Source organism: Myotis daubentonii, chromosome 20 (assembly GCF_963259705.1).
Source record: "Myotis daubentonii chromosome 20, mMyoDau2.1, whole genome shotgun sequence".
NCBI lineage: Eukaryota > Metazoa > Chordata > Mammalia > Chiroptera > Vespertilionidae > Myotis > Myotis daubentonii.
The window spans coordinates 11,797,060-11,937,473 of NC_081859.1; the positions used below are offsets into that span (position 1 = coordinate 11,797,060).

A 140,414-nucleotide genomic window follows, 5' to 3' on the forward strand; every position below is an offset into this window, starting at 1 on the left:
AGAGAAAATCAATCGCATAAGTAAAATAATATGGCCCTACTTATTACCTTTCCACCTTCCCCATTGTTCAACCTAACTCCTAGCCAGAATTATCCAACGGTACACGTTAAGAGACAAAAAAGATTAGAAATATAAACAATAAGATGGCAATAAATACATATCCATCAACAATCAAATCCAAACATCAAAATAAATGAACAACAAATCGAATGAACAAATTAAACTGATGAATAAAATAGAGCCAGGGGCATGGAAACATAGAACAGACTGAGGAATCTCAAGGAGGAGGGGGTAGGAGGAAGCTGGAAAGATTAACCAAAGAATTTACACGCATATCTGCACTGCCCATGAACACAGACAATAGGGCTGGGAAGGCCTAGGGCGGGGTGGGATCTGGGTGGAGGAGGGGAATGGGGGGACATCTGTAATACTCTCAACAATAGAAATAAAAACGAAAAAGAGATAATTATTTTGCTGTGGCAAACAAAAGAATTGTTATTAAAAGGAAAAATGTACCAGTCAACCTTCTAGCTTTTTTTTTTTTTTTTTTTTTGGTAAGAGAACATTTATTGGGTGAATCACAGAGGTAGATTCCTAGAAGCAATGGGCTTAGGAAACGGGTGGTAGAGGTGAAGGAAGGGCCCTTGGAGCTTGGGAGAGAGGAAGCTGATGGTGACGTGCCCGGGGCAGGGAGGGAAGAGGAGGGAAAGGCAGTGGCTCCTGGGAGGGAGAGGCACTGGGTCGTCCTTCCTAAGGGCTTTAAGGTGGAGATTTTAGGGGGGCCCCAGGGAAGGTCTCAGTAGATCATTCAGCAGCTTTCCAGGTGTCCTTTCAGGGTTGTGAGCTCCACTGATGGATTGGCGGCTCGAGGGCAGGGGTCATTACTCCATGCAGCTGGTCCTACCGTCAGCCTTCAGCAGTGGCGGGTTTTGTTGCTCATCTGGGCCTGGAGCTGAAATACAGCTGGGGCCTAGATGTTACCTCTCGGGAGGAAAGGTCAGGGGCTCCAAACCCCAAGACCAGCGATATGCAAGGGGGTGAAAGTCACCCTGGGGTGAGGCCCACCCTACCATGGATTGTCCATTGCTAGGCACCTATGGCTTTCCACCCTGATGTCCTTCTGACCTGGCCCACCTTCCTGTCCGTGTAACCGCCTACACCACCAGTAGCTTCGGCGTCTGGTAAGAACCTGCTTTCTGGCTCAGCGATGGCATCTACTTGGGCACTTGCATGGCAAAGGGTTCTTTTCTTTTTTTTTTTTTTTTTTTTTTTTTTTTTTTTTTTAATTAAATCTTTATTGTTCAGATTATTACATTTGTTCCTTTTTTTCCCCCCCATAACTCCCCTCCTCCCAGTTCCCGCCCTACCCTCCGCCCTCACTCCCCACCCACTGTCCTCATCCATAGGTGCACGATTTTTGTCCAGTCTCTTCCCACATCTCCCACACCCCTTTCCCCCCCAAGAATAGTCAGTCCATTCCCTTTCTATGTCCCTGATTCTATTATAATCAACAGTTTATTCTGTTCATCAGATTATTTATTCACTTGATTCTTAGATTCACTTGTTGATAGATGCATATTTGTTGTTCATAATTTGTATCTTTACCTTTTTCTTCCTCTTCCTCTTCTTAAAGGATACCTTTCAGCATTTCATATAATCCTGGTTTGGTGGTGATGAACTCCTTTAGCTTTTCCTTATCTGTGAAGCTCTTTATCTGACCTTCAATTCTGAATGATAGCTTTGCTGGATAAAGTAATCTTGGTTGTAGGTTCTTGGTATTCATCACTTTGAATATTTCTTGCCACTCCCTTCTGGCCTGCAAAGTTTCTGTTGAGAAATCAGCTGACAGTCGTATGGGTATTCCCTTGTAGGTAACTGAGTTTCTTTCTCTTGCTGTTTTTAAGATTCTCTCTTTATCTTTTGCTCTTGGCATTTTAATTATGATGTGTCTTGGTGTGGTCCTCTTTGGATTCCTTTTGTTTGGGGTTCTCCGCGCTTCTTGGACCTGTAAGTCCATTTCTTTCACCAGGTGGGGGAAGTTTTCTGTCATTATTTCTTCAAATAGGTTTTCAATATCTTGCTCTCTCTCATCTTCTGGCACCCCTATAATTCTGATGTTGGTACGCTTGAAGCTGTCCCAGAGGCTCCTTACACTATCCTCGCATTTTTGGATTCTTTTTTCATTTTGCTTTTCCGGTTGGATGTTTTTTGCTTCCTCGCATTTCAAATCATTGACTTGATTCTTGCGCTCCTCTGGTCTGCTGTCGGGCGTCTGTATAATATTCGTTATTTCAGTCCGTGTGTGCTTAATTTCTAGTTGGTTCCCCAATATAAGATCGAGGGTCTTATTAGTTTTCGTGTAGAGCTCATTAAGTTTATCGGCAGCTTCTAAACAGTTCTTGAGAGACCTTAAAAGTGTGGTTCTGAACTCTATTTCTTCCATTGACAATTTTGTCCTGTTTCTTTGTCTCCGCATTTTGTTATGCTTCCTTGGTGCACCCCCTAGTGGTCTTTGTTCGCAGTCTTATAGATAAATCTTGATTGCTGTAGCTAATTCCAGGGAGGGTTTGACCTCCAGGCCAAGTGGCTATGAGATTCAGCTGTGTCAGCGGTGAGAGAACTTCTGTCCTCTAGGGAGGTGCTAATCTAGCCTTTGCCTGAGGCTATCCGGCAAATGCCTCTGTGCAGGGCTTGGGCGGGGCGGGTCGCACAGGATCAACAGGGTGGGCCGGAGAGAGCAGTTATGGCGGCTCTCAGTCCTGTCCCCAGGGGCTCTGCCTCTCTGAGTCCCAGCACCCGCTGCAAAGCTCGGAGAGAAAGCTGCACTCGCTCTGACCGAAGCCAGACAGTCCCGCTTCTTCCGCCTGAGTCTGGGTCCCTAAAGACTCGCCTGTATCTGGAGCTCAGAGTCTGCGACTCCCTCCCGATTGAAAACAACAACCGCGCCCTCCGCCGCCAGCCCGCTCCGCGCACTCCGCACCTCAGAATTTGACTTCAGCACTGCGCCTCCTCTGAGTGTCCGTATGCGTTTCTCTTTCCTCCTAGTTGTAGGACTTCCACTCAGCCAGCTCCCCGGTGGTTCTGGGTGATGTCCCTTCCGTTTTTTGGTTTCACTTTTGAAGTAGTTGTTCAAAGCAGCAAACTCCGGCGTTAACCTATGCCGCCATCTTGGTTCTCCCCAAAGGGTTCTTTTCTCTTCAGGGAAGTGTCATACAGAAGAAAATGTTCAGAGTTTCTTAGGTAAAGTCAGAAGGTATTTTCATTTAGTCTAGAAATGACTCGAGATAAGTAGAACTTGAATGATTATCTGAACTTCCTAGGGGTGATCACTTACTAATTCTTTTAACTCATTGATTTTGTTACTTGGACCAAATGATTCATTTCACCAATGGGGACTCATGTGAAAAATAAAAATGCATCTAAATTTGATCAATAATAAATGAGATGTTAAGTCATATAAAATAAATTTAACTGGTTTTTCTTTTTCTTTTTTCCACTTAAAAATATCCTTGAATCCTTATTATATAACTTGTTATATTTAAAAAAATAGCTTTTACATTTTGTCCGAACTCCTCTATGTGATTTCCAGTTATTTAAGTGGAAACTAGTTATTTTCTGTAAGGCTTATTTCAGCCAGTTTCTTCTCTTTCAGAGAAAAGAGCATGATTTACTGTATAGCAGCGGTTCTCAACCTTCCTAATGCCGTGCCCCTTTAATACAGTTCCTCATGTTGTGGTGACCCCAACCATAAAATTATTTTCATTGCTACTTCATAACTGTAATGTTGCTACTGTTATGAATCGTAATGTAAATATCTGATATGCAGGATGTATTTTGTTACAAATTGAACATAATTAAAGCATAGTGATTAATCACAAAGACAATATGTAATTATATATGTGTTTTTGGATGGTCTTAGGCGACCCCTGTGAAAGGGTCGCGACCCACAGGTTGAGAACCGCTGCAGTGTATAGGAAGGGACAGCAGTTTTTTTCAAGCAAGTGTTGCCCTCTAGTGGATCAAAAGAGACAACACAGTTTTTGAACAACTGGCTGACATTCTGGGAAGAATGTATTTGGGGAAAGCAGAGAGATTACTAATGCAGAAGAAAACAAAGACACCCGTTATTTTGCCAGATATCATAATTGTTTTTGATGAAATCAGATAATAATATTAGGATAATTGACTACCTACTAAATTTAAAACTTAAAAATGCATCATAAGCACAAGTAAATTAACTAGAGAAAACACTTCTCACAAACAGGGCATAAAAATAGAGCAAAGTGCACAAGAGATTTGAAAACCTACAAGAAAAAAAACAGGAAACATACAAAAATGGGTGAAAGTTATGATTAGGTTATATATACAACAGGAAACCTAGAAAGCAATACTCAATACTTGCAGTCGTTAGCAATCAGAGAAATGCACATGGAAACAATAACTTCTCACTGTTACATGTTAGAGTGTAGGAAAAATGTAGGAAAAAATGTAGGAATTTATACTGGAATTCCTATCTGAGGAGCAATTGGCAGGTTCGTCAGATTAGGTGTGACCCAGCCCGGTGGGCGTGGCTCAGTGGTTGATCTTGACCCTATGACCCAGGAGGTTGCTGGTTCAATTCCCCATCAGGGCACATGCCCAGGTGTGGGCTCCATCCCCATCGCGGAGCGGGCAGGAGGCAGCTGATCAATGATTTTCTCTCATCATTGATGTTTCTCTCTGTCCCTTCCTTTCTGCAATCAATAAAAAAATACAGTAAAAATAACCAAAACAAAACTATGTTTGTGGGGTTTCAGATCTATGTAGTCCAAGGTTGCAGCCTAGTTGAGAATGAAGAGCGCTTCGAGGAGCCAGGCCAGGAAGGAGAGAACCTTTGTCCCTTCTTAGTTAAATTGCTTACCAAGCGCCACCTCTGTCCCTTCCTAAAGTCTCTCAGAGCTCATGCTGCACCTCCTGTCTCCCTGGAGCCCTTTTTTAGGTTTTAAAAACAACAAAGACACGAGGAGGCGGTTAGAACTTCAACAGCTCTGAACTTGGCTGCGGTCGCGGGAGAACTACAACTCCCAGCGGCCCCCGCGCGAGAAACAATTCTCCACGCCCTGGCGCCATTCCATGTAGGCCAATCAGCTCAGCTCTTCCCGCCCCTTCCACAGGCTGCATGGGCTTCCGGCGTGCAGCGGCACCCCGAGTCGCAGGGCAACGGGACCACGGTCGCTTCCGGGCAGAACGCCCTTCCGGCGGCGCGGAGGTGCGTGACGTCACTTCCGCTGGGCGGGGCGCGGGCCATCCCGCGCAAATTGAAAGGTTGGTCCGTGCAGCGCGGCGGCGCCCCGCTCTAGTGCCGGCACCCCGGGGAGTCAGCGGCGCTGGGGCCGGGTTTCGGAGCCCCTGCCCGGCTGCCCGAGAAGTGAACGGAGCGGGCCGTGCAGAGGCTTTGGGTGCGTTCCTGCTGGTCCCCGCGGCGGGGGTGGTCTGCGCGTCCCCACGTTCCGGGCTGGAGATTCTGGGTCTGCGTGGCTCCCCCCCTCGACCCTGCAGCCGGGCTCCGGGGAGCGCGGGGGGTCGCTGCCTGATGTGGCTCGTGGCCCGGGAGGGTGTGGGGTCCCGAGGGAACGTGCTTGGCGTGGCGGGGGCTGCAGTTCGTGAACCGAGGGGCCGTCCGCGTGGCCTGCAGGCTATTCATTCCCTGCCGGGCTCGGCCCCGGTAGTCGGACCCCAGTCCCCCCCGTCTTTGAGCAAAAGTTCACAGTCCCGTTTTCGCATGCGATCTCCCAGCTTTTTTTTTCTTTATTGATTAAGGTATTACACGTGTGTCCTTGTCCCCCCATTTCCCTCTACCCCCACCCCCACTCTTGCCCTCACCCCCTGGTGCCTGTGTCCATTGGTTAAATGGTGACAAGTACATTTTTCCTTTCCGCAGGCCAAGGAACACGCGCCTTCTGGGATGGGCCTGCGGGCCTCGCCCCTGCACCTCCGGGCGACCTAGGAGCCAAGAGGCGCGGGTGCAGCTGCTACGGAACCTCGGGCGCCCCCGGGGGTCTCCGGGAGTGACCGGTGGCCTATGGCGCGCCGTCACTGCCCCTGGGCCGAGGAGACAACATGCATCCGAGGGCATTTACCTAGTTCAGAAGAAACCGCGTTCCACGCAATGTCCGCGGCGCCAGTTTCCCTCCCGGTGCAAGGAAGCGCTCTGTGAGGACCGTATCGGAGGGAGACTCACTGTGATTCTGGGACTGTGGCTGGAGGGCCAGCCGCATCCGGATGGCCTGCGGCGACTGCAGTTGAGCCTCTGCGAGCTGTTGGCATTTGGGGACTCGCTGGACTAGCGCAGCGGGCATCGGAGCTTCAGTCCGGGATCCGCAGGGTGAGGCTGCCTTCTGACCCTGCGCCTGCTTCCTTCCCTTCCTCCCAAGCGCGGTGTTTGCGGGGAGAGATTCACGGTATGAAATGCCACGCACCTGCTCGGTGCCCACTGCTGCCTCCGCTCATCGTGGGGAGCTGGGAGGGTGGCGCTTCTGGAAGGAACGGGGGCAGTTCTGCAGTTTCTGTACAGAAAGGAAGGGCTCAGGGGGTGCCACCTGGGTGGAAGGGGTCGGAAGTTAAAGCGTTTGTCCTGAAGCATTTATTACACTTTTTGGTTGAAACGCCTGCCTGCCTGCCTACAAGCCGTTTTGAGTTTCCACTCCCGTGCTCATTTGCACGTTGCCTCTTATAATGCCTGCATAGAGGGAGAGTGATGCCATAGCAAAACAATGTTATCGGTTTTAGCAATGCCTCTTTTTTTTTTTTTTAATGTTTTTATTGGTTTCAGAGAGGAAGGGAGAGGGAGAGAGGGAAACATCAATGATGAGAGAGAATCATTAATCAGCTGCTTCAGCTGCTCTTCACCAAATGGGCAGATGGAACTGGATACTTAACTCTAATCCAGGGGTCAAGGGCAGATCCTGGAACTGTGGCTGCCTCCACAACTCGTTGTTGCTGTTGTTTTTAATATTATTTTATTGGCTTCAGAGAGGAAGGGGGAGAAGACAGATAGAAACATCAAGATGAGAGAGAATTATTGATCCGCTGCCTCCTGCAGGCCTCCTGCTGGGGATTGAACCCTGGACTCTTCAGTCCTCAGGCCAACGCTCTATCCACTGAGCCAAACCAGCCAGGACTGCTGCTGTTTTTTTTTAATATATTTTTATTGATTTGGGAGAGGGAGAGAGAGAGTGAAGCATCAATGATGAGAAAGAATCATTGATTGGCTGCTTCCTGCACACACACATACCACTAAGGATTGAGTCTGCAACCCAGGCATGTACCCTAACCAGGAATCGAACCGTGACCACCTGGTTCATAGGTCCACCCTCAACCACTGAGCCACGCCGGCCGGGCAGCAATGCATTTTTAGAGAAGAGAGACTCAAACTTCCATGTGTCTAGTACTGTGTTAAGGGCTTGGAGCACACATCATGATCCCATGTGGGAAAGCACTTTGGAAAGAAAATTCTAGACTACGGAAATTGTTTGACAGGGAGGAGCCCAGTTAAAATATTTGAGAACATTGATTGTCAAATATCTCAGTAGTAACAGGTCCTTCTTCGTTTCCAGCCTCTCTTTTTCTTGTTTTGTTTTTATTTTCCTAAAATGTTTGTGTAAATGTATATTTGCCCTTAAATATTGCTGTTTTCCCCTTCTTTCACGTCACGTAGTTCACTTGGCACGATGGGGATACAAGGATTACTGCAGTTTATCAAAGACGCCTCCGAGCCCATCCACGTGAGGAAGTACAAGGGGCAGGTGGTGGCCGTGGATACGTACTGCTGGCTTCACAAAGGTGCTATTGCTTGTGCTGAAAAACTGGCCAAAGGCGAACCTACCGATAAGTAAGTCTGGACCTCATGTTTCTAGTAGCTTGTTGCCATTGAAGAATGAGCCTTATTTTCTGTTTTGAGTTAAAAGGTCCCCCTTTTAAATGAAATGATGGGAGATGTAAATTAACGTTCATTTCCTATGAAGACACTTTTTTTAAAAAAATTAAAAATGCCTTATTTTTTATTCAGTGCCAGGTTTATCCAAAAGTGTGTTTTCGAACATTGCCAAGTCAGGAATGACTTCCTTCTGTGATAGAGACCTAGTTTTTACTTGGATTAAGCCAGACCATCCGCGCACCGATGGACAAAACCCCCAAATCGTCTCCTGTTATTTTTTGTCTGAGATAAACAGTGTTCTGAGAATCCATAGTGATTTCAGACGCCTACTTCCTCGGGTGCCGACAGCACTAAATCCTGTTACGGGAGCAAGGCGTCCGCTTCAAAGGACAAGGGCGGGTGACTCGCTTTCCCTTCACTTGGAGCCGTCTCGACGTCCAGTTATAAACTCCGCGACCTCATTTGAGGCAGGACTGATGTCCTCTTTATTTTTTAGATAGAAACATTAGAAAAACAAGCACAATTTTTGGACAGATTTTCTGCAGGGATTTGGGCACGAATTATACATTTTCTTTTTTGTAATATATAACCTATCTCCTAGAGCAGTGGTTCTCAACCTTCATAATGCCGCGACCCTTTAATACAGTTCCTCATGTTGTGGTGACCCCCAACCATAAAATTATTTTCCTTGCAACGTCATAACTGTAATGTTGCTACTGTTATGAATCGTAATGTAAACATCTGATATGCAGGATGTATTTTCATTGTTACAAACTGAACATAATTAAAGCATAATGATTAATCACAAAAACAATATGTAATTATATATGTGTTTTCTGATGGTCTTAGGCGACCCCTGTGAAAGGGTCGTTCGACCCCCAAAGGGGTCGCGACCTACAGGTTGAGAACCGCTGTCCTAGAGAAAGGCTCACAGATCTTAGTATTACCTCAGCTCAATAGACAACAGGTGAAATGTGTTAATCCTGTTTGTTTCTTAGAGGGAAGGGGGGAAAGTCATTATTGCATGGTAATGTTTGGGGCTGTTAGGGTTAATTTGACCAGGCGGCCTGTAACTGTGGGATCTGAAGCAGTCTGGGCACACCTGCCACTCCCGAGCTGTGGTCATGTTTTAAAGCAGTTTCTTTTCCACCATTACATTTAAGCAGCTGCAACTGTGCTTGAAGAATACAGGTTTTCCATTGCTTCTTAAGACCAACGAAGGGTCGTTGTCAGTAGTTTACAACGTAGTGAGTCTTTCATTAAGATGAATATGTTTGATGTAAATGATTGCTTTTTAAGATTATGCCTTTTTATTTCTATTTTGAGTTAAAAGATCCCTTTCTTAATTTTTTTTATTTATTTCTTTATTGATTTCAGAGAGGAAGGAAGAGGGAGAGAGAGAGAGAGAGAAACATCAATGATGAGAGAGAATCATCAATCGGCTGCCTCCTGCACTCCCCCCACTGGGAATCGAGCCCGAAACCCAGGCATGTGCCCTTGGCAGGAATCGAACCTGGGACCCTTCAGTCCGACGTTCTATCCACTGAGCCAAACCGGCTAAAGCAAAAGATCCCCTTTTTTAATGAAATGATGGGAGATGTAAATTAATGTTCATTTCCTATGAAAACATTTTCTTTAAAAAACAAAAAGCAAACCTCTTTTCATAATTCATTTTATCAGGTTTTAAAATGAGCAGAAGTATTACAAGATGCAAACACTTAAATGCCTTTTATTTTCATAGGTATGTAGGATTTTGCATGAAATTTGTAAATATGTTACTGTCTCATGGGATCAAGCCTATTCTTGTGTTTGATGGATGTACTTTGCCTTCTAAAAAGGAAGTGGAGAAGTCCAGAAGAGAGTAAGTTGAGCCTCTGTTTCATCTCTGACGTAATTGTATTGAGGTCTGATGCTTTGGTTTGTAGAATACTAGTTGTTTGGTGTGTTTTTTTATCTATTTTTATTGATTTCAGAGAGGAAGGGAGAGAGAGAAAAACATCAAATGATGAGAGAGAATCATCGATCAGCTGCCCCCTGCACGCCCCACACTGGGGATGTGCCACCCGGGCATGTGCTCTGACCGGGAATCAAACCCTGACCTCCTGGCTCATAGGTCAACGCTCAACCACTGAGCACTTGGCCGGGCTAATTCTACTTTGGTTCTTTGTGTTTTTTTTCTCAGAGAGCTTCTTTATTCCCAGGTGATGTCAATAAAGAGCCCTTCCCATTCCCACCTGACGCAAGCCCCACGGAGGGGCCCGGAGAGAGGCGGCCGCGTGCTGCCTGGGCAGGAGCTCGGGGCTCCCCGTGGGGTCAGCTGGCAGCTGTCGGCCAGGCCCGCTCGGCCTCTGCCCCTCCTGCGGGATGGAGCCGGATCTCCATTCCCGGGCGGCCTGAGGTTCTGTCCGCTGTGCAGGAGCACGGCCCCCGCCAGCCGGGTGGAGCGGCAGGAGCCCGCCTGCATGTCCACCCACACACAGTTGGGGCAGCCGCTCGCGCAGCAGTTTGTGGGGGGCTGCAGCTCAGATCCGGGGGGCTGGTACGGGGCCTGGGAGGTGCCCCTCCCGGGCAGGGAGGGACCTGGTGCCGTGGGCACCTGCTTGGGAGCCCTCCTCCCTGGTCCTTCCCGAACCCCCCTCGGCCTTCCCAGACCGGGATCCGGTGGTACCGGTGCAGCGGTCCCAGCGGGGGAGGCGGCCTGGCCCCTAAGAAGGCAGGTGAGCCTGTGAGCCTCCAGGAAGCTGGTAAGGCCTGGCCGCCTGGCTCGTGGGAATCTCGGCCTCCGCGGTGGCAGAAGGCACCGCGGCCTCTCGGCTCCCTCACCCGTGTGACCTGAGACAAGTCACCTCACCTGTGGGCTCAGCTTCCATCAGCACAGGCAGCTGAGGCCGCCGCACCCAATACTTGAGACTTTCTTATAGCCTAGGACATGAACACATTTCCTTAAGTCTTCCGTGTGCTGGAAAGGATTGTGCGTTCTCTAATTAATGAGTGTAAGTAGGGCTTATGATTGTAGGATTCAAATCTTCCGTCTCTTTACTGGTTCTTTGGTTTTTCATGTGTGTCTTCTTAATCCATCAGTTACTGAGAAAAGAATGTTAAAATTTCACTGTGATAGTGAATTTCTTAATTATTAGTTGTGTCCATTTTTAAAATTGAATTTATTGGGGTGACATTAACACAATTCTTTGGGTTTCAGGGGTACAGTTCTATAATACATCGTCTGTATATTGTGTCGTGTATTCACCACCCCAAGTCAGGCGTCCTTCCAGCTATCCATTTTGTAAATTTTTTTTTACTGATTTTGAGAGAGAGAGAGAGACATTGCTGTGAGAGCGAAGCATCAGTAGGCTGCCTCCTGCACACCCACTACTGGGGCCCAGCCCACCACCCGGGGCGTGTACGTGTGCATTGACTTGATGAAAAAACCTCACCAGTTCAGACTGATACTTCCCATTCAGATTCAGGGCACAGGCTTTTACTTAACTTCTGTGCTTCATCCGCATCTCCGTCCTCCCATACTGAGAATCCTTGTTCTAAGGGGACAGGGGATGTCAAAGTTAGAGCGTCTTATAATTCCAGTCGTCCCCCCTATTCAGTGGGTACACATGCCAAGTCCCCCAGTGGATGCCTGAAACCCCGATAGAACCAAGCCCTATCATGCTGTGTTTTCCTGCACATACAGACATATGACCAAGTTTAACTTGTAAATTAGGCACAGTGATTAACAACAGTAACTTAATAAAATACAACAACCATAATAGCCTATAATAAAAGTTATGTAAATGTGATCTGTCTCTTCTCCCTCAAAATATCCTATATTCTACTCACCTTGTTCTTATTTTCTTTTAATATATATTGATTTCAGAGATGAAGGGAGAGAGAGATAGAAACATCATGTTGAGAGAGAAAATCATGGATCAGCTGCCTCCTGCACGACCCCCACTGGGGACCAAGCCAGCAACCCAGGCATGTACCCTGGACTGGAATGGAACCCGGGACCCTTCAGGCCGCAGGCCGACGCTCTATCTACCCTCTGAGCCACACCGGCCAGGGCCTCACCCTTCTTGTGGTAGAGGTGATACGATGCCTATGGGATGAGATGGAGTGAAGTAGATATGGCACAAGATTTCATCCTGCTACTGAGAACGGCACACAATTTAAAACTTACTAATTTTGTTTATTTCTGGAAATTTCCATTTAATATTTTCAGTCTTCACTTGACTCTGGGTAACAAACCATGGAAAGCAAAATGGGGGATATACTCAACAGGACTAATACTCCCACCACCAGTGTGATTACTGAAAGCAGTTAAAGTTTACTTTTCTTTCCCGCACACTGTCTCCAGTGTAGAGCCACTCCTCTGTCAGAGCATGTCGCTGTGGCTCTCTGCTTACTCCTTACTGAGTTTTGATTCTACAGTTTACTATGTGGTCGTCACCCGTCCTTATGTCCCTGCCTCTCATCATGTTATTTTGGTTTTTCTGAAGCTTGTTCTCTAATAGCTTTCACAGGGAAGCTCACAGAAGCAGCGTTCCTCACGTTCCTTGTGTGCTGATACAGTTCCACCCTTTACGCGTGGAAGTGGGTTTGATGGTGTGAAAGCCTTGACTCGCGTTTTCTTAAGCGTCTTGGTTCACTTTCTTCTGACAGAGGCGTTGCTGTGGCAGAGCCCGCTGGGCTGGCCGTGAGTGCGCCCTAGTGAGGGCTTGTTCTTTGCTTAGGAGCCCAGGGCCTGTGGGCTAATGCTCTCAAGGACCAGCGGCGCACTTTCAACTGAGCCAGGCTTTTTTCTATTCAAGGGAAATGCCCCGCATTCGAGTTGTATCATAGTTTCTTGATCCAGCTCTGGGTTTTCTTGCTCCTTGCAGGCGACGACAAGCCAACCTCCTTAAGGGCAAGCAGCTTCTTCGCGAGGGGAAGGTCTCGGAGGCCAGAGAATGCTTCACCCGCTGCGTCAACATCACACCTGCGATGGCCCACAACGTCATTAAAGTAAGCAATCAAGGAATAACGCGCCCTCGCCGGTGTGGCTCAGTGGGGAGAGCCTGCGGACCGAAGGGTCCCGGGTTTGGTTCCTTCCGAGGGCACATACCTCGGTTGCAGGCTCCTCCCCAGCCCGGGCCCTGGTCGGGGCTCGTGCAGGAGGCAACCAATCGATGTGTTTCTCTCACATCGACGTTTCTCTCTGTCTTTCCCTCTCTCTTCTGCTCTCCCTAAAAACCAATGGAAAAATATCCTCGGGTGAGGATTAACAACAAGAAATGATGCCTAAGTAACGAGTAGTGACGTTCGTGGAAGCTGGTTGTAAGTTGTTTATTGATGGGAGAGCAAGGAGATGAAGGGAGGGGAATTATTGTAGGCCTGACCTCCTGGAGCGGGCTAACGTCAGCTAGAAGGGAGCAGAATGCTTAGATGGAATTCAGCATTTCCAAGGGAGAGAGCCCCAGGGATAAGCTGAGCTCTCCCTTTTTAAAGAAGACCCTAGGCGACCCCCATCAGCATGTCCCGGAGATGGAGGGGTGCACTGCTGGGGGCTCAGTCCCACTCCCACTGGCATCGAGGCTTCACCACTTACTGACCCTTCGCTCCTGGACGCCTGTCCGAGACCCTGAACCAGCCTCGCTGACTCAGGAACTCTGCAGACTTCCTGGCTACCCCATCTGCTCTGCTTAGACGGGTCTTATCACCAAATATTAGTGTCCACGTGCCCACAGTCCCAGCCCTCCCTCCCCCTTTTCAGGCCTGTGTTCAAACTGCTCGAAACAACTGGGATTATAAATACGGTGATTAGATTCAATGTCAGGTAGACTCTTTTTTTTATATTTTATTGATTTTTTACAGAGAGGAAGGGAGAGAGAGAGAGAGTTAGAAACATCGATCAGCTGCCTCCTGTACACCTCCTACTGGGGATGTGCCCGCAACCAAGGTACATGCCCTTGACTGGAATCGAACCTGGGACCTTTCAGTCCGCAGGCCGACGCTCTAGCCACTGAGCCAAACCAGTTACGGCTCAATGTCAGGTAGACTCTTATAGTCTGACAAGAGAGCCTGTTATTTTCTTGGGGAAAATAGATTTAGAGCTCTAAACATGTCAGATACTTTTGGAGCATAGCCATTCTTTTTTTTCTTTTTTCTTTTTTTTATTGATTTCAGAGAGGAAGAAAGAGGGAGAGAGATGGAAACATCAATGAAGAGAGAGAATCATGGATCTGCTGCCTCCTGCACATCCCCTACTGGGGATCGAGCCTGCAACCTGGGCATGTGCCCTTGAGGGGAATCGAACCCAGACCCTTCAGTCTGCAGATGAAGCATAGCCATTCTTCAGATGGAAACTTGTCTTTTGTGACTTACAGTTACTGGCTCCCTCCCCGTGTAAAGCAGTGTTTCTTTTCTCCAAATTTATAAGTTGATTTAAAAAAAAGACTCAGTGGCTATCTGATCAGTTCATTATATACTAGGACTAAAAGCAGAAAGAGCATACTTGAAAGGATATGATTTTTATGTGTATACTCGAGGCTCGATGAAATTCGTGCGAGGGTAGGCCTTCCTTCCCCCGGCCGCCAGCACTGGCTTCCCTCTGGCACCCCGGGGCCCGGGCTTCCCTCGCAGCCCCAGCTTCATCCGGAAGGACGTCCAGAAGGACGTCTGGTCTAATGATGCTTTTATTATAGATATTTTTATTGATTTCGTAGAGGAAGGGAGAGAGACAGAAACATCAAAGATGAGAGAGAATCACTGATTGGCTGTGCCAGCACGCCCCCTACTGGGGGTTTAGTTTGTGACCCGGGCATGTGCCTTGACCGGAATTGAACCTGGGACCCTTCGTTCTGCAGGCCGACACTCTATCCACTGAGCCAAACCGGCTCCCGCAAGGATATGATCTTTGAAAATAGTACTAAATCATGCACAGTGAGCCCTAACCGATTTGGCTCAGGGGATAGAGTGTCGGCCTACAGACTGAAAGGTCCCAGGTTCGATTCCAGTCAAGGGCATGTACCTTGGTTGTGGGCACATCCCCAGTTGGGGGTGTGCAGGAAGCAGCTGATGGATGTTTCTCTCTCATTGATGTTTCTAACTCTCTATCCCTCTCCCTTCCTCTCTGTAAAAAATCAATAAACTATATTTAAAAAAATAAAAGTGAACAGTGAAGCTGGTGATATAATGGATTTGAAACAGGGAGTTGTTCAGTTCTTTCCAGATGCTGTTCTGCACATTGACTGCCCCTCTCCCACAGGCTGCTCGGGCTCAGGGGGTCGACTGTCTCGTGGCGCCGTACGAAGCAGATGCACAGCTGGCCTATCTGAACAAAGCTGGCATTGTACAGGCCATCGTCACGGAGGACTCTGATCTCCTCGCTTTCGGCTGTAAAAAGGTGCTAAAATAGTGTGAACCAAGGAATTAAAGTTTCTCCTCTGCAGTAATATTTCATTTAATACCTGAAATTCTTAGTGTTAATAGTTATATTTAAAATGAAAAGACCGGTTTTGCTGCTTGATATTTGTATAACCTGGGTGCTTTTTCAGACTAAACTTACGGTTAGAGTATTTTGTTGTTTTGTACAAATTCTTTAGTAGAATATATACTTAGTCTTATTTTTTAATAATTATTTGCTTTATATTTTTCAATTAGATTAGGTAAATTTTTTTATAATGGGATTGTGTATAAACTGTTTAATGGAAATTTTTATGATATATTATGTAGGAAAGTTAAGATACAGAAATATAGGATGATCTCATTTTTATTATTCTTATCATCTATACATAGATGACTAGAAGGATCTATGTCAAAAGGATTACGCTGGGTAACAGCGATAGATGAGAGATTTAGGGCCACTTCTATTTTATTCCTTTGGAATTTCTGTTTTCCAAGTTTTCTATAGTGAACATGTCTTACTTTAAAAATAAGAAAACGGTTTACTTTTTAAAAAGTAACAGTGGTAGGTAAAGGGGGAGTGCTTTCTGTATGAATTGCTATTTGATCACCATGACAACCTGTAATGTCGGTAGGAAGTAAAGGTGTAGAAAGGGTATCCCTTGTGTCAAGAGTCCCAGCCCATGCTTCACCTTGATTTGTCTACAGATTTGACAGTAGTTAACTGGCCGACCTGTCTCGGCTCTCTCACTGCCCTGATGAAGAACAAGAAAGGTTTCTTAGAAATATTGCAGTGAATTGAATAATAAAAAATAAAAATGGCCCGTATAGGTATTAACAATTTCCTTTCCTCTTAAAGGTGATTTTAAAAATGGACCAGTTTGGAAATGGACTGGAAATTGACCAGGCTCGGCTGGGCATGTGCAGACAGCTTGGGGATGTGTTCACAGAGGAGAAGTTTCGGTACATGTGCATTCTTTCGGGCTGTGACTATCTCTCATCACTGCGCGGGATTGGGTTAGCGAAGGCCTGCAAAGTGCTGAGGCTAGCCAATAACCCAGACATTGTAAAGGTAAGAGGGACTCCCCAAAGGTCATACTCGACTTCTGAAGCGTTTCTTAAATAATAGATAAGACACTAAGAATATGGATTTTAAATATTATACTATGTTAATAGCCAATAATGTGTCACTGAAGTAAAATGACTAAGACACTAGAACTTTGCTTTTGGCAACTATAATGAACCATGTTTTCAGCAATTACAAACTAGTGGTTTTTAAAATGAGTAATATAGAGACTTAAGGGCTATTTAAAATATTCTAGGGTAGGAATAATGTTAAAACGTACCATCTTTTGCCCTAACCGGTTTGGCTCAGTGGATAGAGCGTTGGCCTGCGGACTCAAGGGTCCCAGGTTCGATTCCGGCCAAGGGCATGTACCTTGGTTGCGCGCACATACCCAGTAGGGAGTGTGCAGGAGGCAGCTGATTGATGTTTCTCTCTCATCGATGTTTCTAACTATCTCTCTCCCTTCCTCTCTGTAAAAAATCAGTAAAATATATTAAAAAAAAAAAAGTACCATCTTTTGTAAAAAAATTTTTAAAATATATTTTTATTGATTTCAGAGAGGAAGGGATGAGATATCAATGATGAGAGAGAATCATTGATTGGCTGCCTCCTGCACGCCCCCCACTGGGGATCGAGCTTGCAACCCAGGCATGTACCCTTGATCCGAATCGAACCTGGGACCCTTCAGTTCACAGGCTGATGCTCTATCCACTAAGCCAAATCGGCTAGGGCAAAACGTACCATCTTTTTATCTCTGTCCTATTACTCAATGTAGTGGTTCTCAATCTTTAGGTCTCAGGATCCCTTTATACTCTTCTTTTTTTTTTTTTTTAATATATATATTTTTTTATTTCAGAGAGGAAGGGAGAGGGAGCAAGAGACAAACATCTATGATGAGAGAGAATCATTGATTGGCTGCCTCCTGCATGGCCCCTACTGGGGATTGAGCCCACAACCTGGGCATGTGCCTTGACTGGAATCGAACCTGAGACCCTTCAGTCCCTAGGCTGGCACTCTATCTACTGAGCCAAACCGGCTTGGGCCCCTTTATACTCCTAAAAGCTTTTTGTGGTGGTAGTTCGGTTTATATAGGTTATAGCTACTGACATTTACCAAATCAGAAATTAAAACAAAAGTTGAAATTATTTATTACTGCACTTAAAATTAATAATAAATTCATTACATATTAACATAGCTGGTACATTTTTTTTAAATATATTTTATTGATTTTTTACAGAGAGGAAGGGAGAGAGATAGAGAGTTAGAAACATCGATGAGAGAAACACCGATCAGCCGCCTCCTGCACATCTACTGGGGATGTGCCCACAACCCCGGTACATGCCCTTGACCGGAATCGAACCTGGGACCTTTCAGTCCGCAGGCCGACGCTCTATCCACTGAGCCAAACTGGTTTCGGCATAGCTGGTACATTTTTATGAAAAATAGCTGTGTCTTGTAAAACAAATGAAATGATGAGAAGAATTGCACGTTTATGTACATAAATGTCTGTGGTGTGGCTTAACGGGAGGCAGCGGGTTCTCATCTCTTCCTCCTGCGATCTGCTGTGCTATCCGAGGTGTCACGGAGCCTCTGGGAAATGCTGCCTGTAATCCTCACATCACATCTCTGCTCGCATCACTGCTCTGGCATTCCTCTGCTGTCTTGGCCCTTCCTCCCCGCTGGGTAGTTCTCCAAAGCCCTCGGGTTGCAGAGCAGAGTCCCCTTTTATTTCCAAGGGTCAACGCGCGTCCTCAGGGCTGAGGCTGGTGCAGCCTTGTGGTGTCTGGGGAGGGAGACGGTGGGAGAGCTGGGAATGGAGGGTCAGGCCCTGGCCTCCTGGATCCCTTCAGTTCTCTGGGTCTTCCCTTCTCCATCTGTGAGTTTGATAGAAACTATTTAAAACCACGTCAAGCTTTAATCGTCCTTGACTGTTAGTAGGTGTTAGAATGCCAATTTCTCTTTCAAAATGTGATCTAAGAACACTTGGGGGGTTTTAATTCTCGAGTCGTGTATGTTTCGGTTTTTTTGCCTTCTGAATAAAAGGGACTTTGAGTGTGAAGAATATGTACTTAGGAATGTAAACTTGATGTGCAACTGAATTTCTCATTATTTGGATTAATAGTAGAAGATGCAAAGAAAATACTGTTATAGAAACACAGCATTTTAAGTGCTCTGACATGGTTGTGTTTGCTGGTAGAGGTTTTTAATGTAGATAAAAACAATTGGTTTTTCTGTTTCTCCTCATCCTCTCATGTAAGCAGATGGGTCTCGGGGCTAATACATTCTGTATTCTTGCAGATAACGCGTAAATATTTTTGCATCCGTTGTTAGGTTATCAAGAAACTTGGACATTACCTCAAGATGAACATAACAGTCCCAGAGGACTACATCAAAGGCTTTATTCGGGCCAACAACACCTTCCTGTACCAGCTGGTGTTCGATCCCATCAGAAGGAAGCTCGTCCCTCTGAATGACTATGGAGATGACGTGGACCCTGCAGCGCTGAGCTATGCTGGGCGGTATCCTTTCTGAACCAGTGGTAGGATTTCTCCGTCCCTCCCTGTGCCCACGGTGGCATTTTTAGTGAGACATTCAGTGAAAAGCTTACCGACTGTTTCTTTCTTTTCTATAATGAAATCTGTGTTTTGTTCATTTTAACTAGCATGCTGGTGAAAACTTAGAGCAACTTTTTGTTTGTAAATCTGTGGCTCATTCGTGATAGCTTGTTAATTACTTAATTTGACTTGATAGGAACATATTCCAAAGGTGACACTTACAGCTCCTTTCTACAGCACTAGGAATGCTGCCTGATCTGTGAGTCCTCCAATGGAGCCAAATAGATCTTTAAAACAACAACAGAAACAAAGGGAACACCTAAAGAGAAACACTTGTGGCCAGCAAGCTGGATGTATTAGGAGAGGCGTTGTGGGTGTGCGAGGACTCCCGATGAGGGTGCCCTTCCCACAGCCACTGGCCACTCACTTGGGCAGTGCGAGCCTGAGCCACTCAGCTGGCCGCCAGGACTCCTCTCCGTCTTCTCGAGAGGGAGTGAGCGATGCCTCCGGGCTTTGCTGCAGGACACAGCCAGCTCCTGCCTTGACAAGCAGAGATGCGGCAATGTGCTTGTGGTTCGGGAGTGCTGAGTGTGGAAGTCAGCATCCACTGACGTTATAAACCTGAGGATTTTCTGTGACAATGGAATACACTTTTCTTTCTTTCTTTTTTCCCATTTACATTTTTATTGATTTCAGAAAGGAAGGGGGAGAAATGGAGAGAGAAATATCAATGATGAGAGAGAGAATCATTGATTGGCTGCCTCCTGCCCACCCCCCACTGGGAATCAAACCCACAACCCAGGCATATGTCGTGACCTCCTGGTTCATAGGTTGACGCTCCACCACTGGGCCACACTGGCCAGGCCCACTTTTCTTTCTTATTATAATGGGTTTTGTTCCATTGTTAATAAAAACATTTTTCCTTAATCTTACCAACCTAGGTATATTGATGATTCGCTAGCTCTTCAAATAGCACTTGGAAATAAAGATATAAATACTTTTGAACAGATTGATGACTACAACCCAGACACTGCTACGGTAACCTTCTAATGGCTTCTTTCTAAACACACATCAGTTATGTCTCAGAACTGTGACTGAAGGCAGCTCTCCATTTAGTGAACATCTTTGAAGCATTTTTATAGCCAAGCACTGTGCAGAGTATAGATCAGAAACAGCTTGGTGCTAAAGAAATTATGTCTCTTAGAACATAGGCATGTCGGGTAATTTCCTTCCATTAAAAACCTGTAGACTTGAACGTTCCGTTTGAATATACCAAGGATTTGATGCCTCTTTTCTCCTCTTACCCTGTTCACCCTGTCATGTTGCTGAAGACCCAAAACTAGAAACACTGCCCTTGCAAGTACAACTTGGTTTCCCCTGATTCACAATTTAGCAAATGTTTAATGAACACCCCTGTTGTGTTCTGTAGCCCTTCCCTGTTTTCTTCTACTTTTCCCCAATTCTGTCTATCCCTTATGGTCCACTCTCCCCCATTCCCTCTTTTCTGTTCATATTTTCACTCAGACTCTATTCTCTTCATATTTTTTTAAAATATATTTTATTGATTTTTTACAGAGAGGAAGGGAGAGAGATAAAGAGCCAGAAACATCGATGAGAGAGAAACATCGATCAGCTGCCTCCCGCACATCTCCCACTGGGGATGTGCCCGCAACCCAGGTACATGCCCTTGACCGGAATCGAACCTGGGACCTTTCAGTCCGCAGGCCGACGCTCTATCCACTGAGCCAAACCGGTTTCGGCCTCTTCATTCATATTTATTCTAACCCAATCTCTAGTGTGTGTACCAGCCACATAATCTCTACTTAAATGACTTCCTGTTACCTGAAATCGATCCACAGTCAAAAACAGACTCTTCATCTTCATCAGCTTTCTCTAATAACATTTTTCTTTTCTTTTTACCACTTACTGCTATGTAATTTATTTGGTTTATTTTCTGATTCTTCCCAAAATAATGTAATCTTCATAAAGGCAGGGTTTTATGAGCTTTCATTGCAAAGTCCTTACAAGGAGGGATTACGGGTTTTTTTCTTTGTACTCCAGAACATCAGCTAGCCTAAGCATGTTTTATGTGCTTAATAAATGCTTAGTAAAGGACTGAATTATTAAATGAGAATGAGCAAGGGTAAAAAGGCCTGGATTGGAATGGAAACTATGAGAAAGAAGACACTAACCAGCGAGACAGCTAAAAGTGGCTAAAGGACTTGGCAGTGAAGGCAGGCCAGCTTGTTCCCAAGTGTTCTGGTCTGAGGATGAGAGATCCTGTAACTGACATTCACTCAAACAACGGTGGTAAATACACCAGTACTGCCTGCAATAAGCCCTTTCTCAGAGAAAGTGTTATGGAAGTCTCAGTGTAGACCAAAGGAGCTGTTTCTTCATCTCGTCCACGAAAGTCAGTTCCAAGTATGGGTTTAATAGAAACGAAGAGTTTTGGAAATTAGATTGTTTTTGTTTGGCCCAACCGATTGCTAGAGGTGGGATAGTTGATTACTTTTGAAGACATAATTTTATGGTTTTAACTTTCAGGTGGTTTGTAAAGGGTATGTAAATGATTATTTAGAGGCTTAATTGCCAGGTGGTTATTAAACTAATGTCAAATTTTAAAAGAACTTTTGTCCACATTTCTTCCATTGCAGCCTTTATATCTTACACCATTTATCTTAGGAAGTTTATTTTTTCCTTTGTTAATATATTTTTTATTGATTTCAGAGAGGGGGAGAGAGATAGAAACATTAATGATGAGAGAGAATCATTGATCAGCTGCCTCCTGCACGCCCCATACTGGGGATCGAGCCTGAAACCCAGGCATGTGCCCTTGACCAGAATTGAACCTGGGAGCCTCAGTCCGCAGGCTGAAGCTCTAGCCACTCAGCCAAATCAGCTAGGGCTATTTTTTCTTAAGATGAGCTAATAAGATCACTTGCCTCTTGTTAGAAGAGGAACCTAAGAATACAAGGTACATGTAACAGAAAGTGTAGGACATGTCATTAGAGGACAGATAATTCATTAAAAAGCTGTTCTTTTTAAGGATAATTATTTGCTTATAATTTGTGTTGCTACAGAGGGAAATAATTGACTTTTTTTCAAGAAACCTTTCTGCTTTTACTATTTTAGCCTGCCCTGCCGAGAAGTCGTAGTTGGGATGACAGTACATCTCAAAAGCCGTCTGGTGTTCATAGCATTTGGCATAGGAACTACTGCCCTGGACCTGAGCGGGCCCCTGTTCCAGGAGCTACAAGACTGAAGGCCAACCCAAGCACTGCGGGCAGGGAGCAGGTGGTCAGCACCAAAGGGCTGACCCTGCCAAGGAAGCTGTCCATTGTGAAACGGCCAAGAGGCGGTATGTATTTCGCTTGGTGAGATGCTCGGTAGCAGTGGTCATGTTTAAGAAATCTATCTCTGCTAAACCCAGGGTCACTAAGCTTTCTCCTGTTTCTTTTAGGAGTTTTATAGTTTTAACTCATATTCAGGCCTATGATGCATTGTTAATTGATTTTCTTATGTGATATGAGGTAAGGATCAAGGCTGCGTTTTTGCCGGTTCAGTCGTCCCAGGGCCATTTGTTAAAAAGATGATCCTTGCCCTGGCCGGTTTGGCTCAGTGGATGGAGCGTCGGCCTGCGGACTGGAGGGTCACAGGTTCGGTTCCAGTCGAGGGCATGTGCCTTGGTTGCGGGCACATCCCCAGTGGGGGCGTGTAGGAGGCAGCTGATCGATGTTTCTCTCTCATCGATGTTTCTAACTCTCTACCCCTCTCCCCTCCTCTCTGTAAAAAATCAATAAAATCTATGAAAAAAATAAATAAAAATAAAATATATTTTTTTAAGAAAAGATGATCCTTCCCTACTGAATTGCCTGGGCACAGTTGGTGGCAATCGGTTGGCGTGTGTGTGTGAGTGTTATTAACTCTGAAGTGTTAGTGTGAAGCATTGCTCTCTCTCCCTGTCTTTATGCCGGACACACTGTCTTGATCACTGTAACTTTACAGTCAGTTTCAGAATCAAGTAGTATAGTCCCTTCGTTCTTCTTTTGAAAAGTTGTTTTGGCTAACTCTTTGTTTTGCACATTTTCATTTAAATCTTAGAATCAACTGTCAGTTTGTTGTTTTTTGTTTGTTTAATTTTTTAAATTGATTTCAGAGAGGAAGGGAGAAGGAGAGAGAGATGGAAGCATCATTGATGAGAAAGACTCATCGGTTGGCTGCCTCCTGCAAGCACCCTACTGTGTATCAAGCCCACAACCTGGGCATGTGCCCTTGGCTGGAATTGAACCCAGGACCCTGAGGTCTGCAGGCTGATGCTCTATCCACTGAGCCAAACCAGCCAGGGATGTTGTTGTTTTTTAAGAAGTTTGCTGTGATGTTGACTGGGAATTAGTTTAACCTATAGTTCAATTTGGGGAGAATTGACATCTGAATATTGAATTTTCTGATCCATTTATTTAAATTAAGTCTTCAGCAGTGCTTTATAGTTTTCACTACCCAGGGTTTGTACATCCGTTATAAAATTGATCCCCATATTTCAGATTTGTTATGCTATTGTAAATGATATTTTGATTTTGATTTCTAGTTGGTCATTCTAGTATATAGAAAGGTAATAATTGGTTTGTGTAATTTGCAACCCTGCTGAATTCACTTTGGTAGACTCTAGGATTTTCCATATAAACAATCAGATTCCCTATAAGTAAAGACAGTCTTGCTTCTCCTTTTCCAGTCTGGATGCCTTTTTTTTCTTTTTCTTGCCTGCTGGAACCCCAGTACAGTGTTGGACAGAAGTGCTGAGAATGGAAAACTAGGTATTGGAAAAAGTTCTTGGTTTTTGTTTTTCACCATAGAACATGTTAAGAAGTAGAAAGAATAACTATAATCTATTTATTCTTTCCCTCAAGCATCTACTACATGAATGAATAAAAGACTAACCACAAAAACAAAGCAAACACCTTTGCAAACTTATAGTTCATGCTTTTACTTTTTATTATTCTTTTTTAAAATATATTTTTATTGATTTCAGAGAGGAAGGGCGAGGCAGAGAGAAAGAGAAAAACATCAACGATGAGAGAGAATCATTGATCCGCTGCCTCCTAGACTCCCCCTACTGGGGATCGAGCCTGCATCCCAGGCATGTGACCTTGACTGGAATCAACCCAGGACCCTTCAGTCTTCAGGCCAACGCCCTATCCACTGAGCCAAACCAGCAAAGGCTAATTTTTAAATTTAGGTATAGATTATACATGTTTGGTCAAAATGTCCAAATTCCTTATGAACCTAAATATTTTTCATGATAATATTTCTCAAACTTTGTTTCCTCTTCTATTATGGGAATGAAACTGACTATTTCACAAACTTTTGTGTATGTTATGTAAGATAACGTATAAAAGCACCTGGTACATAAGCAAGTAACTACACGTGTTCATTGCTTACTAAGTCTGCTTTGTTAAACTACATCTCATCAATGGATCTTGTCCCCTGGGCGTACACACAGACACAAAAATAAAACAAAACAGAGTAAGTCGAATCCCTTTTTCCTGTGACAGCCCGTCATATAGTTAGAGACAGCTCTGTGACCCTCCTGGATTTCTTCCCTAACTGAACGTTCCGCATCTGTCCCCGGGGGAGCGTCATTGTGCAACTGTCGCAGTGAGTGGTCGTTAGCATGTGGTCCGCTTACCGCAGCACAGTAGAGGTTTAGAGTTGTGGCACTGTTCCAGTCCTTTATCCAGACGGGGATTTTGTTTTTGCAGACGAAGATAGTGTGAGCTTTTATTTGCATTCTTGTCATTTTGCTGGCATTTACTGAGTTTATCATCAAAATCCGCCAGTTCCTATTAAACTAGGTACAGTTACACATTTACACTTAACTGCAGGTGAAATTTTTCTTATTGAGGTGTTCTGAATTCATTTTAATCCATTGTTCTGCACACTAGTCTTTTCTTTTTTTTCTTTTTTCATTTTTGAATCTCTATATTATCTAACATATGGGTATTATCTTTGTCAGCTAGAAATTTGAGAAGTATGGCTTCCTGTGTCTTAAAGATTTGGTTAAAATGTGTTTGCTTATGTAATGTTCACCTGAATCAGAGACAGTGCAGAAATCTAAAGCACTATATAGAGACACCCTCCTTTCAGACTGATGACCGCCAGTAGATTTTCAGGGCTGACCAGCCTGCTGCTAACCCCATGTAATAATACACAGTAGATTCTGGCTGCTGTTTACTGGAATAATGGGAGAGACACTGAGTGTCCTCCTCAGGATATGCTAAATCTCCTGAGTAGCTCGTCTAAAGCTTATTCCAAAAGAAAACGAGGTTAGTCTGGCGTGGCTTCTTAAGGAAGCCTTGTTGGGGCTCCTACAATATTTGTTTTCTGTAAGGGCTCATAATTCCCTTCATAATAAACAAATTTAGGCTCATGCCAGGAGTCAAAATCACTGATCTAAAAATCTGTACCTTTAAAATTGGATTGGAGGTATCATCTTCTTGTCTCTGGTATTTTGGGGCCCCCAACTATTTTACTGACTTTTTCGAGTAATGGGCATTCAATCCTGTGAGAGGAAGCTGTTCAGACCGAGAGTTCACTGAACTAATTTAAGACACTTACTGCTATCGCTGTGTCTCAGCCTGTCTCGGCTGCAGCCTTTGTATTACTTTGTCTTTGATCTATTCTAATACCACAGGATACGTTTGCCGTGCAGCCAATTAGGGCTCCTTAGCAAATTACTTCTGACTCCTGGCAATCACCATTTCACATAGATATGGTTTTACTGGGACATTTTTTAAATCAAACATTAAATTAATTACGTATCTACATCTAAATCTCCTTAAAATTGGTTTTTTATTTTTTACATTCAAAATTAAGCCCTTAGTATCATGAGTATATACCCTTACAAAATTGATTGTGTCCTGAAATTTTGGTTTGGTTTATTTCACATAAAATTGTACAAATAATTAACATTAAAGCATACTAACTTGTGCCCTAACCGGTTTGGCTCAGTGGATAGAGCGTCGGCCTGCAGACTGAAAGGTCCCGGGTTCGATTCCGGTCAAGGGCATGTACCTTGGTTACGGGCACATCCCCAGTGGGGAGTGTACAGGAGGCAGCTGATCGATGTTTTTCTCTCATCAATATTTCTAACTCTCTATCCCTCTCCCTTCCTCTCTGTAAAAAATCAATAAAATATATTTTTTTTAAACGCATACTAACTTGTGAAATTGTAAAACACAGCCAAGAAAAAAAAAATTTAAGTTATCCTTGGATTTTCTTTTCTGGTGCATAGTTTAAAAAAAAAAAAAAGACTTTATCCTTAGGACAAAGGGACATGGACTGTGAAGCTACAGCCAAATCTTTAACTGCATGTGGACAAACATTTATTCATGGTCACTTTGTTTTTATTCAGAGGAGATGTCAGAAGATGATCTGCTGAGTCAGTATTCTCTTTCATTTACAAAGAAGACCAAAAAAGATGGCTGTGAAGGTAGTATATCCTTGAACTCTTCCAAAATGCTGATGCCTGACCTGGTGGATGGAACTACTATTAAAAAAACCTTAAGCACACCACCTACGACAAGAAATAAGTTTGCAGCATTTTTGCAGAGAAAAAATCAAGAAAGTGGTGCCGTTGTGGTTCCTGGGACCAGAAGCAGGTAGGGTTCCATCTCTAGGATGCTGTTTGTCTGTTGTGTTATCTACTGCGTTGCCATGTGCTTTAATGGTCTCAGGTCAACGTCGAGTCTAGTTGGAGGTGTGCGACCTGATTTGATCCAATGACAGATTTTATTGCCTGAGTTCAGTCCTGAATGCACAGCTTTCCCCTTGAACTTCTGCTACTTTTTGTATTAGAAAAACTCTGTTTTGGGGGGCAGTCCCTACTTCTTTGTTTCTACTTTCTTAGTTTCTTTAAAAACTAACTACATTTTGCAAAGTATTATTAGAAGTATATTTAAATACTGATGAATATAAGAGCTCTAATATTAATTAAGAACTTGATACAATAGTAGGTGTGGGCTACAAAAGTGAGAGACGTAGATTTTATTCTTGAGAAGCTTGTAGTATAGTTGGAAAAATAGGTCCATAAACAAAATCTTTTCATCCCATGTGGTAAGTGCTGTGATAGAAGCGTGCATAAAATTATTTATGAGATTTCATTTTAAAAAGAAACGGCCATATTCTGAATCTTAACACCTTGCGAGGAAACTAAAATACTTATGCATCCTTTCCGTTGTTTTTTCTATTAGGTTTTTTTGCAATTCTCTGGATTCTATGGACTGTGTATCAAAGAAAGCAAGCCCCCAACATCTAGATGAAACTGCTGACACAGATAAAAAGACCAATCTCAATGAATCAGATTGTCTAGATGATAAGAAAGTGGTTGATCTCAATGAATCAGACTGTTTAGAGGGCAAGGAGCTGGTTGATCTCAACGAATCAGATTGTCTAGAGAGCAAGATGCTGGGTGAACTAAATCAATCAGATTGTCTGGAGAGCAAGATGCTGGGTGAACTAAATCAATCAGATTGTCTGGAGGGCAAGGTGCTGGGTGAACTAAATCAATCAGATTGTCTGGAGAGCAAGATGCTGGGTGAACTAAATCAATCAGATTGTCTGGAGGGCAAGGTGCTGGGTGAACTAAATCAATCAGATTGTCTGGAGAGCAAAAAGCTGGTTGATCTCAATGAATCAGATTGTCTGGAGGGCAAGAAGCTGGTTGAGAGGAACGTCGCACACACTCCGAGTGATCAGACTCCAGATGGTGTAACTGTGATTGCTGATGAAGAGTCTCCGTCTTTTAAGACCGTCGGATTCACAAAGACCATTTCACCACCCACTCTGGGGACACTAAGAAGCTGTTTTAGCTGGTCTGGAAGCCTTGGCGATTTTTCAAGAACTCCGAGCCCCTCTCCGAGCACAGCATTGCACCAGTTCCGGAGAAGGGGGGGCTCGCCCAGCTCTCTGCCTGGGAGTACGGTGTCCGATGCGCCTCAGGTCAAGGGCGATGCGTCGGGTGATGAAGCGCTTCCTGTACATGAACTGAGTTGGTCCTCGCAGTCTCTGGAGAGCGCGGAATTGTCCCCACGCAGCTCAAGTGCCTCAACACTTCCTCAGCCTTCCAGGAAGGACTGCAGTCCAGAGGTAAGTCGCACGAAACCTGTTTTCAAATCTATATGTAAAACAAAGTGGGGTGATTAGCCTATAATTGAGAAAAGTCTGCCTACATTATGGGAATAATTGACTGTCTTAATTTTCACTCTAGGTATTACTGTGTGGTAGACAGTTTACATTTCATTCAACTGAAGAACTTCTCCATGTCTTTGCTATTTTAAACTCGTATCCATTTAATCTAACTACATTTTTTAATCACTGTGTGTTCCATTGATAGGTGCCTCAAGTTGTGGAGTAGTTAAGACCTAAGCAGAATAAGCTATGAAATGAAAAGTTGTTATATAAATTTAATATTTATGCCGAAACCGGTTTGGCTCAGTGGATAGAGCGTCGGCCTGCGGACTGAAGGGTCCCAGGTTCGGTTCCGGTCAAGGGCTTGTGTACCTGGGTTGCGGGCACATCCCCAGTGGGAGATGTGTAGGAGGCAGCTGATCAATGTTTCTCGCTCATCGATGTTTTTAACTATCTCTCTCCCTTCCTCTCTGTCAAAAATCAATAAAATATATATTTTTTTAATTTAATATTTATTCCTTAATATACTCTTAAATTCAGAGAACATTTAAGGAGTTGGCCCTATTAATGTAATGGTGTTCACCTTAAGTTCTAGTACTTCAAAAATACCTTTCAGCCATAACCGGTTTGGCTCAGTGGATAGAGCGTTGGCCTGCGGACTGAAAGGTCCCAGGTTCGATTCTGGTCAAGGGCATGTACCTTGGTTGCAGGCACATCCCCAGTGGGGAGTGTGCAGGAGGCAGCTGATCAATATTTCTCTCTCATCAATGTTTCTAACTCTCTATCCCTCTCCCTTCCTCTCTGTAAAAAATCGATAAAATATATTTTTTAAAAAATACCTTTCATTTACTCTTATTCTTGCTAAACTTCTCCTTTATAAAAAAAGTGATTTTGTTATTTTGTTTTAAATTAATAAAAGCATCCTAGCCATTTTTTAATTTATAAAATACCTTTTAATTTGACGTTAATAAAATCAAAACCCTAAATAAGTGTGTCCATAAGACCCAGTGGCATATTTTAAAATGACATGATGACATATAGCTTTTTTCAAATGAGTTATGTCATCATACTTCAAAATCTCAATTTGAGATACCTTAGATAGCATATCTCAATATAAGACACTTCGTTTTTTATCTACCTACTTTACTTACCACGTTGTGAGAACAGTTATAGCCTCCGTGGTATGTGACAGAATTTCGATGTGTGATGATCCTGATTTTGGACATCTAACCAATCAGTATAGCTTAGATTTAGCAAAAGGGAAAATTTTATTTAAGTTCCTAAAGGAAACGTTGTATTGGACTCAGTTAAAGAAAAGAACTAAGTTAAGATGTGGAGACGAGTTGTTTTGACTTGGAGAAGCTGAAACCAGTTAATACATTCGGGTCCCCAGTCTGTTCCGTGTGGTGTAAGTTGGAGAGAGCGCCGCCCTAACGCCGGGCTGCCGTTATGGCTTTTCCTCCTTTTCCCTTTGCCGTTGGTTCCCCCAGACTGGTCTGGACGACTGTTTCCTTTAACTTGTGCCTCCATTGCAGTGTCATCTCTCATTTTTCAGTGCACACTGCATTTTTCCTTGGCACCATGGGTACAACTACACTTGCTAGCTCTTGAATGTCTTTCATCTGTTGCCGGCTCCTGTTGCTTAGAGGTTGAGTGTTCCCTGTCAGGACACATGTCAGGACGTGGGCTCAGCCCCCAGTAGGGGGCGCGCAGGAGGCAGCCGATCCATGATTCTCTCTCATCATTGATGTTTCTATCTCCCTCTCCCTTCCTCTCTGAAATCAATACAAATATATATTTTTAAAACACCATCTATTGGTGAGGATTCCTTTAAGTCTGCTGAGCTCCTCTGGGAGATTTTTTGCCCTTTCCCAGTGGGTGTCTGTGTAACTGACTTTGTAAGCTCGTAGCCATGGTTTACTAAGAAGCCTTGTTCCAGCTCACAGCCTGTGGGCCAGTCCTACCCACAGAACTCCCGCGCTCGGTCTTCTGCGCTAACCATTTGTTGTACTAATTCATTACGGAAACGTGAACCCTCCTCCCTCCGCAAAAAGACCAGCTGAACTAGAAGTGGTTCTTTAAGTCATCTTTTGCTTCGGATGTAAATTCCTGTTAGGATAAATGAATGGTTAACTATTAGGGTAAATGAATTGTTAGTGAGAACTGTGTAATCAGTGTTTGATTCAGAAACTTTCAGAGCCACAGTGCATGGGGGCCTCATTCGAATATGGGAGGGAGACTCCATGTGGCTCACCGGGTCTGCGTGTGTGAGTCCAGTGGCCCCGTCTGAGGTGAAGTAATCTTGGGATCCTTCTCGTGATCTGTAAGAAACTGATAGCCCAGGGTCGCACTCCTGTTAGCTCTGAGAGGAGAATATTAGAGTTTCTATAAGTGGGTTAAAGAGCTAGAAACATCGATGAGAGAGAAACATCGATCAGCTGCCTCCTGCACACCTCCCACTGGGGATGTGCCCGCAACCCAGGTACATGCCCTTGACCGGAATCGAACCTGGAACCCTTCAGTCCGCAGGCCGACACTCCATCCACTGAGCCAAATTGGTTAGGGCTACAGTCCATATTAATGCAGTATTTTTCACTTTGTTTAAGTATATAATAATACTATGTAGATCCCAAGATAAATATCAAAAACACACAAAAAAACCTCATGAAAAATGCAGAAATGTGAAGCCTTCTAAATTTCCCCCCATTGTCCTTTTTTTTTTTTGAATATATTTTATTGATTTTTTACAGAGAGGAAGGGAGAGAGATAGAGAGTTAGAAACATCGATGAGAGAGAAACATCAATCAGCTGTCTCCAGCACATCTCCTACTGGGGATGTGCCCGCAACCCAGGTACATGCCCTTGACCGGAATCGAACTTGGGACCTTTCAGTCTGCAGGCCGACGCTCTATCCACTGAGCCAAACCGGTTTTGGCCATTGTCCTTTTTATTTGGCGTCAGTGGGGACCAGATTTGTCTGTAGAAAAGTCTCAGCTGAAGGGTTGGGAGCAGCAGGCAGGCCTTCGCGTCATCGCTAACGCTAACTGCATTCGATGTGGCACGACCCTACTTCCTGAAAGCAGACAGATGCCTTTTCTCTTTCACGTTGAACACGTTACACCATTAAAAGGTGTAGAACGATCCTGGTTCGGCGTTTGTGGCTAGGAATTTAGGACACGGAGAGCCAGGCTTGTGTAGGAGGAGGCTTGTGTCACCTGAACTTGAGGTTTGGGCCGGCTTCTGAGCCGATGCAGAAACGCCTTCCGTTTCAGATGTGTTTCCTCCAGCTCACGCACCTTGCTCATTCCTTCCCTGCATCTGAAGTGACACTGGCTAACCTCATTCTTTCAGCATTAGGCCCATTTATCTTTACTCTATCCCTAGTTTCTTATACTTGCTTTTCGGGGGGGGGAGGGGGGGGCATTTTATTTATACTGATTTTCTCATTTCGTTTTATGTTTTGTTGAATTTTGGTTAGTCGTCATATATAAATCCCATAGTAAAAATCTAATTTCATTTTATTTTTTGATCTGGGGGATCTAGGAATCTGATTGCAATTTTAAGTCACTTGCTAATCAAGGTAATCAGAAACCCAAGCTACGTGTATCTCACTTTTCAAAAAAAGACACGCTTCTAAGAAACAAGGTAAAACGTTTATTTATTTGTTTATTTCATGTCAGAAGCAGCGCATGATTGTTACCAGAACGTGAGAAACATTTCATGTCAAGATTAAAAATTGAAATGCCTATATTTTTATTTACACAAAAATGTCTACTTTCAAACAGACCTTCTAGCATCATGTTTGTGCTTGACCAGTGGTTCTCAACCTTCTGGCCCTTTAAACACAGTTCCTCATGTTGTGACCCAACCATAACATTATTTTCGTTGCTACTTCATCACTGTCATGTTGCTGCTGTTATGAATCGTCATGTAAATATCTGATACGCAGGATGGTCTTAGGCGACCCCTGTGAAAGGGTCGTTCGACCGCCAAAGGGGTCGCGGCCCACAGGTTGAGAACCGCTGTGCTTGACTGTAGGTGTTTCAGTTGTGAAACCTGTGTTTCCTTGTGATATAAAGTATAAAGGTCTTTGTTCCATGTGCTTATTTAGCATTTATTTGTAATGACTACATAGTCATGTTCCTTTTCACAACGCAGATATGTTCTGAGAAGTGCGTCATTTTTATGAAAGTATAGTGAGACATAGAATCAGATATTTAAGGGACTGAATTGCCCTGCCATTTCTGGAAAGCAATTTGAAGGAGTTCAAATTATTTAACCCGGTAAGTGCATTCTAGAACTTGAACCTAAGGAAATGGAGTTTTACAAGAACATTTACTTGTGAATTGGTCACAGTGGTGATAACTGGAGATAAAAGGCGAGTTATTAAATACAGTTTTGGTTTTAGGTCTTAGCTGGTAGGAATAAAGGTGAGTTTGTTTTCCATGTTTTTCTGTAGTGAACATATTTTTAAAGCATAAAAACTTTTAAGTATTTCAAAAGTCTTCATATCCATCTGAAAGGTTTCCATCTCATACTCTAAAATATAATCCCAAATATATTAAAACATTAATGTAGCCCTAACCGGTTTGGCTCAGTGGATAGAGCACTGGCCTGCGGACTCAAGGGTCCCAGGTTCGATTCCTGTCAAGGGCATGTACCTTGGTTGCAGGCACATCCCCAGTAGGGAGTGTGCAGGAGGCGGCTGATCAATGTGTCTCTCTCATTGATGTTTCTAACTCTCTAACCCTCTCCCTTCCTCTCTGTAAAAAAACAAACAAAACAAAACAGAAAAACATTAATGTAAAGTAGCAAATATAAGACTTAACATTGTTGAATAAGAGACTTTTCAATCATACCCTGCCTTAGAAAGATGTCCATTTTATTTTGAATGAAAAGGAAAAACCATGTTATTAACATGATGTTTTTGTTTGCTTTATAATACTTAAAAATATTCATGCGCATGTGTATGTTTATATGATTATAGTAAAAAGTCTGGAAATAAATACCAAAATTATTTGCAGTAACTGATAGGACTAGAAATGTAGACAGTACTTTCCCCAAAGGAGTTAGGTCCAGACATTAAACCATCAACTTTTGCTGTTCTTGTGGTCAGAGATTCGCTTTGTCAGGGTTTTAACGGTCACTCCTGGTTCAGTGAAAACTCCAGTGAACCCTCCCTCTCAGTCCCGTTTTCATCATCTTATCGCTAAGCAGAGCTTCTCTGCATAAAATTCTATTATTTTTCTCATTTAGTTTCAAATCTTCGAGTTGTCCTTTTTTTTTTTTTTTTAAATATATTTTATTGATATTTTACAGAGAGGAAGGGAGAGGGATAGATAGAGAGTTAGAAACATCGATGAGAGAGAAACATCGATCAGCTGCCTCCTGCACATCTCCTACTGGGGATATGCCCTCAACCCAGGTACATGCCCTTGACCGGAATCGAACCTGGGACCTTTCAGTCCGCAGGCCGACGCTCTATCCACTGAGCCAAACCGGTTTCGGCGAGTTGTCCTTTTCTTTGTAACTGCCAGCTCAATCCGTCGTCAGCAGGGGATGAAGTGAAACCGCCAAACTTTGTCCTGTCCGAGTTGGGATGTTTCTTTGTCCTGTGTCTTGCTCTCTCCGTCGTCCCTCAGCCGGGATTTCCCCTTTCACCTGTGAGTCCTGTCTTTCTTTATACACCGTCTGCCGGCTTCATCGGTTCTCTCCACCGCACTTGTTTCATACGTCTCACTGTTGCTGTCCTGAAAAACACCCACACGCCAATGGCCCCGTATTTCATCCAATAAAAACCAACCCTTTGGTGTAAATAGCCTCTCAATAGAGATCTGTTTAAGTAAATGATGGCACATTTACACAGAGGAACAGGCAACCTATTGAAGACAAAGGTAAGTTTTATGTGTGAAGTGGAAAAATCTCCAAGATACATTATTAAGTAAAATCAAGATATATTAAGTGAGAAAAACAAAGTACGCAATAGTGTGTATTATGCTGCCGTGTGTGTGTGTGTGTGTGTGTGTGTGTGTGTGTGTGTGTGTATGTACACGTACGTACGTACAGTAGTAGTTCCCTTATCCATGATTTTGCTTTCTGCTGTTTTGGCTACTCATGGTCAACTATGGTCTGAAAATATTAAATGGGAAATTACAGAAATGAACAATTCATAACCCTACCCACCCATTAGCTGGTGAGTAGCCATCTCTGCTCTCAGACCAACTGTCCTGTTATCTCAGTGATTGTGTGCAAGTCACCCCCATTTTACTGAATGTCCCCAAAGCGCGACAGTAGTGATGCTACCACCACAATTCAGATATGCTGAGAGAGAAGCTGTAAAGTGAAGAGGTGAATGTTCTCAGCTTAATAAGAAAAAACTTGTGTGCTGAGGCTGCTCAGATCTATGACAACAACGAATGTTCTGTTGTGAAACGGCGAAGAAGGAAAAGGGACTTGTGCTAGTTTTGCTGTCGCCCCTCACACTGCAAGTTACAGCTGCAGGCTGTGTCCGGGCTTAGTGTAGACGGGAAAGGTGTTAAACTTCATCGTAGGTGTGTGTGTATAGGACAGAGCATAGAATTTACAGTGAGGTACTGTCCACAGCTGCAGGCATCCACTGGGGTCTTGAAACAGATCCCCACAAATAAGGGGGGAGCGCTGTAAATGGAATTCAGGCAGCGATTGCCTAGAGGCAATGAAGGACTAAGGCAGAGAGAGGGGCTCACTTAATTCTTGAATTTAGTGCTAGGTGCTATGTGTATTAACTGCTAAAATTATAATTTTTGTAGTACATATTTATAAATAGCACATTTTTACATGCTGCCTATGTTATGTTTCTGTTCCGGAGTATAAAGGACAGTTTGAAATTAACTAAAGGTAGCTGCTTTAACAAAGGAGTATTAAAACAGGCGTTTATTCTTCAGGTTCCTGGGCTGTATAGGTCTGGTTCTCTGGACAGTCTCTCTACAACCAAGATCAAAGCGCTAGTGCCTGCGAGAGCCAGTGGGCTGAGCAAGAGGCCAGCGAGAGTCCAGAAGAGGAAACACCACAACGCCGAGAACAAGCCGGGGCTGCAGACGAAGATCAACGAGCTCTGGAAAAACTTTGGATTTAAAAAGTGAGTTGTCTTGTTACTTTAAAATAGGATACATTTTTCCCCTGCAATTTCAGTCCTTCTCCCAAGTCTTTCTGTTCCCATGTGAATCAACTTCTTTTTCTCTTACCTATTTCCTTTAGCTGGCTCTCTACAACTATATTTAATTGCAATATCTGTGCCTTCTTCTAGTGAAAAGATGGCAAACTGAAAAACCTCAGTTCTCAGTCGGCTCTGGGGGTCTCTCTTGTTAAGCAAATCACATTACTTTTCCTGGCCTGGGTGTCCCCGCTTTCTTCCCTTAGGACTGTAATGAGAACAAGGTTAAGACATGGGGTTTGGGAAGATAATGGTGCTTCTGGGTTTAATGCACTTTGTTTCCTTAAATTATCACATCTAAAATGGGAGGAGCCCTAGCCGGTGTGGCTCAGTGGCTAGAGCGTCAGCCTGTGGACTGAAGGGTCCCGGGTTCAATTCTGGTCCAGGGCAGGTACCTTGGTTGCAGGCTCCTCCCCAGCCGGACCCTGGTCAGAGTGCATGCAGGAGGCAACCAGTTGATGCGTCTCTCCCTCTCTCCTTTTTTTTTTTTTTTTTAATATATTTTATTGGCTTTTTACAGAGGAAGGGGAAAAGCTAGAAACATTGATGAGAGAGAAAGATCCATCAGCTGCCTCCTGCATGCCCCCGACTGGGGATGCGACCAACCAAGGTACATGCCCTTGACCGGAATCAAACCTGGAACCCTTCAGTCCGCAGGCCGACGCTCTATCCACTGAGCCAAATCGGTTTGGCTCTCCTACTCTCTTAAAAAAATAAATAATTTTTAAATGAGGAATTACTGCCCTGGCCGGTTTTGCTCAGTGGATAGAGCATTGGCCTGTGGACCAAAGGGTCCCGGGTTCAATTCCAGTCAAGGGCACATGCCCGGGTTGTGGGCTCAGTTCCAAATAGGGGACATGCAGGAGGTATTATCTCAATGATTCTCTCTCATCATTGATGTTTCTCTCTCTCTCTCTCTCCTTCTCCCTTTCTCTCTGAAAGCAATAAAAACATATATACATTAAAATAAAAAATGAGCCCTGGCCAGTTTGGCTCAGTGGCTGGGGCGTCGGCCTGTGGACTGGGGAGTCCTGGGTTTGGTTCTGGTCAAGGACATGTGCCTTGGTTGCGGACACATCCCCAGTGGGGAGTGTGCAGGAGGCAGCTGATGGATGTTTCTCTCTTGTGGATGTTTCTGGCTCTCTGTCCCTCTCTCTTCCTCTCTGTGGAGGGTCGATAAAATATATTTGAAAAAAAAAATGAGGCCGAAACCGGTTTGGCTCAGTGGATGGAGCGTCGGCCTGCGGACTGAAGGGTCCCAGGTTCGATTCTGGTTGGGGGCATGTACCGGGGTTGCGGGCACATCCCCAGTAGGGGGTGTGCAGGAGGCAGCTGATCGATGTTTCTCTCTCATCGATGTTTCTGGCTCTCTATCCCTCTCCTTTCTTCTCTGTAAAAAATCAATGAAATATAAAAAAAAAAAATGAGGAATTACTGAGTTTATAAGATGAATTGGCCAGATTTCTAATGTATGTGGCAAACATGGTTTTAAATGAGTTGACTCTGTATATCTACAATACTTATTAGATTACAAGATTAACTACAGAGTAACATTGATTTACAATTCACTTTTTTCTTTTTAAATCTTTATTATTGAGAGTATTACAGATGTCCCCTTTTTCCCAATTTCCACCCGGTTCCTGCCCCACCCCAGGCCTTCGCAACCCTACTGTCCTGTTCATAGGTAAGATCCTTGGTTATCTCTTCCACACCCACCCCCCTTCCCTCCGAGATTCATCCGTCCATTCCATGTTCTGTGCCTCTGATTATATTTTATTCACCAGTTTATTTTGTTCGATTTATTGTTCATTTTGATTTTTAGATTAGATTGTTGATAGATAAAATATATGAACAATATATTTTCTTCCTTCTCTTTCTCCCCCCCCCCCCCCCCGCCATTTTGGCTGCTTCCCTGTGTTTGTTTATGTATTAGGTAGAGCTGCTCGGTCTCCTAGAATTGGTAGAGGTCCTATGGCTCAGCCCCCCAGTCACCTGAGCTGGGGGGCACTCTAGGTGCGCCCCATCTTGTAGGTGAGCCTTGATGGCTGTTGCTGTCACTGGGAGGAGCTGACCCCCAGGCCAGGCTGTGGGGAGAGCTGCTGTGCAGGAGGCACCCCTGTGCAGCAGGGCTTGCTAGTGGGGCTGTGGTGCTCACTGAGTCTGCTTCTCGGGTGTGTCGCGTGTGGGTGTGTAGAGTTGTAATCTACTGTGGTCAAGGCTGTCCACTGGGTGCACTGGCTCCAGGGCCACTGCCTGGGGCCACGCAGCAGGAACTACAGAGAGATCTGCTATTGGTATTGGGCTTAGAGATGCCCAGGCCAGCTGTGGAACAAGGCGGGCAGGTGCTAGTGCTGGGTCTTGGGCCTTTTGTTGATCGCTGTGACACCAGCTGCTGCCTGTTTGGGAGATTTGTTTGGGAGATTTTAGTGAAGTCTGAAGCCGGAGCCAGGACAGGCCATTCATTTGGAAAAGCGGCTGGAAACAGCGTGGGTGAGGCTAAAATTGGGTGGGTGGGGCCTCAGGGAATCCCCAAGGCAGAGCAAACAGTGTGCTGACTGAGACTCAGATGTGGCTGCCAGTCAGCCCTGTGACAGGGGAGGTCCCGGCACAGGAACAGTGGCCACTGTGAGCACCCCTGTCTGGGAGAAAGCCGCCCCGAGTTCCTGCCACGATGCCAGACAACCCAGTTCCTCCCCATGGGCCTGGTTCCCCAGCGCTGGAGCTTGGAAGAAGAGGACCCTGTAAGTGTGTAATGAGCCCTTTGCTGGAATCCCAGTGTTCCCCTTAGTCTCCTTGTCCCTGAGCCACAGCCCCCTGCTTTTTACAGCCTGTAGTTGCGTGGACTTCTCTTCCCAGCCCTGGAACCCTAGGCTGGGACCCCTTGCGCCCCACTGGCAGCCTCCTTAGGACATCTCCCTCCCAATTAAAAAACACAACGGCACACGGGGCTGTCGGACCAGCCAGTTCTGCCCCGCCTACCGGTCTCGGTGCTGTCTTCATTTCTCCGGTTGTAGGACTTCTGTTCAGCCAGCTTTCGGGCAGTTCTGCATGATGGTTGCTCTGTATTTTAGTTGTCATGTTGCTGTGGTTACCGGAGGCTGCGAGTACGGGCGTTTACCTACGTAGCCATCTTGGTTCGCGCTTCATTTATTTTCTTGTTCTTAAAGCAAATGTGCTAAAAATCAATGAAAAACAAAGAAAGATTACCTGGGTGCGATAGGATTAAACCTTACCTAATAGAGATGTTGTCACAACCAGATGAAATGGTGCAACTGGGAACACTCCGTAAATACGTGCTGGGCAGTGTTTCATTATTTCACATTGTGTAACGTCTAGGATTAAACCATATGGCATGAGTTCTCAAACACCTGTCTTCAGAAACCCTTTATACTTTTAAAAGTTGAGGGCCCCAAGTTACTTTGAGTTACATCTGTCAACATTTAACCATTTAGAAATTAAAATAGACACTTAAAAGATAGTTTTAAACTTACTAAGTACTTAAAACCAATAGCATAGTTGTTTTACAAATGCTAAATTTACGTTTGCAAATCTTTATTGCCTAGTTTAATAAATTAGCTGGGTTCTTGTATCTGTCCTGTGTTCCATCTGTTGTATGTTGTTTTGGTTGAAGTATATGGAGAAAACCTGGCCCCACCATATTTGCAGTTTGAACATTTGTATTCTGATAGCCTTTTTACTTCGCTGTAAATCTTTTTGACATTCCATAAGAAGTCAACAAGCAGTAGGTGTTTAGTTATTGTGACGCCGAGCCGGAAACCCTGACAGTGAACTTCCCGCGCCTGGTATCAGGCATTCCACTGGCCCCTGATGCTCTGAGAGCATCTTGCGCTTGTGCATGACAGCGCGAATTGATCATGTGTAAGATGATGTGCCTGGAGGTGGAAAATACCAAAAAATGGGGGTGGAGGGGTAAGAGTAGGGCTAAAACATTTGTTCATGCCTCACTTACATTGGTTCTTAGCAAAACTTGAGGTGCCAAGTAGAAAAAAACTCGTTTCTCTATTGGAATCATTCTGCCTTAGCACGTGTGTATGCGGGCATTGAAGCAGGTTTTATTGGATGTACCCACACCTGCGGGCATTGAAGCAGATGTTATTGGAGGTCCTCGGAGAACTTGGATGTGCATACGATGAACTGAGGCATATTCCACACAAAAGGGTCTTGTCCACTTTATAGGCCGTCACTTTATCCAGGGAGAGCATTCTCTAGGAATCACTGCCCTTTAACACTAGAAAGACTGAAATTTAGTAAATACCTATATTGCCCAAAAGCAGTCAAAATGACTGCACTGTGATAGAATAATATCGGAGCACTCTTCACTTATGTTCCTTAGCTTTTCCAATAACTCACCTCTATTTGACATTTCTTTCATGAATTTAGGGCGCAAAAGAAATAAAATAAACAACTTATTAGAACAAGTATCACTGCATAAAGATTTGAATAACAAGTACTAGTTTAGCTTATTGAGCAACTGCAACTTATCAAGTATCAACAATTTATCATGTACTTGTATGTTATCATGTGACGGTAATGGAAAAAAAATGAAAACTGTTATTTCAATACAGAGTCGAACTGGTCATATAAGAAATTTACTCAATTCAATAATAAGAGTCATTTGATTATTTAAAATCCCCCCCCCCCCCCAAGCAGTCAAAATGACTGCTTTTGGGCAATATAGGTATAACACATATATATATACTGGAAATGAAGGAGGGGGAGGTAACTACAATTATTAATAAACGCATTTATATGTTGTACAAAAAGTCACAAAATTCTAAGACATTGTGTCCTTATATACATAATTGTTTTTCTAATTGAAATTAAAAAGCAGTCAAAATGACTTCCTTGGGCAATCTAGTGTTAAAGACACCAAATTCGCCCTGGCCGGCTTGGCTCAGTGGATAAAGCGTCAGCCTGCGGACTGAAGGGTCCCAGGTTCGATTCCAGCCAAGGGCACATTGCCTGGGTTGCGGGCTCGATCTCCAGTAGGGGGCGTGCAGCCGATCAATGAATCTCTCATCATTGATGTTTCTATCTCTCTCTCTCTCCTCCCTTCCTCTCTGAAACCAATAAAGAAATATATTTAAAAAATAAAGACACCAAATTCATGGCATTCTGTTCTGTTTTGCAGAGATTCTGAAAAGCTTCCTTCCTGTAAGAAGCCAGATCCCCTGTCTCCAGTCAAGGATAATATTCAACTCACTCCAGAAACGGACGAGGACATCTTCCACAAGCCGGAAAGTGCGCGTGTGCAGAGAGCCATATTCCAGTGACGGGCAGCTGGGGCCGCCCCGAGCCTTTCTGCCCGTGAAGTCCTCTTGGCAGGGAGGCGGGTACCAGTCTGAGATTTGTTCTTAGAGTTACGCCACGTTTTTTTAATAGACTACATTTTGTATATGAACTATGTGATTGTTTCCTTTGTTCAGCTTTTTATATTTTCATAAGAAGCTAACTAGGGAAATTATTTTTAACAGTTTTGGAAGTTTTACTGTTATTTAGGCAAGTTTGCTAGAAATTTATAAAAATTTACTCTAAAGATTTCTGTTACATTGTCAAGCATAAGACTGGCAAATGGAAAACCACATTTCTGTAAATTATCTTACCCTAGAGGAAATCACTGAATTCTTCCAAGCTTTACAATTTTCCACGTGCCTCTGTCTTTCGGGGTTGAATAGAAAATAAAGTTGCTGGGAGGGGAGGGGCAGTTGGAGGCATGAAGGTCGTTGCACAGCGGGACAGGCCTTTACTACCCCTGAAGGGTTTGGTTGGGATTCACATTTGACAGTGGAAGGAACTACTACTTACATCATTAATATTCTTAAGCTTCAAAATAGCCTGTTTTTAAATATGTCTTTTTTTTTTTTTTTAAATATATTTTATTGATTTTTTACAGAGAGAAAGGGAGAGAGATAGAGAGAAACATCGATGAGAGAGAAACATCGACCAGCTGCCTCCTGCACACCTCCTACTGGGGATATGCCCGGAAACCAAGGTACATGCCCTTGACCGGAATCGAACCTGGGACCTTTCAGTCCGCAGGCCGACGCTCTATCCACTGAGCCAAACCGGTTTGGGCTGTCTTTTTAAAAATATATATATATTTATTGATTCCAGAGAGGAAGGGAGAGAGAGAGAGAAACATCAATGATGAAAGAGAATCATTGCTCTGCTGCCCCCTGCACACCCCCCACTGGGGATTGAGCCCACAATTGGGGCATGTGCCCTTGACCAGAATTGAACCTGGACTCTTCAGTCCACAGGCCGATGCTCTATCCACTGAGCCAAACCAGCTTGGGCTAAATATGTCTTTTTTGAAGTACAGGCTAGAAATTCCTTAACATATATTTAAAATTAGTGTCCTAGGTGTGATGTAAGACACTAAAATTGCAAAGTCTATAACAGCAGTCGCCAACTGGTGGTCCATGGACCACTGGTGGTCCGTGAGGTCCAAAAGGTTGGCGACCGCTGGTGCATAATATACACACTCTACAGAGAGATAGACACCTGGAAAGAACCAGCTGTGCAAGTGAAGGTCTGGCATGACGTAAAGAAATTTTTAAAATATGTTTTTATTGACTTTAGAGAGGAAGGGAGAAAGAGAAGGATAGAGAGAAACATTGATCGACTGCCTCCTGCACGCCCCACACTGGAGATGGACCCTGCAACCCAGGCATGTGCCCTGACCGGGAATCAAACTGTGATCGATGCTCAACCACTGAACCATACCAGCTGGGCTAAAGAAATTATAGAATTACCTAAGCTATAGAAGATAAAGGATAGGGACCCAGAATATTTTAATTTTTAAATGAGACTTTATAATAGAGGACTATTGGCTAAAAGAGGTCAGAATGAACATAACATTGTAAGAAACAGCATAAAAAATTTTTAAATAACCAATCTGAAAAGAAAAAGAACAGAAGCAAATCTGAATTTTCTATGAATGTTTCCTGCTACAGAACGATTCAGAATGTGAACCAGCCCTAGCTGGGTTGGCTCAGTGGATAGAGCATTGGCCTGGGGACTGAAGGGTCCCAGGTTCGATTCTAGTCAAGGGCACATGCCCAGGTTGTGGGCTCGATCCCCAGTAGGGGGCATGCAGGAGGCAGCCAATCAATGATTCTCATCATTGATGTTTCTATCTCTCCCTCTCCCTCCTTCTCTGGAATCAATAAAAATATATTTTTTAAAAAAATGTGAATCAAACACTGTCTACAGATGTTTATCTTCTCACCCATTTAAAATACCACTTGAAGGACAAAAGGAATAAAACATACTATAGACTCACAAAGGTTAACAGAAGAGACAGGCAAGGAAACACATGAGTGGCAAGTAGTTTAACATCTCCTGGGGCAGGAGCCAACAGGGGTAAAAGTTCAGATGAGCTCACAAGTGGGGATACCACGCAGGTCCCTTTAAAGTGGGGGCTCGAAATGAGGCTGAAACGGGGCTGACTCGAAGCATTTAAAGTTGGGGCGGGAGAAGAGGAAATGGCAACAGCACAGCCGTTCCTCCATCTTCAAATCCCCACACCAGAAGCAGATCAAACCGATGAGCATGACGACAAATCTAGGTAACGGGTCTCACTGAGTCCCAAACCGCCACCAGGACACATGCAGGCGCTGGCACCTGCTCAGGAGCAGAGGCGGGAGCGGGCCGCTAGTGCACCCGAGAGGAGAGCTTTAGAACAGCCACCCACACGCACAGCAGGCCCACCTGGAAGTGGCATTGAGACGGGCTTTGCCCTCCAGCGGCGTGAGTGCAAGAGGCCTGCGGTAACGGAGACAGAAGCCATCTAGTCCCAATGAATCACGGGAACTGGCTGGCCCAGGCTTCCTTCTAGGGTAGGGCGCCCACAGGAGACAAACTGCTGGAAACTGAGCCAAAAATGAGCAGGAGAGAGGCCACAGAGGCAGAAAGAGGTTAAAGGAGAGGGGACAGTTGACCAAGAAAGCTCAGCAGAATACCCTGCTCTTGAGCCCGTCGGGGGCAGGGGAGGGCTTAAAGCTCCTGTAAATCATGTTTCTCAGCTTAAATTTTACAGTGGGGCCTTGATTTATGAGTTTAATTCGTTCCGAGACCGAGCTCGTTAACTCAAATTACTCTGTCAACTCAATGCAAAAAATCGGCTGAGAGACAGCTGGTATCTCAAAAAACTCGTTAGTCAAGGCCCCCCTGTACTTCAAAATAAACCACAGAATAGCTTTTAGATTCATCTCTTACAAAGTTAATATTTTTAAAAAGAATCTCCAGCAGAATAACATCTTTACAGATGATGGAAATCTACCAGAAAGGCCCACAAGTAGATTAAAACCAGTTCCCTAAGATTAGGAAGCGACAAATGTTGAAGTTACGGACAGAAAGTCTAATATGCAGATAATAGGAGTCTCTGAAGAAAACACTAATTTCAGAAAATCTTCCTACTTTAACAAGATTTATAACTCTACAGCGGGCCCTTGTACCTAAGATGGTTGCTCCTAAACAGCCAACAGCAAGACAGTCAACAAAGTTACTCTAAAGAAAAAAATATATATTTGATAAAAACAGCAAGTGACATGTAAGGAAAAAACTAGATTATGTCATTTTTCACAATTCTGAAATCAAGAATACTTTTTAAAAAAAACCATAGAGAATGCATAGGTAAGAGGAACAACAAATCACTGTTTCTCCCTCTTTCTCGAATCAATAGATAAGTAAAAAATAAAACCAAAGACGGCATTTGTCTCTGAGTATCTCCCCTCCGGTCAGGGAGGGGCTTTGTGGTGGGAAGTGCTCCGTCCACCTGCTGGGACCAGGGGCCTAGGACTCGGCTTCCCCACATCCAGGGCCTCCCACTCCGAACAAAGGCAGGTGAGCGAAGGCCGCTGACTTAGAAAAGCTTAACGGGTTACAGCGGTCACCTGCCAGCTGAACTCCATAAAAAGTGACATGACACTAAGACAGCTGAGTTGGACAGTTTCTCTGGAGCAGTCATGATATGTTATGAGCTCCCTGGGAACCTGCCGCAGCTCCGACCAGCTGCGGGTTAGGTCAGTGGTCGGCAAACTCATTAGTTTACAGAGCCAAATAACAGTACGATTGAAATTTCTTTTGAGAGCCAAATTTTTTAAACTTAAACTATATAGGTAGGTACCTTGTTAGTAACTTAATTAGGGTACTCCTAAGCTGGCCTTTGCTAAAAACGTCCTCATTTTATAATAATAAAGCCACCAACACAAAATAATTTCAATTCTTAAATGGACGACAAAAATACCTGTAGGATTTGCAGCTGGTTGGAAAAGTACAGGTAACTTTATGCTTCGAGTAGGTGCTTTTGTCACCCGCGTGCGATTTGCGGACGTGACTAGCACTAACCACTGCACATGAGACTGCTGACCTGACTGGCTCACTCAACTCCTGCATGAATCCCGCGGTGTGTACCCCGCGGCCCGCCTGCACCAGACCGACACCCCCCACTTCCTCTAATGCCACTTCAAAATAGACTCGCCCAGGCCGAAAACCCACTTCTGCGAAGTTTCAATCGCACTGTACGTGCGCACCCACACGTGGTACTTTGTGGGAGAGCCACACTCAAGGGTCCAAAGAGCCGCATATGGTTCGCGAGCTGCGGTTTGCCAGCCACTGGGTTAGGTGAATCCAGTGGGAATGAAAGAAAAGCCTATGTCAGGCTTAGGTCCTCAGACTATAGGCTGCTGGGGCCATCAGTGGCTTCTTCAACAAGTGAGTCTTGCCACGATTTCCCCTTTTCCCATATAGCTGCGCCTCTAATTTTCGTGCACTCGCCACTCTCCACCCCAGTAACTGAATCTACAGGAAAGCATTTAAACATACTGACGGTGAGCACACTATACCAGGCCGTGTTCTGGGCTCCCCGCAAAGAACAATGAACAAAGCGGATGGAAAGTCCTGCTCTAAACATCTTCCAAACCAGAGAGTCCTCACTCCTGGGGACTCCTCAACGTAATCACATGAGAACCAGGCAGAAGAAGGGATGAGAGACAGCTTCTGGACACGAGCCCAGAGCGACAGGGCCACCTTCAGCGCCACCATCTCCCATGCAGACAGGCATTTGCTCACCACGGGAGAGCAGACCAGGGTCGGAGCTCAGTCTCTGGATTATCCAGCTTTAGTTAACCACCTTCTGAAACGATTTCCCTTCCCACCCACCGTGTAAACTTAGCCACTCCTAATGAACAGGGTTACCCATTCATTACCAACAGCCTCAACTTGCTTTGTTATCAAAAACAACTCAGGCATAAATAAATAATGAATAAATGAACAAGTGAATGAATTAATAAATGAATGGATGGATGATGAATAAGCAAATGGATGGATGAATGAATGTAGAATAAATGAGTGAATGAATAAATAATAGATACATAAATAAACAAATAGCATTTTCCTGCTCCTATTTCCCATTTCCCTGTTTCATATAAATTACATTTCCATATTGTGTGGTTATGATTGGTCAGTATAGATGCAAATGAGGATATAATTTGCATAGTTCTGAGAGGACGGGGCCAATCTCAGTCTGTTGGTAGAAAGATGAAGCTGAAAGAGGCGAAATAACAACAGACCCCTCAGAAATTCAAAGCATTGTTAAAAAATACTATGAACAACTCTAACAAACTAGACAACCTGGAGGAAATGGACATACTCCTAGAAAAATACAATCTTCCAAAACTCAATCCAGAGGATTCTAAAAATCCAAAAGGCCAATAACGATGGAAGAAATTGAAGCAGTTATCAAAAAGCTTCCATCAAACGAAAGCCCAGGACCACACGGCTTCACAGGGGAGTTTTACCAAACATTCAAGGAAGACCTAAACCCTATCCTCCTCAGACTACTACAAAAAATTCAAGAGGAAGGAACACTTCCAAGCTCATTCTATGAAGCCAGCATCACCCTAATACCAAAACCAGATAGAGACAACACAATGAAAGAGAATTACAGGCCGATATCCCTCATGAACATAGATGCCAAAATCCTCAACAAAATTCTAGCAAATCGGATCCAGCAGTACATCAGAAAGATCATACACCATGACCAAGTAGGATTCATCCCAGGGATGCAAGGATGGTACAATATCCGCAAATCAATAAACGTGATTCATCACATAAACAAATTGAGAGATAAAAACCACACAGTCATATCAATTGATGCAGAAAAAGCTTTCGACAAAATTCAACACCCTTTCTTGATAAAAACTCTCAGCAAGGTAGGAATAGAAGGATCATACCTCAACATAATAAAAGCCATATATGACAAACCCACAGCCAACATCATAATCAATGGGCAAAAACTAAAACCATTTCCCCTGAGAACAGGAACAAGACAGGGATGCCCCCTCTCACCACTCCTGTTCGACATAGTACTGGAAGTACTAGCCATTGCGATCAGGCAAGAAGAAGAAATAAAAGGCATCCAAACTGGAAAAGAACAAGTAAAACTGTCCTTATTTGCAGATGACATGATATTGTACATAGAAAACCCTAAAGACTCCATCAAAAACTTATTAGAGTTAATAAATGAATTCGGCAATGTAGCAGGATACAAAATTAATGCTAAGAAATCCATGGCATTTCTTTACACCAATAGTGAACTTACAGAAAGGGAGACTAAAAAAGCAATCCCATTTACCATCGCACCAAAAAAATTAAGATATCTAGGAATAAACTTAACTAAGGAGGTAAAAGACTTATATGCGAAAAACTACAGGACACTGAAGAGATAGAGGAAGACATAAACAGATGGAAGAACATAGCGTATTCATGGATTGGTAGAATCAACATCATCAAAATGTCCATACTACCCAAAGCAATCTATAGATTCAATGCAATCCCCATTAAATTACCAATGGCATATTTCACAGATCTAGAACGAACATTCCAAAAATTCATCTGGAATAAAAAAAGACCCCAAATAGCTGCAGCAATCCTGAGAAAGAACAAAGTAGGTGGGACCTCAATATCAGATATCAAACTGTATTACAAAGCCACTGTTCTTAAAACAGCTTGGTACTGGCACAAGAACAGACATATAGATCAATAGAGAACCCAGAAATTGACCCAAAGCACTATGCCCAATTAATATTCGACAAAGGAGGTAAGAGCATACAATGGAGTCAAGACAGTCTCTTCAATAAATGGTGTTGGGAAAATTGGACAGATACATGCAAAAAGATGAAACTAGACCACCAACTCGCACCATACACAAAAATAAACTCAAAATGGATAAAAGACTTAAACGTAAGGCAGGAAACCATAAAAATACTAGAGGAATCCATAGGCAGCGAAATCGCAAACATATGTCGAAGGAATTTCTTCTCTGATAATGCTCCTAGGGCAATGGAAACTAAAGAGAAAATAAACAAATGGGACTACATCAAAATAAAAAGCTTTTGCACAGCAAAGGAAACCATCAACAAAACAAGAAGAGCCACTGCATGGGAGAACATATTTGCCAATGATACCACTGATAAGGATTTAATTTCCAACATTTACAAGGAACTCATGAAACTTAATAATAGGAAGATAAACAATCCAATCAAAAAATGGGCAATGGACCTAGATAGACACTTTTCAAAAGAGGACATACAGAAAGCCAAGAGACATATGAAAACATGCTCAAAGTCACTAATTATATGAGAGATGCAAATCAAAATGACAATGCGGTATCGCCTCACACCTGTCAGAATGGCTATCATCAACAAATCAACAAACAAGTGCTGGAGAGGGTGCGGAGAAAAGGGAACACTCGTGAACTGCTGGTGGGAATGCAGACTGGTGCAGCCACTGTGGAGAACAGTATGGAGCTTCCTCAAAAAACTAAAAATGGAACTCCCATTTGACCCAGTGATCCCACTTCTAGGAATATATCCCAAGAAACCTGAAACACCAATCAGAAAGGATATATGCACCCCTATGTTCATAGCAGCACAATTCACCATAGCTAAGATCTGGAAACAGCCTAAGTGCCCATCAGCAGATGAGTGGATTAAAAAACAGTGGTACATCTACACAATGGAATACTACGCTGCTGTAAAAAAGAAGGAACTCTTGCCTTTTGCAACAGCATGGATGGAACTGGATAGCATTATGCTAAGTGAAATAAGCCAGTTCATAGAAAGATAAATATCACATGATCTCACTCATTTGTGGACTATAGAGAACAACATAGACTGATGAACAGGGACAGATCCAAAGACAGAGAAACAGCGATCAGACTCTCAATCACCAGAGGGAAAGTAAGGGAGGGTGGGGGTAAGGGGAAGAGATCAACCAAAGGACTTGTATGCACGCATATAAGCCAAACATGGACATGGACAACAGGGGGATGAGAGCATGAGTGGGGGGGTGGAGAGGATGGGGGTTAATGGGGGGGAATGAGGACACATTTGTAATTCCTTAACTAATAAAGAATTTAAAGATTAAAAAAAAAAACACTAAGTTCTTACTTAGTTATGGCTATGTGCAGCTCTATCGAGCTCCAAATGTAACCCCTGAAAAACAAACAATTTCAAAGTTTTAAAATCAATTCATAGAGTAACATAAAATGCCTTTCTATTCAGCAAAATAAAAGCATGCGATGGGGTGAATGACAATAATTCTGTTGTTCCACCAGGAATAGCCATCTTTAATTCGAGATTATTTTTGGCTTCACTTCCTAAGGTATATAAATGTCTAATCACTGTGCTGTGCACCCGAAGCTAGCATAATATTGTACGTCAACTCTAACTGAAAAATAAATTTTTAAAAAGATTCTTTTCTTTCCCTCCTAACCTGTAGCTAAATATTCATGACAAAGCGAGGGGTTTTATAAAATACTACCAGAGAAGGAATGAATCTGTGGAGATTTCTTTGCATAGCACCGATGAAGGGAATTTATAACTTTAGACCTACTAAGTATTTCTAGATGATGCTTGAAGAACATAATGCATGTTGGATCACTATCTCCACCCCATTCCGTTTTCAACACAGAAATTCTTAGGGGAACGTTCTTACTTTTAAATTACCCTCTTATTTAATACTACACTGCTATAAAAAAGAAGGAACTTTTACCATTTGCAACAGCATGGATGGAACTGGAGAGCATTATGCTAAGCGAAATAAGCCAGTCGGAGAAAGATAAATATCACATGATCTCACTCATATGTGGGATATAATGATCAACATAAACTGATGAACAAAAACAGATCCAGAGACAAGGGGGCACTGAGTAGACCATCCAACCTCAGGGAGAAGGCAAGGGAGGGGAGTGGTTAGAGATCGACCAAAGGACTTGTATGCATGCATATTAGCATGACCAATGGACACAGACACTGGGGTGGTGGGGGTCTGCCCTTACGGGTGGGAGTGGCGTGGGGGGTCTTATTTGGAGGGGGGAGAGACATGTAATACTTTAAACAATGAAAAAGAATACCCTCTTGTTTTACTCATAAAAAAAAAAGATGAAGCCAAGAAAAATTAATAAAAAACTATTTAACCCTACAACTTAAAGAATTAGTAGAAAGAGCTCAAGCCTGTTTGCTCAGTGGATAGAGCATCGGCCTGCAGACTGAAGGGTCCCAGGTTCGATTTCAGTCAAGAGCATATGCCTGTGTTGTGGGCTCAATCCCTAGTAGAGGGCATGTAGGAGGCAGCTGATCAATGATTCTCTCTCATCTTTGATGTTTTATCTCTCCCTCTCCCTTCCTCTCTGAAATCAATAAAAATTAAAATATATTTTTTAAAAAAACCATTTTATTTTTATTTATTTCAGAGAGGAAGGGAGAAGGTAAGGGAAAAATAGAAACATCAATGATGAGAATCATTGATTGGCTGCCTCCTGCATGCCTCCCACTGGGGATTGAGCCAGCAACCCTGGCATGTGCCCTTGACCGGAATCGAACCCAGGACCCTTCAGTCCGCAGGCTGACGCTCTATCCACTGAGCAAAACCAGCTAGGGCAAAATTAAAATATTTTTTAAAAGAATTAGAAAGAGAACAAAAAAAATGCCCAGAGTAAGTAGACGAAAGGAAAAAATAAAGATTAGAGCAGAAATAAATGACGGAGACACACACACAATACAAAATATCAATGAAACCAAAAGCTGGTTCTTTGAAACGGTAAACAAGATTGATGAACTGCTAGACTCATCAAGAAACAAAGGAAGAGGACCCAAATAAATTAAATCAGAATGAAAGCAGAGAAGTAACAACTGACACCACAGAAATACAGAGGATTGTAAGAAAACACTTTGAACAACTATACGCCAACAAGCTAGATAATGTGGATGAAATAGACAAATTCCTAGAAAAATACCATCTCCCAAAACTGAAGAAGAATTAGAAAACCTGACCAGGCCAATAACAACTGAGGAAAAAGCAGCAGTAATCAAAAACTCCCAGCAAACAAAAGCCCTGGTCCGGATAGCTTCATAGGGTAGTTTTACCAAACATTCAAAGAAGAATTGACACCTATACTCCTCAAATTATTCTAAAAAATCCCAGAGGAAGGAACACTTCCAAGCTCTTTTTTAGGAGGCCAGCATTATCCTAATTCCAAAACCAGATAAAGACACTAAAAAGGAAGAGAACTACAGGCCACTATCCCTGATGAACACACATGCTAAAATCCTCAACAAAATATTAGAAAATTGGGTCCAGCGATATATTAAAAACATCATACACTGTGACCAAGTGGGACTTGTTCCAGGGATGCAAGGCTGGAACAATATTCGATATTATCAATAGATATTATCAATATTTGATAGAATCAATAAATGTGACACATCACATAAGCAAGTTGAAAGACAAAAATCATATCAATAGACGCAGAAAAAGCATTCAACAAAATCCAACACCCATTTTTGATAAAAACTCTAGGCAGGTGGGGGGGGGCAATGAGGGGGAGAAGGACACATGTAATACCTTAATCAATAAAGGAAAAAAAATTTAAAAAAAGAAACCTCTCAGCAAAGTGGGAATAGAGGGAGCGTATCTCAACTTCCTAAAGGCCACGTATGACAAACCTACAGTGAACATCATACTCGATGGGCAAAAACTAAAACCATTTCCCCAAAGAACAGGAACAAGACACGATGTCCAGCCCTAGCCGATTTGGCTCAGTGGATAGAATGTCGGCCTGCGGACTGAAGAGTCCTGGGTTCCATTCCGGTGAAGGGCACATGCCCAGGTTGCAGGCTCCTCTCTGCCCAGGCCCTGGTCAGGGCTCATGCAGGAGGCAACCAATCGATGTGTTTCTCTCACATTGAAGTCTCTCTCTGTCTTTCCCTCTCTCTGTCACTCTTATTGAAAATCAATGGAAAAATATCCTCCAGTGCGGAGTAAAAAAAAAGACATGATGCCCGCTTTCACCACTCTCATTCAACGTAGGACTGAAAGTCCTAGCTACAGCAATCAGACAAGAAAACACAGAAGAAGGCACCCAAATTGGAAAGGAGGAAGTAAAACTCTCATTATTTGCAGATGACCTGATACTGTGTGTAGAAAACACTGAAGACTCCACTAAAAACTACTAGATTTAAGTGACTCTGGCAATGTAGCAGGATTCAAAAACATTTTTTTATATATTTTTATTGATTTCAGAGAGGAAGGGAGAAGGAGAGAGAGAGAGAGAGAGAGAGAGAGAGAGAGAGAGAAACGTCAATGACGAGAGAGAACCATCAATTGGCTTCCTCGTGTACACCCCCCACTGGGGATTGAGCCTGCAACCCCGGGCATGTGCCCTTGACGGGAATTGAACCTGGGACCCTTCAGTCCCCAGGTTGATGCTCTATCCACTGAGCCAAACCAGCCAGGGTCATTTTTTTTTTTTTTTTTAAGGATTTTTGTGAGTTTATTTGAGCCAAACTGTCGACATATGCCGGGAAGCAGAACCTCAACAAATTGAGATAATGCTCTGGAGAATGACAGGTTACATTGCAATCAAAGGAAAGGGACGCAGGTGGGTTACATGAAACCATTGGTGATAGACTAGAGAGGCGGGAGAAAGCAAAGCAGGGAAACCACTGGGATTGGATAAAAAGTAAAATGATAGACACACACTGAGGCGGGTGCAGGAACAATGAACATGGTAATGAAGTAATTTGTGGTCTCTGTCCTGGAGCCCAGGCACATTAGGTTGTGCCCCGAGGGGTCCAGAAAAAGGGAAGTTACAAGTTACCCAGACATTTCAAAGGGTATGTTATTATCGATGCAAAAAGACAGATAGGCTCAGTGAAGGTGAAGGTTGACCTTGTGGAATTCAAAATCAACACCCAGAAGTCGATGGCCTTTTCATACCCCAATAATGAATTCTCAGAAAGAGGAACTAAACAAACAATCGCATTTACCATGGCAACAAAAGTAATTAAGGTGCTTAGGAATAAACTTAGTTAATGATGGATGGCTTGCACTTGGAGCCCATCTGAGTGAGAGTACTGGGGGCGCTAGAAAAGGTACAACCTTTCAGACAGGTTCTGGGGCTCTCGTTACGCAAGGGACACTGCAGAGATGGAGGTGGGCAGGTTCTCTCATTTCTTTTATTATTATATCTTTAATTCTAAAAAAATGCCATATTACCATTTTTTTCTGCTCTGTTAGTTCATGTATGGTACTTTTTAAAATATATTTTTATTGATTTCAGAGAGGAAGGGAAAGGGAGAGAAACATAATGATGAGAGAGAATCATTCATCAGCTGCCTCCTGCATGCCCCCCACTAGGAATCAAACCCACAACCCGGGCATGTGCCCTGACCGGGAACCGAACCATGACCTCCTGGGTCATAGGTGGACACTCAACCACTGAGCCACACTGGCCGGGCTGTTCATTTATTTTATTAATTACAATTTTTTTTAAGTGAGCAGTTCACTGGCATTAGGTATCTTCACATTGTGGTATAAATGAGAAGGCTAACCCCTATTTTGTAAAACTACTGTGTGGAATTCTCTGCTATTCTTTAGACGGCCTCTTATTCTAAAAAAATAACTTTGCTTTCTAGCCTGCTTGAATAATGAGGAAGATAAACTTAGCTGTCTGACCTTGTAGGCCAGAGACTAGATACGCCTATACGCTCAATGCCAGGCCAGGTGTATTTTTTAATTGGATAGAACTGTGTTGTTTTCAAGGTCACCAGCGAGATAACCACTAAGCACACACAGGTCTGGCTCTTTAATAAAAAGGGAAGCTCTGCTTGTAGCTCTGCTTAGAATTTGAATTCATTTCCTCTAAGCCCACCGCGGTGAATAAAGTGTGACTCCAAACTCTCTGAGCATTGCTTGATTTATTCCGGTTCTCTGTAACATAAAGACCACCACCCCTCATCTCCGGAACTTCCTCCTTCCCAAACTGAAACTCTGTACCCACCAACCACCAACTCCCTGGTTTTTGACACCAACTACTAGGATTGTGCTTCCAATTCCTATGTGTGGGTTCCCCTCACCCCTCACAAATGAGATGCTGGAATGAGAAGGTAAGAAGAACTAGAGGGGAATTCTCCGGAAATAAGAAGGGATTCATTTCCAACTGAGAGCAACACTCGGCTCCACCCACTCCTTCGTTACAGGAGGGCTCACAGCTGGCTTCTGGCTCGTCCTGGGGGGGCCCCACGCCCCACACAGCTGTGTCCCCTTGGCTGCTTGAGACAGCTTTCCTCTGGGCTGGCTCGGAATCAGTGGAGGGGGTTAAAATGAGGCTCAGCCGTTAGCAGCGTTTGCTTTGCTGGTCTCCTCCCAGCCTGGCATCAGGACTCAGAGCTGATGGCAACATTGAAAGCAGCTCCTGCCAGGCCAGTGTGGCTCAGTGGTTGAGCATCGATCTATGAACCAGGAGGTCAGGGTTGGATTCCCGGCCAGGGCATATCCCCGGGTTGTGGGCTCCATCCCCAGTGTGGGACGTGCAGGAGGCAGCCGATCAATGATTCTCTCCCATCACTGATGTTTCTATCTCTCCCTCTCCCTTCCTCTCTGAAATCAATAAAAAATATGAGGGAGGGAGGGAGGGAGGGAGGGAGGGAGGGAGGGAGGGAGGAAGGAAGGAAGGAAGGAAGGAAGGAAGGAAGGAAGGAAGGAAGGAAGGAAGGAAAAGAAAGCAGCTCCTTATTCTGCGGCTCCCCAAGCCCTCTGGGGGTGCCAGGGTGAGGAAAGGCAGACCCCTGCCCACCGACCCGAGCTTGCATCTCAGGGGCACCGTACCCCTGCAAGGCCTGTGCCATCCTTACTGCTAAATTCCTAGCAAACACCGACGGCTGTTTCAGCAGCTGATCCCTCATCCAGGGAACAGTGGGGCTGACTCATCGCTGGCGCACTAGGCCAGGGGTCCTCAAACTACGGCCGGAGGCCACATGCAAACACAAATATTGTCTTTGTTCCCGTTTCGTTTTTTTACTTCAAAATAAGATATGTGCAGTGTGCATAGGACTTTGTTCATAGTTTTTTTTTTTTTTTAACTATAGTCCGGCCCTCCAACGGTCTGAGGGACAGTGAACTGGCCCCCCGTTTAAAAAGTTTGAGGACCCCTGCACTAGGCAGATCGTGGGGACGCTGATTGCCTGGAGGGGGCAGGGGCTGGGCTGTCCACTTGTGGAGGAGGATCCCAGTGCCTGTCGATTCGGGGGCTAGAGGGACTCTTGACTAGCTGTCAACCTCCCTTCCCCGTAGCCTGCTCCCTGTCTTCCCACCGCCCGGAGATTGCGGCGCAGACAGGGCCGGTAAGAGCCTGCAGCGAAGCCAAGCGGAGAGTCACAGGTGCAGGTGGCCAGTTCACCCAGGGCGGCGACTGGGGTTTGAAAACTGCAGCAAAGGGTGGCCGGCCTCGTGCGCCCGGCGGTCCCGGCTCTGCCTCCCGCTTCTAGGGTTTCAGGGAACAGACCCAGGGACCCCCTTTCCCAGCCCCGACCCCCTCCACGTCCCATCCAGTCCCCACCTTCACATCCGCCTCCCAGGCCAGCCAACACAGCGCTTTCTTTCCACCCTAACCCCTTCCTGCCGAACCCCCACACTCACCCCAATTATCCCACCCGGTGGGGGCCCCGCACCCGCCTGGCCACCGGCCCCTGCGGGCCCCACACCCACCTCTCCGGCGTCTGTTGGCACCGCGCGGCGTGGCTCTGAGCTGGTGGAGAAGCCGAGGGCGCTGAGCATCTTAGAGACGCGAACCCGGCGCGGGGGCCACATCCCCTCCAGGACAGGAGCCTCCCCAGCAGGAGGGCGACGGCCCGGCCGCCATGGGAGCCTGAGGCCCTGGAGGGGGCCCAACCCAGGCCCTTTGGAGCTGCAGCCGGGCAGACGCTCCTCCCCGTGAAACCACCTCCGGGAGGAGGGGCAGCTCATCAGGAAGATGGGCCACAGCTGAACTCACCCCCCGCAGCCGGCCCCAGGCTGGGCTGGCCAATGCTCCCCGCCAGGCGCACCTGCCAGCACCACTAGGAACCTGTGGGGCCCAGAGGCCTTTGAGGGCCCCTCTGCACCCCCTGGTGTCTGGCATTGCCAGAGCCTCTCCCCAAAACTACTAGCTATGTTTTTAAATTTTTTAAAATATATTTTTATTGATTTCAGAGAGGGAGAGGGAGAAACATCAGTGATGAGAATCATTGATTGGCTGCCTCCTGCATGCCCGACACTAGGGATCGAACCCATAACCCAGGAATGTGCCCTGATTAGAACTGAGCCCAGGACCCTTCAGTCCGCACCCTGACGTTCGACCCACTGAGCCAAACCTGTGTCTGGTTCCCATTCTTTCAACCACCTGGAACCCTCTCCCATGCATTAGGCCAAATGGAAACAATAAAACTATTTCCAGGGGGGAAAAAAAGGATGGCTAGCAGAGTCTGTTTCCGGCCCTGGCTAGTTTTGCTCAGTGGATAGAGCGTGGGCCTGTGTACTGAAGGGTCCCGGGTTCGATTCCACTTAAGGGCAGATACCTCAGTTGCTGGATCCCTGGCACTGGTTGGGGTGCGTACAGGAGGCGACCAATAAATGTGTCTCTATCACATCGACATTTCTCTTTCCCTCTCCCTTCCGAAAAATACCCTCCAGTGAGGATTAACCAAAAAACTAAAGTGTGGTCCAGCTGGTGTGGCTCAGTGGTTGAGTGTCGACCTATGAACCAGGAGGTCACTGTGAGATTCACGGTCAAGGCACATGCTGGGGTTGCGGGCTTGACCCCCCAGTGGGGACCATGCAGGACCCAGTACATCAACGATTCTCTCAACATTGATGTTTTTCTCACTCTCTCCCCTTCTCCCCTTCCTTTCTGAAGTCAATAAAAATGTTTTTTTAAAAAGAAGAAATGGGGAAAGAAGTTGGAAAAGCGGATAAAGGCCTTAGTATCAGGCTAAGATATTACGATCTTATCTTAAGGTCCCAGAAGGATTAAATGTTTTTAGGAGGGAAGTGCTATGATCAGATTTTAGTTTTAGGAAGACTGCTCTCGTCTCTTAGGGCCTTTTGGCTAAGATCAAGAATTGAAAGATTACCGTAAGATATGTTTTTAAAAAAATTAAGGGCCGAAACCGGTTTGGCTCAGTGGATAGAGCGTCGGCCTGCGGACTGAAGGGTCCCGGGTTCGATTCCGGTCAAGGGCATGTACCTGGGTTGCGGGCACATCCCCAGTGGGAGATGTGCAGGAGGCAGCTGATCGATGTTTCTCTCTCATCGATCTTTTTTTTTTTTAATCTATTTTATTGATTTTTTACAGAGAGGAAGGGAGAGAGATAGAGAGTTAGAAACATCGATGAGAGAGAAACATCGATCAGCTGCCTCCTGCACATCTCCTACTGGGGATATGCCCGCAACCCAGGTACATGCCCTTCACTGGAATCGAACCTGGGACTTTTCAGTCCGCAAGCCGACGCTCTATCCACTGAGCCAAACCGGTTTCGGCAATGTTTCTAACTCTCTATCCCTCTCCCTTCCTCTCTGTAAAAAATCAATAAAAAAATTAAAAAAATATATTAAAAAAAAATTAAGGGAGATGATTGGATTTTCCTTGAAGAAAGACTCACTTGACTAAAACAGCTCAGGGAGGCCTGCAAGTCCCTAGTGAGGGTCAGGCTTGAGGCGGGGGAGTGGGAGATAAGATATGCATTTTAGCCGAAACCGGTTTGGCTCAGTGGATGGAGAGTTGGCCTGCGGACTGGAGGGTCCCGGGTTCGATTCCGGTCAGGGGCATGTGCCTTGGTTGCGGGCACATCCCTGGTGGGGAGTGTGCAGGAGGCAGCTGATCGATGTTTCTCTCTCATCGATGTTTCTAACTCTCTATCTCTCTCCCTTCCTCTCTGTAAAAAATCAATAAAATATATTAAAAAAATAAAAAAGATATGCATTTTAAAACTCAGGACCTTAAAAGCCCTTAGGAAGTATAAATGGAGAAGTAACTCAGGAGCCAGAGGAAACTTAGAGTCAAGGTGAAAGTCAAGACCTCCACCACGTTCTCCATCTCCTTGACCTGCCATTTCTGCCACTTCGAATTTCCCTCAGCTCAGGGGGGGCCGGGAGACACTCCGGGGGAAGGCTCTGCCTCCAGGACGGAGACGGACCTGGAAGAGCTGCAGGGTGGTGCCTCTGGCTGGACCATCCCTGGTGACGGCGAGATGTCCCGGGACAAGCCCAGCCACTTCACCCTGCTCGGGAAGCTGGCCTCGGGGAGGACCCTCAGTAGCATCCAGGGGACGATCGCGGGCCTTGGTGACGTCCTATCCGGTGAAGACCTGGGCCACCCCCTGTGCGAGGACTGCACCGACAGTCTCTTAGAGCAGCTGGACACCCAGCTCAGAATCGCAGGGTCTGACAGTCAGACCTACAAGCGCTGTTTGGAGGACAGGGATGGATTAGGACAGCGATGGCGAACCTTTTGAGCTCGGCGTGTCAGCATTTTGAAAAACCCTAACTTAACTCTGGTGCCGTGTCACATATAGAAATTTTTTGGTATTTGCAACCATAGTAAAACAAAGACTTATATTTTTTATATTTATTTTATATATTTAAATGCCATGTAACAAAGAAAAATCAACCAAAAAAATGAGTTCGCGTGTCAGCTCTGACACACGTGTCATAGGTTCGCCATCACTGGATTAGGTGATGACGCGGGGGAGACTAGGCAGCAGGAGCTGAAGGTTGTGGAGTGGAAGGAAGCGAGGCTGGTCCAGGAGCTGGAGGAGGTGAGAACCACGACAGGGCAGCTGTGGCCCTGGAGGCAGCCCGGGCAGAGACGGAGACGCTGGAGCAGCAGGAAAGGCAGAGCCACGGGGACCTCAGTGAACTTCAGTGGCAGCAACAGGAACTGCAGGGCGAGCTGTTGAGCTTGGAGGACCGGCTGCTGTACGCCCAGACCCAGCTGTCCAGGCTGAAGAGAACCAACGCCTTCAAGGCCGCGTTTGAGATCTGCTGTGACGGGCCCCTGGCCATCATCAATAGCTTCAGGTTGGGTTGTGTCCCCACGGTCCCGGTGAGCTGGAGGGAGATCAGTGCAGCCTGGGGGCAGACAGCCTTGCTGCTCGTGGCCTTGTCCAACACAGTGGGTCTGCAGTTTCAGAGGTACCAGCTCATCCCCCGCGGAGACCACTCCTACCTGAAGTCACTGACAGAGGACCCCGTGGGGCTGCCCTTGTTCTGCACGGGCGGGGTGCTCTCTCTTGGTCAGCAAGTCTGACCAGGCCATGGACTGCATGCAGTTCAATGAGGAGGCCAAGAAGGGCGAGCCAGGTCTCTACATGCCCTGCGGCATCCTTGTGGAGCAGGGCCTGAGATGGGGTGAAGTCCACTCCATCAGAACCCACCTGAACACAGAGAAGTGGGGGACAGAGGCACTCAAGCTCATGCTTTAAAATTTTAAGGCAGTGGTTCTCAACCTTTCTGATGCCACGACCCTTTCATACAGTTCCTCATGTTGTGGTGACCCCCAACCATAACATTATTTTCGTTGCTACTTCATAACTGTAATTTTGCTACTGTTATGATGAATTGTAATGTAAATATCTGATATGCAGAATGTATTGTCACCGTTGAAAATTGAACATAATTAAAGCATAGTGATTAACCACAAAAACAATATGTAATTATATATTGTGAAATATTTATTTCTAATTACAAATAAATGAAATTTTGCCTTGAAGCATGGTGTAGCATGGGTAACAGTCTTAATATAACAACAGTAAACTACATTGCTACATTTTGTGACAGTATGTGTAAAAAGCAAACGTCAGTGCGAAGGTTGAGATTGCTTCTTTCTCACCAGATCAGAAATTCTCGGGGCAGTCTTTGCAAGAGCACAACGAAGATCATCTTCCACAACAAGTCTCTTTCTGTATTTAGACTTGACAACCAACAAGCTGGAAAACCCTGTTTCACAAAGATATGTTGTTGGAAATGGAAGAAGAAGGCGCAACACAGTCTCAGACAGAACAGGATACGACTGCAAATACTTGATCCAGAATTTTGTAACTGGCATTGTAGAGAAATCAGTTCTCGCTGCATCGTTGTTAGTGAGTTCAATGAACTCCTCTTGTGCTTTCTCAGGAACATCTTCAACTTTGACTGTGAATGGGCTTCTAACAAGTGCAAATGGGGTGTCAGGTAGATTTGGAAAGTACCATGAAATTTCGCTTGCAAGCATGTGCAAGTGTTCTTTCACAGAAATTATCATCGTAATCCTTTTGTGTGGTTCAATGTCATGTTCCTCAAAGAAAGCACATAAGGTAGGCAACATGTAAATTTTATTTTCATCCAATTTTTTTTGCCAAAGCTGAAGTTTCATTTGGAATGATTGGATCTTTTCAGACAAATCCAGGCATGTTGCATTTGGTCCTTGCAGTGATAGATTTAACTCATGCAAGATGGCAAAGATGTCAACCAAGTAAGCTATTTTCTGCAGTTCACTTTTATCGCTGAAAAGTGCTTCGAACTGTGGTTTTGCTTTCTGATTAAAAAATGTTTTGAGTTCATCACGAAGCTCAAAAACACGTTTTAGAATTTTTCCTCTCGACAACCATCTCGCTTCAGTGTGAAATAGCAGAGCATTGTTTGGCACATCCAACTCATTGCACAGATGTGAAAACAGTCGACTGTTTAAAGTGCTCGCCTTTACAAAATTGACACAACTTATGACGCTTTTCATTACTTCTTGTAACTCTTGTGGCAGCGTCTTCCTTGCTAATATTTGCCCATGAATCATACAGTGAGTTCCGATGACTTTTGGTGACTCATTCAGTACCAAGCGTTGAAATCCAGATAGGCATCCTAGCGTAGCTGGAGCACCATCTGTGCAAACACCACAAACCTTTTCCCAAGAGATCTTATGCTCTTTCAGGAAAGAACCAACTGTGTCAAATATGTCAAGGGCAGTAGCTGTCGTTTTAAGAGGTTTACAAAAAAGAAACTCATCCTTAAAGTCGCCATCATTAATATACCTCACGTAAACCAGTAACTGTGAACAGTTTGCAACGTCTGTAGATTCATCAAGCTGGATGCTAAATATTGGAAGTGGAGCAGATTTAATTTCCTGGATGACCTGATGAAGAATATCAGCAGACATGTCATGTATTCTCCTGCGGATAGTGTCGTTAGATAAGGAAATTGCACTCAATTTCGTAACAAATTCGTCTCCGATCATAACTCGAACAATGTCTTTGGCCTCTGGCAACAGTAAATCCTTAGCAATGGTGTGAGGTTTCATAGCTCTGGCGATTCTGAGTGCCACCAAATATGAAGCTTCAACGGCTGCTACGTTTTCTTTTTGGTACTTTCCACCAGTGTCAAGTCTGGCTTTCTTGAGTCCATCAGCTTTGCTTCTAAAATAGCTGGTATCCTTGCCGGCAAAGCTCGGATGCTTGCTATCAAAATGGCGTTTTAGTTTGTTCGGCTTCATAGATTCGGATGATAGAACGTCACAACAAATAACACATTGAGGTTTCTCAATTCCTTCTGTAATTATTGATGTGAAACCATACTGTAAAAAATCCTCACTATATTTTCTTTTCTTAACGTTCTTCTCTACACGGTCCATTGTCATGGGATGGTTTGCTAATGAAAATAATATATAACAATAGCTTTAATACAAAAGATGATACATGGCGTAGTTCAATCAATAAAGTTCATTTAAAGTTTCCTATGATTTACCATTCTGTGTTGTTGTTTTTTACATACCTGTTACTATCACAAGGGGGCAGTATTCACATCAACCACAGCTGAATAGAAAAAGACCGATCAGCATCCAGATTAAGTTCCCATGGTACAGATGTGTGTTTTTTTGCAGTAGTTGATGATTTTACATTATATGATTTTACATTTACCCAGTAATTATAATTCACGAAGTGTCGTTTTACCTCCAATACTGCTGCTTTCAACACAGCAGCTGCTTTCTACAGAGTAGCTGCTCTCTACACACGTGTGACTGGTCCACATAAGTACATTATGGCGCCAACCCTGTCACATATACCTGCATTTGTACAGGGTTTATGTGATGGGGTTGGCGCGATGATGTCATCACGCTGGGTACTCACGTATCTGCATGTGGACAGACCCGCCTGGAGACGGATAGAGGAGCTGTGTCTTGGTTCCTAAGACCATCGAAAATATGTGTTTCCCGATGGTCTCAGGCGACCCCTCTGAAAGGGTCGTTCGACCCCTAAAGGGTCGCGACCCACAGGTTGAGAATCAGTTTTAGTGTGTTCTTCAGGATATCATTCTTAAATTCTAACCAAAACAAGACTTTTTATGATTCTTCCATGTGCACATATTAAATTGGTTTTTCTCCCGTTAAAAATAAAGAGAGAAAAAAGGGTCCTTTTAATAACTGAAAATGCTAGGTATTGATTACTTTAAGTTATATTAACAAGTCGATTACTAAATTACTGATTTAAATGACTTTGGCCAGTCATGTCACCTCAGGTTTTCCTCAACTGACATATAAGACACAAATTACCATGTGTCTCACCAGGTAATACAATATGAGCACATATGAAACAATCTCGACAACAGAGGTAATCTTGGAGACTGTCTAGTTCAGTGATGGCGAACCTATGACACGTATGACACGCATGTCAGAGGTGACACACGAACTCATTTTTTTGGTTGATTTTTCTTTGTTAAACGGCATTTAAATATATAAAATAAATATCCAAAGTATAAGTCTTTGTTTTACTATGGTTGCAAAGATCAAAAAATTTCTATATGCGACACGGCACCAGAGTTAAGTTAGGGTTTTTCAAAATGCTGACACGCCGAGCTCAAAAGGTTCGCCACCACTGGTCTAGTTCAATTCCCTCATTTTATTTCCCTCATTTATAGTTAAAAAAAGTAAGGTCCTGGTCATATAAATGATTGACAGAGTGGCCCTTAGAACCCAAACAGTTTTAACTGCTAGGTAAGAGGAAAAAACAATTTGGGGTACTACTTCACAGAAAAGGTATTTGAAATTTTGTCAACTTACCCACAATAGGGCCAGGATTCACCCCATATTTCACAAGCTGATCCAGAAGAGCTTCATTAGTGAGTTCAGTTACATCTAAATCATCTTTATCTTCTAGTCTGGGTTTATCAGTTTTCTTTGTGGCTTTCTGTAAACAAAGTCCAGTTATCATTTAAAATATGAATTTTTAAATGTTCATTTTCTATATAAATAACATTATATACAACAAACATGGAAATTTACCTTCAAGTTGATTTATAGTTATATCAAGCCTCATCTATTTGACTAAATTAAAAGTAACTCATTGTTTGGAGATATTTTCTAAGTTTGGTTATAATTAACAAACCTAGAAGCCAATCAAGTAACTCAATTTTACAGACATTATTATTATTTTGTTTTGACTGATTTCAGAGAGGAAGGAAAAGGGGGAGAGAGAAACATCAATGATGAGAGAGAATCATTGATCGGCTGCCTCCTCCACGCCCCCTACTGGGGATTGAGCCCGCAACCCAGGCATGTGCCCTTGACTGGAATCAAACCTGGGACCCTTCAGTCCACAGGCCAATGCTCTATCCACTGAGCCAAACCAGCTAGGGCCAGACTACTGTCTTCTTACTGAAATGGTCATAATAGATCTGGGATCTTGGAATATATCCCTTTAGCCCTTGGATAAGGGCGGACTGCTGTATGCTTAATGAAACAGTCATATAGAACTAAGTCTGGCAAAATAGCTTTGTCAGAAGTGATGTCTAACTTCCTTAATGGGTCAGAAACTGGCTATTACAGTCACTATACTATGAGAAGAATATTCACTTGGGTTTTGTAAATTCTGGTGTGCTTGTTTAAAGGAAATCATCTTTATACATTTTTATGGTACAGTCTTAAACTCCTAGATCAGTGGTTCTCAACCTTCCTAATGCTGGGACCCTTTAATACATACAGTTCCTCATGTTGTGGTGACCCCCAACCATAAAATTATTTTCGTTGCTACTTCATCACTGTAATGTTTCTACTGTTATGAATCGTCATGTAAATATCTGATATGCAGGATGTATTTTCGAACGACCCCTGTGAAAGGGTCGTTTGACCCCCAAAGGGGTCGCAACCCACAGGTTGAGAACCGCTGTCCTAGATGAACTTAAACGTTTAAATATTATAAAAGAGGCCAGTAGTGAATTGTATTTACAGTTATCTGGATGAAAATATTTAAATTCGGTCCATTTACTGGTTTGGATTTTTCATGCCATCATCTGCTCTTTAGACAGGTTAGCCCACGTTGGCTGTTTTAACAACAATGTCTGGCCCGAGCTGGTTTGGCCCAGGGGATAGAGCGTCGGCCTGTGAACTAAAGGTTTGATTCCGGTCAAGGGCACATGCCCGGGTTGTGGGCTCAATCCCCAGTAGGGGGTGTGCAGGAGGCAGCCAATCAATGATTCTCGTCATTGATGTTTCTATCTCTCTCTCCCTCTCTCATCCTCTCTAAAATCAATAAAAATATATTAAAAAAAAAAAAAGAGAATACAGTAGTCTGGCCCTGGCTAGTGTGGCCCAGTTGGTTGGGTGTCGTCCCATGCATTGAAAACTTGCCAGTTTGATTCCTGGTCAAGGTAAATGCCCAGGATACAGGCTCAATGCCCAGTAGGGTGTGTGCAGGAGGTAGCTGAATGACACTCTCACGTCGATGTTTCCCTCCCTCTCCCTTAAAAAAAAAAAAAAAAGAAAAGAAAAAAAGCCTGCCCTTATCCAGTGGGTGCCTGACACTGCACATAACACTGAACTCTATATATATATATATATATGTATATATATATATATATATATATATATATATATATATACCATATTTTCTCTCTCTTTATCTATCAATCTAAAAGCCCAGTGACCAGAATGACTGGTCACTATGACGCACACTGCAGTGAACAGCCGGCCCTGATCGCGCCCCCCCCAACCTCTTGTGGCCCTTCCCCTCGGCCAGCTCAGCCCCGATTAACCCCCCAACCCCAACTGGGGGTGGGGCCGGCCGACCAACAGCTTGCGGCCCCTCCCCATGGTCCCCATCGGGACAGGCTGGCCAGACCCCGCCCATGCACAAATTTGTGCACCAGGCTCTAGTCCTATATAATAAAAGGGTAATATGCAAATTGACCGAACGGCAGAACAACTGGTCACTATGACACGCACTGACCACCAGGGGGCAGACACTCAATGCAGGAGCCACCAAGCTCCAGTGACTTGGCAGCAGTTGTTCTCAGGTGACGCACCCCGGTACCAGAGAGGAGGGACCCCGATTCCTGGGTGCATCACCCGAGTACCGCCCTCTCGCAAATCGGGACCCCGCAGGGGATGTCGGAGAGCTGGTTTTGGGCCGATCCCCACAGGACAGGCTGAGGGACCCCACCTGCCAGAGGGACCCACTCACTCTGCAGACGCCCTTCAAGCTGAGGTGCAGCCGGCAGGGGAGGGACCGCAGGAGGTTGGCTCCAAAGCCTGTCCAGCCCTTCTCACCCAGTCACGCCGCCACCTTCTAATTAATTTCCTTTCAATGTGCACGAATCCGCACACCTCGCACTAGTACATATATACCTATGAAAAAGTTTAATTTATAAATTAGGCACAGTAAGAGGTTAGCAATAACTAAGAATAATATAAAACAATTATAACTACAGCATAATCAAAGTATACGAATGTGGCCTCTTAAAATATCTTGGTGTATATTATATGTACAGCGTGGGTACATTGGACAAAGGGATGATTCATGTCCTGGGTGGGACAGAGCTAGACAGTGCAAGATTTCAGTCAGCATGCTACTCAAAACCGTGCAAAATGTAAAACATGTGTGAACTAAGTTTATTTCTGTAATTTTCATTTAATATTTTAGACTGGCTAATCAAGGGTAACCAAGGGTAACTGAAACCATGGATACGGGGGACACTACTATAGTGAAAGAATGTGGAACAGGTTTGAGAGAAATTACAAAGGAATTTTTAAGAAAAATTTAAGCAATGGCAGTGTCTACTGGAAAAACTATGTAAACTTCCAATGGCTATTTAAATAATGGCCACAAATATCAAAGTCAACGTAGGCCCTGATATTTAAGCAGAACAAGTAACACATGAAAAATTTTATGCAAAAGGGCAAAAATCATAAAGGTGTATAAACTGCTTACTTTCCAATGATGGGGGTGGGGGGTGGGTGGGAAGGATCACATTATTTGGCCATGGATTAGAATTTCTGCTTTTTTTAACCAAATAAAAACTTGAGCCGAAACCGGTTTGGCTCAGTGGATAGAGCGTCGGCCTGCGGACTGAAACGTCCCAGGTTCGATTCCGGTCAAGGGCATGTACCTGGGTTGCGGGCACATCCCCAGTAGGAGATGTGCAGGAGGCAGCTGATCGATGTTTCTCTCTCATCGATGTTTCTAACTATCTCTCTCCCTTCCTCTCTGTAAAAAATCAATCCTATCTAATAAAAGAGAAACATGGTAATTGGCGTACGACCGATACCCTTTTCATTGGCTAATCAGCAAGTTATGCAAATTAACTGTCAGCCAAGATGGCGGCCGGCAGCCAGGCAGCTTGAAACTAACATGAGGCTTGGTTGCCCCAGTGACAGAGGAAACCAACGTTCCCCGCCTGCAGCTGCAGGCCTCTGAGCTGGCAGTTTAAGAAACATTGTAACAAATACACCCAACTTCAGCCAGCAGATTGGCAACATTGTAAGCAAAGGCCAGAAACCTACTTTCAGCCGGAGGCCTAAGAGCTGGAGCCAAGCCTCAAGCTAAAGCTGGCCCAGAATTAAAAAAAAAAAAAAAAAAAGGGAAAAAAGGAGCGTTTGGGAGTTCAGTCACCCCCAGCCTGAAAACAGCCCTCAGCCCCTCACCCAGGCTGGCCAGGCACCCCAGTGGGGACCCCCACCCTGAAGGATGTGTGACCAGCTGCAAACAGCCATCATCCCCTCACCCAGGCTGGCCAGGCACCCCAGTGGGGACCCCCACCCTGATCCAGGACACCCTTCAGGGCAAACCAGCCGGCCCCACCCGTGCACCAGGCCTCTACCCTATATAGTAAAAGGGTAATATGCCTCCCAGCACCGGGATCAGCGGAGCTGTGAGGCCTCCCGGCACTGGAATCAGCATGACAGGGGGCAGCACCCAAACCCCCTGATCGTCCTGCGGCTCTGTGTGTGACAGGGGGCGGGGCCACAACCTCCCTATCCACCCTGCTCTGTGCCTGATAGGGGGGAGCTCCCCCCCCCCCACGGGCCCTGCTCTGTGTGTGACGGGGTAGAGCCATAACCTCCCCATCAGCCCTGCCCTGAGTGTGAGAGTGGCGGCGCCCCAACCCCCTGATCTGCCCTGCTCTGTGGGTGATAGAGGGCAGCACCCCAACCCCCCTGATGGGCCCTGCTCTGTGTGTGACAGGGGGTTGCTCCACAACCTCCCCATCGACCCTGCCTTGAGTGTGACAGGGGGCAGCGCCCCAACTCCCCAATCAGCCCTGCTCTGAGCCCGACCAGGGGCTGCACCTAGGGATTGGGCCTGCCCTCTGCCACCCGGGAGCAGGCCTAAGCCAGCAGGTCGTTATCTCCCGAGGGGTCCCAGACTGCTAGAGGGCACAGGCCAGGCTGAGGGACCCCCCCTCCCCCCCCAGTGCACAAATTTTTGTGCACCGGGCCTCTAGTAAAGTATATTAAAAAAAAAAAAAACTTGAATACTTTAATAATCAAATAAAAATTTGAACACAAGATTATGAGACATTATTTAAAGAGAGCTGCTAATAAGAGCAATGACATCAATTTAAGGTAAATCTTTAATAAAAATCTGGCTGTGATAAGTTAGTGAGGGTACTTTCAGAAAGCTTTAATATACAGGGGTGGGCAAAAGTAGGTTTGTCGTTGTGAGTATGCAAGTTTATTCTTGTATTATTTATTACTTATTGAATTATTTGTATTATAATTTTAAACCTACTGTTACCCACCCCTTTACATACTGCACTTATCTAGGATCATTAGGCTCAAATCTTAAAGCAACCCACACCTTGATATCAAAATAGTTGCCCAGAGCCTAAGAGTTCTATATATCAAAGCCCTAAAGTCTCTTTAGAGAAAAGACTTTTAATCAAACAGACCTAATCCCGTGTTGATGATCTACCTGAATTTTCCAAAATGTGTGGATAGGCTGGACAGAAAACCTCCATCTATAACATAAATACCTTAAAGAAAACCAATTGGGTAGAGAACCTACCCACCATAAGAATGTTCAAACTCTACTATCAACAAAACATCCTGGATGTTCTATAGCTCAGTCCACAGAGTGGGGCATGCAGGAGGCAGCTGATCAATGGTTCTCTCATCATTGATGTTTCTATCTCACTCCCTCTCCCTTCCTCTTTGAAATCAATAAAAATATATTTAAGAAAAAAGTTTAGAAATCACGTTATCCTATATAATAAAAGCCTAATATGCTAAGTGTCCAACCGTTCACTCGACCAGTCGCTATGATGTGCACTAACCACCAGGGGGCAGACGCTCCGACCGACAGGTTAGCTTGCTGCTGGAGTCCAGCCGATTAGGACTGGAGAGATGAGCTGGACACGCTCCTGTGGTCCCTCCCCGGCCCCAATCATTCACCGGTGGGGTCCCTCAGCCTGGCCTGCGCCTTCTCGCAATCCAGGACCCCTTGGGGGGTGTCAGAGAGCCGGTTTTGGCCCAATCCCCGCAGGCCAGACCAACGGACCCCGCCAGTGTACGAATCCATGCACCGGGTCTCTGTTGTAGTAATAGTAGTAGTAGTAGTAGTAGTAGTATAAATTGCTGAGCACTAGACACTTTCAGAAATGCACCCTACTGTAAGCCTCAACCTAATTAAGTAGCTATAAGATTATTTCTATTTTCCAAATGAAAATGGCATGTAATGGACAATGTTTATTACTAAAAGCCATCTAAATAAGCAGCTGACCTAGAATTGAAATCTATAACCCTGATTCAGAAGCCTGTACACTTAATACCTTATTGTAGAGTCTGATGGCCAATTTATGATTTAATTAATATTTACCATCATTAGCATACTTATGTTGTTAATCCTCACTGGTGGATTTTTTCCCACAGATTTCTAGAAAGAGTGGAAGGGAGAAGAGACACAAAGAGAGAAACAGCATTGCCTCCCACCTAGAGGATTTGTGCCCGCAACCAAGGTACACACCCTTGACCGGAATCGAATCTGGGACCCTTCAGTCAAAGGGCCAATGCTCTAACCACTGAGCAAAACTGGCCAGGGCACATTAGCATACTTTTTAGTGTTTTGTTTCATGTCTTCAAATATTTCCTGGCAAGAATTCATAATCCTGACCAGAGCAAGACCATTCAAGAATGTTATGGTCCACTGAATTCAAAACTGCCACAGGGCCTCGCATCTTGGCAGTAACAGGTAGACTGCCAACTTCGTAAATGTTTATTTTGTGACAACAATCTAGATCATCTCAACACCTAAAAATACCGGTAATGACCCAAATGCATAAAATAAAAACCAAAACCAAATTTTGGACATGCAAACATTTTTGTCATGTTACATCAAATGAATCTGAGAGACCACAGCAATGACAGAAAACAAGTGCTCAGGTAGCTGAGTGTTGTCCTTGCACAAAAGGTGGCTGGTTTGATTCACCATCAGGGCACATACCTAGGTTGTGGGTTCTATCCTTGGTCTGAGTGCATATGAGAGGCAACCGATGGGTTTCTTTCACATGTTTCTCTCTCCCCTCATCTCTCTCTAAAATCAGTAAGAACATTCTTTTAAAAATATTCCTGATAAAGCCATGTTTAAATGCTATGCCTTTGGCCAAGTCCACAGTTTGACTTTACTTTAAAATGTTAAAAATTCACCACCTAAAAAAAGTGCCTTTTCTGCAACTCTCAAACATAATTTGATTTTCTCACAGATTGAAAATATTCTTTAAAAAATGTGAGTCTAGCCTAGCTGGTGGGTCAGTGGTTGAGCATTGACCTATAGACCAGGAGGTCACGGTATGATTCCCCGTCAGGGCACATGCCTGGGTTGCAGGCTCGATCCCCAAGAGCTTCGAGGCAGCGGATCAATGGTTCTTTCATCATTGATGTTTCTCTCTCCCTCTCCCTTCCTCTCTGAAATCAATAATAATAAAAAGTTAATTCTTCCCACGTTCCCATTAAAAAAAAATGTGAGTCTATATTGTTGATACAAACAGGGCTAACAATGACTAGAACGTAAAATGTTGTACACGTAAGAGGAATGTTCAATAGAGAATAATTTCACTATTAAAAATGCCAAGATGCTTTTCCTATATATTCAAGGTATTTTTCCTATGTCTGACAAACCTATTACACTCCTAAGTTAAATTATAACAGACGATTTTAAATTTCTGCTTTTATGATGTTATTGACCAACTACCACTAGTAACTATTTTTTTAAGAGACTATTTAAAAAAAATATTTTTATTGACTTCAGAGAGGAAGGCAGAGGAAGATAAAAACATCAACGATGGTTGAGAATCATTGATCAGCTGCCTCCTGCACACCTCTTACTGGAGATCGAGCCCGCAACCAAGGCACATGCCCTTGACCACATTCGAACCTGGGACCCTTCAGTCTGCAGGCTGACGCTCTATCCACTGGGCCAAACCAGCTAGGGCCCACTATTAACTTCAAGTTGTTTACACTATTAAGCCTAGCCAAGGATGCATATTTTTTTTTTTGAATTTTAAATACACAAGTAGAGAGGTCCTAAATCTATGGCAGTGGAAGTTTTTCTCTATACATATCAAAACATGAAATGACATATAAAAGGCTTAGCATGCCACTGAACATAGTAGGTTCTCTTAAAATGTTAATTCCTTTCACTCAGAATTTATTTGCATAGTGCTAAACAATAAACAACCTGGATAATATGGGGAATTTGTTGATAACAAAAATAACAAACATGATTATCATACAAAAAATAAAAAATAATAAATTAAGGTGGTGGGCAGGGTCAGCAGAAATCCATCTCCAGTACTTAAGAGCATAAGACAGGAACTAAAAAAATGTTGAGTCATTAAACTGAAATTTCGAATACAGGGTAGGTTGGGGCATACTCTTCTAAAAATGAACTGAAGAACGAGTATCAAAACCAAGGTGGTTGTTTTTGTAGAAAATGAATCATCAAAATAAGAACAGTAATCCTATATAATAAAAGCCTAATATGCAAATCGACCAAAGGGCAGAATGACAGGTCACTATGACGCACACTGACCACATGGGGGCAGACGCTCAATGCAGTAGCTGCCCCCTGGTGGTCAGTGTGCTCGCTGATCAGCCAGAAGCTGGGCTCAGGGCAGCACTAAGGAGCAACGAGCAGGTGGAGCAGGTGGGCGGTAAGGAGCGAGGTCCCAGACTGTGAAAGGGCGCAGGCCAGGCTGAGAAACACCCACCACCACCAACACCCAGTGCACAAATTTCGTGCACTGGGCCTCTAGTGCTATTATAAAACATACAACCAAATACTTCTATGGTTCAAGAATGTTTGTGTCCTGGCCAGTGTTGCACAGTAGTTAGAGCATTGGCCCGTGGATATAAGGGTCTCAAGTTTGATTCCTCAATATGGGCATATACCTGGTTTGCAGGTTGTAGGTTGTAAGGGCTCCTGCAGGAGGAAACCAATCAATATGTTCCTCTCACAACCTCACCACAGAGTTGCCAACCCCCAACTCTTTCACAGCCTCCCTCCCTCCTTTCCACTCTCTAAAAATCAACAACAAAATACCCTCGGTAAAGAATTACCAACAAAAAAGAATGTTTGGCCCTGGCCGGTTTGGCTCAGGGGATAGAGGGTCAGCTGGCAGACTGAAGGGTCCTGGGTTACATCCCGGTGAAGGGCACGTGCCCGGGTTGCAGGCTAGATCCCCAGTATGGGGCATGCAGGAGGCAGCCAATCCATGATTTTCTCTCATCCTTGACATTTCTAGCTCTCTCCCTCTCCCTTCCTCCCTGAAAGCAATAAAAATATATATTTTTAAAAAAGAATGTTTGCACAGACCAAGATAGGGTTCTATAGAAGACCTGTTACTTTTTTTTAAAGTGTGCTCGTTTAAATAGAAAACATTTCATTTTCAGGCAAATCTTTACTGAAATAGTTTGAGCATTACTTTCTTTTTCAGAGGGACTGGAGAAAAACAGATAAGGGATATGCTTTACTTCAAATGTAAATTTCTGGTTTTTTTATGGAAGAGTCAAGTGGCTTTCTTCAAATCCACAAAAACAATAAGGTCAGTCTTTTATTTGTTTATTTCTTTATTATTTTTAAAATATATATGTTTATTTCAGAGAGGAAGGGGGGAAGAGAGAGAGAGAGAGATGGAGAGAATCACTGGCTGGCTGCCTCTGGTACGGATCCATCCGCAACCCGGACATGTGCCCTGACCTGGAATTCAACGTGACCTCCTGGTACATAGGTCAACGCTTAACCACTGAGCCATTCCGGCCCAGCAGTCTTTTATGTACTGAACAAATACAGACCTGGTACTACTATTTTCCAGGCACTGGCTTAAGTTACAAGATTTTCAATTCTTGAAAGCCCAGGCTAAGATTTTCAATTAAATTTACATGTATCTATTACATCTTTCTTTCATTTCTATAGGATAGTCCAGAAAGCACCTCAGACAGACCTTTTAAAACTAAAGTTAAACAACATAACTTGGAAAGAAGTACTTCTGAATTATACCAATAATTAGCAGCAACAGCTTCAAGCTCAATATTAAGTCTTACAAAGCACTGTCCTACATTCTGTTAGGATTTGAAGTCTGATAACTAGTTTGATTCTTACCAGCAAAACAACATATAGAAACCCACCCAACAAAACCCCCAAACTGTTCTCAAAACAAAATACCCATTTGCTGGAGCCAATCTGAGACTGACCAGCGATTAGATATTCCAAACTGTGACACTCACATACCAGAATGTCATGAAATAGACCTGTCTCATGATTCCTAAGTCTTTGCTTTCCTCCTACAAAACTGACCCCCCAAAAATCAAAAAAACCCAAGCCCTTAAAACCAGAATTTTAAAATGTTTGAGTGTCTAAGACAGTAGTTCTCAATCTTGGCTGCACATCAGAATCACCTGGGACTCTTTAAAATCCTGATTTCTGGGCCTCATCCTCCGGAAACTGTTTCTTCCTTACTAATGTTGTGGCCCCGCCCCATAACAAAGAAACAGAATTTTCCTTATTTCACAAAGTTTGGTGAGAAATTAGTATGCACACATTGCCCCCCAGGGGGCGCTCCGAGACTCGGTTACCAGTCGCCGCAGTTAAAGCGGGAAAGCGCTCGCAGGCGACCCGGGGTGCTTCCGGGCTGACCCCTCCTAAGCGCTTCCGAAAGGGGCTCAGTCCCCGAGCAAAGACCATCCCGCGGCCGGTCCCGCAACACCGAGCCCCCCTTTCCCCCGCGCACGCGCACTTCACGCCTCCCAGGCACTCTCAGCCCAGACGCCCGCCCTGCGGCCCCAACTCCGGGACCCTCCTCTCCAGCGCCCTCCCCTCCCGAGGCCGGCAAACCCCGTCCAGCCCCGCCGCCCAGGAGGCCCGCGAGCACGCGGCGGGGGAGCGACTGTTGTAATGTCCCCCGCGAATCACACCAAGACGCCCCAAGAAGTCGAATTAGGGGTCACATTTATTGCAAATCCGGGACTAAGAGGAGGCCACGCACTCACTCCAAATCTCGGGGTCCTAAGATGGCCGCAGCAACAGATTTTATATATGCAAAGATCGCAAAGGTGTCGATTACATCTTTGGGTTTGGAATGAGGGACCTGGTTTGCACAAAGCAGTTACAGAAGCGAAATGGAGCCGATGAGTTATCTACGAAGATTAATTATAGTTTTGGGTCTGGGGACCACTGGGTCAACCGGAAACACATTATCTGGAGCCATCGAGGCCATTTAGGATAATTGCTCTGTCCTGGTTCCCAGGCGCAGAGGAATGTGCTTTCCCAAACCAGTATGACCACAACCAATGGGGCATCCACATGACAACCAATAAGGTATTCCATCGGATGGTATATTTGTCTAATCCAGAAAATCAAAATAACTTTTCTATTACTTTAGCAAGCGAATAAGGACAGAAGCCAAGTCCGCAGGGTTAAACTATGAAACATTTACCCAAACATGCTTGCCACCATGTTTCCCGACCACCGCCAAACGGCCGCCTTGGTGGCCCGGGCCGGGCGCCCTTACCCTGCGGCTGCGGCCCGCGGCGGCGAGGACGGGGGCGGCGAGGACCGGGGCGGTGAGGACGGGGCTGGGCTTGCGCTCCTCGTCGCCGGACAAGTCCGGGGGCGCTTGGCTGTCGGCGCCGGCGGCGAGCGGCGGCCGGTTGCGCGCCGTGAGGTGCTGCAGGTAGAGCTGCACGTACACGTCTTTGCGCGGCTGCCCCGCCGGCAGCGGCACATTGTGGGCCACCAGCTCCCTCTTCAGCTTCTCCGTCGTCAGGACCCAGGGGTCTGGCAGGAACTCCGCCATCTCCGCGGCGAACCCCTTCCCCGCAGCCGCCACTCCGGTGCTCCCGCCGGCGCGCTCGCTCCTCGCCCGGGGTGAGGGCTGCTGCCTCCGAGCCTCCCGGCTTCCGCTGGGGAGCAGCGCGCGGAGAGAAAAAAAAGACAAAAACAAAAACGCGCACAGAAAGCAAAGCAAAAGGCGGACACAAAAGCCCCCGGAGCAGAACCGCGGGCCAAGTGCAGCCCGCACCAACCCAGCCCACACGCGACAGCCAACAAAAGCAGCCGGCTCCGCCCACGCCGCAAGAACGCGCGCCGCCATTGGCCGGCGGCCGGAGGAAGCGCGGCGCTGATTGGCCCGACGCCTCGCGCGAGTTAAAGCCGCTCGGGGCGGGAGTTCCGCGCCGGCTCCTTTGTGTTTTCCCTTTGTCCACCCTTCGGGACGCTGATCGGGAAGCAGTCGGGCTGCTTTTGTGCGCCGTTTCCTCCCCCCTCCCGGCTGGAGTAGAAGCCTTCCTCCCCGGGGTCGGGCGCCCCCCGAAGAATGGCCGCAGCCCTTCCTTCCCCAGCCGCTGGCCCCGAAAGGAAGGAGCAGCAGCGAGGCGCGTGCGGACCCTCCCCGTCCTTGATTTGATTTACTTTCGAGTAAATGTAAAACCAACGCCTCCACGTCTCGGCTTGGGAAGGCTTCCTTTGTTCCCGAAACTCGAGGGGAAAAAACCAGACCTCGACTCCTGGGAATTTCAGATCGCCCTTGAATTGATCCAATTGTATGGTCGAGTCTTCATTGGCTTCTGACCCTGAAGGTTGGGGGCATTCATTATGCGAACAGGTAGTTGGGGTTCAGCTGTCTTTTTTGTGGGGAGCCGTCTCTGAGTGACCCCCCACCTGGATCTGGCCATAATTTAAACCTAACGTTGAACAATTCAACAAAACGAAAGGAAACATGTAGGCATGCCTGAATGGGCGACTTAAGATAACGGAGGTGGGTACAGACCCGGTTCTGATCATGCCCAGTGACTGTGGTCAGGCCGGGAAACCCTCACCACGTTACTGAATCAAATGGAAACCTGGTAGAGGCTCAGAAACCTGTTACAATTCAAAGATCCTCCTCAGAAATGCCACTGATGGCAAATATCAGTATTTCTTAGGAACTTACAGATCTCACCATGCTTTCTTCCAAGAAAGGAAAGCAGCTGAGATTGGATCTAGGGGGATGTCTTAACCATTTACCCAGATTCCGATCTCCCAACGAGTTTATAAGCTGCTTTTAAAGTGATTTTTTACACATTTATCTGATTTCGGAATGGTTAAGTTCCAGTGGATTTAAACACTGTCACTAAAAAAGTGGGCGTATCTGCATGCGGGCGGACCCGCCTGGAGACGGATAGAGGAGCCCTGTCTCGGTTCCTAAGACCATCGAAAATATGTGTTTTCCCATGGTCCTAGGCGACCCCGGTGAAGGTATGGTCACAAATAACTGCATTTGAACATTTTGCTAAGAGAAAGAACACACCATAGAAACAGACTCAGAGAGAACAGGCAGACAGCTCTGACGGGGGTGGGGTGAGAGGGGTGGAGGGATTGAGCAAAAAGAGAGAATTCATGGACACTGACTGGGGTATGGGGGAATAAATGGTTATGGAAATTAACAAAATAAATGAAGAAAATAAATTTGTGGGGTGTTTTTTTTGCTTTAAAGTACCTTATCAGATCAATTGTAAAACTGAACATATGACAAGTTTATAACTTTAGTAATAACTGACACAGAAATTAATCGAAGAGGAATGAGAGAATTGCCCAGAGCAGAGCAAGGCCATTGTGCCCTCCCCAGCACAACCCTGTCCTCTTGTACGTTCCTCCTTCCCCTTCCTCCCCTGGACAAATGCAAAATGGCAGCAAAGGTTAAATGGGAAGGTGACGGGAAAAAGCTTTGTAGAGGGCAAGAACAGGGTGGGGATAAGAGGAGAGGGGGTGGTAAGGAGCAAGGTACAGGTCTTCATTTTTTTAATAAGAAAATAAGTGTTGCCCTAGCTGGTTTGGCTCAGTGGACAGAGCGTCGGCCTGTGGACTCAAGGGTCCCAGGTTCGATTCCCGTCAAGGGCATGTACCTTGGTTGCGGGCACATCCCCAGTAGGGGGCGTGTAAGAGGCAGCTGATTGATGTTTCTAACTCTATTCCTCTCCCTTCCTCTCTGTAAAAAATCAATAAAATATATAAAAAAAAGAAAAGAAGTGTTGCCCTAACCGGTTTGGTTCAGTGGATAGAGCATCGGCCTGCGGAATGAAGGGTCCCAGGTTCGATTCTGGTCAAGGGCATGTACCTTGGTTGCAGGCACATCCCCAGTGGGGAGTGTGCAGGAGGCAGCTGATCGATGTTTCTCTCTCATCGATGTTTCTAACTCTCTATCCCTCTCCCTTCTTCTCTCTGAAAAATCAATAAAATATGTTAAAAAGAAAATAAGTGTTGACCTATGAACCAGGACGTCACAGTTAGATTCCCAGTCAGGGCACATGCCGGGTTGCAGGCTTGATCCCCAGTGAGGGGGGTCGGGGTGTCTGCAGGAGGCGGCTGGTCAATGATTCTCTCATCAGTGATGTTTCTCTCTCTTCCTCTCCCTTCCTCACTGAAATCAATAAAAAAACATATTTTAAATAAAGTGTTTCCTGCTAGATTGTCCCTGACATGTGATCCAGCCATGCACGTAGGCTTGAAGCCCCAGGCCACAGCCCAGGAGACAACAAGACCACACCTGCCCCTCCAGGATTGGGTGGCTGGCAGCTGCCTTCTGCTGGTCACGGGACAGGCAGGCCCTATGGCTTCACACCCTTATTGTGGTTGAGTAATTGAGGTCTGTGTTTGTTGTTTTCAAAATATATTTTTGTTGATTTCAGAGAGGAAAGGAGAGGGAGAGAGAGAAACATCACTGATGAGAAACACTGATCAGCTGCCTCCTACACGCCCCACACTCTGAATCAGGTCCACAACCTGGGCATGTGCCTTGAGCAGGAATGGAACTGTGACCTTCTGGTTCCTAGGTCAATGCTCAACCTGGGACCCACAGTGGCTGGGCCTTCTGTGTTTACGTCATACTCTGCTCCACCCGGTCAATAACTGCAGGTTCAAAGCTCTGATTTCTTAGTGTGCTTCACTGGGTGCCGGGAGCCGGTCCATCCTTGCTGTTTCAAGGGACCTGGCATATATGGCATACTGTTCTTAATATGTTTGCTCACCTTCTTGGCACTATGTGTTTTAACCAAGGTCACCTCTCTGAGAAAGGTTGTTTCCCCAGGTAGGGATTTTCCCCTGAAGTTAGGGAGGGAATAAAACCCCTTAACTAAGTGCCAGGCGGGTAATTAATCACTTTAACTTCGAACAATCATGCTTAAGCTACATAATCTTTACTCCCTGGAATGGAGATAAACGCCCTAACCTTTGGAATAGAGATTGATAGGATTGGAATCAACTGGTATAAATACAGATGTAACAAGAAAACAGGACACAGAACCTAGATACAGAACTTAGACACAGAACCTAGACACAGAACCTAGACACAGAACCTACACAGAACCTAGATACAAGAAGAACTTCGCTGGAGAGAACATGGCAAAAGATCCTGGACGGAAACTGGCCACAGAACCTAGAGACAGAACCTAGCGAGAGAACATGGCAAAAGATCCTGGACAGAAACTGGCAACAGAACCTAGAGACAGAACCTAGTGAGAGAACCTGGCTGAAGAACCTAGAGACAGAACCTGGCTACAGAAACTGGATAGAACATGGCAAGAGAACCTGACTAGAACCTGGTGACTGAACCTGGCAAAAGATCCTGGAGAACCTGGACAGAACCTGGCTGGAGAACCTAGTGAGGGAACATGGCTACAGAGCCTGGCTGGAGAACCTAACCTAGCAAGAGAACATGGACACAGAACCTGGCTGGAGATCCTAACCAGAACTTCGCTGGAGATCCTGACCAGAACTTGGCTAGAGATCCTGGCTAGGCTGCTGATCAACTGAACGCTGTCTCTGTGTCATTCCTTCTTAGCCGACTCCGTCCACACCTTTGGGGACCCCTGGACCTGCTGGGGTTGGGCCCCAGCAACTGGGTGGTTGACAGAAGTCAATGTTTTGCTCTCACATTGATGTTTCTCCCTCTCCCTTCCTCTCTCAATAAAAATCAATAAAGAGAGAGAGAGAGAGAGAGAGAGAGAGAGAGAGAGAGAGAGAAAGAAATGCAATTGTTTTTCAGGAACACAGAGGAGCCCATGGGTGAGGGTGGCGAGAAATGGGCAGAGAGGTGATGGGCGGTGTCAGGGGCCTGGGGTCTGGAGTGTCCAAGTATTTGGGATGCCTGCCTGACCCGTTCCTTCCTGGTCCCCAGTCCCAAGCTGGGCCCCCACCTCGGAGTGCTGCGGGCCGACCTTTGCACGAAGTTGAGGGCCTTGGTGGCCGCAGCTTCTGACTCCACCCAGCTCTTCCACCAGGGACTGAGGCTTTCAGACACTGGGGCCCGGTACATCCACCTTCCAGAGGTTCAGCGCTGAGGATGTGCCCTGGGCGGGGGAGTCCACTGGGTGCCCTGCGTTCATCCATGAGGCTGTCTACTAGCAGAAGGGCCTTGCCAGCTTCCAGGCTGAAAAGCTCATGGTCTCCGTGCCTCCCCTGCCTGTGCTGCCTCCCACCCCCACCCTGCCCCCTAACCCAGGCCACACCTGCGCTGCCTCAGCACCTGCTGTGTACCATGATCCTTGCCACACACCCACCTCCAGCCTCAGTGAACCATTCTATCAGGTGGAAGGTGTGCAGGGAATTAAAAACTAAACAAGAAAGAAATAGGAGAGAAGAACCTGGAAACATGGGTAGAATCAGGTTAAGAGGTTAAGACCTTGCCCTGCCTGGATTGGCTCAGTGGACAGAGCGTCAGCCTGTGGACTGAAGGGTCCTAGGTTCCATTCCGGTCAAGGGTACATGCCTGGGTTGCAAGCTCGAACCCCAGTGGGGGGCATGCAGGAGGCAACCGATCGAAGATTCTCTCTCATCAGTGATGTTTCTATTTCTCCCACTCCCTTCCTCTCTGAAATCAATAGAAATATATTAAAAAATAAAAGAGGTTAAGACCTTATTTCATGGTCAGATAAGGGCATTACATGTTTTAAGGAGGGAAGCACCATGATCAGATTTTAGTTTTGGGAAGGTTACCCTCAGTTCTGGGCCTTTTGGCTAAGATCAAGTGTAGGAAGATTACTCAGAAGATATGCCTTAAAAATGTTAAAGAAAGTGAGATGCTGGTCTTTCATCCTTGGAGAAAGACTCACTGACTGGTATCTAAGGAGGGTCAGGTTTGAGGCGGAGAGTGACACATGAGATATGCATGTTAACACTCATGGCCTAAAGGCCCTCACAAAGTATAAATGGAGAAGGAACCCGGGAGCCAGAGGGAACTTCGAGTCGAGGGTGGAAATCAAGACCTCCACCATGTCCTCCATCTGCTTCATCTGCCATTTCTGCCGCCGGCCCCTGATGCCGACCCTGTCCACGGAGACCTCCGGCCTTGACCTCAGCCAAGAACCTGCAGCTTTGACCTCCCCCTCAGCTCAGGGGGAGCCAGGAGACACTCCGGGGGAAGGCTCTGCCTCCAGGACGGATTCGGACCTGGAAGAGCTGCAGGGCGGTGCCTCCGGCTGGACCATCCCTGGTGACGGCGAGATGTCCCGGGACAAGCCCAGCCACTTCACCCTGCTCGGGAAGCTGGCCTCGGGGAGGACCCTCGGGAGCATCCAGGGGACCATCGCGGGCCTTGGCGACGTCCTATCCGGTGAAGAGCTGGGCCACCCCCTGTGCGAGGACTGCACCGACAGTCTCTTGGAGCAGCTGGACACCCAGCTCAGAATCGCAGGGTCTGACAGTCAGACCTACAAGCGCTGTTTGGAGGCCAGGGATGGATTAGGTGAGGACGAGAGGGAGACGCTGGAGCAGGAGCTGAAGGCCGTGGAGCTGGAGGAAGCCAGGCTGGTGCAGGAGCTGGAGGAGGTGGAGAAGAACCGAGACAGGACAGCTGCGGCCCTGGAGGCAGCCCGGGCAGAGACGGAGACGCTGGAGGAGCAGGAAAGGCAGTACCACAAGGACCTCGGTGAACTTCAGTGGCAGCAACAGGAACTGCAGGACGAGCTGTTGAGCTTGGAGGACCGGCTGCTGTACGCCCAGACCCAGCTGTCCAGGCTGAAGAGAACCAACGCCTTCAAGGCCGCGTTTGAGATCTGCTGTGACGGCCCCCTGGCCATCATCAATAGCTTCAGGTTGGGTTGTATCCCCACGGTCCCGGTGAGCTGGAGGGAGATCAGTGCAGCCTGGGGGCAGACAGCCTTGCTGCTCGTGGCCTTGTCCAACACAGTGGGTCTGCAGTTTCAGAGGTACCAGCTCATCCCCCGCGGAGACCACTCCTACCTGAAGTCACTGACAGAGGACCTCGTGGAGCTGCCCTTGTTCTGCACCGGGGAGAAGAGCTCTCTCTTGAACAGCAAGTTTGACCAGGCCATGGTGGCCTTCCTGGACTGCATGCAGCAGTTCAATGAGGCGGCCAAGAAGGGCGAGCCAGCTCTCGACATGCCCTACAGGATCCACGTGGGGCAGGGCCTGATGGAGGACCCAGGGTCCGGTGAATTCTACTCCATCAGAACCCACCTGAACACGGAGGAGCGGTGGACAAAGGCACTCAAACTCATGCTTACAAATTTTAAGTGGAGTCTGGACTGGGTCTCCTTAAGGTATCGTCACAAATAACTGCATTGGAACATTATGCTAAGAGAAAGAACACACAATAGAAACAGACCCAGAGAGAACAGGCAGACAGCTCTGACGGGGGTGGGGTGAGAGGGCTGGAGGGATTGAGCAAAAAAAGAGAATTCATGGACATGGACCGGGGTATGGGGGAATAAATGGTGATGGAAAGTAACAAAATAAAGCAATAAAATTGTGGGTTTGTGTTTTGTTTTTTGTTTTTTTTGTTTTAAAGTATCTTACCAGATCAATTATAAAACTGAACATATGACAAGTTTATAACTTTAGTAATAACTGACACAGAAATTAATCGAAGAGGAATGAGAGAATTGCCCACAGCAGAGCAAGGCCATTGTGCCCTCCCCAGCACAACCCTGTCCTCTTGTACGTTCCTCCTTCCCCTTCCTCCCCTGGACAAATGCAAAATGGCAGCAAAGGTTAAATGGGAAGGTGACGGGGAAAAAGCTTTGTAGAGGGCAAGAACAGGGTGGGGATAAGAGGAGACAGGGTGGTAAGGAGCAAGGTACAGGTCTTCAATTTTTTTTAAAAATATATTTTATTGATTTTTTACAGAGAGGAAGGGAGAGAGATAGAGAGTTAGAAACATCAATGAGAGAGACATCGATCAGCCACCTCCTGCACATCTCCTACTGGGGATGTGCCCGCAACCCAGGTACATGCCCTTGACTGGAACCGAACCTGGGACCTTTCAGTCCGCAGGCTGACGCTCTGTCCACTGAGCCAAACCGGTTGCGGCAGGTCTTCAATTTTTTAATAAGAAAATAAGTGTTGACCTATGAACCAGGACGTCACAGTTAGATTCCCAGTCAGGGCACATGCCCGGTTGCAGGCTCGATCCCCAGTGACGGGGGCGTGCAGGAGGCAGCCAGTCAATGATTCTCTGTCATCAGTGATGTTTCTCTCTCTTCCTCTCCCTTCCTCTCTGAAATCAATAATATATATATATATATATATATATATATATATATATATATTTTTTTTTTAAATAAAATGTTTTCTGCTAGAATAATGTCCCTGACATGTGATCCAGCCATGCACGTAGGCTTGAAGCCTCAGGCCACAGTCCAGGGAGACAGCAAGACCACACCTGCCCCTCCAGGATTGGGTGGCTGGCAGCTGCCTTCTGCTGGACACTGGGACAGGCAGGCCCTATGGCTTCACACCCTTATTGTGGTTGAGTAATTGAGGTCTGTGTTTGTTTAAAAAATAAAATAAATAAATAAATAAATAAATATACATATAAAATTGATTTCAGAGAGGAAGAGCTATAGAAACATCAATGATGCGAGAAAATCATTGATCGGCTGCCTCCTCCACACCCCCTACTGGGGATCGAACCCACAATCCAGGCATGTGCCCTTGACTTTAATCAAACCCAGGACCCATGTCTTGCTGCTCCCCTGGGGGCTGTCATCTTGAAACAGCAAAGGCCAACCCCTCCTTTTGAATTAGCCAATCGGGAAAGACCGTGTGCCTAAGCTCCAATCAAGAGCAAGGGACAGGTCACGTGGGTTATTAAAGCATCTGCTTCAGAAAGGAACTTGTAGAGATTCAGAGCCAAGTTCAAACAGGAAACTTTCAGGGGGGTAGGGTAGCATGTGTCTCGTTAGGGACACGGAACAGGCCAGGAGTCATGATTCCCCGTGAGGGCGTCTGCCAGTGATGCTCTAGGAATTTGCTTTTCACAGATTGGGACTTTATGAATTATTTCCATTGCTGAATACACTGCCTGCAATAAGCCATGTGCCTCATTTTAAAATCTTACATATTATTTATTATTTATATGCTGAAATTATAATTGAATCTAAAGGTATACAAATTTTGCCCTAACCGGTTTGGCTCAGTGGATAGAGCGTCGGCCTGCGGACTGAAGGGTCCCGGGTTCGATTCCGGTCAAGGGCATGTGCCTGGGTTGCGGGCACATCCCCAGTGGAGGGTGTGCAGGAGGCAGCTGATCCATGTTCCTCTCATCAATGTTCCAAACACTCTACCCCTTTCCCTTCCTCGCTATAAAAAAATCAATAAAATATATTTTAAAAAAATAAAGGTATACAAATTTTATATTCTCTATGTCATTTTACAGAGATTATTACTTACAAAGAAACTGTTGTCTTGGAATGGTATATTTTATAGAAAAGCAAAGTTTTTTTTATCAAATCTATAACCATGCCACTTTTAAATTTTGTCATCCGCGGACATCTTTATTCTGATGCATTTGTAGGTATATTATGTTTAGAGAAATCCATGAAAACGACTCTGACTTACTCTAAATTGCAGGCTTGTAAGCAGGTCATATTTTTGAACTGGATGAAGATTTATAGAACCTCAAGGAATAACTGAATTCAAAAACTACTGGCAAATTATCAGGATAAACAAAAATAACTATGGGACTAAATGAATTGAGGATAATTATTCTTATGGCTGTTTAAAATATTGTTGACTTTTAAATCTTTTGTTTCCCAAATATAAGGAAAAGAAAAGAGAAGACATTCTGCATTGTAGGAACTAACAAATTGGTAACAGGTTCATTTCACAGTTCACTCCCGGGAGACAAAGATTTCAAAGATCATGGCTTACAACCAGGAGATTTGGTGTAAACTTGGATACCTGCTAATCTTTCCCACCTACTGCACAATGATGTTCTGATTATCAGGTATGATAGTGAAATTAATGCTTTGTTAGCCACACATTGGTCTTCTCCTACTATCAATATAAGCTTTGGTACATTTTTTTCCTGACTATATCTATTATAAAGAACCCACCTTAGGCAAATACCTCCCTGATAATTCCACTGGTAGAATTGTATATGGATCTAATCTGGATGAATATTGTATAGCTATAGAGATGGATGATGAAAAGCGAAGAAAAACACCTGGATATGATGGCAAAAGGCTTGCAGCAGCCTGTCCTATCTGTCATAGTATATCTTGTCCTCAGACTCACCAGCCATACTCTTGAGGCTGGATGTCTGTGAAAAAGAAAGAAATCAATGGATCCCCATTTCAGAAATTATTGGGATCACTTGGTGGGGAGATATGTCTAACTACCCCACCATCCTTGCATCCTGGATGCTTGTGGGAAGCCCTATGGAATACTTAAACTCTAGCTCATCTGGGGGTCACCTTCACCCATTTAACTATGGCATGGGAAACTCAACATTTTTGGGTCCACTCAGTATACCCTAACTGCTCCCAAGCCATAACTACCCAATGGCAACAACATTCCTGGTGGATCCAACAACATTGGCCTCCTAAAAGAAGCAAAAGTGGAATACTTGGAAGAGTAGGGGCTGGCCTTGGTATCCTGGGACAAGCTGAACTTGCAGCTAATGAAGAATGTCATTCATTAGAAAAAGGTTTTTTTTAATCTCATATAGGTCATATAAAGGGAATACTGCCGGGAACCAAGTCCAGCATGTCATAATTTCAAGAGTTTCATCAAAAGGTTGATAAGACCTGGGGACTCAACAGGGTTGAGTCACACATGTAGTCACCTGTTGGGAATGGCTTAAAGGCATTTTCCTTAACCTGAATAGGACACATTTAAAATCTGTTTTTCCATTAAGCATGACTTTGGGAAAAAATATGCCATTTGAGTCATTGGCTGAAACTTCCCCCCAAGCAGGATGTGGGGGAAGGGAAGGAAGGAGCCACGTGGTGATCCAATATGGATGCCCCCCCCCCCGAATATGCTAATTTAAAGTCTCCTTCTCGCCATGAAAAGTTTTACAAACTTTAGAAATGTATCTGGGATTTCTGTGCTCATAAAGAGAGAAACTAGCTTGGGACGAAATGTGCGCACAGTCCGATTTTGGCTTTTAATAAGCTACGCTTAAATCTCTGTGATGGTACACAATAAAACCCAAGACTGATTATTTCCTAAGAAAAATGGCAAATTTGACCAAAGGAAAGAATGCAGGCTGGTTCTAGCAACAAGATTGATATTTTCCATAATAAAGAGTAGTCTTTAAATGGCGAATGAACCGCATTCCAAAGTTAACTGTTAGGCCGCAAAGAAATTCAGTAAAATTGTCTCTGTTACAAAAATGAATCTAAAAAATAGGCCTTAAAATAACAATTGGATTTGAATCTCAAGAATTATTGAAATATATTAATTATAAAAGTCTAGGTAGCCCAGGTGAAAACTGGCGACGCCCTTTGTTAATTGGGGGGCTAGTTGCCCTTCCCCCAACAGAACAAGCAGGTAGGCCAAAAAAATTTCCCACCGGTGGCAACTTGTAAAGACGGGCTTGCTTCCCGGTCTCCCATCTTTGGGGCTAGTCACATTTCCAGCAGAAAAGAATATGGTCAATTTACATCTGAAAAGACCAGGTAGGTCAGAACCTGCTTTACAAGCCTCAAATGTGGTTTTCCAGAGCCGCTGGAAACTAAAAAGTAAAGTTTAAATTTGCCTCATTAAAAATCTAGAGGACAGAATTGAATCTATTGATTGTGTCTTGTATTTTTAAAATTTATTCTTAAGAATATAAGGTGTTATTAATCTAAAGAAATGCTAAATATTTAACTTGCCAGCTAAGAGTTTAAAGTTCTAGTTAAAAGAAATTGGGAGAAATTATAGTTGTGGTAACTAAATGCATAAGTATAGAAATTTAATTTTAAGAAAATCTTGGCCGAAACCGGTTTGGCTCAGTGGATAGAGCGTCGGCCTGCGGACTGAAGGGTCCCAGGTTCGATTCCGGTCAAGGGCATGTACCTGGGTTGCGGGCATATCCCCAGTGGGAGATGTGCAGGAGGCAGCTGATCGATGTTTCTCTCTCATCGATGTTTCTAACTCTCTATCTCTCTCCCTTCCTCTCTGTATAAAATCAATAAAATATATTAAAAAAAAAAAAGAAAATCTTGTTTTCTCTGAAAATAATTAGGAATTCAAAATATATTGCTTATTGGTCTAATTGAAAAAGAGGATTAATTCTCTGATCCCAACCGAAATTTTTAATACTAAAACCGGTTTAAATCTAATTGATATCTTAAAATAATTATAAAGGTATATAATCTTTAAATCATATATATATATATATATTTGATGGTCTTTCAAGTTGGATTTCAAAACTATAACCAAGGAATAACCTTGAGACATTTCACGGGCCCTGAAAAGTTTTTAAAAGTTACTCTTAAATGAAATATTTTTGAATTTAACCAAATTTAATATACTTGAAATCACATGGAAAGCTTTATCAAATAAAAATTAATAAATTACATTTTACTTATATACATATAAGTAAACCCTTATGTGTTATAAGGGTTTTGGCCTCTAAAGAGGGCAAAACAAGTTATTTTGTTTAGCAGTGGAATTTGAAGACAGAATTTAAAAAACAAAAGCTCCTCGCCACCTGCATTTTTAATTAGGCTGGAGGTGGGGTAGCATTTGCGCCTTGTGAATCAAACGTATAACTTTACTAAATTTACTTGCTTTGCTGTTTTAATAAAAATGCCTACTTAAATTACTTAATAAATTAGCTTTTTAAAAATATAATCAAGAAAAAAAAATATAATCAAGGTTTCATACAAACTAAGTTATCTGAGAAGCCAATGTCTGTGTAAGCAATTTAATCCTAGTAAAGTAAATTCTTCTAAGAAAGTTACTAAAGGCTTCCCATAATCCCTCTGTATATGCAAATAAGCCAAAAGGGAATGCAGTTTAAAAATATTATTCTAAATTTAACAAAAAGGAGAAATTTAAAGATTTTCAAATATATTTCACTAATATTTACAGAATAAACTAAAAATTATTAAAATACCAAATCTGAAAATAAGTACAGTCATCATAAATGTGTAATGACTTGAAATATATGGCTTTGCGGCAGTAGCTACCAAAACTTCTGTAAGTTCCTCTGTGTAAAAGGAAAACTTTTTTTAGTTGAAACTTTTTCAGTGAGTGTGTCATGAAAGCTCCTCTGTAATGAAATAAAGAGAGGTTTTCTTCAAACATTTGAAGGACTATAATGAAATTACTAGGTCTTCTATAGAAAGCTGAATGATCTGCATTTTTTCCTGTTTGATAAAGTTTATATAAATTTATTCAGACGAGTTGCAGAAGTGTGATTACTGTCCATAACCTAAGACAAGTAAAGTTAAAAAATAAACCTTTAGACTAATTTATTGAAATAAGTGAATATTTGAGAAAACTTAATTGTACTGAACAGGAAAGTGTTCCTGAAGCATTAACTAAATTTTGTTATTGATGGTTCATCTCATAGTAAAAATTGCTTAATAAACAATAAATCCAGAGCAGTCATATTTCTTTGCAAAAAAATTAAAATTAAAAGTTATCAAGACTGCATTGTAAAATTTCCAAAAGCCTCCTAATATTTAAATCAAAAAAGGGGGGATAGTGGAATAATGCCCTGTAAGTAAAAGCCTTAATTACATCAAAAAATTTTTTACTTTGAAAATTAATTTTCATTTGTAATGCTAATAACAACACACCCATGAAAGCACACATGGTGTCAAAATAAGCCAAAGGAAAATTGTTTGGGCAAAAAATAAAAAGGATCCCAAATCTAATTTATAGATGATTCCTTTATTAACCTTTGGTTGAGAATATGTTTGTATATTTTCAGAAAACTCCAAGCCCATGTGGATTCCTACAAAAACAGATCCCAGAGAAGAACTGACAGGACTGCTCCAGCCACACAATAGCAGTGGCCCCATGAGACAAGAAGAAGAGGAGCAGTCCAGAAAGGAAGATGGTGAAGACGCCTTGCCATGCTAGCGGTCAGTAGCTGTGAGTTGCTGCAGGGTGCCCAGGACCAAACCAGTAGGAGATGTGCAGGAGGCGGCTGATGGATGTTTCTCTCCCATCGATGTTTCTAACTCTCTATCTCTCTCTCCCTTCCTCTCTGTAAAAAATCAATCAAATATATTTAAAAAAATTTTTTTTATTATACGTTTATAGTAGCCCCTCGTGTTCTCATGCTTTCTTGCCAGATGCCTTGGGATCAGCAGGTGCTTTCTGGGCTGGGGCTTAGCAAATTAGAGTTTTTATTTATTTATTTATTTTTATTTATTTTTAAAATATATTTTATTGATTTTTTACAGAGAGGAAGGGAGAGAGATAGAGAGTTAGAAACATCGATGAGAGAGAAACATTGATCAGCCGCCTCCTGCACATCTCCTACTGGGGATGTGCCCGCAACCCAGGTACATGCCCTTGACCGGAATCGAACCTGGGACCTTTCAGTCCGCAGGCCGACGCTCTATCCACTGAGCCAAACCGGTTTCGGCAAATTAGAGTTTTTAGATAATGAAATAGTAGAGAGTCTTTCAGTCTGCAGGCTGACGCTCTATCCACTGAGCCAAACCGGTTTCGGCAAGAGTCTTAATTCATCTGGCCAAACATATCATAAGGTACAAGTGACAGTGGATGAAGGAGGAAAACATAATTAGCTTAATAAAAAAATTATGATAATACATGTAAAGAGTTTTTCGGTTGGCTGGGATGCTTATTACCCTCAGACTTTTCCTCGTCTAGTATTAGACATTTTCTGTTCCTAATCGATGTTGGTTTGGTATTGTTACTTTTGTTCCTGATATGTAAATGTTATACTAGATGCAGAAAAGCAAAACTTGACAAATAGCAAAAAGACTCGGATCATGGTGGCTCAAAAATTAGAAATGATGCAAACTACTTTTTTAACAAGGACGTATAGGATCTGACTGCCTCCCATTTACCTGCCCTTTTTTAAATAATAATAATTCGACCTTAAATGCCATCTAAGGTTATGGTCTTGCCCCATCCCCAGTGGTCCACCTGTTCAGCAAGACATGCTGACACTGAGCCTTCCTAGCACCGTGGGACTCCATTATCCAACCAAAAGGTTGGTCATCAATGCATCCTTTGGATTGATTTATGGCCAAAAGGGGGATGTGTGGACAAAAGGGGCCACATGCTGACCTGACAAGCTCATGGAGGCCTGCATGGCGGTCGTGCAAACTCAGAGACCTAAAGTAACCACAAAGGATGGTCTGAATTTAAACTTTAACTGAACCAGTTATGGTGGGTAGTTACATCCTAGGCCGGTATCTTCACTGACAAGGTCAACCTTTACCTTAACTGAGCCTATCTGTCTTTTTGCATCTATGATCACACACCCTTGACATGTCTGGGTAACTGGTAACTTCCCTTTTTCTGGAGCCCCTGGGGCACAACCAAATGTGCTGGGCGCCAGGACAGATACCACAAATTCCTTCATCATCATGTTAATTGATCCTGCACCCACCTAAGTATGTGTCCATCATTTTACTTTTCATCCAATCCCAGGGGTTTCCCTGCATTGCTTTCTCCCACCTCTCTAGTCTATCACCAATGAATGTCATGTAACCCACCTACGTCCCTCCTTTGATTGCAAATGTATAAATACAGATGTAACCCCCCCCATTCTCGGGAGCATTATCTCAATTTGTTGAGGTTCGGTTTCCGGGCATATGTGGACAGTTTGGCTCAAATAAACTCACAAAAATTCTTTACAGGTTTCAGTGTTTTTTTACGTTAACACAATGAATGAAAAGTCACATGGAGGGGCACCTTTAGCGGAAACACACTATACACAGGGCTTTGGGCACATACGAGGAAGCTCCATGAAACATAAAATGCCTGGCTGGTGTGGCTCAGTGGTTGAGCATGAACCCAGGAACCAGGAGGTCACAGTTCAATCCCCGGTCAAGACACATGCCCATGCCCGCGTTGCAGACTCGACCCCCAGTGTGGGGTGTGCAGGAGGCAGCCGATCTACCATTCTCTCTCATCATTGATGCTTCCCTCTCTCTCCCTCTTCCTTCCTCTCTGAGATCAATACATATATAAATGTATTTTTTAAAAAAACCACAAAAACCTTTCATACAAAGAGCTAGCACAGTGCCTGGCTCACTGCTGTCACTCAATGTCCAATATTAGGATTTCTGGGAGGAATAAACTTGCCTCCACCCTCCCAGGTGCTTTCGGCAGATCTAATAGTCAAATCGACAGGAGACAGAAGAACAAGAGAAAATGATCAAATTTACGTACATATGAATGTATGGGAACTCTGAGCTGGGGGTGAGGAAACGCGCTCCAGGGCTGCCAGGGGTCATTGCAGGGCAATCAGGAAACCAGCCGTTTAGTAACCAGAAGCTGGCCCTGCCATGCAGGTAGGTCAAGAGAGGTCATCTCCGATCATCTCTGGGGAAGGCTCCTAATTCGAGTTCTCATCGGTGGATAAGGGAGGCTCTGAAGTCTGTCCTGAGCCTGGGGCTAAAGTTGCCTTTGGCTCCAAACAAGCCGGACCCCCAGGGGGCTCAGCTCAGGGTTTTCCAAATCTAGTCAGAAACCCCAATTTATTGTAATTAGTCCTGAAGAATAGAGGGAGGTGCAACTCTATTGTCTTTTCCACCCACTCCCACCCCCACCCTCTTACTCGGGAACCACACCTTCTCACTACTCCTCACCTGGTCATTCCTTTAGGTTTCCATCTGAAAACCACTTTTTCTTTTAATTTTTTTTTTTTTATTTCTTCCCCCCTGAGGTCTCCAGAACTATCTTGGGAAATCTGAGCAAACACAATCACCAAAACATTGTAGCTAGGCATGACTTTTCCCCTTCACCGGTCTGATCTCACGATCCAAAGAGCTGGGCTTTTTAGCATTTGCCTGCTGGTGGTTTTTTTGGTTTGTTTTTTAATCCTCACCCTTCAGTCCACAGGCCAATGCTCCATCCACCGAGCCAAACCAGTGAGGGCAGGGCACCCTCTCCTTCAGGTCAAGTTACTTTAGAAGCTGAATCAATTCACGGAGATTCTGGCACACTGACCCCACCCTCATTCGGATTCCTGTTTACACTATTGATATTCAGGCGTTAATACTCTCTCGGGCCCTAGCTGGTTTGGCTCAGTGGGTAGAGCATCAGCCTGTGGACTGAAGGGTCCCGGGTTCGATTCCGGTCAGGGCACATGCCCCGATTTCAGGCTCGATCCCCAGTAGGGGGAGGGCAGGAGGCAGCTGATCAATGATTCTCTCTCATAGTTGATATTTCTCTCCCTCTCCCTTCCTCTCTGAAATCAATAAAAATATATTTAAAAGAAAATACTCTTTCGGTAACTGAAAAGCCGTTCTAATACCATAGCTTAGTGTGTGAGGCATGGTGGTGGCTAAGCTTTCTAAACTAGTATTGATCTTTCCTTAAAAGGCATAATATACAGTAACAAGCATCATCTAAAGATAAAATAACATGAACATCTGGGACTTGTGATTAGAAATTCTCTACTTTTATCCCTTCCCTGACTTCTTTCCCACACGCTGGTCTGTGGTCCTGGCTCCCTGACCCTGCTCCCAGGGCCCACCTGGGCCACTTGTGCCCTGAGCGGGGCTCCTGTTGCCATGGCAGCACCAGGAGGTGGGAGAAGGATGCTTCCTTTGTGACATTTTGTTGCCCTGAAGGTCTCAGCAGTTCTTTTCTGTGGGCGTGAGGATTCCTGTCAAGGGGACACCTTTCATGTTTTAGCCACTGCTCGCCCCACATCTATGTCCGGTCTCCCCTTCGGCTAGAGTCGGCCTTCCAGAAGTTTCAGATACTCTCTGTGGAAATTGTGGGCGTATCTATGCCTATTGCCAACCAAGTTCTTGGCCTTTTCCATGCGATGAAGGGTGTTGGCGCCACCTGGTGGCACTTGTCAGGCCTGCCTTCAATGCCAACAGGGACGGGGGTAGGAACTGGCCTGAGTGTCCTGGACAGAGAGAGGGATTCATTCAGGCATTGCCCTGGCTGTCTTTGCTGTTTCCTCGCTGTGTGGGGAACTCACACAAAACAGATGCGTTGCAAACGTTGCCGCCGACCTTCCAATGATAACCTGCTCAGGAGCTCTCCACGTTCTGAAGCACAAGTCCTAGCTTTTTCAGATGCGGACATTGGCCGGAAGGAATAAGCCCCAGGCCACAGCGGAGACCCTGTTTCGGGGCCCAGGTCTGCCCAGTGACAGAGCCCCAGCTCTTCCCAGGACCCCCCACGGCTGGGACACAGGCCTGGGGCAGGGATGTGCTGGGAAACTGGAACAGCCCGGCCGGCGGGGCTCAGCGGTTGAGCGTGGACCTATGAACCAGGAGGTGGCGGTTCGATTCCCGGTCAGCGCACAGGCCCGGGTTGTGGGCTCCATCCCCAGTGCGGGGCGTGCAGGAGGCAGCCGGTCAGTGATCCTCTCTCATCATTGGTGTTTCTTTCTCTCTCTTCCTCTCCCTTCCTCTCTGAAATCAATAAACATATGTGTGCGTGTTTTAAAAAATATATTTTACTAGGGGCCCGGTGCACGAAATTCGTGCACTGGGTGTGTGTGGGGAGGGGAGTGTCCCTCAGCCCAGCCTGCCCCCTCTCACATACTGGGAGCCCTCAGGCATAGACCCCCATCACCCTCCGATCGCCTGATCGGCCCCTTGCCCAGGCCTGACGCCTCCGCCAGAGGTGTCAGGCTTGGACAGGGGACCCCCATCTCCCCCCGATCACTGGCTCTGGCCCCCCATTAGGCCTGAGGCCTCTGGCCCAGGAATCATGCCTGGGCAGGGGTCCCCCATCTCCCTCTGATCGCTTGCTCCACCCCCCGCCCAAGCCTGACGCCTCTGACCCAGGCTTCAGGCCTGGGCAAGGGGACCATCATATCCCCCCAATCCCTGGCTCCGCCCCCCACCCAGGCCTGATGCCTCGGCCAGAGGAGTTGACCCTCATCACCCTCCGATCACCAATCACCGGACCGGCCCCTTGACCAGGCCTGAGGCCTCCGGCAGAGGTGTCAGGCCTGGGCAGGGGACCCCCAGCTCCCCGCGGTTGCAGGCTCCGTCCCTGCCCAGGCCTAACGCCTCTGGCTGAGGCGTCCGGCCCGGGCAGCGGGGACCCGCAGCTGCAGCGGCCCCGCGATCGTGGGCTCCGCTTTAGGCCCAGGCAAGGGACCCCTAGCTCCTGGGACTGCCAGCTTCGACCGTGCCCAGCTCCCATCGCTGGCTCCACCCCTACTTCCTGCTATCACTGGCCAGGGCGGCAAAGGCGCCTGATTCTCCGATCATGGCTGGGGGGCAGGGCAAGGCTCAGTTAAGTACCTTGCCCGAGGTCACTCAGCAGGTAAGAGGAGGACCTGAGATTTACTAGTAAGTCAGGTCTGTGTGACCCCAAAACAATATTCTTAACCACACTGCAGAATTTATAAGCTTGTCTGTGATTTCGATGGTGAGGAATATTAAAAAATTATTAGGGAAACCTAAAATTGTAATTGACTGTGTTGTCATTCTATCTTTTTTCCTCCCTGATAGCTCTAACTGAGGAATTGGATTCAGTGAACAATGAGCTACATGCAGTAGACATTCAAATTCAGGAACTTCTGGAGAGGCAACAAGAGCTTACTCAGAAAAAAACCATCCTGGGGCCGCCTTTGCCCTGCCCCCCAGCTCTTAGCTCCCCCCTGGGTTTCTGATCACTGTCAGTGGCAGGGGGCTTCTTCCTGCTTTCCCTTTCGCCTCCCTGCATTGTGCCTACATATGCAAATTAGCCGCCATCTTGTTGGCAGTTAACTGCCAATCTTAGTTGGCAGTTAATTTGCATATAGCCCTGATTAGCCAATGAAAAGGGTATCGTCGTACGCCAATTACCATTTTTCTCTTTTATTAGATAGGATTGTTTTTTTTTTTACAGAGAGGAAGGGAGAGGGATAGAGAGTTAGAAACATCGATCAGCTGCCTCCTGCACACTCCCCACTGGGTATGTGCCCGTAGCCAAGGTCCATGCCCTTGACCGGAATTGAACCTGGGACCTTTCAAACCACAGGCCGACACTCTAGCCACTGAGCCAAACCGGCTAGGGCTTTTTTTTTTTTTTAAACACACAAAACACCTAAAATAAATAAATAACCAATCAACCTTCCCTGGACTCTACCTGACGTGACTGTCCTGGAAAGAATCATTGATTGGCTGCCTTCAGCACACCCCTTAGTGGGGATTGAGCCCGCAACTCCGGCACCTGCCCTAACCGTGAATTGAACAGTGAATCGAACTGTGACCTCCTGGTTCAGACGCTCAACCACTGAGCCCCTGAAGCTGGGCATCCCCAACTCTTTCTTGTTGTTGTTAATCCTCACCCGAGGATATTTTCCCATTGATTTTTAGGGAGACTGGAAGAGAGAGAAACACATCGATTGGTTGCCTCCTGCAAGAGCCCTGAACAGGGCCCAGGCCAGGGAGGAGCCTGCAACCAAGGTACATGCCCTTGACCAGAATTGAACCTGGGACACTGTAGTCTGCAGCCCGATGCTCTATCCACGGAGCCAAACCAGCTAGGGGCCCACCCCCAACCCCCTCTTTAACTGGTCTGAGAGCTCCAAGACGAGCAGAGGCAGCACATTTCCATATTTGAACCCCCTCAGCCCTTAGTTTCATGTTTACACACAGTAGCTGCCCAATGATTTCTGGCTTCCATGCATGTTGTATCGCTGGTGTGTCTCTACACCATGCCAGGAAGAACTGGAAATTGGTGACTTTGGCCACTAGATGTCACACTACACTTAACCGTCAACAGAAAATTTCTAACCCTGATTCCAAATTTCCTTGACATGTTAGTATGAAAGCAAATCTCATGTTACTGCAGTCTTTAACCTCAACCATTTCAAGCCAAGTCTGGACCAGACTTTTCTCGGTCTAAGTTTCAGCTTTTATTTTTATTTATTTATTTATTTAAAAAATATTTTATTGATTTTTTACAGAGAGGAAGGGAGAGGGATAGAGAGTTAGAAACATCAATGAGAGAGAAACATCGATCAGCTGCCTCCTGCACACCCCCTACTGGGGATGTGCCCGCAACCAAGGTACATGGCCCTGACCGGAATCAAACCTGGGACCCTTGAGTCTGCAGGCTGACGCTCTATCCACTGAGCCAGACCAGCCAGGGCAAGTTTCAGCTTTCAATGTCTCACTTTATATGGGAAGAGAGGATGTGTAGGGGTAATGCACAAACAATTTGTCATTGACTTTGGAATGTATTATCATGTAACATCTTCCCAGCCCAGTTGCCTTTCTTATTGTGTCTGGTTCATATTAACCGTTTTTGCTCAGCATTGCATCTGCACCTTCTAGCCTTCTGTTCAAATCAATGCCAAGTACAGGGCTGGCCAGTGCGGGACACGTGGTGGTTGTGACAGCATTTTCTTAAAAAAGATTAATCCAGCCCGGCCGGTGTTGCTCAGTGGTTGAGCATCGACCTATGAACCAGGAGGTCACGGTTCGATTCCAGGTCAGGGCACATGCCCGGGTTTTGGGTTCCATCCCCAGTGGGGGGCGTGCAGGAGGCAGCCAATCAATAATTCTCTCTCATCATTGATGTTTCTATCTCTCTCTCCCTCTTCCTTCCTCTCTGAAAAAAAAACAAAACACACCACAAAACCCTACATCTATCTATCTATCTATCTATCTATCTATCATCTATCTATCTATCTATCTATCTATCTATCTATCTATCATCTACCTTTCTAGATATCTAGCTATCTCTATCTCTATATCATCTATATCTATATCATCTATATCTATATCTATATCTATATCTATATCTATATCTATATCTATATCTATAAAGAAGTCTCCAAAGGAGTAGTTGGGAGCATCCAGGAATTAAAGAGTTAAGTGGTTAAGTGTGGCCCTGGCCGGTTTGGCTCAGTGGATAGAGCATTTGCCTGTGTACCAAACGGTCCCAGATTCTATTCTGCTCAAGGGCACATGCCCGGATTACAGGCTCGATCCCCAGTAGGGGGCGTGCAGGAGGCAGCCAGTCAATGATTCTTTCCCATCACTGATGTTTCTATTTCTCTTTCTCTCCCCCTCTCCCTTCCTCCCTGAAATCAATAAAAAAGAATATTAAAAAATATATATATAAAGAATTAAGTGTGACAATGACAAGACATTAAGAACAGCTCCGAGCACAGGGCTCTGGGACCCAGAGCGGTGAGTAATGGCCATCACACAGCCTTGGGAGGTGTTTGATGCTGCAGATGACTGAGTCACGCACCTCGCCTCAGAACACCCCCCCACTCTCAATGAGCCAGGAGCTTCCGTTTCCGGGCTGTGTCCATTTCTACTGTTACAGATGCTGTGGCCTGGCTAAGGCCCGGCTTTCGGAGCCCAATAGCAGGAATCCCAGGGTGCCCCGTGCGAGCTAAACAGGGCTACCCCTGAGCGGGCTTTGGGTCCACAGCGTGTGCACAGACCCTTGCTCTCCGGCCCAGACTTCCCCCGGGAGCTCAGCACCTGACCCTGAACGAAGAGCTCAAAGCCCAACACTGCTCACTCTTAGCTGCGAAGGGCAGGTACTCACCAATGTCTCACCGCTCGTCACTGCACTCCAGGGCGTGAGGACTTGCAGGACGATCGCATCCACGGAGGAGCCCCGAGTAAACTCACACGTCCCTTAGTGGATGCGAGATAATCCTCTCATTCCCGTGCCTGTGTTTCAGTGCGTCCATCCCACAAGGACAAGTCTTCCTCATCCCGTGGCTTCATCCGATGATCTGACGGGAATCTTCTCTTTCTTCTTCTTTTTAAAAATATATTTTTATGGATTTCAGAGAGGAAGGGGAGCGGGGAGAGAGAAACATCAGTGAAGAGAGAGAATTATTGACCGGCTGCCTCCTGCACTCCCCACACTGGGGGATCGAGCCCACAACCCCCCTATGTGCCCTGACCGGGAATCGAACCGTGACCTCCTGGCTCATGGGTCGATGGATGCTCAACCACTGAGCCACGCTGGCTGGGCGGGAAACTTTTCTTTATTAATAAAGTGTGATGCCCAACATCTTACCCACAGTGGACTAATGCGTGGCTCCATGAGCTGCTTGGTTTGACATTTTGGGTTTTCTAATTATCCCTCCGAAAATTCACAGAAAGCTCACCAATCCAGCAGGCTTTGCTGTAAGTTTTTAGAAGTAATTATGGGGGGAGTGTGTAGCAGGGTCCTTTTTCTCAGTTCCCATTTCCTAAATAATGAGTTTTCAGCCCAGCTGGCATGGCTCAGTGGTTGAGCGTGGACCTATGAACCAGGAGGTCAGGTTTGATTCCTAGTCAGGGCACATGCTGGGTTTGCGGGCTCCATCCCCAATGGGGGGCGTGCAGGAGGCAGAAGATCAATGATTCTCTCTCATCATTGGTGTCTCTCTCTCCTTCTCCCTTCCTCTCTGAAATCAATACAAATATATTTTTTTAAAATAATAGATTTTCAGACAGCACTGGTCAATTGATGGGGACTTCAGGGTCCACATTTCACCAACAGTGTCCTTTGCTGACTCACAACTGGGACCCATCCCAGGACTTCAGCATCCTTTCCATCCACAGAACAGACTGAGTACAGGAGCCACATGCACGGAGATGTGTCTGCCAGCCCTAAGGCACTGGTCTCCCTCTTATCCGTCTCTGCTAGTGACCAGGCAAGGCACCATTAATTGTTTGTTCTCTAATATTAGAGTATGAGTTTGTAGAGAAATAAATTATTATTATTTTTTATAAAAACACTTTAATAAATTCCCATTGTTCTTATCAAATCCTCTACCGAGAAATAAATTATAAGGTCATTCTTTAGTTGTTTCACAAATGAGTATCTTCAATGTGCTTTACTCAAAAGCAAACAGTGCTACAAAAGTCCTCCCATTCTTTTTCAGAAATGAAGATTTAAAACAAAAATTTAAAATTAATTTTCAGGGAGAGAGAGAGAAAGAGAGTGAAGCAGCGATATGTTGTTCCACTTATTTATGCATTCATTGGTTGATTCTTGTATGTGCCCTGACCTGGGATTGAACCCAGAAGCTTGGCGTATCAGGATGATGCTCTAACTGACTGAGCTACCCGGCCAGGGCTCCATTGTTTTCTTTCTTTTTATTTATTTTATATATATATATATATATATATATATATATATATATATATATATATATATATAATATATATATATTATTGATTTTTTACAGAGAGGAAGGGAGAGAGATAGAGAGTTAGAAACATCGATGAGAGAGAAACATCGATCAGCTGCCTCCTGAACACTCCCTACTGGGGATGTGCCCACAACCCAGGTACATGCCCTTGACCGGAATCGAACCTGGGACCTTTCAGTCCGCAGGCCGACGCTCTATCCACTGAGCCAAACCGGTTTCGGCTCTCTTTTTTTTAAAAATATATTTTATTGATTTTTTTACAGAGAGGAAGGGAGAGGGATAGAGAGTTAGAAACATCGATGAGAGAGAAACATTGATCAGCTGCCTCCTGCACACCCCGTACTGGGGATGTGCCCGCAACCAAGGTACATGCCCTTGACCGGACTCAAACCTGGGACCCTTCAGCCCACAGGCCAATGCTCTATCCACTGAGCCAAACCAGTTAGGGCTGTTTTCTTAATTAACCTATTTGAGATGACTGGACTTCATCTACAAAAATGTCATGATGATGCTTATAATAACCTCTGCTTTTACCTATGCATCATAGACTTCTGTGAGGGCAACTGAAATATAACATGTGGAAACACTTTTGCAAGATGTAAAATGTGGTGCAATGATATTTTCAGGCTTCTTTTCCTAACCCTGGATAGCAGTACCCTTGGGAGACTCAGCCCTCTGGAGAAATGATCACAAAGCAGATGTTCCTTTTTCTACGTGTGTGCTGTGGTTTGTTATGACAAGTAGGTATGACACCTTGTCCCCACCACAACTGACTCAAAACAACAGCTTCCAATCTACAGGGGGGTGATTACAGATTTTGCTTGACATTGTCCATCACCGGCAACGGGAATTATTGTTAGCTATTCTGCTGGGTGGTTTTTATCTCCCCTGCTGCTCTCGACTGGTGAGTACCAGCTGTTTACTCATAACAGAGAGTGACTAGAAGACAAAGGAGGGAAGAAGGCCTGGGTGTCAGACATGACAAATTCCTACACGAAATGCCTTTTCCTGGCCGTCACCTGTGCCAGTTTGGTGTCTGCTATTTTAATTTCTTTATTGGTTAAGGTATTACAAATGTGTCCTCATCCCCCCATTAAACCCCAACCTCCCCCCCCCCCCCGCACACTCATGCTCTCATCCCCTGTTGCCCATGTCCATTGGTTTGGCTCATATGCACGCATACAAGTCCTTTGGTTGATCTCTTCCCCTGACCCCCACGCTCCCCTACTTTCCCTCTGGGGATTGAGAGTCTGATCGCTGTTTCTCTGTCTTTGGATCTGTCCCTGTTCATCAGTCTATGTTGTTCTCTATAGTCCACAAATGAGTGAGATCATGTGATATTTATCTTTCTCTGACTGGCTTATTTCACTTAGCATAATGCTCTCCAGTTCCATCCATGCTGTTGCAAAAGGCAAGAGTTCCTTCTTTTTTACCGCAGCATAGTATTCCATTGTGTAGATGTACCACTGTTTTTTAATCCACTCATCTGCTGATGGGCACTTAGGCTGTTTCCAGATCTTAGCTATGGTGGACTGTGCTGCTATGAACATAGGGGTGCATATATCCTTACTGATAGGTGTTTCTGGTTTCTTGGGATATATTCCTAGAAGTGGGATCATTGGATCAAATGGGAGTTCCATTTTTAGTTTTTTGAGGAAACTCCATACTATCTTCCATAATGGCTGCACCAGTCTGCATTCCCACCAGCAGTGCAGGAGGGTTCCTTTTTCTCCACATCCTCTCCAGCACTTGTTGTTTGTTGATTTGTTGATGATAGCCATTCTGACAGGTGTGAGATGATACCGTATTGTTGTTTTGATTTGCATCTCTTGTATAATTAGTGACTTTGAGCATGTTTTCATATGTCTTTATTTCAGTCAGTGTATGCTTAATTTCTAGTTGGTCCTTTTTCATATCCTCGAGGGTCTCACTAAATTTATCGGCGGTTTCTAGAAAATTCTTGAAAAACCTTAAAAGTGTGGTTTTGAACTCTATATCCAGTAGTTTGTTTTCCTCCATTTCTGTCATTTGTGACCTGTTTCTTTGTCTCTGCATTATGGCTGCTTCCCTGTGTTGGTAGAGTGGCTTTGTGTGCTAGGTGTCCTATAGGGCCCAGTGGCTCAGCCTCCCCAATTACCTGAGGCGGACACTCTTGGTGCACCCCTTTGTGGGCTTTGTGCACAGTCTTGGTGTAGTTAAGCCTTGATTGTTGTAGTTATCACTGGGAGGAATTGACCTCCAGGCCAATTGGTTGTGAGAATCAGCTGTGGTTATGGTGGGAGAACTTCTGTGCTGGAGACACCCTTATGGGGCAAGACTTGCTTTAGTGGGGCTTTGGTGCTCACTGAGCCTGCCCCCTGAGTGTGTCCATTATGGATCTGAGGAGTTGTAATCTGGATGGCCCACTCTGACCACTGGGTACACTGGCTCTTGGATCTCTAAGGAAGTGCTAATTTAGACGCTGCCTGAGGCTACCCAGCAGGAGCTATGGAGAGATCTGCAGATGCCTTTTCTTTGTTTGGAGTTTGGAGGTGCCTAGATGAGGCCCAGCTGTGAAGCAATGCAAGCTGCTGTGGGGCCTTGGGCCTTCTTTTTGGATGATCTGGGTTTCTCTGACCCAGCTGCAGTTAGGTAATTTTAGATTGCAAAGGGCCAGGGCATTCATATGCAAAAGCCTCTGCACACAGCCTGGGTGGGGTGGGGTCTCAGGGAATCAATAGGGCGGAGCAAACAGCTATGGCTGAACCTCAGCCCTGCCCTAAGAGGACCGGGGTCTTACTGTTCCATGGTAATCGCTGCAAGAGCCTCTTAGAGAAAGCCGCCCTCAAGTTCTGCCTGATGCCCGACAGTCCAGTTTCTCCCCGTTTGAGTCTGGGTCCCCAGAGACTCGCCCAGAACTGGAGTTAAGAGCAGTCGGGGGCTTGTGGCTCCCTCCCGATTGAAAAAGACAGCGGTGTCCTCAGTTGCCAGCCCTTTCCGCATGCGCCTCTGTACCTCTGCACTTTACTTCCACACCGCACCTCCTCTGAGTCTCAGTGTGCTTTTCTCTTCCCTTCTAGTTGTAGAATTTCCACTCGGCCAGCCTTCCTGTGGTTCTGGATGATGTCCGTTTTGTCTTTTAGTTGTTTTCTTGAAGTGGTTGTGTGAGACAGCAATTTCCGGTGTTTACCTATGCCGCCATCTTCGTTTTCTCTCTAGAAATTTTTTTTTAAAAATATATCTTATTGACTTTTTACAGAGAGGAAGAAGGGAGAAAGATAGAGTTAGAAACATCAATGAGAGAGAAACATCGATCAGCTGCGTCCTGCACATCTCCCACTAGGGATATGCCTGCAACCCAGGTACATGCCCTTGACCCGAATCGAACCTGGGACCCTTCAGTCCGCAGGCCGATGCTCTATCCACTAAGCCAAACCGGTTTCGGCGCTCTAGAGATTTTTTGATATTTGCAACCATAGTTTCATATATATATATATATATATATATATATATATATATATATATATATAGTTTATTGATTTTTTTACAGAGAGGAAGGGAAAGGGATAGAGAGCTAGAAACATCGATGAGAGAGAAGCATTGATCAGCTGCCTCCCGCACACCCCCTGCTGGGGATGTGCCTGCAACCAAGGTATATGCCCTTGACTGGAATTGAACCTGGGACCCTTTAGTCCCCAAGCCGACACTCTATCCAGTGAGCCAAACCGGCCAGGGCAAGACTTATATTTTTGGTATTTATTTTGTATATTTAAATGCCATTTAACAAAGAAAAATCAACCAAAAAAATGAGTTCGCGTGTCACCTCTGACACGCATGTCCTAGGTTCATCGGTTCGCCATCACTGCTCTAGAAGGTCCTTTCAAGATGGGGGGACATTTTCGGTATGCCTCACTTCTATCATTTTCAGGTACTCAACATGCGCTGTTTTCAGAGCCTGGATATCATCCAGAATGTTCCATGTCCTCTCCAGTGGTTTGACAAGCGGTGATGTGATTATTTGATATGCGAGTGGCCTGTGGCAGTGCAGTGGGGACCAACCAACAGGACAGGGATCTGAATGTGTAGCAATGATTGGATTTGGGGGTGATCCGACTGTGTGGCTTGGAAGGAGAGCAGGCTGCATGAACTCTGCTGACATTCACAGGCAAGTTTTCATCTGAAAGCCCATCAGTAGGTCCATAGTGAGCAGAAGCGTTCCCAGGTAGCGAGTCACTGTTTCCAATCCACGCCCGAGGATAAATAAGGCACTAGGTTAATGGAGGTGGCACAGAAATGTAAAATATGCTCTCAGATTGTATTTGCTTTCCTTCCCCCACCCCCTGGTGGCTAGTTCCTGGGATGTTTGTGGGGGAAATGAAAGTCGGTAGTCTATTAAGTACAGACACAGTCTGAATGAGAGGAAGCCCTAGCCAGTTTGGTTCAGTGGATAGAGCATCAGCCTGCGGACTGAAAGGTCCCAGGTTCGATTCGGGTCAAGGGTAGGTGCCTGGGTTGTGGGCACAATCCCCAGTAGGGGGTGTGCAGGAGGCAGCTGATCAATGGTTCTCTCTCACCATTGATGTTTCTATCTTTCTCTCCCTCTCCCTTCCTCTCGGAAATCAACAAAAATTTAAAAAAAGTAAATAAATGAGGAAGACCACGTCTCGAGGGGTAGACAAAGCATCTGAAGGAAAAAGAAAGTTCTGCAGAATCAACTGTCCTCTTAGGGACACTGCACAGGCGCTGTTTTCCTGGCTGCCACAGGCCAGCGTGGCCGCCTGGAGTCAGTGGCCTGGTCGCTGCTGCCTGGACCACCTTGAATGGGAGTCGGGGGGCTGCTGGGCCAAGGAGGACTCTGACACTGCTGGTGTGTGGCAGAAAATCCCGAGGCACTGTTCCTGGGGCTCCCTTTCTGTTGGGGCTCAGAGGGAAATGGCAATGACGGTCAATTCATAAAGGACGTAATTCTCTTCTTCTATCCTAGGCAAAGATAGTGACAGTCCGGCTGGTGTGGCTCAGTGGTTGAACATTGACCTATGGACCGGGAGGTCACGGTTCGATTCCTGGTCAGGGCACACGCGTGGGTTGCGGGCCCAGTACAAGGCAAGCAGGAGGTAGCCGATCAATGATTCTCTCTCATCATTGATGTTTCTCTCTCTCTCACCCTCTCCCTTCCTCTCTGAAATCAATAAAAATATATTTAAAACAAAACAAAAAACCAAAGATAGTGACAGTGAAGGGGGCCCCTTACCTCAAGCCGATGGCTGTGACAAATACTAGAGTCAACTTGAGAACTAACAAGGACGCAGTCATCTCTCCTCCCTTCCTATGAACTTTCCATAATCAGCCCAGGGGGCTTGCTTTGTCCGGGATGGAGTGTGGTATGTTTGTCTCCATGCCTCCTCTTTGTCTCCTTTCTTAAAAAACAAACAAACAAACAAAAAAACCCATCATCAAAAACACCTCTACTTTACTGGGTGCCTGGCTGGGTGACTCCACTCAAACAAGGGTTGGTATTGGTAAATGTGTAGAGTCTTATGGGCTGGTCATTTTTGATGAAGAATTTCAGTAAGAATACCTCAGTTATTCATAAAAACACGCTACCCTTCAAAAAATGCAGCTCTCATCCTAGCTGGTTTGGCTCAGTGGATAGAGCACTGGCCTGTGGACTGAAGGGTCCCGGGTTCGATTAGGTCAAGGGTGCATGCCCGGGTTGCCGGCTCAATACCCAGTAGGAGGTGTGCCGAATCAATGATTCTCTCTCATCATTGGTGTTTCTATCTCTTCCTCTCCTTGCCTCTGTGAAATCAATAAAGACATATTAAAAAAAAAATACGGCTCTCTCCACTATCTGTTAAATATCCAGTAAAGCGCTATTTGGAAACAACAAGAAAGGACGTTATCTAACTGCTAGAGGCCTAACAATAGCCATTCTACACCAAGTAAACCCAATGGATAAGATTTATGGCTTTCCCCGTCACTCTACGGCACATTAGAAATAAATCTCTAGCCCTGGCCGGTTTGGCTCAGTGGATAGAGCGTCGGCCTGGGGACTGAAAGGTCCCAGGCTCGATTCCGGTCAAGGGCATGTACCTTAGTTACGGGCACATACCCAGTGGGGAGTGTGCAGGAAGCAGCTGGTTGATGTTTCTCTCTCATCAATGTTTCTAATTCTCTATCCCTCTCCCTTCCTCTCTGTAAAAAATCAAGAAAAAAAGAAAAAAAGAAAGAAATCTCTAGAAACAGAAAAAAGTAACTAAGATAGCATTCCTTTGCTCTGAAAACACATGTCCCTGCCAGTCCTAATGGACAATCCTTCGCACAATGTCAGGTATTACATTGATGTTACTGATGCCAAAGTGACCCAAAGTGACGATGACCGTCCCATGTCCAGCAGGCATTCCCCGTCCCCATGTCCCTCCCCACTTGCAACCGGAAGCTGTGAGTTGGGTTTCCCTTGCAGGCCCTCTGGGAGAACCTGGCATGGATTCTCTGAGGATCCCACAAAGATGATTTCAAGAAACAGATTCTACATCGTAATGCTTAGCATTTATATAGGTTCTTTTGATTCCAAAAACAAGTTATAAATATTTCCTACCGTAACAACATCTTCGCGCGGTAGGTGAGTAGGTACTGTCCCTACATGACCAACAGAAACCCGAGGCCAAGGAGAGAGCCAGGAGCCACAGTAAGACTGGGCGTCCCGAGGCCGCCTGCTCTGGGCGGTGGGGAGGCCAGGCCTCTCTCCAGTGTAGCAACAGTCTCTGTCAATATAGGGTTATGCGTCGGATAGATAGAAAACAACACACAATGACAGTATAGAACAATAATCCAATATTCTTGTTTCTTAGTAAAATATGTTAAGCACAGTATTTAAATTGCATTTCTCTGAAAAGCATTTGGTATAGTAAATAGCAGAAGGTATATTAAACAGCAGAAGGTGTATTAAATAGCAGAAGGTGTATTAAATAGCTCTATTAAACGTTTGCTGGCATACTCTTAACAGCATAACGATTCTAAAGAAATTCAAATCCACTGACCCATAGAGGTCGTTCCTTTCTAATACCATAGAGTAAACAAAAATGTGAAAAATGAATTTAGTCTCCATAATACAGACTTAATCGTTTGCTGGCTATTAGCAGGGGGCTACGTAATTTTTCCGAGCTTGAGAGAAAGGATACAGATTCCTGGCTATGGTTTTAAAATATCAACTTGCTAGAGAAAAATGCAGTTGAAAGGTGGAAATTAAAGATTGCTATTTCTGCCCAGCTGGCGTGGCTCAGTGGTTGAGCGTCGACCTAGGAACCAGGAGGTCACGGTTCGATTCCCAGTCAGGGCCCATGCCCGGGTTGCGGGCTCTAGCCCCAGTGCGGGGTGTGCAGGAGGCAGCTGATCGTTGATGTTTCTCTCTCTCCCTCTCCCTTCCTCTCTGAAATCAATAAAAATATATTTGAAAAATAACTGCTATGTCCATTTTGTACCCATTCTGAGGAATTCATACACTTTCAGAACATATCCTACTTGGAACTAGTGTTGAGGTAAGTATAGCCACACTAGAGCATGAGAACATTTTATGAGAAGAGAAAATGACACAAAAGAAAATCTATGGTATTAGAAGAAAATGAATACGGAGGCAAGAAAAGTATTTTCCAAGAGTTCCTGAAGGATGGCACGGGGAGTTCACGCCTAGATGACGGGACAGGTCTTGGAGATGGTTGACAAGGATGAAAACTTGGCTTGACCTCTTGTCCAAGGCGAAACCCTCCCTCTCCTCTAATCCAGTGGTTGCAGAATAGCAAAGAGCCAGCCTCATGCGAAGATTCCTAAGAACTGACCACGTGGGCCAGCAGAAATGTTCTAAAACTAGAAAGGAAGAGGCGTCCAAGCTTTCATATTGGTATGCAAACGTGATAACGAACTCCCAGGCCGGAATGACATTCTCCGTCAGAAGTGACAAGTACAAAAGTCTTAAAGGGAGTATACAAGCCCCTAAGATGTGGTTAGATAGGGCATGGCATTCAAAGATTATTTTTTAATAAGTGTGCTTTTCCCCTAAAAAAAAGACATATCAAATGGTTCTTCTCTCCTCCCGTCCTTTAGATATGAATACGAAACACAAGTGGTCCGTCAGTGTGTCCGTTCACGCTATACGCACGCGGGGTCCTTCCCACGCGGGTTGTACGTGGCAGTTTTGTTGGAGGGAGGGCTGAGACTGGACGGGCTGGAGCAGTTCGGCTGTTTGGTTGGCTGTAAGCTCCTGGCGTAGGGGGAGTACCAGTCCCTCTCAAACACATCTTTCAGCTGCTTAATGATGCTCGTGTTATTCCTCGCGTCTGCTTGGTTGATGACGAGGCCCGTGCCCGCGTTCTGGGTGAAGTCGTTCCCTACCCAGTCGAAGTTTCCTGCAAACGAACAAAGTAAAGAAATGGTGAAGACCCATTGGGGGATATTCCCCGTCCAGTGCAGTGCACAGCAGAGTCCATCCAACGTATAATGGCCCGCGCTGGTCTGGCTCAGTGGATAGAGCGTCGGCCTGGGGAACTGAAGGGTCCCGGGTTCGATTCTGGTCAAGAGCACATACCCGGGTTGCAGGCTCGATCCCCAGTAGGGGGCGTGCAGGAGGCAGCCGATCAATGATTCTCTCTCATCATTGATGTTTCCATCTCTCTCTCCCCTCTCCCTTCCTCTATGAAATCAATATACATATATATATATACATATATATATATTTAAATATATGTAATGAAATAAACACCCGGGGATGGCGACAGGGCGATTAAATTGTGTCGACAGCTCCAAGAAAAACAATTCCAAGAAGGCTTACATATGGCAGATTAATATTTGCGTGCGATTTTCGCATCTTCTTCAGCTGTGCTCAACTTGAAACTCACAAAAAGGGATCTGCTGCTCGTTTTTGTCAATGTTATTTCTTATTGACATTCACAAGACACACTAAATACGGCAACATTTCCAATGTGCAGGAATCCGCTTAAAAACCCTGCGAACAATCACCACCTCCTCAGAGAGACGGCATCTAATCCCCATGGACAGACGAGGGATGCTGAATATAATGTGCCAGAGCTTCACATCCAAGGAAAAGCTGAGGCCGGAAAAGGAGGGCCCGTTCCTGTCCGAAGAGGCAACACACTCCTCTCTTGGGCTCGACTCACTCCCCAGTTTCCGTTTCTGGCTCCTCAGCCCAGAAATGGGGCCGCTGCTGGACAGCGGGCTCCCCTCTGAGTGCGCGGCTGGCAAGTGTATTCGCTTGCGAAGGCAGCTGTAATGCAGCACCGCAGGCTGGTGGCCTGAGCAACAGAACTGTATTGTCTCCCAGTTTAGAGGCCCAAAGTCCAAAGTCAAGGTGTGGGCCGGGCTGAGGGCTGTGAGGGAAGCTCAGGCCAGGCCTCTCTGCTGGGCTTGTGGATCCTGCCTCTTCACATGGTCTTCCCCCTGGGCATGCCTGTGCCCACATGTCCCCCTTTTTATTTTTTTAAAATATATTTTATTGATCTCCTACAGAGAGGAAGGGAGAGAGATAGTTAGAAACATCGATGAGAGAGAAACATTGATCAGCCGCCTCCTGCACACTCCCTACTGGGAATGTGCCCGCAACCAAGGTACATGCCCTTGACCGGAATCGAACCTGGGACCCTTGAGTCTGCAGGCTGATGATCTATCCACTGAGCCAAACCGGTTAGGGCTATTTTTATTTTAAAAATATATTTTTATTGATTTCAGAGAGGAAGGGAGAGAGAGATAGAAACATCAATGATGAGAGAGAATCATGGATCAGTTGCCTCCTGCATGCCCCCCTACTGAGAATGGAGCCTGCAACCTGGGCACGTGCCCTTGACTGGAATCAAACCCGGGACCCTTCAGTCCGCAGGCCGACGCTCTATCCACTGAGCCAAACCAGCTACGGCCAAATGTCCCCTTTTACAAGGACACCAGTCAACTGGGATTAGGGGCCCACCTTTCCCTCCCCAATGATCTCCTTGTAACTTGATTACCTCTGTCTACTAGACTCTATCTCCAAATAAGGTCCTGTTATGAGGTACTGGGGTTAGGACTCAATATGAATTTTGGGAGGACACGATTCAGCCCATAACAGATGGTAAGGCTGGGATGGGTCCCAGTATGGGCTAATCACATCTAAGTCACTCACATGTGGTCAACCTTTTATTTATTTATTTATTTAATTGATGTCAGAGAGGAAGGGAGAGGGAGGGAGAGACAGAAACATCAGTGATGATAAAGAATCATTGTTTGGCTGCCTCCTGCACGCCCCACACTAGGGATTGAGCCCCCAACCCAGGCATGTGCCCTGACTGGGAATTGAACCTCGACCTCCTGGTTCATGGGTTGACGCTGAACCACTGAGCCAGGCCAGCTGGGTGATCCTAATCATATTTTTGTCGCCATCCCTTAGGGGTGTGGTTCACAGCCAGGTCTGACTCCACGGCCCACATTTAACTTCCATTCCACGTCACCTCTGATCCTAAAGGTGTGCCTTGTGCTAACTGTGCTTGTCATCCTGGACTTCAATGTCAGCCCCCAGGGTTGGCCCATAGGGCACACCCTGGGATCTCTGCTCCAATCTCCTGTAGACCACACCCTCTTAAGGAAACACACACAGAAATGTGCTTTGGCCCTAGCTGTTTTGGCTCTGTGGATAGAGCATCGAACTGAAGGGTCCTGGGTTTGATTCCGGTCAAAGGCACATGCCCGGGTTGCGGGCTCAATCTCCAGTAGGGGGCGTGCAGGAGGCAGCAATTCTCTCTCATCACTGATGTTTCTCTCTCTCTCTCCCTCTCCCTTCCTCTCTGAAATTAATAAAAATGTATTTTTAAAAAAATTAAAAAAAGAAATGTGCTCAGGGGTAGCACAGGGAAGGGAAAAAATGAGGGGCCGGGAGGGATGAGATTTTCAAGCCTTCTGTGAAATTCAGCCTTTTCCTTCAATCCAATAGAATCTCTATTGATTCTCAGAAGCTTTAATGAGTTCTTCTCAGGAATATAGCTGTAGGCTATTCCACAGGCCCATGCAGGCATCCCTATCCTAGTGTGATCACCGGTTTCTTCTCTTCCTAATGGCTTGGCTGAACTTCAAAATTGTAAGCTTCAGTCTTTCTCTCTGTTGGGATGGTTTCACCCAGCTCTTTAGAGACGGCCAATCAGCTTCCAGATGCAGGTGTAGGCCCCAGAGGCCAGAACTGTGGTGCCAGCCGCAGGATCACCATGGCGATGGCGCAAACGATCTCACTGGGAAGGTATATGGGCCTCGTGAGCCTTTCCTGTGTCTTCAATCACCCACCAGCCCTGGCCAGTCCTCTCATCATCCAAACCATCCTCCACACGAGTTTGCCAAGCTTGACTCAAATATACTCTGGAGACTTAACAATTAGAGGGATGATACTGTTTGGAGATTCTTCTGTAAGTCTTGTGAAAATTAATAGAGCTGTCATTCTGTGCAGGGTCTACTGTGGATTTTTCTTAATTCAGAATTCTCAGTGGGTGTCTGGGTGATGACTTAAGAGCTTTCCAGAACATGCTGATGCTTATTTAAATTATCAATGAATTTTCCTCTTGAAGCCCTTTAAATATTTTTGTACTAGAATTATGCTTTGCTCTAGGGAATTAATGTCTTGCTAAAATGCTATGGGTAAAATAAACTCAATTAAAAATGCATTACAATAACAGAGCCCAGAAATAGACCCACACACATATAGTCGACTGATCTTGACAAAGGAGCAAAGACAATACAATGGAGCAAAGATAGTCTTTTCAATAAATGGTGCTGGGACAACAGGGCAGGTAGATGCGAAAATGAAACTAGCCCAGCCAGCGTGGCTCAGTGGTTGAGCATCGACCCATCAACCGAGAGGTCATAGGTTTGATTCCTGGTCAGGGCACATGCCCCGGTTGTGGGCTCAATCCCCATTGGGGGGCGTGTAGGAGGCAGCCGATTGATGTCTCTCTGTCACTGATGTTCTATCTCTCTATCCCTCTACCTTCTTCTCTCTCTCAAAAACCAATAAAAAATATTAAAAAAAGAATCTAGACACAGACCTTACACCCTTCACAAAAATTAACTCAAAGTGGATCATCGACCAAAATGTAAAATGCAAAACCCTAAGACTCCTAGGAGAAAAATCTAGATGACTTGGGGTTGGGTGAAGATTTTAGATACAACATTAAAGGCGCGATCCATGAAAGAAATAATTGATGAACTGAACTTAATTAAAATTAATGAATTGGATCTTGCAAGACACCGTCAAGAAGAGAAAATGATAAGCCACACGTTGGAAGTAAATACCTGCAAATAATACCTGTCTGAGAACGGATCGGATCGTTGTCCAAAATGACAAGTAACTCTCCAAACGGAACAATATGGAAATGGAAAACCCAATGAAACAATGGGCCAAAGACCTTAACAGACACCTCACCAAAGAAGATAAACAGATGTCGAACAAGTCTATGAAGACATGCTCCACATCACACGTCACCAGGGAAATGCAAATTAAAACAACGAGACGCCACGACACACCTCTCAGAAGGGCCAAAACCCAGACACTGACAACACCAAACGCAGGCGAGGCTGTGGAGCAACAGAAATTCCCATTCATTGCTGCTGGGAAGGCAAAACGGTGCAGCCACTGCGGAAGACAGCCTGGTAGTGTCTTTTTTTATTTTAATACTAGGGGCCCGGTGCACGAAATTCGTGCACTGGGTGTGTGTGTGTGTGTGTGTGTGTGGGGGGGGGGGAGTGTCCCTCAGCCCAGCCTGCCCCCTCTCACATACTGGGAGCCCTCAGGCGTTGACCCCCATCACCCTCCAATCGCAGGATCGGCCCCTTGCCCAGGCCTGACGCCTCTGGCCTAGGCATCCGGCTCGGGCAGCGGGGACCCGCAGCTGCAGCGGCCCCGCGATCGTGGGCTTCGCTTTAGGCCCAGGCAAGGGACCCCTAGCTCCCGGGACTGCCAGCTTCGACCGTGCCCAGCTCCCATCGCTGGCTCCACCCCTACTTCCTGCTATCACTGGCCAGGGCGGAAAAGGCGCCTGATTCTCCGATCATGGCAGGGGGCAGGGCAAAGGCGGCTCTTAGCTTCCCCCTGGGTTTCCAATCACTGTCAGTGGCAGGGGGCTTCTTCCTGCTTTCCCTTTTGCCTCCCTGCATTGTGCCTACATATGCAAATTAACCGCCATCTTGTTGGCAGTTAACTGCCAATCTTAGTTGGCAGTTAACTGCCAATCTTAGTTGGCAGTTAATTTGCATATAGCCCTGATTAGCCAATGAAAAGGGTATCGTCATACGCCAATTACCATTTTTCTCTTTTATTAGTGTTGATATTTTTATTGATTTTTTACAGAGAGGAAGGGAAAGAGATAGAGAGTCAGAAACATTGATGAGAGAGAAACATCGATCAGCCGCCTCCTGCACATCCCCCACCGGGGATGTGCCCGCAACCCAGGTACATGCCCTTGACCGGAATCGAACCTGGGACCTTTCAGTCAGCAGGCCAAAGCTCTATCCACTGAGCCAAACCGGTTTCGGCGAGCCTGGTAGTGTCCTTACAAAGCCAAACACACTCTTACCGTATGATTCAGCAATCATGCTCCTTGGTATGAAACCTGCACGCGGGTGTTTAGAGCAGGTTAGTCATCATTCACCACTAAAAAGAAATGAGCTCTCAAGCCATTAAACAATGTGAACGCAACTTAAGTCCACATTACTGAGTGAAAGCAGCCAATCTGAAAATATTGTATAGTTGACCATAGCTATATAATATTTTGGAAAAGACAAAACTATGGAGATGCTAAAAATATCTGTGGTTGCCAGGAGTTGTGGGGGGGGGGGGGAGGGAGGGATGAATAGGTGGCGTAGAGAGGATTGTTAGTGAAAATACTCTGTGTGATACTATAATGATGGATGACACCATATACATCACATAATGATGTCATTAATACATTTGTCCAAACCCACAGGATGTACTAAACCGACAGTGAACCCTAATGTAATCTATGGGCTTTGGGTGATTATGATGTCAATGTTGGTTTATCAACTGTAACACATGCACCACTCTCATGGGGGATGCTGGCGGAGGCTGTGTGTGTGGGGACAGGGGGTATATAGGGAGTCTCTGTGCTTTATGCTCAGTTGAGTTGGAACATAAAACTTCTCTGAAAAAACCCCAGTCTAGCCCTGACCTGTTTGGCTCAGTGGATAGAGCGTTGGCCTGCGGACTGAAGGGTCCCGGGTTCGATTGCGGTCAAGGGCATGTACCTTGGTTTCGGGCACATCCCCAGTGGGGGACATGCAGGAGGTGGCTGATCGATGTTTCTCTCTCATCGATGTTTCTAACTCTCTATCCTTCTCCCTTCCTCTCTGTAAAAATCAATAAAATATATTAACAAATAAACAACCCAGTCTATTTTAAAATATGCATTATGAGGGAAGAAGGGAGACAGCCAGGAATGACTATTTACTAAGAACCTATACAGATAAGAGCCTTTCATCTATTATGTCATTTATTCCTCATTCCACCACCACAGGGCAGGAGGGGATAGTTATCTCATTTTACAAATGAGGAAGCAACAGAGAGATGATACCTGGCTTCCCGCTGTGTTTCGACTGGGGTCAGTGTTTATATTCAAAACTAGTTTGTCTGACTCCAAAACACTTATTTGATTCATTAAAAGAACACTTGGGTAGAGGCACGCAACACCTTACTTTTAGGAAATCCTGCAGGTAAAATGTCCAGATTTGAGTCCCCAAATCCCACGGTGCCTGAGCCTGGCCCATCCCCGTGTTTCCCAATACTTGAGCCAAACGTTCTCATTTTCGATGAAGCGATTTTGCGTTTGTTAAACGATTTTGAGTTTGTTTTCGTTAGTTGCTTAAAAAGAAGCAGATTTGCCCACCGGTGTGGCTCAGTGGTTGAGCGTTGACCTATGAACCAGGTCAACAGTTTGATTCCTGGTCAGGGCACATGCTCAGGTTCTGCGCTTGATCCCCAGTAGAGGGTGTGTAAAAGGCAGCCAATCAATGATACTCTCTCTCATCCTTGATGTTTCTATCTCTCTCCCTTTCCCATCCTCTCTTTCTGAAATCAATAAAAATATATTAAAAAAAAAAAAAAGAAGGAGATTTCATTCTACTCTCCGTAAGTTGATGAATATGAGAAAATCCAAATGACCGCATCTTGGAACACTGGGATGAAATAATACCATATTCGAACCCAAGTGATATCCATTTAAATAAATCCCAATACTCTGTTCTAATGTGACACAGCTAGTCACAGTGGACAACAGCAGAACAGCTTCCCACTGAGCCAGGAGGCAGTCGCTGTCCAGTGGCTGATGACCGTGTCTTCTCTTTATTTTTAATCTTTTTACAATTCCATAACACATCATCTGTACATTGTGGTGTGTTCACCACCCCAATTCAAGTCTCCTTCCATCACAATTTACTCCCCCTTTACTCTCTTCTACATCCCCTATCCCTCTGGTAATCACCATATTGTTGTCTGTGCGTATAAGTTTTGTGTATTTTGTGTGTGTGTGTTGCAGTGTCTTCCATCCCCAGCTCCTTTCCCCTGACATCACATGTTTAAGTTGTTTCACATCTTATGGCCCAGGTCTCCTCATTTCTATAAAAACCGCCCTCGCTCTTGGCCACGTGGCTGAGAGAATAAAGGAAGAGCAAGTGCTTTACAAAGGGAGAAGGGCGTATTTTTTACTCACTCACTGAATCTGGAAAACAAACAGTTTCTGAATTGCTTCATTCTATCCATGTGCCTCTCCTCTCTGCTTTAACACCTGCACAGCGTAAAAACCACCACATCCGCACAACGTTTAACGACCGTGCTGCTGTGCACATGACGCTGTTTCCCTTCTGCCGGTGGTGGTTTCAGCGGAAGGGGTTGCCCTGGCCGGATACACATGGTGGGAAAGTAGAACAGACGTGATCCGCTAGTGAGTAATTCCACCAGGACGCGGGGTTGCTGCATCTGGAACTCCACGGCCTTAATAAACAGAGCTAGCAAGACTCGGGATGATCCACGGGCCAGATGATTAGCATGTCGTCTCCCATTTACCCTTCACCCAATGCAGGAGAGGCTCTTGTTGGGCCCATTTTACAGATGAGAAAACTGAGAGCTTAAATACACTGTCTAAGGTTAGACGCTTCAACAACGGCAGGGGTGGGAGTACTGCCCCGGCGGGGTGCTGGCACTGAACTCCCACGATGCCTGTCTCCATCGCTCACGACAGGCCGGCTGTGGTCCTGTGTGTAGGGAAGGGGCACGGTGCCAGGACTCACCTGTGACGAGCCCGTCACCACCTCGGCTATAAAATGAGGCAAAGGGACCAAAGAACTCCTGCAAATCATTTACAGAAAGAAAACATCTCATAGGGTCTCTTAGCAGGCGAGTCAGCCATAGAGATGCGAGGCTGGGGAGCGCTTTACCCCCACTGTTCTGTTTCCTGACCTTCTGCCTCCCCAAACCCTGCCTGCCCCCAGACTCTGCTTCTTCGCCCGCTGTGGGGTAGAGCACAGCGGGGCCACCACTGATCCCCAGGCTCCCCGAGGAGCCTCGCACGCAGGCCGGGCACCTACCGATGTAAGCCGCTCCGTCCGTCACCATGTACTTGTTGCGGTTTAATTTAGGAAAAGTGAGATTCTTTTCCTCTTTGGTTGCACAGGCATTCTCTCTTTCCAGGTCAAAAAACTTCTGTAAGACACAAACGAATAAATGAATAGAGCAGGTGAACAGAGAACACTTTTGGTCTTTTTTTAAAAAAATCTATTTTTATTGATTTCAGCGAGGAAGGGGAGAGGGAGAGAGAGAGAAACATCAATGATGAGAGAGAATCATGGATCGGCTGCCTCCTGCACGTCCCCTACTGGGGATGGAGGCCATAACCCGGGCACATGCCTTTGACCGGAATCGAACCCGGGACACTTCAGTCCGAAGGCTGGCATTCTATCCACTGAGTCAAACCGGCTAGGGTAGTGGTCGGCAAACGGCGGCTCGTGAGCCACATGCGGCTCTTTGGCCCCTTGAGTGTGGCTCTTCCACAAAATACCACATGTGGGCGCGCACGTACAGTGCGACTGAAACTTCGTGGCCCATGCGCAGCAGAAGTCGGTATTTTGTGGAAGAGCTGCACTCAAGGGGCCAAAGAGCCGCATGTGGCTCTCGAGCTGCAGTTTGCTGACCACTGGGCTAGGGCAACATGTTTGGTCTCGGTCAAGAGTACACAAGGGTTTATGATCCCAGTATCAACAACAGACCTTACATTGAGTTATTAAAAGCACAGTCTTAAAAAAAAAATAAAAAAAATAAAAGCACAGTCTTGTCACCTCCTATAGATGAAGCTATTTTTGTTCTCAAACAGGCAGCGAGAGAGAAAATTAGCAGGCTCAACTGTAATGAACACTTTTAAGCTACGGAATGAACACAAAGGTCTTTCTTTCAATAGCGTGAGGCCAGAAGGTGGCTGAGTTCCCACTGTCTGACTCTCCAGGGTGCACTGTCAAAGACACTCACCGAGCCCAGGAACTCAATGAATATTCTTCCACGCTGCATACATCGGTGGGCCCAGGGCCACGACTAGCTGACCAAACTGGGGCTTTGCAAAGGTCAAAAGAGATTTCTGCCGAAGGAACCAATGCTTTGCATGTACAAGCCTCTGTCTAAGGCTCTTTTAATAGGCAAATAAGTGAAAAAAAAATCACAACTTCATGTCAGAAATCCTGAATTTCAGTGATGTGACCCTCAAAACCGCCTTCCAGCTCACCAGGTGCCAGGGCAGGGGAGGCTGACAGCAGGAGGCGGTGGGCTTGTGCCTCAGGGATCTCTTGACACTCTAAGTGCTTGGATGAGGCTTAAACTGTGACTGTTGCCTGGCTGGTGTGGCACAGTGGTTGGGCGTCGACCTATGAACCAGGAGGTCACGGTTCGATTCCCGGTCAGGGCACATGCCTGGAGTTGGGGGCTCAATCCCAGTAGGGGGCGAGCAGGAGGGAGCCAATCAATGATTCTCTCTCACAGATGTTTCTATTTCTCTAAAATCAATAAAAACATATTAAAAAACAAACAAACCACACCAAACCACCTTGGGCCCCTGATTCGAAGGAGCAGGAGTGCCAGGACTTCACACCAGCTGCCCAGCACGATGGCCAATTGCCTCGGACCAGTGACCGCTGTGGGTCTCCCCACCTTCCCTTTCGGAGTGGGAGTTCTTTTGTTTTATTTTTTAAAAATATATATTTCATTGATTTTTTACAGAGAGCAAGGGAGAGGAATAGAGAGTTAGAAACATCGATGAGAGAAAGATCAATCAGCTGCCTCCTGCACATCTCCTACTGGGGATGTGCCCCCAACCCAGGTACATGCCCTTGACCGGAATTGAACCTGGGACCCTTCAGTCCGCAGGTCGGCGCTCTATCCACTGAGCCAAACCAGTCAGGGCGAGTGGGAGTTCTTATTGTCCTTGTCCTGTGAGAAGGGGTAACATTAACCTGGGTGTGGGTTTGGGGGCAGTTGCTGTTGCTTTTTAAAAATATATTTTTATTGATTTCAGAGAGGAAGGGAGAGGGAGAGAGAGAGAAAGAAACATCAATGATGAGAGAGAATCATTCATTGATTGGCTGCCTCCTGCACCCCCCCTACTGGGGATGGAGCCTGCAACACAGGCATGTGCCCTTGACTGGAATCGAACCTGGGGATCTTCAGTCCGCAGGCCGACGCTCTATCCACTGAGCCAAACCGGCTAGGGCTGCTGTAGTTTTTAGTTTCTCTGTCACTGAGCAATGAGGCTGGCTGTTGAGAAGGGCATATCCCTGGGAGGCCTAAACTGGGAGCTGTGCAGGGACTGAGGGGCTCTATGTGGGAAGAGAGGAAAAGGGGTAATGGGTGTCCCGGGTTTCAGACTGTGATGATTCACAACCCTGTTCCTTCGTCTCCTTGGCGACACAGCTGCCTCCCTGACCACACGCACAGGCCACCTTGCGCTCAGGTCTCTGGGCAGCATAATGAAGTCTTAGGGCACGTTCACCTCCTAACCCACAAATGCCTCCCACGTAGTCCTCCAATCTCTCTCTCCTTGTGCTTTTTGTCTTTTTAAATATATTTTTATTGATTTCAGAGAGGAAGGGAGAGAGAGAGAGAAACATCCATGATGAGAGAGAATCCTTGCTCGGCTGCCTCCTCCATGCCCCCGATTGGGATGGAGCCCGCAACCCGGGCATGTGCCCTGACCGGGAATCGAACCGTGACCTCCTGGTTCATAGGTCGATGCTCAACCACTGAGCCACACCGGTAGAGCCCTGCCCTACCTTTTAAAGCGTTTCTCTCTCTCGAGGATTGGTATTCCTGTTCTTACTGGGAGTTTGTGGGAATGTGTGTGCTTACAGCTTTCACGGATGGCTATGCAAAGGGACAAACTTTTTCTTTAAGAAGCGAAGTCAACAGAATACTTACGACTTTCAAGCTGCAGTTGGCTACTTCAGTGCAGATCGCTTTAAGAGACGAAATAAAGTTAAAGGTCAAGGGATCCGTTTCCTTCCAGAAGCTGATCAGGAGTCGAACTTTAACGCTTCGCAAAACTAACGCTTCCCTTATCTTCCCGTCCAAGTCTGGCCAGTACGTCCTGTGGAAATCATATCGAGGTGGATGAAAATCAAGGAAGCAAGTTAGTTTTGGGAAACAGATTTACTAGGCTTCCGAGAACACGGATGTTAATGCGACCATTACTTTGTTCTGTGATATATGTATGACTTTGTAGGATGCGTTGGAAAAAAAAAAAGCGAGCCTTCTGGGTAAGGGCTCCGAGAGAGGATGCTTTATGGAGACCTGCCCCTGCCTACAACCAGGTCTCCCAGCGCCAGGCCTCAGGCTGTGAGTGAGGGCAGAGGGCATGGACACCCTGACACCCCACCCCATGCCACCCTCACTGCACCTCCAACTCTACCTATGCTCCAAGAGTCAACTTCTTCTTTAAAAAAAAATATATATTTTATTGATTTTTTACAGAGAGGAAGGGAGAGGGATAGAGAGTTAGAAACATCGATGAGAGAGAAACATCGATCAGCTGCCCCCTGCACGTCCCCCACTGGGGATGTGCCCACAACCAAGGTACATGCCCTGACCAGAATCGAACCCGGGACCCTTTAGTCCGCAGGCCGATGCTCTATCCACTGAGCCAAACTGGTCAGGGCAACTTCTTTTTTTCTTTTTTTAATATTTTATTGATTTTTTACAGAAAGGAAGGGAGAGGGATAGAGAGTTAGAAACATCGATGAGAGAGAAACATCGATCAGCTGCCTCCTGCACACCCCTTACTGGGGATGTGCCTACAACCAAGGTACATGCCCTTGACAGGAATCGAACCTGAGACCTTTCAGTCCGCAGGCCGACACTCTATCCACTGAGCCAAACCAGTTAGGGCTTCTTTTTTATTTTTAATATGTTTTTATTGATTTCAGAGAAGAAGGGAGAGGGAGAGAGAGAAACATCAATGATGAGGGAGAATCATTGCTTGGCTGCCTCCTGCACGCCTCCTACTAGGGATCGAGCCTGTAACCCAGGCATGCGCCCCAGACCAGGAATCAAACCGTGACATGACCTTTTGGTTCACAGGTCGACAATTAACCACTGAGCCACGCTGGCCGGCCGGGCTCGCCCAGCTGATCTGAATGATGAGTGACCTGACATGACCTGAGAGCATCCCAGTGTGCAGGCCGGCTTCCCCAGCGGTCCCCAGCTCGGTGCCTGGTCCCGGAGACCAGGTTCTAAGTCAAGGTCACGCACTCACTGACCTTTTGGTGCTTGTGCTGGAGATGGGCAGGTAGTCCATGACGGCGATGTACACGTACTGCTTGGCGTCGTCTATCACGCTGTAGATGGCGTCGATGTCAAAGCTTCTGTTTTTAGGGCAAAAGAGTTTGGGGGAATTCTGTGAAGACACAAAAACCAAACTTTTAGAGCATTAACTTTTTTTTTTAAAGATATTTTTACTGATTTCAGAGAGGAAGGGAAAGGGAGAGAGAAACATCAATGATGAGAGAGAATCATTGATTGGCTGCCTCCTGCACGCCCCCCATTGGGGATCAAGCCCACAATCCATGTATGTGCCCTTGGCCGGAATCGAACCCGGGACCCTTCAGTCTGCAGGCCGACGTATCCACTGAGCCAAACCAGCTAGGGCTAGAGCATCAACTTTTGTCAACTGGGGATTTCTCTTTTTTTTTTGCAAACCTACTTTCCAGTTCTTCAGGAGATAAGACAAATAAATTTTCCATCCTATCAAAGTTGAGGCCTGTAGACATCCAAGTGTGGAGGGAATTGATCTCAAGTCTGTCCTTTAAGTCTGTTTTGGGAGGGAACTTAAAAATATATGTATTTTTATTGGTTTCAGAGAGGAAGGGAGTGGGAGAAAAAGAAAATCATTGACTGCCTGTTTCCTGCACATCCCACATTGGGGATCGAGCCCACAAGCCAGGCATGTGCCCTGCTCGGGAATCTAACCGTGACCTCCTGGTTCATAGGTTGACGCTCAACCACTGAGCCACGCCGGCCGGGCTGGGAGGGAATTCTTGCTCTCAATACACATGCCTCTGATTTTTGGCAGAATGCTCCAGCTCTAGACTTATGTGACCCTGGTATACCTCCCTGTCACACATAGTTGTTCAATTCCTCAGGCTTTGCCATGTAACACCACATACAGATAACAAGCAATGTCTCCCAGAAGCCATTTCATCTGAACGGTGACATGGCTATAGACATGTTTAAGACCCTCTAAAAAGCTCGGTTTCCTCCTCTAATCATCCATCAATCAGGAAGAGGAGTATTGGTTGTTGAGAAAGGGTCATCAATAATTCTAGTGGAGACACAGAGAGAGTTATTAAGATGCCCAAGTTCATCAGGAGAGACAGGGGGGGAAAAAGATATTCTAAGAGACTTAAGCAAAATGAGAGAGAGGCAACTTATACTTGAGGTATTTTTCTCTCGTTGTTCAAAGTGGTTTCCATCTTAAAAGTGTATGGTGTTTTGCCCTGGCCAGGTGGCTCAGTGGTTTGGAGCGTCGTTCTATACACCAAAAGGCTGCAGGTTCGATTCCTGGTCAGGACACATACCCAGGTTGTGGGTTCAATCCCCAGTTGGGGCATATATGGTAGGCAACCAATCAATGTTTCCTCTCTCTTTTTCTCTAAAAAAAATCAATTAAAAAACATTCTTTCCCTCCCTTCTTCTCTCCCCCCTCCCTTCTTCTCTCTCCCCTCCCTTCTTCTCTCTCTCTCTCAAATAAACAAAAACATACTTTTTTTTTTTTTTTTTAAAAAACAGGCTTCCTAGCTGATTCCTCAGTACTTTAGAGTTTGATGACAGGCTGAAGGCCCAGATACTTACACTGCCTGTTGCCAGTAACACTGTGGGGACAGTGGGATGGCGAGGGGGGGGGGGTGGCAGGGGAGTTGGGTGAAGGTGTGTGGGGTGGTGGTCTTGCCCTCCAGCACCGATCAAGTACAACAGCTTTACGTTTGTCTGTTTTACACACTGGGGCTCCCTGAGATTTCTTTCATCAGAGGGTTCTATTGCTACAAACAAGTGTGAACATCACTGATGCAGGGCATCAAAGACAGGGTCTGGTATAGAAGACCTGGGTGCTGGTGGCTCTCCTGGCACTTGTGTTACAGCAGATAAGCTTCAATATCCTCATTTCTTAAAAATATATTTTTTATTGATTTCAGAGAGGAAAGGAGAGGGAGAGAGAGATAGAAACATCCATGATGAGAGAGAATCATTGGTTGGCTGCCTCCTGCATGCCCCACACTGGATTGAGCCCGCAACCTGGGCTTGTGCCCTGACTGGGAATCGAACTCTGACTTGGTTCATAGGTTGATGCTCAACCACTGAGCCACGCCGGCTGGGCCGATATAACCTCATTTGTAACACAGTCACAATCCTAGGTCTACCTTAAGGGATGATTTAAGGGTCCAATCAGGTAACACAAAATATCAGGAATCAGGAATGATTATTAACATGTATCCTTGTCATCCTCATTAGGGACAGCATATGACAGAACATAAGAGTGGACAGATCTGGCCAAAACCGGTTTGGCTCAGTGGATAGAGCGTCGGCCTGCGGACTGAAGGGTCCCAGGTTCGATTCCGGTCAAGGGCATGTGCCTGGCTTGCGGGCACATCCCCAGTAGGAGATGTGCAGGAGGCGGCTGATCGATGTTTCTCTCTCATCGATGTTTCTAACTCCCTATCTCTCTCCCTTCCTCTCTGTAAAAAATCAATAAAATATATTTAAAAAAAAAAAAAAAAAAGAGTGGACAGATCTGAACTCTTCAAGGACTGGAACGGAAAACGACTTGTCGGATTCGTTGCTGCCCAACATAAGGCCACCCTCGAGCATCCCAACTTAACAAAGGGCCAGGAGGGGGGGCGGCATGGAGGAGGAGACAGACCCAACAACTCACCGACACAAAGGCTTGAGATTTGGTTTCGTTCAACTGAAGCTGCAATTTCTTTTCATTGTCATAGACTCCATAGAGCCTCTTGGACCAGGTCTGGGGCACCCTGCTCTTGAATTTTAATGAACTATATAAAGCGAAGATCCTTTGCAAATCCAGGACCAGGCAGCTGCAGTTGTAGAAGATGACACCGAGTTCTTTCATCTGAGGAAAAAAAAAAAAAAGAAACATCAAGGCCACGTGCGTCCGACAGTGTTCGTTTCAGAGAGAAAAAACAATGCACCAGAATGACGCAGTAGTGATTTTTTTTCTTGCACTTTTATTTATTTATTTATTTAAATATATATTTTATTGATTTTTTACAGAGAGGAAGGGAGAGAGACAGAGAGCCAGAAACATCGATGAGAGAGAAACATCAATGAGCCACCTCCTGCACATCTCCCACTGGGGATGTGCCCGAAACCCAGGTACATGCCCTTGACCGGAATCGAACCCGGGACCCTTCAGTCCGCAGGCCGACGCTCTATCCAATGAGCCAAACCGGCTTCGGCTTCTTGCACTTTTATACAGGAGTCTGTAGATATAGGCACGATGGTCTATGGAAGTGAAGCGTCATAAACACACTTAAAACTTAAGGAGGACTTTAGATTCCTTTTGCATTTGGGCTCTCACAGATAATTTTCCCACACCCACTACGCTTTTCACATGGTCTCAGATTTGTTTCCTTTACACTAATTTTTGGTATGAATCCTGAAATTACGTAGCAATATAAAGGTTGACTTTTAAAAACTATATATTTTTATTGATTTCAGAGAGGAAGGGAGAGGGAGGGAGAGATAGAAACTTCAATGATGAGAATCATGGATCGGCTGCCTCCTGCATGCCCCCTAGTGGGGATGGAGCCCACAACCCGGGCATGTGCCCTTGACCGGGAATCAAACTGTGACCTCCTGGTTCATGGGATGATGTTCAACCACTGAGCCACGCCGGATGGGCGGTTCTGGCAGCTTCCTATGAACTTCTGCTGAAGTCTCAAATCTGGACACGAAGAGTCTTCATGACAAGCGTCCACATGAAGGAAAGCCCCGTGGAAGGAACAGTGACCTTCCTGGGACCTCCTCGCCATTGCTCAGCCTGCGGAACGCAGCGTCCAGACCTTCGAGGACAGTTGCTCCCACTGGGGAGCTCACTTAGGAGTAAAAAATGGAGGCACCTGGCCATTGGAATTCCAGGAGATTTATCACTTCAAATGCTTTTGTTTGTTTGTTTTTACAAATTTGATGTTTAAAATACCAACTAGATGCCAGCTTTGAGGATTATAGTGCCTCTGAGTAGCTTTCTCTCGACCTGAGAATGACTGAGGCCCGTTTCTAATTGTTCGTATTTGGTTCAGGCTGGTGTTGACTGAAGATGGAGAAAAAGAAGCTGGTTTCATTTTGTAGGTTCTTCAGCCAGAGGAAAAGAATTTAGGGCAAGTGTGTCAGCAAGTCTTCTGAAAACGCTGGTAGTGGGGAAGATAGCATGGATTTGGGGATTCTGAAGGGTTCCCATGTCTAGACTTTCAAAGGAACAAAAAGCTACGTTGATTGGCTGATAGATTAGCCAAGTCACTCTTTAATGTGTTTTTAAAAAAATGTATTTTATTGATTTTTTAACAGAGAGGAAGGGAGAGGGATAGAGAGTTAGAAACATCGAGGAGACAGAAACACCGACCAGCTGCTTCCTGCACACCTCCTACTGGGGATGTGCCTGCAACCAAGGTACATGCCCTGGACTGGAATCGAACCTGAGACCTTTCAGTCCGCAGGCCGACGCTCTATCCATCGAGCCAAACTGGTTTTGGTGTGTTTTTTCTTTTTTTTTAAAATTGATTTTTAGAGCGAGAGGGAGGGAGAGGGAGAGATAGAAACATCAATGAGAGAGAAATATCGAAACATCAATCGGCCACCTCCTGACCGGGAATCGAACCAGTGGCCTCTTGGTCCATGGATCAAGTCTCAACCATTGAGCCACACCGGCTGGACGTGCCAAGTCACTGTGAGCAGCTCTTCCCCCGGTGTGTCACACGCCAGCCACACGCCAGCCACATACCCACTTAGAATCCTGATGGGCTGCCCTGACTTCAATCCACAGTTGAGAGTTGATTGACTGGTCCAACTGTTCGAATAAAATAATCTTGAAAAAGCTGGAAATCTACCAGCCAATGATTCTTCGGTAGAGAATTATTCTTAGGAAAATACTGATTGTCTTTTTGACAAAACGGGTGTAGTGCTAGCGATCGGCCCATGGAACTGACTGAGGCTTAGGACTTCAAACTCCTGGAGTACCCTGCCAAGAAGCTGTTCTAAGGGTAATGACTTTAGCCCGCCTGGCGTGCCTCAGTGGTTGGGCGTTGACCTATGAGCCAGGAGGTCATGGTTTGATTCCCAGTCAGGGCAACATGCCCGGGTTGTAGGCTGGATCCCCAGTGTGGGGCATGCAGGAGGCAGCTGATCAATGACTCTCTCCCATCATTGATGTTCCTATCTCTCCCTCTCCCTTCCTCTCTGAAATAAGAGAGCATATATATATATATATATATATATATATATATATATATATATATATATATATATATATGGAATGACTTTATTTAAAACTCAAATAAATTAAAAGGGTAATGACTTTATTTAAAACTCAAGTTATATCAATAGTTCCACTCTGTCTGTCCCTTGCCCTTGGACATGATGGGAGACACAGTCGAGGAGATGCCGTCATCCCCCTGTGTAGGGAGAAAGAACCACAGCGGCGGCTCTAATTCGTTATATCTGTAGCACTTACTGTGCACCAGGTACCGTTCTAAATGCTCTACAACCTGCATCCATTTAAACCTTGCAACGACCCATTTCACAGGGAAAGAAACTGAGGTACAAAGAGAGATCAAGGGGCTTGCCCCAATGCACAGCTAGAGAGCAGGGAAGCTGGGATTACGACACAGACCAGTTTAATATTTCAATTTCAGGAAGAATTATTCACAACGTGGAGTACCCATAAGCCACAGCGCCCTGTGAGAGAGGGCCCAGTCCTGCTGTGTGTCCTTTTTCTGCCTCCCTGGAATTTCTATTCCTATTAGTGGCCTGGGTTTCCAAGCACAGCGATAGCGGAGGCATCAGCAGCGTTCTCTCAATAAGCGATGAATACCAATGAGCCTAATCACAGCTCAATTGATCATTTGCAAATGTTCGGTTTGCTGTTTCCAGGATTTTATAAAAACGTGAACAAGCGTGTCTTTAATGTTCTTGACGGAGACAAAAGAACCTGCAACTGTGAGCAACTAAACGTGCATCCAGTTAGTTGCTGATTTATATTCCGAGTTGCTGCAGGGAATTTAATCACTAGGAGCTCTAATGTGATTTCGTTTCTGCCCTCAAGGTGAGACTTCTGTTCCTGGGAATGGAAGTAAAGAACTGAGTCTTGGCTCAAAGGCTGCCCACAGCTCAGAGAGGTCCCCCCTGGCCCTGCCCTCCCACAGCGGGGGGGGTCCAGACCCCGTAGCTTCTTGATGTCTGAGTTCCTTTGGGAAGGATGCTGGGCAGAGGGAAAGCGACTAATTGAAGAGAGAGGAGAATGTGAGAACCCTGGAGAACTAGGGCTAGTTCAACCTCATTTCCAAAGGAAGGAAACGGAGGACCCCAAGGGGGAAGTGACGGGCAAGGTCACAGAATAAGGCCCTTGATTTCGGGGCCTGGTCTGTTCGCCCAATCCAGCGGAGCCTTGCTGATGAGATGAATCCACCCAGGGATTCATCTGTAGGATGGATGAGGCTTGTTGTTTTTCTCCTCCCTTCAGCTGCCACTTAACGCGATGGGGACATGTTCTGAGAAATGCTTTGTGAAGCGGTTGTTGTTGTTTAGCGAACATCATAGAGGTTCAGCCTACAGCACACCTAGGCTGTAGGTACAGCCTATTGCTCCGGCTACAAGCCTGCCCAGCACGTGACTGTACAGAACAGCATGAGACTAAACCACGTGTTTTCGGCGATGCCGTGTAAATGAGCCCAACACGCTGCCAGTCGTACAAAAGTATAGCACACACAGCTATGTGCGGTGCTTAATACCTGGTAACGATAATAAAGGACTGTTTCTGGCTTATGTATTTACTATATTAGACTTTTTTTATCATTACTTTAGAGTATGGTCTTTTTACTTATAGAAAAAGGTTGGCTCTAAAGCAGTAGACTCATTCTAGTACATCTTGTTTACCACATCTCTCTTTTAAAAAAAATTTAAAAATTGATTTCAGAGAGGAAGGGAGAGGGAGAGAGACAGAAACATCAATGACGAGAGAGAATCATGGATCAGCTGCCTCCTGCACACCCCACACTGGGGATCGAGCCCGCAACCCAGGCCTGTGCCCTGACTGGGAATCAAACTGTGACCTCCTGGTTCCATAGGTCGACGTTCAACCACTGAGCCACGCCGGCCAGGCTACCACATCTCTTGATCACAGCATTTAGACGTACTCTATTGACAGCTTATAAAAGTGTATGTACTGATAGGCGATGATTGGTGGGGACAGAAAAAGGGGAATACACTGAGTGGCCAGATTATTATGAGCACCCCATCAGTACAATGAAGTGAATTAGCTATGCAAATAATAATAATAAAACCTTGAGAGTATTTGCTAAGGAAGTTTTCAATATTCAGTATTTTTGGAAGTGTCAATGAAGGACTGATGGAGTGGTTATAATCATCTGGCCACTCAGTGTAGTTTGAAAGTAGTTAGATTTCGGGTGTACTTTTCCCCTTTGCACTTACCTATGTTATATAATGAACGTAATTTTGAGGGGAAGAGCTTTTGCGCATATTTAAGATGCCTTACTTTGATTTTTTTTTTAAAAAAATATTTTATTGATTTTTTACAGAGGGGAAAGGGAGAGGGATAGAGAGTTAGAAACATCGATGAGAGAGAAACATTGATCAGCTACCTCCTGCACCCCCCCCCCCCCCCCACTGGGGATGTGCCTGCAACCAAGGTACATGCCCTTGACCGGAATCGAACCTGGGACCCTTCAGTCTGCAGGCCGACGCTCTATCCACTAAGCCAAACCAGTTAGGGCGAGACACTTTTCTTTTATGGATTTCCTGCGGCTCTGACTAAAATGCAAATCCTGTTTATAGTCTTCTACCCGCCAGATGTCTGTTTTCTCACTGGCCAGTAAAAACAGAACACTTACCATCCCATGAAGGGCTTTCCCCCAAGGAGTTGGGAAATCCCTAGGGGTCGGGGGATTTTCTCAGTAGAAGTAGCTCCCCACCTCCTCCTCTTTTCATTTTCTCTTTACTTATATTCCTTTCTCTCAAGCAAAATGCTTGTTTTTGCAGAGGGAGCAAGAACTGGCCTGGATATTTATTTATTATTTATTTATTCATTTATGTTAATCCTCACCTGAGGATATTTTTCCCCATTGATTTTTACAGGAAAGGAGGGGAGAGACACACAGAGAGACACATCAATGTGACACACTGACTGGTTGCCTCCCACACGTGTCCGGACCAGGTCTGGGGATGGAGCCTGTGACCGGGTCCGGGGATGGAGCCCGCAACTGGGGTATGTGCCCTTGACCAGAATCAAACCCAGAACTTCAGTCTGCAGGCTGGTGCTCTATCCACTGAACCAAACCAGCTAGGGCTGAACAACAGCCTTTAAAGAAAGCCCTTGGTTGAACACAAAGACTATATTATTTGGGACAAAAATCCAAATATGCATATATCTATATATATAAAAGCCTAAGTGACCAATCAAGCGACCATCCGATTGGCCAATAGCTATGATGCGCACTGACCACCAGGGGGCAGACACTCAACATGGAAGCTGCTGAGCTGCCATGACTTCGCAGCTGCAGTTCTCGGGTGATGCACCCTGAACCAGAGAGGAGGGAGCCCGATTCTGGAGTTCGTCACCCGGGAACCGCCATCTCGCAATCTGGGACCTCTCGGGGGATGTCGGAGAGCCGGTTTCTGAAATCAATAAATTAAAAAAATAGGCTGAGGGACCCCACCGGTGCACGAATCTGTGCACTGGGCCTCTAGTCTTTTATAATACCAGGGTAATAGAAACATGTCACCGATGAAAATAAATTTCAGATTTTTAGGAATTGGCTTAATGGATATTTTCTGCTGAGACTATAGTCTGGTAACTATCAACATACCACAGGTGATGGGAAAGATGCACTCAGACGGGAGATGACAGACATAATTGGCCAAAATAGTCTTGGGCTTTCCTTTTATTTTCCCTTCAACATTTTCTTATGCTTTTCTTTGCTTTTTATTGGTGACCTCTGAGATAAATTTACATGGAATGGACCGCTTAGTGCACATTCACCGGCTCAGCAGATGCACAGACCTTTATATTCCAAACCCCGTCAGTATGGAAAATATGCCATGGGCCGAATGTTTGTGTTTTCCCAAAATTCCTATTTTGACGCCTAATTCCCAATGTGATAGTATTTGGAGGTGGGGCAGGTGCTCTGACTGGCAATTGAACTGTGACCTTCTGGTTCATAGGTCAATGCTTAACCACTGAGCCGCGCCGCCAGGGCGTGCCCACATCTCGAAACAGGTGTTCGTCTGCAGCCCGCAACTCCATCGAACAGGTGAATGGAGGACAAATGCACTCTGGAGCTCTCCTTGGTGCTGACTAATGCTTGGAACCAGCTTTCCAAGTTGAGGTCTATCCAGCTTAATCTAGAATCACTATCCAATCTCTATGTACTGAAATGCTACTGTGATCGTCCACATCACAGACCTGACAAATATATTCATTACAAACCCCAGCTGCTCTCCCTTTGTGCAAATGTTACCGGTGCCCTCGCCTAGCCCGTGTGCCAACTTCCAATGCCCGGCTCAGCTCAGAGAGAACCCATTCATCACAACTCCGTAGGTCCCGATGCAATGCGAGCCGGTATCTCAGTTGAAAATAAACGCTCCCCTTGCTGTTTCTCTTAGCTATGAGGGTCACCACTCTGTCCTGGAGAAAAATGGACCTAGGACAACGGGAATTCTTCATGAACGCATTTTAAGACCATCTTTTTCTTCCTAGATACTGGCCTAGACGACGCTGAATTGCCCAGGCTGTTTACAAGTATAGGTTTTTCAGCAAGACAAGATGTCATTGCAATGATTCTCTCTGCTTATAGAGCAGGATGTTCATAATATGCTGCCGGCTTGGAATGCATTACCACTCAAGTCACAATGTAATCTCTGCAGAATTACAAGCTGTTGCCATGTTGCAGAATGTGTTATTATAAAATGAAACAAAAATGATAACAGACTTTAGAAAATAAGTACTAAAACTGACCTTATCCAGAAGTCACCGATCTTCTCATATGTTATAAACTATAGCATGTTTGGCTTTATTATAATTTGTTTAATTAAAATGTCATTCCTTATTAAATATTTTAAAATATGGCCTTGCTGGCATGGCTCAGCGGTTGAGCACTGACTTGTGAACCAGGAGATCATGGTTCGATTCCTGGTCAAACCACATGCCTGGGTTGTGGGCTCAATCCCCAGTGTGGGGTCTGCAGGAGGCAGCTGATCAATGAGTCTCTCTCATCATTGATATTTCTATCTCTCTCTCCCTCTCCCTTCCTCTCTGAAATAAATAAAAACATATTTTAAAAGATAAATATTTTAAAATATGTTTTTATTGTTTTTTTGGAGACAGAGGAAGGGAGATGGAGAAATGCAAACATCAATAAGAGAGAAACAGCCCTGGCCAGTTTGGCTCAGTGGCTGAAGCGTTGGCCTGCGGACTGAAGGGTCCAGGGTTTGGTTCCTGTCAGGGGCATGTGCCTTAGTTGCAGGCACATCCCCAGTGGGGGGTGTGCAGGGGGCGGCTGATTAAATGTTTCTCTCTCATCGATGTTTCTGACTCTCTGTCCCTCTTCCTTCCTCTCTGTAAAAAAAATCAATAAAATATATTTTTTTAAAAAAGAGAGAAACATCATCGATCTGCTGCCTATTGCACACCCCCTACTGGGGATCCAGCCCGCAACTCAGGCATGTGCCCTGACTGAGAATCGAACCGGTGACCTCTTGGTTTATGGGTTGATGCTCAATCACTGAGCCACACCGGCCCAGCCTTATTAAATATTTCTAATGCCATCAAATAAACATCTAGACTAGTTGGACTAGAGGAACATTAAGGCAGAGTTTCCCAAATTTTCTCAGATCACAGGACCCTTAATGTCTCAACAGTTGTTGCACAGACTCCTAGGCCAAAAGAAACACTGAAGAGTTTGATTTATTAAATAGTTAGATCCAAATCACTTCATTTTCACTGATGTACTAACAACTTAGTAGTTGTTTTAAAAAACGGTACCCATAAATTAAAAAAATAATTTTTTCACTCCCAAATAACAATAATTATTTATCATCATTACTAGAGGCCCGGTGCATGAAATTCGTGCACGGGGGCAGGGGTCCCTCAGCCTGGCCTGCACCCTCTCCAATCAGGTTTAGTCGGACATCCCTCTCGCAATCTGGGACCGCTGGCTCCTAACCGCTCGCCTGCCTGCCTGCCTGCCTGGTCGCCCCCTAACTGTCCAGCAGGAAGTCCAGAAGGATGTCTGGAAGATGTTCGGTCACCCGGTCTAATTAGCATATTATTTATAAATATATTTTTATTGATTTCAGAGAGGAAGGGAAAGGGGTGGCGAGAGAGAGAAACATCAATGATGAGAGGGAATCATTTAAGTTGATTCTCCTGCACGCCCTCTACCGGGGATGGAGCCTGCAACCTGGGCCTGTGCCCTGACCAGGAACGGAACTGTGACCTCCTGGTTCATAGGCTGAGGCTCAACCACTGAGCCACGCCTGCCGGGCCACAATCATTCTTAATGGGATGTGTGCGTCTGTTTGGCACAACTCAAAACTTGGACTAACACTGGGCACAGCCTTACTTCCTGTTCCACAAAGACTTCTGCGCAGCACTTGCTTTTCATCAGAGCAACCACCAAAAACCTAGCTTCACAAACAACGAACCACGTTGAGAGAGTAACTTTTGCCGTGACCAGACCAATCGATTTTCTGTATTTTCCTTGAAAACTTAAATCCAGGGTGCCTCAATGAAGGGTTTGGGAAACGCAGCCCTAAGTTACCTTCTGGCTCTGAGAAGTTACTAGTATAATCCAAAGAATTTAAAACTTAAAGTTTGAAACTGCTTACTCTCCACTGTTGGGACTCAACTCCCATTGCACTGTCAAAACAAAAGCAAGAATGTCAGAAAAAAGTGAGACTGGGTACAAAAGGCCAGGCAGCATTTACATTTGTGAACAAAAGAGGGGCTCTGTGGTAAATCTGACAAGCTCAGGGGGCCCCGTGACAGGTCTGACAAGCTCAGTGACCGAAAGAAACCTCCCAGGATGATCTGATCATAAATTCCTAACCAGGCAGGTCATGGTGGCTAGTCATGCCCCAGCCCTATAACTGTCTTAGCAAAATTTTAATTTTGGCCTTAAGGAGCCCTGTCGGCCCTAGCTGGTTTGGCTCCATGGACAGAGCATCAGTCAGCCTGCAGGCTCAAGGGTCCTGGGTTTGATTCCGGTCCAGGGCACAAGGCCGGATTGTGGGTTTGATCCCCACTAGGGGGCATGCAGGAGGCAGATGATCAATGATTCTTTCTCATCATTAATGTTTCTCTCTCTCTCCCTTCTTCTCTGGAATCAATAAAAATATATTTAAAAAAAGAGAGTCCTGTTCATTGTTCTTGTGCATCTATGTTAACATGCTCTTGAAATACCAGACTAATCCTCTTTTCCAGACCCCTCAGAGGCGTAACCCCCCCCCCCCCAAGGGAGCACATGATCTGGTTGCCTGGATACCGTCCCTATTTATTGTAAATATGAGATGTAAAAGAAGTATGCGTCTCTCCATTTTACTGTTTATCCAATCACTGGCATTGGTCTGCCTTGCGTTCTCCAGCCTCTTTAATCCATCACCAATGGATTTCATGTAATCTTCCTTACATTCCCTGCTTTGATTCTAAATGCATGAAAAGGGCTGCCAAACTACCATTTTCTGGGGCATTTTCTCAGTTCCTCGAGGTCAAGCTTTTGGGCAGGTCTTCAGTTTGACTCCCATAAATTCTAATAAACTCTTCTATAATTAATTTTTTTTTAAGTTTTAGAAAGGAAGGAAGAGGAAGAGAGAGATGGAAACATCAATGATGAGACTCATGGATCAGCTGCCTTTCTTCACACCGTGTACTGGGGACCGAGCCTGCAACCTGGACATGTGCCCTGACTGTGAACCGAAAGGTGACCTCCTGGTTCATAGGTCGGCATTCAACCACTGAGCCATACCAGCTGGGCTATACATTTAAAAAAACAAATAGGTTTGGATGCTCTTACATGAACAAGTACTTTGCTATTTTTCATATGGGATAGCAGGAATGGATTCCTTTTTTTAAAAAATATATATTTGTATTGATTTCAGAGAGGAAGGAAGAGGGAGAGAGAGACAGAAACATCAATGATGAGAAAGAATCATCGATTGGCTGCCTCCTGCACAGGGGATTGAGCCCGCAACACAGGTATGTGCCCTTGACCAGAATCGAACCCGGGACCCTTCAGTTCACAGGCCGACACTCTATCCACTGAGACAAATCGGCCAGGGCAGGAATGGATTCTTGGGATGAAAGGAAATCATCAACAGATACGATTCAAAAGTTAAAGTCTAGAGTGGGTGCAAGAACTTCCTTATCAAGTCCTAGGGCTCCCTCTCCTGATTCCTATGTTTCCTTCTCTCACTTGCAGCAGGCTTCTTAAGCAAAGGCGTTTAACTGACTTACCCGGGACCACACTGCAGGAAACAATGGTAATTTACCGAGACAGCTGGCTTCCTATGTTTATCTTATTTGGAATCCATTCATCACAGTGTGTTCCTGAAATGAATGAACTGGCCCCATCCCATCAGAGCAGCCAAGCCCCACACAGTCATCATAAAGAATAAGGCTTCATTTGCCAAATGCAATGGACCTACCGCAGGCTACGAAACGTCCAAATAATAAAGAGTAAAAGGGAGAAGGAGACGGGGTCAAAGCAAGGATCAGCACATCACCTGGGAATCTCCTAAAACTGGATAATTAGCTGCATGGATTATGTAGGAGAATTCTAAACTTGATAAAACTGACTCCCTCATGTTCTCATCATTTCAGTGTCTGTTGGAGTAGGCGGGCAGAAGGATACTTGCAGCTCTTTTTGATGGCCATAAACAAGAGTCTGCTTTATCTTCTATCTATATAAAAGCCTAATATGCAAAGTGTCCCCTCGGGGGCACTGGGAGTTCGATCACTCACTATGACGTGCACTGACCACCAGGGGGCAGCACGGAGTGAAGGCAGGCCCCAGCCAGCAGTTGGCAGCTGTGGAAGGGAGGTCCTGACTGGCAGCCGCTAGGGACCCTATCGGTGCATGAAATTCATGCACCGGGCCTCTAGTTTTCAGATAAGACAGAACAATGATAAGGCAGCTCCGCAGGCTGGCCTGGGGCAAAGAGATGTTATGGAAGAAAACTGCTTTTTGTCAGAGACTCATTTTCAGGGGCCCGTAAGGGTCTCTTAACTCCTCTAATTGGAACTTGAGTGGGTCTCTCTTATTTTCTAATATAAGCCACCCTGGCTATATCAGTGAAAAGAGAATGAGCAGAAAAAGGCTCTCTGCTTCTCACTTTTTAGAAGGATGGCATTTTAAATTTAACTTGAGATTCTTTTACTCTTGCTTCTCAATGACGCTGCGGAGCCAGCATCTGTCACCACCACTCAGGGTGAGCCCTCCTAACCAGGCGCCTGGTGACAGTCCCACTGCGTTAGCCACAACGGAAGCAGCGTGTGGAGGAAAGCGCGATAGGATCGGTTTCTTGTCAGTTACCCTGTAACGGATACCCTCCAGTATTTTTAATAAAATATACATTCGATTTTAATATCCCAAGTGATTAGATATGCTGGTCTATTTCCTGTAAGGAACTAAAAAACACATAAGGTATGGCCACTGTCCTTCCTAAGGGAAAGCTGAGAAATGAAAAACTCACCAGCAGCTAAAGCAGAAGGCAAAATACAGGCAACACGAGAAAGACAGGGTGTTTTATGAATTTTCAGAAGGAGAAAGAGAGAGAATTAGTTACGGAGAAGCTACTCAGTCCTTTCCGTATTTTCTCATTGAATGTCATGCAACCTTAGCAAAACCGCCATAAAGTAGCGAAATCACCACTTTACAGATCAGGAAACTGAGGCTTTCAAAGGTTACACAGTTTAGTCATGGGCACGGAGGCAATCTGGACTCATGCTTTACCAGCTCAAAGACCCATCCTCTTTCCACATCTTTTTTGAAAAAATATATTTTATTGATTTTTCACAGAGAGGAAGGAAGAGGGATAGTTAAAAACATTGATGAGAGAGAAACATCAATCAGCTGCCTCCTGCACACCTCCTACTGGGGATGTGCCTGCAACCAAGGTACATGCCCTTGACCGGAATCGAACCCGGGACCCTTCAGTCTGCAGGCCGACGCTCTATCCACTGAGCCAAACTGGTTAGGGCTCCACATCTTTCTTGAGGGAAAAACAAACATACATGTAAGCACATCATCCCCTTATTAAAATGGAGGCTTAAAAGAGGTGACATTTGTGATGAAGTATTAGGGTCAGGTGGTTTCTTATCAGAAATTTTAAATCTTGCCCGGCTGGCGTGACTCAGTGGTTGACCGTCGACCTATGAACCTGCAGGTCACGGTTTGATTCCCGGTCGGTCAGGGCAACGTCCAGGCTGTGGGCTCGATCCCTAGGAGGGGGGCGTGCAGGAGGCAGCCGACCAATGCTTCTCTCTCATCACTGATGTTTCTACCTCTCCCTCTTCCTTCCTCTCTGAGATCAATAAAAACATATTCTAAAAATTTTTTAAACTTCACTAATATCCAAGTTACACATATATTACTCTAGTCCAGTGGTTGGCAAACCGGCTCCCGAGCCACATGGGGCTCTTTGATCCCTTGAGTGTGGCTCTTCCACAAAATATCACTTGCGGGCGCACACATACAGTTGCGAAGTTGACTTAACACTTTAAGGAAAGTTTATTAAGTTAATTTTAGGGAACGTTGTGGAGTGAAAGAAGATGTAGTGTCGAGGATTGAGAAAGGTATGTTGAGACGGTTTGGACATAGAGAGAGGATGAACGAAAGGAGATGGACGAAACAAGTATCCAAGACGAGTGTGGATGGGAGAGTTGGAAGGGGTCGACCTCAGCGAACCCACCTCCATCAGATTGAGGACGTTTTTAGCAAAGGCCAGCTTAGGAGTCCCCTAATGAAGTTCATAGCAATGTACCTGCCTATACAGTTTAAGTTTAAAAAATTTGGCTCTCAAAAGAAATTTCAATCGTTGTACTGTTGCTTTTGGCTCTGTGGACTAACGAGTTTGCCGACCACTGCTCTATCCACTGAGCCAAACCAGCTGGGGCTGGCTTATTTTAATGTTGCTTTATCCTGAAGCAAAATTTCTCCCACAGCACTCTGAGAATGCAACTCCTGTCCACCACTCATAGAAGAAACATCCAGCCATGTGGGCAATCAGGAACAGAAGAGTGTTTTTAGGCAGTTCTTAAGGTCCAGATACGGCACAATCAACTTCGGCTAAAACAACACAGAAGCGGTTGGCAGCATGTGGGTGGAGGTTAAGGAGGCCACGTTACAAAGGTACCAGGCAACGGAGCTAATTTTCCTCACAGCTGCTGTGGGAGCTGAACTTCAGAAAAGGTTTTGATAAATATGACAGCTACATTTTGGTGACTTCAACAATAAAGGGCGGAAGTGACAGCTAATTATAATGGATGCTGGAGCTGTAACACTTGAAATAGGAAGAATGATTTATGGGCGCATTCTCGCCAGTCATTGTATCAAGTCAATCAATACATTCCAATTTTTCCCAATTAAAATGTGAAAGGCGCGAAGTAAGAAAAATGGGGCAGTAAAATTCACCTACACGAAACTCTTTAAATATAGTCGTTAAGATAAATGCATTTCTGAGGGCTAAGCCCTCAAAGAAATCCAGTGGAACATTTAAAATAAATGTTTGTTGAAGGAAATGAAATCTGTATGTATATATTTAATGAGCTTTGTCCATAGAGTTTTATCTCAATATTAAAAATGAAACAAGCCCTAGATGGCTTGGCTCAGTGGATAGAGCATTGGCCTGTGGACTGAAGGGTCGCGGGATCGATTCTGGTCAAGGGCACACACCCGAGTTGTGGGCTCAATCCCCAGTTGGGGGCGAGCAGGAGGCAGTTGATCAGTGATTCTCTCTCATTATTGATGTTTCTATCTCTCGCTCCCTCTCTCTTCCTTTCTGAAATCAATAAAAATATATTAACAAATAAAAATAAAACAAAACAGCCCAGCTGGTATGGTTCCATGGTTTAGCATCAACCTATGCACCAGAAGGTTACGGTTTGATTCCCAGTCAGGGCACATGCCCGGGTTTTGGGCTCGATCCCCACTAGGGGGCGAGCAGGAGGCAGCTGATTAATGATTCTCATTCTCTCTCTCTCTCTCTCTCTCTCTCTTTCTCTCCCCCTCCTTTCCTCTTGGAAATCAATAGAAATATATTTTAAAAAGAAAGACAAGAAGAGGGAATCAAAGACTCCTCAAAGTCTTAGCGCCGTTTCTGATGGCTGATGTGCGGCTATGACTTCAACCCTTAGGAAGGCTTGAAAGAAATCCGGGCTTGTCTAGGGAGTGCCACTCGCCTTAACATCCCACACAATGGTTATGGACAGAAACAGCAGCTGTGATGACATCAGCAGCTGTAGGGCCAACCAAGGACCCTTACTACTCAGGTGCTCAAGCTCTTAAAGCATCGGTAGCAGCCAATCGCTGCTCCACCTGCCCCCGGACACCAGCACTGCCCCTTCCTAGACAGTCCCCATGTCTACTGACAGCACGGTCGTTCTCCCCGTGGGCCCAGCCCCAGGTGCTGGATAATAACCACTGCTTCCCCTGAGCATGCCTCACGGTCACCGGGTGGTAGCTTCGCCATGTTTCTCCTGTTTCATTTCCTTCCAGTTTTTTTTTAAAATATATATTTTTATTGATTTCAGAGGGAGGAAGAAGGAAATAGAAACCTCAATGATGAGAGAGAATCATTGATCAGCTGCCTCCTGCACGGCCCCCACTGGGGATCAAGCCCGCAACCCAGGCATGTGCCCTTGACTGGAATCAAACCTGGGACCATTCAGTCTGCAGGCTGACGCTCTATCCACTGAGCCAAACCGGCTAGGGCTATAATTTTCTCAACATACCCTTTTAAATGAATGATTAGTTTGGTGTTGAAGGTTCAATAGGTTCATTGATTGCAAGAATCTGACAATTCTGGAATGGGGGAGATTTTTAAATAATAATATTTTTTAAATGATTGAACAAACAGAAATATGCCATTTAAACCCTGGTAATGTGTATTTTAATCTTAGTCCAGTTTTAGTGGAAAAGACCTAAACGATCAATAGTAAAACAGGCCAGCTCTTGGGTTGCACCAACTCCAGCTCAGTAGGAAGAGTTACTTCCGGTGACTGCCTGCAGCGCTGGGCTGGTGGTGGGACCACGCAGCCACCTGGGATGGGCCACAGCGGCTGAGCCACCTGCCCAGACCTTCTCCTGCCGCCTGGGCAGGGAGGGAATGGCTGGGTATCTAGAATCACTGAAGCTTTTCATCTCGGAACTGGTATTTCGGTGGGAGAGTGGTGGTTACTATCTGAGGAAAGGACTCCGTACACCCTACGATTGACAAGCTGGGTTTAATTTAAATATGTTTCCTCACTGTCCTGGCTGGTTTGGCTCAGTGGATAGAGCATCAGTTGGAGGACTGAAGGGTCCTGGGTTTGATTTCGGTCAAGGGCACGTACCTTGGTTGCAGGTTCGATCCCTGGCCCTGGTTGGGGCGTGTGTGGAAGGCAACCAGTCGATGTGTCTCTCTCACATTGATGTTTCTCTCCCTCCGTCTCTCCCCCTTCCTTCCACTTTCTCTAAAAGTCAATGGATAATTTTCCTTCGGTGAGGATTAGCAAAATAACTAGCTAACTAACTAGCTAACTAGCTAACTAACTAACTAACTAACTAACTAACTAACTCTGTTTCCTCTGTCAGATTCCTTAGAGCTCTTCACATGCTATGGGGCTTTGTGACTCTAAGAGGGCTGAGTATCCAACATTCATCAAACCTGGTGGGCCATGAGTTACTTTTCATGGTAAATTTCTTAGGTCCCATATTCCTTAAAACCTACCCATCTCCAGAAATGGAGGTCTCAGCCCACCCTCCCCTCTCACGGATGAGAACACTGAGGCACAGGCTTGGGGGGTTGGGCTGGGGAGATGCTGGGTCACTATGGTCTTTTCACCACAACGTGCTGCCTTAAGAACAATATGTGATTCCGAAGCTGGAACCTGAAGGGCCTGTCTCCTTAGCAACAGAACAACTGCACAGCTGGCAAGCCAGTGCTTGTGGGTTAAAGATCATCAACAGACAGTCACTGCATGTTTACAGTAGTCAGAGAACTGCGCTAATCATGGCAGAGAGTTTGGGGGGAAAATCACATAAACCCACAAAATGTTTACAATCCAGTTTGAAAAGCAATGCATTTAAGCACTCGTTAAAGTAGGTATAGTCCCGGCTGGCGTGGCTCAGCGGCTGAGCATTGACCTATGAACCAGGAGGTCACGCTTCCATTCCCCGTTGGGGCACATTCCAGGGTTGCGGGCTTGATCCCCAGAGTGGGTGTGCGGGAGGCAGCTGATCAATGATACTCATCGTGGATGTTTCTAACTCTCTCCCTCTCCCTTCCTCTCTGAAATAAATAAAAATATATTTAAAAAAAACTATAAAAGTAACTCTTCAAACATGATTTTCACGTTTTCTTTCTCGGCGTCTCCTATTTGAGAACCACGCCTCCAGAGCCCTGTGGTGTGGACTGTGGTGCCCTTTCCTTTCTACCTCACAAACTAGCTACTCTTCCATTCGCTTTGTTGGTGTCGTATTGTGGTGGTGGTGTTTCCTCCAGGGTGTCGTTAGGAGCTTCTGAGAGTCCCCAATCCTGACCCCCATGTGGAAAAGCCGCCTGTGGTACTTTTTCTCCCACAAGCTCCCGTGGCCGTGGATTCCAGGGGTCACCCTGAACCCCGGAGGACAGGAATGCAGATGCACAAACATATTGACTTCCTAGTCTTGGGAATTCAACCCAGAGGTTGATTGAGATCAAGAACTCAAGTACTGAGCAAAGGTGTCATTCTATGGCCATGATGTCACAATAGGTTTGGAATCAGGAAGATGTGAATGAGTGAAGGTTTTTTTGTTTTAAACAAATAGTGTTAGATTTTCTCTTCTTTTCTTAAATGAATCTTTATGGTTGAAAGTATTACAGATTAGCGTTAGCTTTTCTTAAAGAAAGGTATGTGAGAAAGAAAATCTAACAGCTTGGTATCACAGCAAGCAACATCATGAAAGAAAAATGATTCTTCATAAATAATTTACTTTTAAAAATTATTAGCAGGGAAGTAAGAGGGAGGGGTTTGGAGCTAGATGGTCTGAGTATGAATTCTAGCTTTGACATTTCCGGGAAGGTGACCTTGTTACTTATTTGTGTCTCGGCTCCTGCCTTTGTGAAATAAAGAGATGAAGGTATTTACAAGAACGGGTTATTGTAAATATTAAATGAGTTCATACACCTTAATTGATTAGAAGAATGCCTGGTATAGAGAAATCCCTCCATACACTGAAGCTGGTATTTTTATTAGTTTTATTATTTCTCCATACATCAAAGGCAATAATCTGATGTCACTAGAAAACTTCACAAAATATCAGGCTGCTGATGTAGGCTGAGTTTGACACTTGGGAAATGTATCATAATGCTTCATGTCACTGTTAGCTTCCCACACAACTCTGCTCCGATTAAATTCTGTTCCAATGCAGGGCTCCTGCTGGGCAGTGCTTTATGTCGCATCGAGGCAGAGCGAGAAAAACCCCACAGAGTCAGGCGCAGCCGAAAGGGGAACTAATTCAAGATGAATGATTAAGTGCAAGAACATTGTCCCAAATAGGAAGAACTATAGGGAAGGGACGGACCAGGTAGGAGACAGCGTTTGTGCATAAGCCTGTACAGGAGTCACCAGTAGGTAAGCAATTTACATACAGGGGCAGGGCAGCTAATGGGATGTGAAATGTTCATGCAGAAGAGTTTTATTTTACTTTATTTATTTTTGTTAATCTTCACTTAAGGACATTTTTTCCATTGATTTTTTTAGAGAGAGTGGAAGGGAGAGGGAGAGACAGAGACAGAGACAGAGAGAGAGAGAGAGAGAGAGAGAGAGAGAGAGAGAGAGAGAGAAAGAGAGAGAGAGAGAGAAAGAGAAACATGGATGTGAGAGACACATCTAGATTGGTTGTCTCCCACATGCGCCTGACTGGGATTGAGCCCGCAACCGAGGTACGTGCCCTTGACCAGAATCGAACCCGCAACCCTTCAGTCTGCAGGCCAACGCTCTATCCACTGAGCAAACTGGCCAGGGCCAGAAGAGTTTTAAATCCTTCTCCTTCCTCAGCTCTGTCTCCTCTCCACCCTCATCAAAGAATAGAGTCTCTTCCAGCAGAAAAATAGGAAAGATTGTTATGAGAATAGAGACGAGATTTCTTTTAGTTTTTAAGTTTGGTTTAGCAGCAGAAAGATGAGAACATGGCAACTTTGGGCTGGTGCATACCTGACTCCCAAATTGCCAGGAATAAAATGAAAGATGCAGATTCTGCCAACTAACCCATCAATCTAAAGATTCCAAGATCCAGCCGGCCGGTGTGACTCAGTGGTTGAGCGTTGACCTATGAACCAGGAGGTCAAGGTTGGATTCAGGTTGCGGGCTCAATCCCCAGGAGGGGGCATGCAGGAGGCAGCCGATCCATGATTCTCCCTCATCATTGATGTTTCTATCTCTCTCTCCCTCTTCCTTCCTCCCT

The 140,414-nt window shown here is 45.4% G+C and overlaps 4 protein-coding genes and 1 pseudogene across 10 annotated transcripts in view; 3 read left to right on the top strand and 2 right to left on the bottom strand.

Annotated features, from left to right (window-relative positions):
- Positions 1–6,220: 6,220 nt before the first annotated feature.
- EXO1 (exonuclease 1) lies at positions 6,221–41,167 on the top strand. 3 transcript variants are annotated; one of them, XM_059677479.1, is made up of 14 exons: positions 6,221–6,364; positions 7,697–7,870; positions 9,657–9,776; positions 12,787–12,910; positions 15,153–15,290; positions 16,149–16,361; positions 18,687–18,874; positions 19,852–19,948; positions 22,046–22,271; positions 26,322–26,568; positions 27,160–28,054; positions 31,640–31,741; positions 35,020–35,213; positions 40,441–41,167. In XM_059677479.1, exons 2-14 carry the CDS (start codon positions 7,710–7,712, stop codon positions 40,580–40,582), a joined length of 2,847 nt encoding a protein of 948 aa, XP_059533462.1. In that variant the 5' UTR covers positions 6,221–6,364; positions 7,697–7,709; the 3' UTR covers positions 40,583–41,167. The 3 variants fall into 3 exon arrangements, with proteins under 3 accessions (XP_059533462.1, XP_059533465.1, XP_059533463.1); XM_059677480.1 differs by lacking the exon at positions 6,221–6,364 and adding an exon at positions 6,421–6,440; XM_059677482.1 differs by lacking the exon at positions 31,640–31,741.
- A 1,752-nt stretch (positions 41,168–42,919) lies between these two features.
- Positions 42,920–59,477, top strand: LOC132222647 (beclin-2-like; annotated as a pseudogene).
- On the bottom strand, positions 59,342–74,444 carry LOC132222487 (lamina-associated polypeptide 2, isoforms beta/gamma-like). Of its 2 annotated transcripts, none has more exons than XM_059677484.1 (3): positions 73,935–74,444; positions 62,716–62,842; positions 59,342–61,307 (listed from the first exon to the last, which is right to left on the bottom strand). In XM_059677484.1, the coding sequence occupies exons 1-3, from the start codon at positions 74,217–74,219 to the stop codon at positions 59,488–59,490; spliced, it is 2,232 nt and encodes a 743-aa protein (XP_059533467.1). In that variant the 5' UTR covers positions 74,220–74,444; the 3' UTR covers positions 59,342–59,487. The 2 variants fall into 2 exon arrangements, with proteins under 2 accessions (XP_059533467.1, XP_059533468.1); XM_059677485.1 differs by lacking the exon at positions 59,342–61,307 and adding an exon at positions 61,329–61,471.
- A 4,676-nt stretch (positions 74,445–79,120) lies between these two features.
- Positions 79,121–81,054, top strand: LOC132222384 (beclin-2-like). The gene has a single exon (XM_059677297.1). The coding sequence runs from the start codon at positions 79,562–79,564 to the stop codon at positions 80,972–80,974; it is 1,413 nt and encodes a 470-aa protein (XP_059533280.1). The 5' UTR covers positions 79,121–79,561; the 3' UTR covers positions 80,975–81,054.
- Positions 81,055–104,431: 23,377 nt separating this feature from the next.
- Positions 104,432–140,414, bottom strand: part of PLD5 (phospholipase D family member 5) — a 165,917-nt gene continuing 129,934 nt past the window's right edge. For 3 of the 4 annotated variants that reach the window (XM_059677327.1, XM_059677326.1, XM_059677328.1), the window contains 5 exons: positions 121,397–121,594; positions 118,728–118,864; positions 117,391–117,559; positions 114,522–114,636; positions 104,726–106,306 (listed from right to left, as the gene is read on the bottom strand). In XM_059677327.1, coding sequence (XP_059533310.1) covers positions 106,050–106,306; positions 114,522–114,636; positions 117,391–117,559; positions 118,728–118,864; positions 121,397–121,594 — 876 coding nt within the window. In that variant the 3' untranslated portion in view covers positions 104,726–106,049. Of the gene's footprint in view, positions 106,307–114,521; positions 114,637–117,390; positions 117,560–118,727; positions 118,865–121,396; positions 121,595–140,414 lie in introns of all 4 variants that reach the window. The other variant, XM_059677325.1, reaches the window with a different exon arrangement.

Excerpts from the sequence above, each read along its gene's own strand:
- EXO1 (XM_059677479.1), top strand. The coding sequence starts at position 7,710 with ATGGGGATACAAGGATTACTGCAGTTTATCAAAGACGCCTCCGAGCCC. Across the intron at positions 12,911-15,152 it reads TGGCCCACAACGTCATTAAA|GCTGCTCGGGCTCAGGGGGT; the intron begins GTAAGCAATCAA and ends CCTCTCCCACAG. Across the intron at positions 35,214-40,440 it reads AAAAACTTTGGATTTAAAAA|AGATTCTGAAAAGCTTCCTT; the intron begins GTGAGTTGTCTT and ends TCTGTTTTGCAG.
- LOC132222487 (XM_059677484.1), bottom strand. The coding sequence starts at position 74,219 with ATGGCGGAGTTCCTGCCAGACCCCTGGGTCCTGACGACGGAGAAGCTG. Across the intron at positions 62,843-73,934 it reads CCGCGGGCCGCAGCCGCAGG|AAAGCCACAAAGAAAACTGA; the intron begins GTAAGGGCGCCC and ends CTTTGTTTACAG. Across the intron at positions 61,308-62,715 it reads GAATCCTGGCCCTATTGTGG|CAAACCATCCCATGACAATG; the intron begins GTAAGTTGACAA and ends TATTTTCATTAG.
- LOC132222384 (XM_059677297.1), top strand. The coding sequence starts at position 79,562 with ATGCATGTTAACACTCATGGCCTAAAGGCCCTCACAAAGTATAAATGG.